The sequence below is a fragment of the Silurus aristotelis genome (genome assembly GCF_946808225.1).
Source record: "Silurus aristotelis genome assembly, chromosome: 14".
NCBI classification, from domain to species: Eukaryota; Metazoa; Chordata; class Actinopteri; order Siluriformes; family Siluridae; genus Silurus; species Silurus aristotelis.
In genome coordinates this window covers 13,519,825-13,640,888 of record NC_139587.1, presented here as the reverse complement: position 1 = coordinate 13,640,888, position 121,064 = coordinate 13,519,825, and the positions used below count along the sequence as shown (strand labels likewise).

The following is a 121,064-nucleotide window of genomic DNA, read 5'->3' as shown; positions in this document are numbered from 1 at the left end:
CTCCTAAATTTATTAATTATTTTGCACGTTGCAATTAATTGACTCATAATTTGCATTTGCAGTCATCAGCAAAAATTGAATCCTTTTTTGTTTGCGTAACTGGTTCAACACCATCCTGTTGTAATTAACTTGTAAAAGTCATCGGCAGCTTTTTTGCTGAACTTGACCCCACTGGCTGGGCTTTGGAACGATCAGCAAAACAAGCCTGGAACAGTAATGAAATGTGAGTTTAATCATTAATATCAGCCAGAAAATCAAAGCATTGCCTGGTTTCAGCACTATAGGGATTGTTGTTGTTTGCACATCTGATTTGTACTAAAAAAAAAAAAAAAAAAAAAAAAAAAAAAAGAATGATGCAACTAAATGACTAAAAGGAGGAGGGTCGAACAAAATTGAGCAAGAAACCCAGACTGCAGAGACTGCCAGTTTTTTAATCATTTACAGATCAATGAGATGATTTTATAGCACTGCTCCGTTCTGGTATTAATATTGCACAGTAAGTTCATCCTGCCGTTTCAGTACACTGGTTGACTGAATGAAGTGTAAAGTGAAGTGGTGTGTGCTTCCTTTTTCAGCTTAAGCTGAGTTTTATTGTTCAAACAGCTGCTGTGTAGAAGAAGGAGAAAGAGCTTTAGATAGCCATTAGCTAATGGATTATTGAGACACAACCACCAGCACCCTCTTCACCTCCAGTCCGCACCCCTGCCGAGAGCCACTTAGCACACAAAGCCTGCTTTAAACATTATAGATCCCTGGTGCGGTATCAAGCTTCTCCTTCTGTTCTCTCTCTCTCTCTGTCTCTCTGTCTCTCTCTCTCACTCTCTCTGTCACAGAGGTTTACATGCAGGTAAGTGCCGATGTCACACATCACTGTTGACATTGACAGACAGAATCTTTATACAGCTGATTTGTCCAATCATCATTAATGTCACAATTGATTATCTTGAAACTACATTTATATTGGTGTTATTAGAATGTGAAATATAAGTCCAAATATATAAATTTCCTCACAATGTTAGTCACATGAACACTGCGGTTCTTACAGAAATATATATATATAATAAACATTAGTTATTGTATACTCTCATTAATATTATCTGAAAACAACAGCAATAAGAATAACATAATATTAAAACATGTTTAAATCATGTGGCAAGGCCAAGGACACACCAGCATTTATTGTATGGAAATACCCAAGGCATTAAAGCAGCATTACAAGATACAAACTGTTGACTGAAGAGGTTTTTTTCGTTTTCAAGTGTCACTTGAGTAAAAGAAATACTTTGTGACATTGTGAAAGTTTACCTAAAGCAGTACATTAATGATAAGCTGAAGTGCGCTTACATGACATACCAGGGTCAGTAGAGAATGGTGACAAAAGGCTGTTTAACTGTTTTTGTTTGTATAATTATTTGAACTATATACTGGATGTTTAATGCACATTCTTGCTTATCCCTAACTCAAAATTTCATTATTCTCATTTATGTTCACTACTGGCTTAAATCCTCTGTTCACACTTGTGTTCCGCTTAAACTTGGCCATGGCAAGTATCTGGTTCTCACAGCAGTGAAGAACATATAGCCAGCCATTGCCACTATGGAGATGCTCTTCACTGCGCGAATATCCCTCCCCGGGCAGCATACTTTATACTTAATACTTGGAGATCAAGAGAACTTCATGCCATGCAGGAGCTAGCCTTGCCTGTAGCAGCAAAATAAATTTAGAAAAGCAGAGCTTCTGAGGTTCCCTGGATGCACGGCAATGGAGTATAGGGAGAGCTGAAAAGCTCCTTTGAGGGGAGAAACAGGAGTCCCACCAGGGAGCTCAGGTAGACGGGAGAAAAGGGCCAACAAGGGACGAGCAAGACAAAGATGGCGAACTTAAGAGGGGGGAAAACGAAAAAGAATAACAAGGGAAGAGAGTGGTGGGGAGCTGCCAAAAGCGGAAGAGAGAGTGAAAGAGTGGGTCCTGTGAGATCTGTGAGATCAGAGGGAGACGTTGGAGACAATGGGGGAAGGCGCCAGGAGAGGAAAGAAAGCGACCAGACTCAGAGATGGCGGGGGTACAGGTGGTGGTTGGAGGGGAGGGTCTTCCCAAGGGACACATGCCTGTCAGTGCATAACACAAAAACACAGGGGCCAAGCTATAGAAATGGGGAAGATGGGGAGAGTGATGGGAAGAAGGGGGGAGGGACAATGTTTCAGCCCTTGCCTCTTTTTGCATCACACATACTGACACATACACACCACACATACACATGTGGTGAAGACGTTGCTTGTCTTCGTGTGTATAGTGGCACTCTTCAGATACATCTTTATAAAGAGCACAAAGGGGCTGGTGGCTGGTGGCATGAGGTTTAACAAAACATCATGGGACATAAAAAATGGCAGGACTTACTCACTGTCATGCCCTGCTTGTGAGTCTAGTGTTAAATGTGACCTACAAGGCAATGGGAAAAGAAGTAATTACTTGAAGCTATGAAAAATTCTGATTGTCATGTAAAGGGTTGGCCACTGGGTGGTGAAGGCTGGGTGGCTTTGATGGCTATATGTGCTATCACACAAATAAATTAATAATAATAATAATAATAATAATAATAATAATAATAATAATAATAATAATAATAATAATAATAATAATAATAATAATAATACAGGGCATTTTGTTAAAAATTGTTATATGGAAATACAAAAAAAATATTGAATGACCCACTGGCTGATTTGAATAAATAGCTCATCTATAACGGTACTGTTATATGTTAAATATACTGTTGTAGAACAGAAAAATTATACAAGACCTCAAATACTTGACTGTTGAAAGATAATCTGAATGGCACAGGGAAACAAATGTATTAACACACATGAAGGCTAGTTGTTCTGTGTTATGTGAGAAGCACAGTAGCAAACCTGAAGTGTTTTATGACACCAGATTAGCCTGTCAAAGGGTCGTATTTTCATTTTATGCATCCTTGCATAGTTTTTTGTCCAATCTAGATTTGTAAAAGTGTGCATGTTTTGCACTGTAGACATTTTTTCTCTTCTTATGCATGCAGAGAGATTTATAGCAGTAGAGAAAGATACAAAGAAAAGGGCAAAGACATAAATTGAGATTTACTTCAGAGCTTCATATCTGACCATTTTTGGAGCAGATAATTTTCATATTACACAAACGCTTTTTCTTCAATGGTTTGTTTCTAGGCTCAAGGCAGACTATTTACTTCAAGAATGTGATCTTCTTACTTGTGGTTTCACACAATGTATTTGTTAAAGCGGTCTGCTGCTATGGTTATCTTTAGAAAGGACTTGCATTTTATAGTGACACATTCTGATAGAAAACTTTAAATTGTATTAATTTATTTGTTCATTAAAATGGTACACTGTGGGGAGCACATGGAGTTAAGTGAATTGGCTCCTTTACATTGCCTCTGGGTGTGAATGAGTATCTAACTGTGTGTGTGCAAGATGTCTGAAAATGACTTCCTGTATTCCTGTGTTATTCCTTATGTCACTCTAGGATTGAACACATGCAGAAATGAAACAAAAGGGTTGGTTCACAATTTGTTTTTCATCACATCCATATCATTTAGTGTTTCAGTGACAATTATCTTTATGACCCTGTAATAATGCTAAAAACCCTGTGATAAATAAATAAAAAATAAAGCATCAAGTTTGATAAGAAACCATCTGCAAATGAATGCATATTCGAAACATGCAAACACATAAAACTTTATATACCAAGTAAATCTGCAGAAAATCATCTGTTCATTTGGTTTAAATCGTCAGTACATTGTACTGCATTTCGCTGTCTTTTATAATCTTACCCACTCAGGATCTTACTGCTTCTCTGATGAATAGAAAAAAAATCCTCTGACTTGATCAGAGCAGAAAAGCCACTGTGAGCCTTTTAAATGGCATGTGTTGCATTGTACACGCTGTGAGGTGTAGATGTAAATTTGCCTGATCAGTACACCCACAGTAGGTGCTGCCATGCGCCCCCAGACACTGAAGCATCTCTTGTTGGGTTTGATACATATTCTAATTGCCATGAGTAATTTGCTGTGAGTCGTACTTAATGAGAGGTCTGAGGGACCTAATGGATGATGGAACCTGCATTTAGCTGCTTAGCTCTCACCCGTGCCACCAGTGAGGGACACATAAACTCTGTTAGATAAAATCATATTATATATTTATGGACCTTTTTGAATAGGTGTTTTTTTTTTTATATAATCTGCATACATTACCATTCTTTTGATTGCTGTGGCAAAAAAACAAGCATTTTCTTTTCTCATAACTGTAGCTGATGCCAGTTGGCAGTGATTCAGCTCGGCAGATGAGAGATGAGAGATGAGAGATGGCTGCGTAATGAATGCAGACCCATTAGCACAGGTATCAGTGTGTTTTTAGCAGTTTATTTATTCCTTTTTTTCACTGTAGTAATTATTTATCTGAATGTGTTTTCATGATTAAAGCACCATGGCTTTGATAAATGGACAGAGATCACAGTAAATACACAAAGCTAAGTGGTTAGGTCATGGGAGACGTAGCAACAATATATTACATCCAATGTGTTTGATAGCTGTCATACTTTGGTGATTTTGCCTTTAGCTTTTGCGATGTGCTATGAATGACATATTTATCTGCAGCTTTGTGATGCATTCAAACCATTGGCCAATAAAGTTTTGCACACGCAAACATACGCAGAGAGAGAACAAGAGAGAGAAAAAGCGTCAAAGCTTGAAGTTTACTACATCATCTGGCCCACATACCGCTGTGAACTTACAGAGATGTCAAAGCACAGTCACAAGATCTGAGCCTACAGCTGGACCATGTTTAGTCCAAACTTGAAATCACACACAAACCACCCTTTGCATTTGGGAAATTTTTGTACTAAATTACATACCATAAAATGTTTTTGCTAAACAGTACACTTGCCATCAACATAAACTGCCCCTTATGTACTTACAGTATAAACCAAATCAACTGCTGTCTTAGGACCCATGGTGATATTTACCCGGGAAAGCAATGTAGTATCATTTATTTAAAGTCCAAATAAATGGCTCAAATTTGTCCCCACTCACTTCTTTGTTTTCAGTGTAAAAAAAAAAAGAGTGGGAAATAAAAAAAATTGGATATTCTTTATTTTATTTTATTAATCTGCTTAATCAGTGTTGCAAAACAACAGTCATCACACTGTTTTGGCTCTAAAGGACGTGAGCACAGGGCCACATCAGCCTTTGATTCAATCCTAATGGGGTCACATCAGAGCCATGTTTGGCTGACTGGAATCTTGTGCATCCAATTGACAGAAGCATGTTGATTGATGCTTGGTGGTGGCTTCACATGTTATATATTCTATTCATTTAATTATGTTTCTTAAGCATCATTAAGTGCCATTATATTGTAATTGGAGAAATGCAGAGTCACAAGTCAAGTTAATTTGTGATTAATGTTGTGTATCAGTGAGAGCAAATGGAAGATTTGCAATTTAATGAGACAACTCTGTATTTAAATGCTGAATTGGTAAAAATGCAAACAGTGACAGAAATTAAGGCAGTCTAATGAGAGTGGCAGCAAGTTTCACAAAACATAACAAGACCACTTACTCCTAATGCGAAATACGCTCCAGTTGGTTTTAAAACAATAATAAAAATGCGAAATAAATTATGGTTGTTGTTTTTGTTTTAGTTTTTTTGGGGGGGTAAGAGAACAATTTGCATGTTTTATATACATAAAAAAAAAACTTGTGCCTTGAGACATTTTAGTTTGTTCTAGTAGAAGTTCTCTAACTTCTGTTCCTTCATCTACCTCCTCTTGTGTATGTCTTCATACAGCCCATTTGGTTTTCTTTTGTCTTTCTGTCCATCCATCTCTATTGGATGTCAATCTGTGTTGCGTGTCTGATTGTGAAATATCTCTCCCTCTGTCCTCATGTCCGTCTGCTCCCCCCTCTTTCTTGGCAGAGATCATACCCAGCTCCTGGCTCCTCTCCTCCAGGCTGGAGGGCTTGTGAAAGCTTCGTGTTTACAGGCCCTGTTGCCCACAAAAAAATCAGCTACAGATTGCCATTAATCTATGCTTGTTGCTGTTGTAGCTCAGCCAATGAAGCAGTGTGTGACCACGGCACGGCCCCATCCACTTTGGAGCCGAGGCTGCCAAGGCGCTGTTTAACCCCGGTGAGCCAGAGAGGGCATGCACATATAACTCTTCCTAATGTATTGTCCCTCTCGCAGGTCTCAACAAGCCCCTTCTGCTTGCACGCTGCTATTTGTTACCACTAATTTGACGTGTTTATGGCCTGCCTCCCTTATATTAGATACTCAAAGGAATCGATTGGGCTTAAATCGAAACACCTACAGCCACGCCGGCACGTCAATACAGAGATGAGTGCTTAATCTCAAGAACCAAGGAACACACTGTCCAGAGGGAGCAAACTTTGCACTTCTAATTTATGTATGTAAGTATCTCAATTACGTTTGAGAGTACATGTTTGTGAGAGTGTTGTGTGTTTATTGGAGAGGTGAAGAGGGTTGTGATTTAACTCACTGCCTGGAGAGATCAGAAGGGACTGTAAAGGAGAAATGCTGAATTCTGGGGCTGTGTGAGCTAGCATTTTGTCCTGAATTTTGTGTAGTTTGTGTAGTTTAATGAGTGGAGACCATTAATCTGTAATGTTGGACTAAATGTCTAAATGTGTTCCAGGGTGAAATCAAGACTGAAAGAAGATATTATTACTTGATTTGTTTTCTACAATATTATGTTATTTTTATATATAAAAGACTTCCAAAAGTTCACGAAAGGAGTGAAGCATTCGCTCACTGCTGTCCCATTTGCTATGGGTGAATGCATGGCCCGTGTCTTGCCTTGGACTGGTCTAATGGCTTCCAGACCAGCAGGTCAACTGTGTGTTCCTCCATTACTCCTGCCGTCTCGGGTGTACAATTTTAATAGCAGTACCCCAAACCCCCCCAGCCTTCATTTGGCCCCTCACACTGAACCAACAAGAGAAAGATATCGCTGCACAGTTCTTGCCAGATTGAAATGTTTCCGGTACTAAACTAAGATGTTGGGGGAAAAGAATAATAATTAAATATATTAATAAAATCATTGCTCTATTTACATACAGTTTGCTTAATTATCTGGAATTTCAGTTTTCTTTTCTCTCTGTACCTTGTTTTGTTTGGATCATTTTTGAGAATTTATTTCTGGATAAATGATGATAAATGTTCAATTCTTTTCATCACACAATCACAGCATGGGAACCACAGTCTGGAAAGTGGACAGTCCTAGCTGACTTTTATAATAAACGAGAGGGCAGTCATTTTTCCATTGCCCCCCTGCCACTCCTGCCAGAGCATTTACCCTGCACCTTCTTGAGCTCGTGCATTTTCTACAGCCCACATTCATTCAGTGTTTGCTTCTTTCGCAGTATGATGTGGGTTTCTAGGAGAGTTATCCTAAAGAAGAGAAAATAGAGAGCGCAAAGCATATTTCAAGTTTATGAAGCTTGTTCACTCCTCACGTTCCTGCCTGATTACTCGGAGGGAGAAAGAGTCCAGAAAGTAAGAAGACAGAGGGTAAAAAATCCTCATCTGGAAATGATTCGTTTCTTTTTTGTCTTCCTCTCAGCATTAACACAACGTGACAGGCTATAAGCATTTAGTGCCATATTTCAAAGTTATGGTTTATAAACATCTGGTGAAGCTCTCTCACGCACTCTTGGGGAAAAAAAGCAATCTTTTTCCACATTGCTCTGTTTGTTTTGGGCTCAACAAGGTGAGAAACTGCAGTAATGTGAGAGGCCATTGTACAGAAGGGCAGTGGGGAAGATGGGATAGAGAGTCAGGTATGAAATACCAAGGCCTCTCTCAGAGCTCCAGCTTCTTCAAAAGGGCTGTGGCTAGGAGCCATGTGCTTACACACACATACACACACACTCACACACAGGCCACAGCTTTTACACAGCATTTAATGCCCTAGGCAGCAGGACGGAGGGTGCACCTGGCCAGCCACAGTCACTGCAATTCATGAATCAAGTAGATTGATCTCACTCTCTCTCTCTCTCTCTCTCTCTCTCTCTCTCTCTCTCTCTCTCCCTCTCTCTCTCACACACACACACACACTCACTCATGCTCCCTCTTGCACATGTGCGCTCACCCCTTTGCTCACTGTGTCCACATTCATCAGTGACTCATGAACTTTTGGAGCCGATTTTACAAGACATTCAAACCTACGCTACAATCAGCCTCTTTCTAAAAGTTTACAGTACAGCATGCTGTAACCTATGTGTATTGCATATTACATAATATCTGAGACACCCAGATGTGGTTCTTTTAATCTTTATATGACATATGCATTATAACAATATTGCAAAGTTCACATTTCACTCCAGCCTTAGCCAATTAACGAAGGGAACATTGATTATTGATTCTAGAATTTTTTTTCCTCTTTCCATGGGCCAGTGTCTAATGTGTTTTTCTTGGCTTATTTAAGTGAAACTTTTGTCATTCCTTCAGCATATTAAAAAAAAAAAAAAAATCTGAAACATTAGAAACCCAAATTGAAGTCATGTTTTGGTTTCAGTATTACACTTCCACAATTATATTTCAAAACACAACCAAACTGTTTGACGGCCAAAAACTCTAAAACAACATTGTATATTTGAAACACATGCTTTTAAATTAGACTACACTATTATGGTAATGGGAATGTGTAGAGCTCTTGCTCTGTTACAGGAGCAAAATTGGAAACATATAGCCTTGTATGATATAGATGGCTTTTACTGAATATTCTGACACTGAACTCCATGGGGAAACAGACCTGTGTAGGTGTGCACTCTAGCTGACCTTATATGCACAGACTCTCTTCTCTTTCACACTCTCTCTCTCTCTCTCTCTCTCTCTCTCTCTCTCTCTCTCTCTCTCTCTCTCTCTCTCTTTCTCTCTCTGTATGCAGTAAAAAAAGAAGAGAGCAGAAGTTGAAGAAGACAAATCTAACACTGTTCTTTATGGGCTATTTCTGTCCTGTAATATTTTTTGCAGAGGACTTATATCTTTGCTTCTATGCTTAATTTCCAAAAAAGGATGACAGGATTAATGAAATATACACGTATAGACCTATACTTTTCACAAAAATGTCAGTAGTATTCAATACCAAACAATACCATCTTTTTCCTGAGTGTATTATTTATGTAATGCCCCTGCATTTGTAAATCATATTGCAAACCTGATTGAAAATAAATACAAACAAGCAATGTGATACACCTTTCATCAGTAAAAAATAATATAGCAATCGATAGCGCAGTATTCTCTGATTTGGCCTTGGGAATATCTACTGATCTACAGTGTAAATTTCCACAATGACACCCTTACACTATTACTCTCTGCCCAGTATGAATCTCTCTCTCTTTCTCTCTCTCTCTCACACACACACACACACACACACACACACACACACACACACACACACACACACACACACACACACACACACACACACACTCCTTCTTCCACCTTAGAAATATTACTAAGCTAAGAAACATGTTATCTATATCTGATGCAGAGAAGCTCGTCAAGGCATTCATGACCTCCAGACTGGACTATTGTAATGCATTACTAGGTGTTTGTCCTGCATCATTAATAAATAAGCTACAGTTAGTCCAGAATGCAGCAGCCAGAGTTCTCACAAGGTTGAGAAAATATGACCATATAACCCAAATCTTATCATCCCTACACTGGCTACCTGTTAAGCTTCAAATTGGCTACAAACTATTGGTATTTACTTACAAAACACTAAGTAGTTTGGCTCCCATGTATCTTTCCAGTCTTCTAACACGCTACAATCAATCACACTCCTTAAGAGCTCAAAACTCTGAACTTCTAGTAGTTCCTAGAATAGCAAAGTGCACTAAAGGTGGTAGAGCATTCTCACATTTAGCTCCTAAACTTTGGAATAGTCGTCCTGACAGTGATTGGGACTCGGATATACTCTCCCAGTTTAAGTGCAGATTAAAACGTATATTTTAGCAACTCCTACACATAACACATATCAAATATCATAACCTTGTGCTAAAGTACATCTGAACAAATGCACATTATCAACTTTTGCTTGATAATATTATGAATAGCAGATATGCTAATTTCTCTCCACTGCTTCTCTTTCTCTACCCATCCTGAGGCATTCTGAGGTTGCGCTCCAGTCACGTTCCACCTCATGAAGATTATGGACCTACAAAGGAGTAGATGCTGAACATCCTGAACCATCTAGAAACGTACCAGCGCCATTTAAATCCCACTTCATGTAGAGTTTGGACATTAGACCTCTTTGAATGTTTAAAGGCTCTGGCATGGGGAAGCTGGTGTTGGATCTATGATAATCTCAAATGTTGAGCTATTTTATGAGTTGCTCAGTAGCCCCTGGTTCCACAACATCAACTGACTGTATACAACTGTAGAAAGGACATTACTCATAATCACACCCTTCAGTACTCGTGGTAGTTCTCACTCTCCAGTGTTTTCAGAAATTTCCTCACTGTGGGACGATTAATGTTATATCTTAACTTATCTTATCTTATCTTAGGATACTTTCTGAAATGAGAAGATTATTTTTGCTGCTGATGAACTATTAATAATGGTATAAGAAAAAACACAGGTTTGTATAAACTAAGAATGAACTTGTAAAGTGTGTATAAGTGTGTTCAACATCACATAATGCACATCATGTTTTTTCATTTCAACCTGATTTAAATCAGTAAAATTTTATTATATATGTAATGTATAATATTACTGTATTACTCTCTCTTTCTTTCTCCCTGTTTCTTCCTATCTCTTTTTCTCTATCCATGTCTGGTTAAATGCCAAACAAAAGCACCTTAATGTGTTGGGAGAGTGGGATTATAGCATTTTCATTGAGAACATATGGAAATGATTCACTTGTAATTCTTGGTAATTGTAGCACTGATATAAGTCAGGGTCTGGAATTCATTTTCATTACTATCCTGAGTGATTGTGCTATTATATCACATTTGCTACGCAATACAGAATGATGTAGGAATTTGTAACAGAAGGCCATTAAAATGTTCGTCAAAATTGTTTCTAGAGAAGTTAGTGCTTAAAGGAGCGCATTCAAAACATTAATGTCCATATCCTTCCATCTCCCTGACTGCTTTCTATATTTGTAGGTAAAATTTTAATCTTGCTGGCTATCCAAGGATGTTCCAGGGCAACTGCTAGCTAATCAGAGACTTCAGATAGTGAGAGGTCATTATTATGAATGCATCTACATTCGAGCAATAAACTGAACACCTCTATAAATAGAGATGTAGTTACTGGCTGTAATTACACTTTTGTTGAAAATGTTGAAAAGTCCTGACTCCCCTTATTGTTTGGTTCATTATTTTTTTATTATTATTTTAGTAATAAAAATTCATTCTTTTAGTTTTTATTTTATTTTAAATAAAAACTATTTAAAAAAGGATTAACTAGATATCTTCAGATCTTAAATTTATTTTGGATTAGACAGTAAGTGTGTAATAAAAAAATATGAACAAAGCAGTGATTTGTATATTGCAGGGATACATTATAAAAATGCATTATAAAAAGAAGATAGAGTTACAATTGTAATGCTAGATGAAAAATCAAAAACAATTGTCAAAACTCTCTATTTTTCGGTGTTCTTTTTCTGCCCCTGTCTATCGTCAAACAGAGAACAGTCCTTATTTCCTCAAACATTTTGACTGACAGGTCATAAATTGTTTCGATCCCTCAGTTCTAAAGGTGTGTTAAAGCAGAGGATCGCTTGATACATTTGATTCATGTGCAACTGAAGTAACATGGACCTGTGACAGGACTTAACATGATACACATAAACATTTTACTCCACTCATAACCTTTATGCCTACTACTGACTTGATACCTCAGCAGGAAGATGTCTTACTCTTGTTTATATTGGGTTTAATGAGGCATGAAAATTGCCCAATTCACCTCCCCATCCGAATCTCCAACTATGGTCAATTTGCTACAAATGCAGTGGAACACTTAGCTCGAAGTATAATGAAGACAGATAATTATACAGTATCAACCCCTCATTAGTATACCTTAACTGAGACATAATGAGGAATTCATTACCCATTTTCACATTCCTCTGCCTCTCATGTCTTGAAGGCACAGAATCAGCATACATTACTTATGTTCCTGTCACCATCAAAAAGACAGTGGTTTCTTTCTTTCTTTCTTATGTGTAAAACAAACTGTCATTAAAGTGGGAGGAGAGATAAAGAGTGAGAGGAGGGGGGAAATAATCAGAAAGAATTTTTATTTCTTCCATTTGTTCTATCTTTCTTTCTTTCTTTCTTTCTTTCTTTCTTTCTTTCTTTCTTTCTTTCTTTCTTTCTTTCTTTCTTTGGTTCTTTCACTTAATTTCTGATTATTTCCCCCTCTTCTCACCCTTTATCTCTCCTCCTTCCACTTTAATGACAGTTTGTTTTACACAAATGTGAACAAGTAAAACACCGCTTCAGGCATCATGCTGTGCTGTAGTTAAATCTTTAAATCAGTGGCTTGATGATGTCTACCATAAAATGGTAATTCCAGCCAAATTAAACAGAACAGCTACATTTGTGTACAGAAGGCCATACAGAAAGGTTGCTTTTCCAATCATCATTAGGAAATTTGTAGAATCACCTTCTACCACATTTCAGCTTTGATACATTAGGTTATGAATGATAGGCCAAAGACCTCCCTTAATTGCTTTTTTTTCTCATTGGGTCTCAATTTATTTCTCAAAAGCCAAAGTACACACTCTGCTTTTTTATGATTGATGATGCTGCAAAGGAGCTTCAGCTCCAGTAAGGCATGAGGTACTTTGATTAACGATGCTGCATGGGATCTCTCAAGAGCCCCCGAGAATAATATAGTTGTGTGGAAACAGCTGCTGTGGTGAGAGGTAGAGAGATCCAGGCAGGAGGCGATCATGCCGAGGTCTGTGTACCTGTCCAAAAGCACCGTCGAGGAGAAAAACAGCAGAGCTGTGAAGATAGGATGAAGTATACAAACTAAAGAGGTGTTCTGAGATGGTCAAAAAAGAGAGGCAGAATTGTAGAAAAGTACCGAGAAGAATTTTCTTGACATTCTTATGCTTACTAGTTTTTCATGGAAACCTCACATAGACTTCTATCTGAACTGACATATATACATATATAATATAGTGAGGGCACTGGAGGACCTATTCTTGTTCCAACCTTTACTGTGATACCAATTAAATAGCACTAAAATAATGGAGTGTCCAGCTTTCCTACAGTGAATAAGTTCAAGACTCATATTATTTTGACCTATAACCTATTATTGTCTGTTAAACTGTATCATTGCAAAGGCAAAATTTATGTATAACTTCCCATCTCAAAAACTTCTCCCCAATCAAAAAGCTGCCATGTGCAAAGACATTGTGTTTAATATAAGAAATAAATGGCAAACAAATAAAAGGCTAATGAATATATTTTATTATATTATTTCAATTGTTATTTGGCAGTGTTTAGTTATCACGGTATTTTTTAATGTGGCCAAAGAAATGTAAAACTTTTAAAGGTTCTGAAAATAACTGGGCCACATTCTCCAGAAGATGTTTCCACTCTATGGTTTAGAAAAAATCTGTTTTAAAAGAAAAGTGTGACACCTTGAACATCAGAACAGCCTCAACTGAACATAATCTGAATTCCGAAACCCAATTCCTACGTTCATACAAACATTTTCAGTGATTTTTGAAAGTAAGGTTCTAGAATCTCTCCATGGCAGCAGAAAAATCTAGTTTGTGAGATTATATAACAGATGCCAAAACACAGACTGGCAAGGATCTACCTGCATTTTATCATCATAGCATTCTGGATGTTTCAGCATAGATATACATTTCTAAAAATATTTTGCCAAAAGACCATTATAATGTGCAGCTACTGATTTTACACAAAAACTCCAAAACCTGTTTTCCTACACACAAAAGTGCAGGAACAGAAAAACAATCTCTCTTCTACATATAAACACTTTCTTTCCTTACACAAGATCTGGGACACACTCAGTAAAATGCAAATGGAGAAGATGATGGATTTTGATAATGAGACCTTTACCATGAAGTGCTGTTACACTTCATGTTACACTGTTAGTTAGTTATCTCAATGTAAATAATGCAGATAACTGAAGATATTTTAAGTCCTTTAGAAAGTCTCTCTCTTTCTCTCTCTCTCTCTCTCTCTCTCTCTCTCTCTCTCTCTCTCTCTCTCTCCCTCTCTCATCAATATGACTGTTGCAGTATTAAGTTAATTGAACAAGCTCTTTTTAAATAAAAATAAAAAAACACTCTGCAATAAATAATCATGCACTAATAACAGAATTAATACTTACATTGTTGTGAACTAAAGCTGAGTTAGGGCATGTACTAATCACAAACTAATGAAGCGCTTAAGGTAAAAGTAGGTATTTGTGTGTGAATAACTAAATATTTGATATAATATTTGATTATATGTCTGGTTGTCTGGAGTTAATGTCTGATTAACCTGTAGGAGCAAATATAATGCTCAAAACATGCTCTATAAGAATGAATATTATTGAAAAATGGAAAGTGCTCAATTCTTTTCATCATTTATATTGAATAAATTCATCTTGTTTTGCATGATTTTCATCTATTTCTCTTCAATTCTCAGTGTAGTACTAGCACGTGCTCTGGGTGGAGAGGGTGAGCCCCTGCTCCTTTACACACAAGCACATGAGTACAGTAATATTTATTTTGTTAGTACACAATATTGTCTGTTAACAATTAAACCCAGTGTTCCTCAGTAGATGCCATTTATTTTGTTTGTTTTGTTTTATTATGACTGCTTTATTGCAGCTATATCAATCAAGTCTCGTGGCTTTAAATTCTTTTGAACTGTATAGTATAGTTTGTGCTCTTGCTCACATGCTTTGGGACAATGCTGTGCAAAATGCCATCCAATAAAGTTTGTGTACACAGATTTTATGCACATTTTTATAGAGCATGTTTGATTTAGTATATTTAGAATGTTTATGTACTTAAGAGCGTCATTATTTATGCATGAATTTATATGACACATGGTGTAATTAAGGTTAGATATTCATTACTTTTTGTGATTAGTTCATACCTTTACTCATCATAAGTTCATATTTGCGTACATATTTATATAGGAATTAGTGAATGATTATTAATGTACTGTCGTTGTAAAGTGTTAGCCATTTAGTGGCTGTTTATACATTATTGTTTGTGAATCAATTCAGTTCAGTTCATTTGGCAATGGACATTGTCTCAAAGCAGCTTTACACAGATAATGTGGTAAGAAAGAATGAATAAGATTGTTCTTAAAAAAGTGTAAGTTTTTCTCTAACGAGAAATCTGGTGGCAACTCATTTGGGACAAACTTACACTTAATCACCATTCTGATTGCCAGTGTAATGATCTAGCACAGAACTAACATTAAAGGAATATAGTTACAAGAGTCAAATGTCTGGACCTGCCAACAGGTTCTTGGAATTTAAAAGGGGTTAAAAGGGAAAGATTGAATGTAAGAGTAATAAACAAATGAAAAGGGGATAAAAGAAGAGGAATTGATACCAACTGATTGTTCCGATCTCTGACTAGCCACAGAGAGAGAAAGACGGAACAAAAGAAAGAGAGAAAGAGAGAGAGACAAAGCCAAAGACAGAGAGACAGAAAGCAGAAGAGAAAGAGCTGTACTTATTTTGAGTCTCACAAACGATGCATGCATGGAGACATAAATGGAAGGGTAATGGTTGTCAAACCCTGACAGCTTTAAATGGCCTTTTAGTTCACTGTGTTTATCTGTCATAAAGAAACATTTAGAGAGCGAGTGCAGACAGCTGAGGCAGCAGGGCACATCATCATCATCACAAAATAGTGCGATTCTCCCCCTCTCTCTTCTCCTCCCTTGCTCTTTCTCTCTCTCTCTCTCTTTCTCTCTCTCTCTCTCTCTCTCTCTCTCTCTCTCCCTCTCTCTCTCTTTCTCTCAGTTTTCTCTGTCTGTGAATCAGAACATGGATGTGTCTTGTCTCACCCCATCCACCTTAACTGTTCTCCACCTATCAGGAGAACAAGACACACTCTGTCACAAACACTTTTTTTAATTGCTAATCATATAGCCACTGGTGCTGCACATTTACCACAGTCAGAAGTCTGTGTTAAACATAACACACATGTTGGTTTTATGAGACTGAGCTCAAAAACATAAACAGCAATTTGAGGCCAACAGCATATTTTGTTTATTTTATTATGCTGATTTGTTTATTTCCAGCTCCCCTTTGTGTTGCTTTTCATCCATATTTATTTATTATGTCCTTTTTTTGGTTACATTATGGGTTTATGTCTGGCAAGGCTCAGTTCATACCATTTCAAACCTTTCCATTGTAGAATTACAACATAAGTTGAAAATCACTCTCATTAGCAAAAAGTGAGAAAAACAGTGATCCATAGCTTACTTAGCTTAGAAATTAACAAGTTTGGATAAAGCGAGCGTGCTTTCTACAGCCACAGGTACACAGATTTTAACAAACTTTCTTAATCCTACATTTGTTATTCAGCCCCAATTTTCAGCACTACATTAATTTGTATTAAGAATTAATATAAGCAAATAAGGTAAAAAGAACATGGGTTATGCTTGTCAAATACACATTACACTACAGTGAAATGTGGCTGTTGCGTATTACAGCTTGTTAGGAAGCTGGGGTAATAGCACAGGTCAGACCTGATGTAGCACCCTTGAAGCAAAGAGGGTTAAGGGCCTTCATCAAGTGGCCAACAGTGGCAGCCTGGCAGTACTTGGGCTTAAACTACTAACCTTCTGAATAATAACCCAGAGCCTTAATTATTGAACTATCATTTCCCAAAAACTGTCTCACAGGGAATTGAACCCCAATTTTTCAATGACAGGTGAAGATACTGTCCACTACACTGAGGAACTCCTCTTTAGCATGAGCAGGATAGGATGACACTAATGTATATTGTGTATATTACTATATTTCAAAACCAACTTTTTTGTAAAGGTACTTGTGTTACTTTTAACAGATATTTTTATGCAAACAGAAAAGAAAAAATATATATTTTCCTGCCCCTAATTTAATGGGTAAAAGAGTTGTGCATTTATCTTTGAGAGCAGAAAGGTTTAAATCCTACAATACCACAGCCAGCCTTGGCCAAAAAACAAAACTCACTGTGTGGGAGGAGTGGCTTATGTTTTCTCTCCTGTCAGTCAGCGTAACACATGGGTCTTTGTGGGGTCATGTATACACAACATTACAGCTAGGGCTTTGCTTTGAATGCATTATGGCACTGTAATTCCACCCAAATTACGTTATGAGACCACACTTTAAAGTAAATATGCAAACTGACCTAAAATACACCAATAATATAATCTATCCACATTTATCATGCTTTTTGTAGTGTAGTCTTATATAAAATGTTTTAAACATATTTAAAATGCAAGCTTTTCATTGTACAAACTGTCGCTAACATCTGTAAATTTGTACATATGACAAATAAAAATTATATTTCTGTGTAAAATGTATCTATTAAATAAAAATTGTGTATTTGTTTTCGAATGATAAAATGAATAATGATGAATAAATGATTATATTAATGAATTAGAAGAATTCATTTAAAAAATCTAACTTCTATGATGAAACTTACTAAGTACATTATATATAGTATATTACATGATTCCAAATTTTGAATAAAAAAAATTTATTTTCATGACAATTTCACTGTATTTATTCCTGTCTATAATAAGCTTTCTTCTTTCACAATATTAGAATATTTGTATACTTCTGTGTAAAATTGCCAAAATGAATATGTGATGAATTAAGTGCTATTTTGTAGGCTGAAATCCAATAAATATTGTTAAATTGAGTGATCAGATGATTAAAATTGTTATTATGACTTGGGACTGTCATGATCATGACAAATAACTTTAATATATTTGCTACATATTAGACTGCGATTATTACAGGAATTCCTAAATTAGGTGCCATGACTCTGTGTGGTGTCAATTGATTTGTAAATAGGGTCTCTTGTTTCATTCCTTTATTTGATTTAGTAATTTCAGAAATATCAGAGATGGATTTTTGGCAATATTTTTAATATTACTGTGAGTCACTTTTAGACAAGCCACTATTGAAGTATAACAAAATATGAAAAAGTTGCAATAGTAAAATAAGACAAGAAAAATTGTTAAATTTCTCCCATCCATCTCAAATCACATACTTATATGGCCTACAGAAAAGTCTGTTTTCTGTAAATGTCTTTGATTCTAGATCAAGTAAACCTCAGTGATTTTTTTTGGTTGTTTTTGTTTTGAGAGCAGAGCTTATCCGTTTTACAACACTGTGCATAAAATCACCACATTTTACAATTCAAATTGGAAACTTCACACAAATATACATGTGTATATTACCAAACTAAACGTAAAATGTTACATAATTGTAAACTGTTAAAACTTGGGGTGAAAGATTAATATTGTGGAGAAAAAATATTCGGAAACCCCTGACTTTAAAATGTTTATTTGAATCTTTGCTTCTCATTTAATTATTAGTCTTAACTGCTTCTTATGTGTCACATTTATGCTGCTTTGTATCACAGCTGACCGCAATCAAGGACAATATGTTAAAATAATTGTTTTTTCATGCATTTTAAATTCAAAATAAGCGGCCCAGAAATCCAAATTCAGCAATACACTTCTATAAGCTGAGTATGAATCCAACTTTCATAAAAAAAATGTTTAATCTAATCTCCACAGTTTAGAGTTTAGTTTAGTTTAGTAATCGCTAATATAAAACAGATACTAAAACACATTTGCTACAGCTCAGGGAATGGTTAATTTGATTTGTTTTTTTATAACAAACTTATTATTGCCCATCAATTGATTATTAAATGTGCTGCTCATCACACTATTGCATATGTAGCATACTGCATACTGCTTCACAGTACCCCAGGTCTGCCACCCCAGGTCAGTCCTGAGCTCAGGTTACTTACTGTGAGAGTTTCCTTCCGGAATTTCCCTATAAAAGCATGAGGGGGAGTGGCAATTCAAAATTGCGCTTGTAAGTTGTATGTGTATGATGCCCTGCATTGGTTTGACTCAGACCCAGAATAGGCTCCTCTTCATGAAGATGAATAAATGCAACTTGTACCACAATTAAAAATTAAGAGCCTTTTTCTAAACTGGAAATGTAATGATCTGTTAAACTTACTGTGATCAGCAGCAACCAGCTCAAATCCCCCTCTGTACACCTGACGCCAGACAACTTCATTGTGTGCCTGGATCCATAAGTATATTGAGTGCAGCTCTCTATGGCATTGCTGGTGATGGGCTTTCAGGGGTTACTGCAGTTAACCTCTGTTTAGTGTGTATTTCTTGGAACCCAGCTACTCCTGGGAAAAAACACCATATAGACATGACACCTGTCTTTATCTCTTCTGCCACTAGCCAATGGGAGTTTGTTGACACCAGATTGTTTACAAATGAGAGCAGAGTTGTTGAAATTGGAGAGAAGCAAATGATGGGAGGGAATCTTGTCAGATAATTAAGACAACTCATGACCCCAAACAGAGCATCCAATTTCACTAAACATGGTAGCAGAAAGAAAGAAAGAAAGAAAGAAAGAAAGAAAGAAAGAAAGAAAGAAAGAAAGAAAGAAAGAAAGAAAGAAAGAAAGAAAGAAAGAAAGAAAGAAAGAAAGAAAGAAAGAAAGAAATTGCATGTCTAAAATATTTTTAGAGCTATTCTTCAATTTGTATGAATTTCCTCTCAGCACTTATTCACTTAGTAACAAGCTTCATGTTAAACAACGGAAACCCTCCACAGTGATGTATAGTGAGGCATGATCCTTGGCATGGCATTATCAATATCATGAAATTTCAGATCGTTATTTCCTCGACTCCTCTCAGTGCTGCTTTCACTGCCTGTCTATGAACTGTAGATTCTTTCCACTTTAAATGCAAAGTAGTAACCCAGAGGCACCGTAACAGTGCTGCAGTAACAGAAGAAACAGGCACTGGTCCAAACTGTAAGGAGGTCATAAATTGAGTGCTTAAAAGCTTTTGTTTTCACAGGAAGCACTTGCCTAAGATGTTGTAAAATGTACTTCTGGCCCTGTCACCACATTAGAGCACAGACCTTAACCTTGAAAATCCAGTACAATATCTTCCCCACTAGATCAAATGACACATATGCCCACACATATTCCTAATTCTGCCAAGAGAAACAGAGGCAAATATCACACAACCAAAAACTACAATATGAAATATCTAAAGAGTGACCTCTCTGTTCTGTTTGAGGAGATTTAAAAAAAAAAAAAATATTGTTATAATCACTGTCACTGCATTCTCACATTATTGAGCATGGGGAAGGGGAACTGTTTTTTTTTTTTTTTCCCAGCATCAGAAAGACAGCTGGATCAAGGAACCACATGATGATCTCATCGGCCAGATCTGAAGTGCAGAGGCTTTTGGGTAAAGTCTTTGTCAGGATAGCTCATTCACCACTTGTTCATAGTTTGTCAGTAGCAGGAGAACACATGTGACTGGACTATTCCAAACAAAGTTTTAAAAAGAGCCGTCCAAGGTGACAGGCAGTAATGATGCCTGGGTGGGTGAAGGATGGTGGTTGAAGAGTGTAATTGTGTAGTGTGCCTTGCATAACTACTGCTTGGAGTGACAGGTGAACAGCAGCTTTGTAGGTCAAATTGAAACTCTTACCAAGACGTATTTTCAAGAAGCCTGAAAACATATAACCAAGTAGATATGTCTTAATTAGCCTGAGCTGTTAGGTCTGGTCACGTCAGTGTCTGGGTTGGGAAGTGTAATTGGTTGTAACTTAAATAAGACATTCTTTAGTTTCTCTACTATGAGACTTCATTAGTGGCTATAGTAATAACTGGGCAGTTTAAATGAATTTGTATCATTTTAAATCATTCCTTCATCACTGTATAACTAAAGCCAGCATTATAGACAATGAACATTAAAAAGAAAAGATAAATCATATCAAATACAAATGTATGTTGACCTACGAATGAACTGAACCAGCTGCAGGCTTACTATACATATTGTATTAGATGTTTAGCATTTAGTGTTCATCTTTGATATTCAGACAAAACAGCTTTACCCATTGTTACCATACATCTAAATGCAGGTGGGCTTTAGGGATAGACTTGTGAAAGCATGTCAAATGAAATACTAACCATTAAAACATTATGAGTGTTCCTTTGACGCACTGCACCTTGTCAGGGCCAGAAAGTTAATGGCCATAAATTATTCCCATGACCATCTCTCTGTGGATATGCAAGTGCTTCTCCGTGTCAACTGGGAGTGATTCTGTAACCCACACAGTTGTACAGCAGTAATGGAACACCCCTCGGTTGAAATCTGCGGGTCCACATTAACCTTTAAAGCTTGTGCCTGGAGCTTGAGACTGGGGGCCACCATGTTCTTCTTCTTGCAGGAGGGGCCCTGCTGAAAGACTGCACAAGCCAGCTGCCCTCAGTTATTTTTAAAGAAGCATTTGTCCCTTCTACTCCCCTGGTGACTGGCTCAGCTAACTATCCATCCCAAAATGCCAGACACTGTCGAACACACCTTTTGGCTCTTTACACTAAGGCTTCAAAAGAACAGGCAGCTGTATAACTGTTGCATGAAATTGCATGAGAGGCACAAATATCTTTACATATGTTTTATTGTTTTTTTTTATTTATTTTAGTAAATGATGTGTGAACCCTTGAAATCTTATGTTTGTCTATTTTATAGCATACCAACAGACACTGCAAATAATGTTGCACTTAAATGTCACTCAATTCCACTCAATAGATTCATTTTTCTCTCAATAATCCTGCACATGTAGAGCCAGAAATATTTTCAACATCAGTAAGAAGGACTGCTTTTATTTATTTCATGTTCAAGCATACCGTATATGCATGTGCATGTCTGTATGTGTCCACCCATAACCCAGTAGTAGTTGCTCCACTTTTGCAATATTGCTCTGGCAACTTTGCGTGTATAAATAAATGAGCCACTTGAAATCAAATTTGATCTTAGTTTTAGTCCAGTTTGGTTTAATGCTAAAAGCCTAATGTAAGGTCCATACGAGCAAACTCTGGGTGAGCAGACAATCATGTGAATTCTGTCTTTCTGCATAGCTCAGCTCAGCACCCCGAGTAAACATGAGTTACAGCTCAAATATCAGCCCTGAATCTGCAAACAACGAAGCCTATAACCTCATTTAAAAATTATTTATTTTCATTGCTGTGGCAGGCGAACTGGCACTTAAAATCTGTCAGCGTTATGAAATGTCAAACGATTGTGCCATGGCATGATTGTGCCATTTTTCAACAAAAATATGGCCTATTGTGCATAAATAAATACCAGAGTCTGGTATGGAATTATAAAAATGTCACCACAAACCAACAAGTGCAGCTGATGCATATTAAGTCACTGCGGCACGAGAAAAACGAAAAGAAAAATGTGACGCTTAAGAGTCATTAAAATTGTATGATGCTGTTCTGCACGCAAGTCAAATATGAATATGACTTCTTCTTTCTGCAGTGGAAAGGAAGAAATAAACAATGCAAACTGCCACACAGCCTGGTCCACAAATGTCTCCAGAATAATGTTTACATCCAAACTGATCTGTCATCAGCGGGAGCCGTGTATGGGTTTACTGCCCTGGTCCCATACAGCTCATACAACTCAGCTCATATAACCTAGTGTGAGAGAGAGAGAGAGAGAGAGAGAGAGAGAGAGAGAGAGAGAGAGAGAGAGAGAGAGAGAGAGAGAGAGAGAGAGAAGAGAGAGAGAATAAGAGAAACATTCCGTTCTGCCATTTCCTGAATTCTCATGATTTGCTTTCTCTACAATGTCAGTCAAAAGTGCAGATATATGTCTCCACTAAAATAAAATTTTATTTAATTATGTTTGGATTTAATTTTTGTTATTACAATTATTACAAACCATTAGGTGTAATTGTTTCTAATGTTTAGGATCAATTATTAGTATGTGCAAATGTTTATTTGTGTGCATTTCAGTATATTTGTATGTTTTGTGAGTATCGATGCATAGAACTAAATGAGACTAAATGTCAATATGAATAAAAATGTAATCATTAATATTTAACTTTATATATTTGTATTAAAATGATGTAATAAGTATTTTTGGAACATAAATAAATGAATAAAATTAGCCAAAAATATCAACTCGACTAACACGTAGTAAACTATTTATTACTTTGTTATTCTCACGTCTTTAACTGTATACAGTTGTTGCAAATGCTGTGGAAAGGAAAAACTTCCGTTTAACTTATTTCAACAAATACATATGGCAAGGCGCTGTGATTAAATTCCGCAGCGCAATATGTGAGGTGCTTCAGCAGCAAGCTGAATTACCTCAGTGGAGTCAGTGACAAAGTGTGTGTGTGTGTGTGTGTGTGTGTGTGTGTGTGTGTGTGTGTGTGTGTGTGTGTGTGTGTGTGTGTGTGTGTGTGTGTGTGTGTGTGTGTGTCCTTATCAGCAGCTCTATGCTGCCCTCTTTTGGCTTTAATGTGGCTCATATGGTTAAATGGTGAGAATCAACATCTAATGACCATGATTTTATTATTTTTTTTTTTTATTTTTTATTTTTTTTAAATAAACACTTCAATTGACAACTTAATTGACACTAAATCTGACATGGTGTCCGAAAGATGTAAACTCTGTGCAAACTAAACTATGAGCAGGATTGGAACAGAGATTAGACTGAAAGCTCCAACATTTCCAAAGCGCATATTCTATAGACTTTTATCTGTCTGAATGCCCATTCAATGCACTGGTGTGACAAATCCATTACCCTCCTCTGTCTCAGCCATCTTGGCTGTCTTATTGGTGTGCTGGTGTCCCCTTGTAGACAAGGCTAATCTGGTCTTCTCTCCACCACAGTGGGAAATCTTGTGCACTCAGGAACTGAAGCCCATTCCAGTAACCCTTATCTGAACCCTCACACCAAGCCTGTTGTGAAAAACATCTGCCACTAGGAGTGACGCTCTCTGGGAGGCCTCAAGTGTGAAAGAAAGCTCAGAGTGAGAAAGAAAGAAATGTTGATCCTATTTTGCACTTGTTATTAGTGCTGCTTATTAGTGGTACTTAGCAGGCTCTCTGCTTCTCACTAATAAAGGCAGACAAAAGCAGCATTAGCAGGGGTGCTACTGAGAAGGAAGAAGCAAAAGAAAGTAGCCTTCTTGGACTAGATCTTCCTAAGCGTACCACCAAGGGCTGAGTCTAGGAACAGCATTCAGAATGTGAGGAGACTAAGAAAACTGGCTGTCCGGCAACCATTCAGACAACCATGTGAAGAAAAATTGGGACTGTCCTGTGAGCATATGGGTGCAGAGGGTGAATTATGTAAATAGGAGGAGGAGCAGCTTGTGCGATTGTATTTAAGCTTGCTTACAGACGTAGGTCACAACCAACCTCATTTGTGGTAGGCTACCACCTTCTTTCTTATCTAAATATCTCTGTCACACTTTACACTATGCATTGACAAGTGTGTGACAAAGAAAGTAATAAAGAGTAATGATAGCGGAGGAGTTGTGTTTGATGGTATTTCTTTACATAAACATCAACAAGCTTTTTTTTTCATTTAGTGAAAACAACTGAAGCAGCACTGTGTGAGTCTGTTCAAATGTGTGTATGCAGGTATATGCTGTGTGTGTGTGTGTGTGTGTGTGTGTGTGTGTGTGTGTGTGTGTGTGTGTGTGTGTGTGTGTGTGTGTGTGTGTGTGTGTGTGTGTGTTGGAGTTGTTTGTGAAGTTTTGAAAGATTTATCTTGTGCAGATATCAATTTCTATCTCCAAATCTCAAGAGCCTCACCTTTGCTACTGTTTATTTCTTTTCTTTCTTCTGAATCCTAAAAAGATTATTTTTGTTTGTTTTCGTAAGCCTGTGGGGTTTTCAAAAATAATTAAAACAGAGCCGTAATACAGTCACATCATTAAATATTCACATTCGGCGGTCAGCCATGCATAGTTGTCTCTCTGAGGTCTTTTCACATGCTAAGTGTTAATAAACTCCCAGAAGAAATCTGACTTGATTGAAATCTCCCATGGACCGCAATGGTTCGGGCCTGTCGAGGCAGAGTGCACTCACCGTAATTGTTCCTGATGCGCTCATACTAATTACCAGCACCCTGAATCGTCTCCCAAGATTACAACAAGCTGTCACAAACAATGCACCAGTCGCACGGTACTGCACCGAGGGACAGAGGTCTGTCACTTTTTATTGTTGCTCCACTTGCCATGACAGTGACGACCCACTGAACGCGAGGTTAATTTTGCCTGTCATAAACCTCCCCAGATATACAACACTACTCAGAGGTTTCACCACACCTCTTTCCAGATTTTACCAGGTTGGATAAATAGGATTTGACATTGTTTCAGAGGAGTGGAATTTCCTTAATCACCCTGGTATAACTCAAAGAATGGCAAAAGCAGATTGATTGATTTCAAAAAGAGAACACAATTAGTGCAATGCAATATATATATAGACATGTATTACTAAAATCTGTCATATTGCCCGAAATAATAAAATCAGCAAAATAGAAAATGCATGTGAATGTTCACTTTTGTCTTTGATAATAACAGGAAAACTGCTTCCTTTCTGTCAACATTGAAAGTGGAGCGGAGGAAGATAAAATGAGTGAAGATAGAAGTAGCACTTTGTTTCATAAGACACTTCCAAGGTCACTGGATAAAATAAAAAAGTCAAATTGTTTGGACTTTTAAACACACCTCCATGAATTTGTGATGTTAGGAAGTACATATGAATATGTAGTTGAATTTATTAACAAATACATTTCTATTCACATTCATACTATAATTTTCTTTCAAGTGTTCATGTGAAAAAAAAAAAATAAGTGCCAAGGTTTAAGAATACACCTTTTTTACATTGTCCCATTCTTGGTGTGGGAAATCAATTATGCTGATATATCAATTATAGGGAAGTGTGCAGATGGTGCAGTGTGTGTAGTTTTATATGTATTGTTAGACCATCTGCATGTCCCTATACTTTTATCACTTTTACTGTAGATTAAATTTCCAGTACTCACACTAATTAAACTGACAATAACATCACCATCTGGGTCACCATTACCAAGTATTGGCTAATTAAAACACTTTAATTGCATGAACACAGTACAGGTATGCCCAACCTTGATGCAGCGCTTCAAATCATTGTGTCTCCAGTGGCACCTTGTGTCCAAAGTTTCTTTGATATCTGCTAAAAAAAAAAAAAAAAAGTGTTAAGAATAAAATGAGAGCATATTCAATATGCCCAATGAGAAAATTCCTCTCCTGATTTGAACTTAGTTTGACTTCTGACCTCTGCTTTTATTCTGACTACAGAAACCCTATTAGAGTAGTGAGACAATAACAGTGCTGCACTATCGAACTCTCAAATAAGCCTTTAATTCTTCTTTTGTTCAGGGAAATGGAAAAGATCTCCAGTGTGAGAGCAGCAACCATGAAAGAAAACTAATGCATTCTATTCAGTGGACGATTTTCCCCTGCAGGATGCATGCAAAACATCTCTACCTTAGATACCGAATGCCATTACAATTCAGGCAATTTCAAACGATTGCCTTCACTATTGTTAAGTGCACACTACATGACTAAATTCCCTAGATCCTTGTATTGCTCACACTACACCAACATAAATGCTCATAATTTTTATTACGCTTTATTTTATTATTATTATTATTATTATCTAATGTATGAAAGACACATTTTGCAATGATAGTTTTTTTCAAATTCAGATCAATGTAATTGTCATTTTTTAATTCATCATTATTTCATCCAGAAAGCTGCAATCAAGATGATTAAGAAGATTTGGTGGAAAGAGGGAGAAAGAGAAAACGAAAAACAATGAAAAATAAAGTAGAGTAATAAATGAAAGACAAAAGCATAATATGAATATTAATAATTAAGAATAGTTAACAGTCACATAAATTAATTTTCAATGAATTCAATATACAACAGATTGTGATTCCGAAGAGGAAAAAAATATTTAAAGGTTTAATTTGATTTCAAACAAATTTCCAGCAAATAAGGGTAATTCTGTTAGATTTATAGTTGTACAATAGTAATTGCATGTCTTGCCTAGAAATGTGGATTCTCAATATGTTTAAATTCTGAACTGGATTGTTTCTTAATGGCATTTTCTGATTACTTTGGTGTGATCAAAAATAATTAGAAATGTAGGGCTCTAAGATGTCTGGTCTTTGAAATGCTTGGTTGTTCATCATATAAGAACTCATCTTTAGCAGTTGCTCATTATTATATTTATAAATCCTTAGATGTGAACACATTATTAGATTTATCACTAATATTTTCATAAACATAGAAAATGTTAAGTGTCTCCAGACTGGGTACATCACTTTCTTAACCACTCTACATCCAATAAACAGTCATGAAAGGCATGCAAAAAAAAAAAAAAAGCCAGTGTGGTATGCTCTCACCATGCCATCTCAGATGCATCTTTGCAATACACATGCAAACTACATAGCAAACATGAGATTAATAAATCGACATCCTGCACTGATTTTATTGTCAACAAGGCCATAAACTGTTTGCCACTGGATACAATTTACCGTAGTTGGTCTAAACTATAAACTACTGCGCTATTGTGAATATTTAAACTCCAGTTTTCCCAAAATCCACTTGTCCAATTGTGACCACAGAGAGAGAGAGAGAGAGAGCGAGAGAGAGAGAGAGAGAGAGAGAGAGAGAGAGAGAGAGAGAGGGGAGAGAGAGAGAGAGAGAGAGAGAGAGAGAGAGAGAGAGAGAGAGAGAGAGAGAGAGAGAAATTTGACCCAGTTAAGACCTGCTAGTTAAGCATTAAATGAATTATGCTAGTAATATAAAAATAAATAAAAATAAATAAAAAATAAAAAACACAATATATAGCTGATGTTAATCTTACTTTCTGTCTATGTTCTGGTCTTAGCTCAAGGGTAGTTAGTATAAACATTCACAGGGGTTTTCATCGTGTATCATCGGACTAAATAATTGGCTGACAAATCCTTTAAAAATCTTTAGTGTCAACAAATTTAAAAGGGAAAGAAAATGAAGGCAAATATGTGTCTCCTAGCCAGCTGAGTTATAGGATTACTAGTTCCAGTATATACTAGTCATATGCAAATAATAAAATGAGAATTCAGTGTGTGTGTGTGTGTGTGTGTGTGTGTGTGTGTGTGTGTGTGTGTGTGTGTGTGTGTGTATACACACAAACACACTGTATTATTCTCATGTACATTTTTTATATGACCAGTATATACAGTACTTTATGTGTCCATGACCAAAATTACACAATTGATTGCCTGCGTACTGTACATTTCCACACACTCCCACACTCTAATTTCCCTGTTAGAACCATCATCAAGATTATTGATGCCCATTTATCTTCAAGAATGGAAAGTCAACAATGTAATTGACATGATGAATACTGCAATATAAATGCCCTGTTTTAGGGAGTGCCACATGATCAACAACAGTCTCCACAATGCCTAATCCTGATACCAAAGTCGATTCAGTATACAAATTGGGAGTCTGTATAGAAACTGGGAGTGCTTGTGTTTTTCAAATATCCCAACTGCTAAAAAAAGAAAGTGGGTAAAATGCAGGTGTGCCACTATTGTCTCAGGAGACTTTACTAGAAGACCACAGCGTAAAGTTGGGAGTTGTGTTTTGAGGGGTAGTCAGCAACACATGGGCTTTTATGAGGGCTTTCCCTTTTATCCCATTTGAGTGTACAAATGAACATATGAGGATGGGTTCTCAGGGGCTACAGCAAAAACAATAACTAACTTTACATTTTGGATCTGAATGATGAATTATAATAATTATAGAATTATAATAGAAAATGAATAGCTTTTACTGGATTTTTTTTCTTTTTGTCAGTTTAACCCACAACAGGTCATTGGGTAAATGTAAAGTTAGCTCATCTTTACTCTACTTCTTATCAAAAAAATAACTCTAGATATATTAATACAATATACATACAAGTATACATACTACTATGTTGCTTTAATATTAAAATTCTGGCTTCTTAATTTTGCAAATTCTGCAATTTTATAGAGGTTGGCATCTCATAGAATTATAAATATAGAAATCCCCTTATACTAAATCCAAGTCCTATTTATTCTGGAAAGCTTAACCCATCTAAACAAAATGACAACGTGGGGAATTGTGAAATATTAAGCAATAAATGTGGCCTCATGACAATGTTATGCTGTCCCTTTTTTTGCAAAAGAGAACCAGATCGAAGTCATGTTGCCTAACCCAAGTCCATGAAGCAAACAAACATTCTATCTTCTTGCATATTTTTTTTTTACCTATTCTTTGGGAAATTATGAAAAATCCTGGCACTGTCAAATTAAAAACATGCATGTATCTCAGTCCATGAGAAATCAACATATTCAATCCACATGTCCATATGTTCACACGTCACCCAGCTCAGGACATCCAGGCATACAAATTAACAATTTGCTTTCATAATACATTCTGGTGACTGTCTCTCAACCAAAATGTAATATGGTATGTCCAATCTTTCACTGTATGTGTGCTATCCAGAACCTGTCATGTCATCCTGTAATTTAGCGGCTGTCTGCCTGTAAGAGAAATTACCTATTCCTTACCAGCCTTAGTCTCACATAACACTTGCACTTTTTCATTAATCTCAACCTTATCTGAAGAGTACTTCAAGTGGCAGAGTTGTACCTGTTAGGGATTTGGTTCAAGGAGTGTTTCTGGGTCATTGCTACTCGGTCAAGATACTTTAGATCCATCACTCATAACATATTCAGTAAAAAGAAAAGTGCATACAAACTACGCTTTGGATTGTCCAACTGGCTGATTATGTTCTGACCTCTACAATGTTACACATTAAATTATGTTTTAGATAATAGACTTTGTGTCATTAGTAAAGCCTTTCTGCCCATTAATTGTGAATCTAATAATTTTTTATGATGAAAATGTTATGTTTGGGTAGAACTTTGTCAAAATATAGTACACATTTCATAAAGCATTGCTCAATATTTCATTAGTTTGATGTTCAGAAAAGGTCAGTAAATTTTTTTGCAGGTCAAGGGCTGTAAAAATCTTTGAGAATTTTGCTGTAGGTTATCGGTTCATTTATTACAATATATTATATAACCGAGATCCCCCTTGCACGCTTTTGTGCTGTTTCTTGTTTGTTACTTTGTGAACGTGTTTTAGTGCAAAACTTGTCCTCAAGCATGGTACATTCATCAGACAGTTTCTCTCTCTAACCATGGGACGGTCAAGGTTAGCAGGTACTTTAGTCCATCAGCACTCCCATGTGAATACACAAACTTCCCACCCTCCAACACCACTGCGGCAACTCAGTACTTCCCTTTTTCCGCAGGGAGGGAGAACAGAGTCAGAGTCAGAGTCAGCCACAGAGCCTTAGGCCAGGAGATGCAGTGTGTATGATGCATGTGCTAGAGGCATGTGTGTGGGTGGAAGGAAAGGCTGTCGAGAAAATAATGCTCTGTAAAATAATAGACAATGTCAGTATTTCGATATGCTGAGAGAAACTTTCTGTGTGATATTTGTATGAGTTTGAAAAATAGAGATTTTCTTTGTGTGTGTGTGTGTGTGTGTGTGTGTGTGTGTGTGTGTGTGTGTGTGTGTGTGTGTGTGTGTGTGTGTGTGTGTGTGTGTTTTGTGGGTGTACAGCTGCCACTCCTCCATGCTCCTTCGGTCTGTTAAGAGGGGCAATTAAACAGAGAATATCTTTCTGTGAGCAGTTAATGAGGTTTTGTCCCAGGAGGAGGCAACTGATTGGCTCAGACTATGGACTGAGGAAAGTCAAGGGCACAGGGTGAAGCAGTGCATTGTGGGAGATGATGACATTTTGCACCAAGAGACTAGAATGCTTTTCTACAATAGCAGTCAGCCGGCTTGTTTGTCTCTCAATAAAACAGATTCCTTAGAACAGGATGCAAAATTGCAAATTAATATCGAGCTGAGGAATGATGGTGAATTGCCTTGTGGCATATTTCTTTACCAAGTGCACAAATATTTTAAGTAGCATTATTATTTGCATAATCTTTAAACTTACATGCATGTATGTGTATAGTTTACAAACTCACTACCCAAAGTTCCAACTTGTGTAACATTAGTATTGCCTATCATGTGAGCATTCTACATCTCAGCCCTTTTATACTGTTGTATTTTATTCACCTTTTTAATTACACTATCAATGTAAAATAAATTTGAGAGTAAAGAGACACACACACTCATTACTAAACCTTTGAGGACTATCCACTGACTTAATTATTGATACAGTTAATTAATTCTCTGCCTACACCTACATAAATTACTAACCTTAACCTCAGAAACCAAAAGAAAACCTTTGGGCTTTTTAAGGGTTTTTGGTAGTTCTTTTTTTTTTTTTTTTTTTTTTAATGGGAACCAATCAAATGTCCTCACAAAGTCAGAATTGTCAGATTCCTATCTTTGTGAGAAAATCTGAAACCCACAGATAAAATTTCTAAGACCTAGATATATGTGTGCCATGTTGCATGGTGGGATTTGCTAATATATCTAGTTCTTGACATAATGTGGTTCTGTGGAATGTGTAGCAAAATGACTACATTTACTTGCCCAAGTCTTTATTTCCGTACAAGCTTAGTGGCGACTGCATTGATAATGCATTAAGCAAATACAACAGAATCACACAAAGTGGTTAAAAAGTAACTTCAGAGTAACAAACAAGTTTCTGCTGTTTTGCTTTTAGTGGTTTGCTTCTGTTCTTAATTGCATGGGTTTTGAAATCAAACAGGGGCTATGAGGTTACACTGCTGAAATTCAGCTTTAATTTGAGGGCATTTACATCCATATTAGATTAACGATATATTGTTTTGCTTCAAATACAATGTGCAGAGCTAAAACAACAAAAAAAATTATGTCACTGTACAATTCTTTACAAACCAAACTGAATATAATTCAACTATCTGCAAAACTGAGCATTCTCCTAGGATTTGTGTTAATTTTAAAATAGTTTAAACTTAACAGTGAGAAACAACTGCTGCAGCTTAACTGACCAATTTCCACTGCTTCTACTTTTTCCATCCATTCCCAAAATCCCAAATCTTGTCCTTCTCTAATTACCATATCATCTCAGCCCCTATGCACGCCTCCTCCTCCATCCTCCCCCTCTCTCTCCTCTGCTTTCTGTCAGTAAAGTTGCCCCATTAGCCCCAGCGCAGGAGTGTTAAGAGTAATGGCCCTGCCAATGTGAGAGCCAACACAGGGGAAATAACGTTTCCCTCACCTGGCCTGAAAACCTCAGCGCAGGGTAATGAATCCTTATGAGAGCCAGGCAGGGGGATATTGTTCCCTCGGTTGTAGATGGTGGGAGGGGGAGATGGGGCGAAGGCGAACGTAGGAAATTCACAAGCTAGCTTGTTTTCGCAAGTCATTAAGTCTGTGTTAATCATCTCGGCGCGTTTTCATAAGTTTGTAGGGGAAATGAAGAAGGATGAAGGGAAGAAGTGAGAGAAAAGATTGTAGGAAGAGGGAGACAACGAGGAGAGCTGATTTGTGTGGAGTACATGTAGCAGGCTTCCTGACACATTTATTATGATGACTTTTCTCTCTGGATTAGATGGAATTGCTGCTTAATGCAGATCGAGTCAGAGAACTTTAGTTAACCATAGTGTCTTGGCTGCTAAAGCAGTGGCAAACTGACTGAGCACAAATGTCTATTTGTTATTATTATAATCGAAATGATTAAAAATTTATCATTTGCACAGTAAAGGACATTATAAAAATTAAGGATTTATACGATAGCCTGCATATAGTATATCACGAGTATATCACTATCATCTATTAAGTCAAAGGAAACCAAAATTCCAGACGAAAATTGTTTGGTATTTATGCAGCCTACTTTTACATTTTATGGAAATCTGCTTCTGTACTACTCCTGTAACTAGTTGGCAAACATTGTCAGTTTCCATTATGCTCACCTTAAAGCATTTAAAACCATAGAGAACATATCATATAAGAGCATATCCCACTCTGTGTGTTTAAAACAAGAAGCTAAATATCAGCTTTTAGCTTCCAGCACGAGTTTGCTCATAAAATAACTTTTCTTCAGGCATCATTTTGTAAGTACTCACTAATTTCAAGAAAACAAATTGCAGTCTTAATTTATAGCGCCAGTAATCAAAACAAATTACTATTAACATTTAGCATTCTAACAACACATTTTATTTGTGAATGCATAAATATCATCTGTTCACAAATAAAGTCCCCCATGTCTCTCATCTTTGCTTTAAAAATATTTTCCATGTTGAGAACATTTCTAATTGCAGCCTGGAACTGGAGTGGCAATAAACCTTATTCAGTGAACCCTGGTTCTTTAACTGTGGGAGTTGACCATCCTTATATTGCTGGCTCAATAAATCTCTGCTGTTTATATAAAACCTACATGATTTAGATGACATCATTCACAACATTTTGCCAAAATGTAAAAAACACAAAACAGCTAGAAATCACTGCAACTAGCAGGCCCCCCTTTTTTTTTAGTTTGTTTCGTATAGAACACTACAATTACCAACCACAATGTATTTTTAATAGTTATATGGTAACAGGTACAAGTCCTCAGTTGGCCATGCCATACAATTTTTCTTTTTATGTTTAATTTTTATACAGAAAATGTTACACTACAGTCTTACCCTCTTCTGGTTTTTCTGATTATTCATGTGAACCAAATCGCTCAGCAGTGGCTCCGGTACTCATGTTGTTCTCACTCTCCGGTGTTTTGTATTGTTTTAAGATTTATAATCACACCCTTGATATCACGCAAGTGAGGATGGGTTCCCCTTTTGAGTCTGGTTCCTCTCAGGTTTTCTTCCTCATAACATCTATGAGAGTTGTTCCTTGCCACAGTCACCCCAGGCTGCTCATTAGGGACAAACACACATCATTCACCTTAATTCTTAAGTTCTGTAAAGCTGCTTTGAGACAATGTCTAGTGTGAAAAACGCTATAGAAATAAACTTGAACTTGAACTTGAACTCTGCACAGTTGGATCAGCAATCGTTATATGGAATCTACAATATTTTCAACGTTTTACTTGAGTCTGATGGTGTGAGAAAAGAAACTTAACCACTTATCTGTCACATCACATAGACTTTCCATATGCTTTCCTTGGGTGTTTTGTATGTAAACCTACAGCTAAGATTTCTTTAGGTTACAGCACATGTCTAATGGATGGCAATAGAATAGAGTGTGGTGTGTGTGTGTGTGTGTGTGTGTGTGTGTGTGTGTGTGTGTGTGTGTGTGTGTGTGTGTGTGTGTGTGTGTGTGTGTGTGTGTGTGTGTGTGTGTCTGATTCTATTGGAGTGTTAGTTTATACTACTTCAAAGACATTACAAATATTCTCCAGTTTAGATTATCTCATACTGAACATTCAGCCCTTTTTTAATTGTCAGTGGAACACACTTAACATGTATTATGTGATCTCTCATGGTCCATGTCCTTGAAAATCAAACAGTGACATATTTTCCTATCTTGCTCTTCCCTCAATTTATCACATTAACAAGTAACGACTCCAGATGTTTTCTCTTCATTTTTTTATTCAGCTAAATTGCTAATTGAATCTGGCTATAAAAGAGCAGATGCTTTCATGCTCAGAATGCAGTATTTCTAGGCACAGACATGACAGGACGATGGAGAGAACCAGCTTCTAAGTTAACCCTTTCTTTGCTGAATGCCACTAAAATAAGCTTTAAAAAGTTCAATAGTAAACAGATTTCCATAGAGAATATGAACATGAGCATGCTGACAGACTCACCTAAAAGACCAGTCTATTTGGACTGAATTAAAGAGCGGTGGAGGAATATAAGTGTTTGCCGATTTCCATAATTGTCATGAAGGACATTCTTTAAGCTGCTGAAGTTTCCATGACAAATGTGGTTGGAACATCATTCCAGAACAGAAAACATTTTCCTTTTTTCTTAGAAAATAGATTTTTTTTTTGCCCACCATTTGTTTCCAATTTGAAGAAAAATAGCATGACTGTGGGTTTTTCCCATTTTACAATGCCATTACAGAACAATGTGCTTTGTTTGTAGCATTCACTTTAATTTTACACTGCTTATCCCTGAAGCATAGCCATTCCTTACTTCTTAGCTTCACTATCGGTGGATTCTCGATGGGATACAGGGACTCTTTCCATGCTGTTTTATTTAAGGATGTTATTCTTGGCCTCTGCATAGCCCAAAGTCAGCCCCCGGGTCTTTTTCCCAAGCGACTGAACCGCCCACATGTCATCCGTCATCTGACCCTATCTGCATGACAGGTCACTCATGCTTTTCCCCCAAGATAGTGTGTGTGTGTGTGTGTGTGTGTGTGTGTGTGTGTGTGTGTCTGTGTGTGTGTGTGTGTGTGTGTGTGTGTGTGTGTGTGTGTGTGTGTGTGTGTGTGTGTGAGCATTCAGACACATGGCTTAAGCGGCAGCAATATACTTAACATAGTCAACTTATCTTTATTATCAATATACCATTTAGAATGTGGTTATGATCATACAGAATTTATCAAACCACAGAACTATCACTTATAATCACTTATGGATCACAATAATAAAAACCTGGTACTGTAACTAAAAAGTTTTTTTTACCTTATGCACTAAGCTGACTATTTCAAATAAGGCATTTTTCAATTCTCACATAGGATTAATTGTAAACATATGAGTGAAAAAGTGTGTCTAAAGAGTAAAACAAGTGCAATTGCAAGGGTCAGTTCGGATGTGATGTGATACTGCCCCCTACTGAATTATCTATATCATATGTTATTCTTTTGTGTAAGAATAACTGCATGTTTTTTGTAAGAAACATGTTAAAGTTCTTTTGCAAGATCACATATCAAAGAGAAACAGAATCCCCTTTAAAAAGAAGAGTTTGGCATTGGTAGCAATCATCTCCATATTTTCACATATACAGTACACTACTTCTTCTTCTTCTTTTGGCTGCTCCCCTTAGGGGATCCCACAGCGGATAATCTGTCTCGAACTACTCTGTCCTCTACATCTACATCCATAAACCTCCTCCTTGGTCTTCCTCTTTACCTTCTTCCTGGCGGCTCCTCAACTTACTCCTACAATATACCCCATGTCCCTCCTCTGCACATGTCCAAACCATCTCAATCGGGCCTCTCTCACTTTGTCCCCAAAACGTCCAATATGCACTGTCCCTCTAATAAACTTGTTTCTAATCCTGTCCATCCTCGTCATTCCCAACGAAAACCTCAACATCTTCAGCTCTGTCAACTCCAGCTCCACCTTTTTTTTACTTAATGCCACTGTCTCTAAATCATACATCACAGGTCTTGCCACAGTCCAATAAACTTTCCTTTTCATTCTTGCAGATATCCTTCTATCACAAATCACTCCTGCCACTCTTCTCACCCACTCCACCCTGCCTGCACACTTTTCTTCACTTCTCTAACACACTCTCTATTACTTTGCACTGTTGACCCCAGGTACTTAAACTCATCCACCTTCACCACCTCATCTCCCTGCAACTGCACCACTCCTCTGCCCTCCCTATCATTCAACTTGGGCAGATTGAACTCAAGTTGTGCGGCTGCAATTTGGATCATTTGCAGTGGATGAATAGCGTTCAGGGGAAGACCTGCCAGCAGAGAGTTGCAGTAGTCCAGTCTCGAAATAACAAGAGACTGAACAAGCACCTGGGCAGCCTGTGTGGACAGAAATGGTTGAATTCTTTGGATGTTGTAGGGAAAAAATCAACAGAAACAAGCCACATTAGCAACATGTGGGGTAAAGGACAGTTCATTGTCCATGGTTACCCCAAGGTTACAAGCAGTGGCTGAAGGGGAGAGCAGAGAGTCATGAAAAGTTATTCGGAGATCTTGCCCTGGAGATGAATCACCTTGGATGACCAGCAGTTCTGTTTTGCTGGGGTTGAGTTTTAGTTGATGAGCACTCATCCATGATGATATGTCTGTCAAGCATGCCGAGATCCGAGCGGAAGCTGTGGCATCTGATGGAGGGAAAGAAAAGATGAGTTGAGTGTCATCTGCATAGCAGTGGTAAGAAAACCCATGTGAGCATATGACTTCACCAATGGATTGGGTATAGAGGGAGAAAAGGAGTTTGGCCTTGTCAGGTTTCTCAAGCTTGCCCATTTTTCCTGCTTTTGACAAATCAGCTTTGAGAACTAATGCCTAATATATCCTTCCACTTGACAGCTGCCACTGTAGTGAGATGATCAATGTTTTATCTTTTAATTTAATCTTTGGATCTATGACACTTATATTATTACTTCTAACCTATACACAATGTGCAGATAATCGTATTTAAATGTAATATTAAGCTTTTTTTTTTTTTTTTTTTATCTGGATTTGCTTTAGACATCTTTTGTGCAGTCTGTTAAGACACATTTTATGCCATCCCAAGGCAATGGAACTCTTAATGCGTTATTAGGTGCTCAGTGCCGTTTCTACGAATGGCTCTGTCAATCAATGACACACCTCAGTGTCTAAGAGGAAAATCATTTCTGAAGGACTCTGTCACTAAATGCATTTTATTGTTAAGATTACGCTCTGCAATCACTCCATCGATGTTTGCTTCTACAGATGTGGAACAGTAATTGAGGCATCTCCCTAGGGTGTGGCACATTTGGGAACATTAAGTGGTGTCTCTTGTCACATAATATATATTTTTTAAATTGCCCCTTTTGTCAGTTATGTGCTTTTTTGTATTGTTCCTCTTTTTTGTATTTATTTATTTATTTATTTTTTATACTGTGCAGATGGGTCCTAATGCTTGTTTTCCATTTCAATTCCATGGGGTGTCCTGTGCTGGCCTAAAATGGCCTTCATTTTTACTCGTCGTCTCTGTGGCACTTTTCCCGGGACATACATAAGCATGATGTTGCAGATTCTGAGAAATGGACTGACTATTGGAGTTGACACCCAGAAACGTAAGCTTTTATTTGGTCCCACTGTTGATGTCTATCACTTGTTCAGGGATGTGTGAATGATATGAGATGGCATTCCACATAAACAGAATAATAACCAAATATTACAGTTTTTGGTCCAAAAACAGTATATAGTCTCTTTGTACAGCACAGTCTTCTGTATACTTTTCATCTTTAGAAGAAATCGATAGAAAGAAAGAAAGAAAGAAAGAAAGAAAGAAAGAAAGAAAGAAAGAAAGAAAGAAAGAAAGAAAGAAAGAAAGAAAGAAAGAAAGAAAGAAAGAAAGAAAGAAAGTCACTCCTTGTAATTTCATGTATGTGTAATGAAACCAGTATCATGGACATTTTTAACTTTTTAATTAAAAAAATGCTACTATGCATTGAACTGGATTTATATTAGCTTGACCTTTCTGCTAATATTCATTGGAAAAACCATGTGTTAAAAACTAAGTATACACTTACTTCTTCTATAGGAATTACTAGGCTAAGTAGCAGCTAGGTTCTGCTGATCAAAAAAAAAAAAAAAAAAAAAAAAAAAAAAAAAAAAAAAAAACCTTGATTATCAAACCCCTCCAAAGATAGCAAGTGTGGCTACCCCTATAAAAGCTGAAGTTTTAGCAATTTGCTGGTCAGGTTAGGTTAGTCTGTGCATAAGTGCAACCCAGATGCTTCACCATACACAAGCCACAGCAGTGCCATGAACACTGTGCTGTAGCATCATAGAGTGCACCAAGCAAGCACAATTTCATTGCAGTGCCAGGGGTTGGGGAAACAAAATAAACACATAGAAACTTACTAAATGCTGCAATCAACATTTGGCTGGACAATCAGCGATGGTGTCAAATATGAAGGGTGAATTCCTTAACTTACACACATTACTTAAGAATTTCTTGTTCTCAGGATAGAAGCATTATTGTGTTTATAGATGTGACTTTGACATTAACTGCATTAAGCAATACAAAACAAAAAAAACCTATATAACAGGAGCTTCTCTTTTAGCTACAATTAGTTCCTTAGCTATCGCTGTGAAAATATTTAATGTAAGGCAAAGAAATTAATGTCGCATTAAAATTGATCGTTGTCAGTGTCATGTACAGTAATAGCAATTGACAAGAAAGCAGAGAGCAGGTGCACTTATAGAGTTAAATTGATAAAAGTACAAAATAAACTCAATGAAAACCAAACACAATCAGATGTGGCAATGAAATAAAAAACATATTTGGAGTTGTGGAATGAGAATCAGAACCACAACCAGTGTTGGGGGTAACGCGTTACAAGTAACATGCGTTACGTAATAATATTACTTTTCTGGAGTAACGAATAAAGTAGCGCGGTTACTCTATAAATTTACACATTAATATCTGAGTTACTTTTAAAAAAAAGTAATGCGAGTTACTTTTCAGTTAAATTATTTTGCATAAAAAAATAAATACTGAATTAAAATAGTTGTGGAAAAGAAGAAAGGAATAATGGATAAGTGTAGATTATGTGTTGGTGAAAAGCTCTTGTCAACTGCAAAAAATACCACTTAAAAAAAAAAAAAACATCTGCATGCAAAGCACAGCACTACAGATGTGTGTGTGTGTGTGTGTGTGTGTGTGTGTGTGTGTGTGTGTGTGTGTGTGTGTGTGTGTGTGTGTGTGTGTGTGTGTGTGTGTGTGTGTGTGTGTGTGTGTGTGTGTGTGTGTGTAATGTTGAATATATGCAACATTATGCAATGTTGCATATATGGAAATGGAGACAGAAATATAGAAAACTTTTGCCAACTTTCCACCACTGCAGCTCTATGGACTGCTCAGAATAAAAGTTTTCCGTGGGAGACACATGTACGATGCCATCGCAGCGGAGACAGAGAGCAAATTAACAGCTCATTTGCTCTTTTTGGGAAGATATTTTTTTAAGATATTTACGGAATTGCACGATGTTTTACGTGATGACAGCGAAAGGTATGTTCTCCCTCCACATCACCGGTGTGCAGCCCACAACCTTAACCTTATATACACGAACGATAGTTACATTTCTGACGGCGAAGGCAGATTGCAAAGCAGTGTACAGAAGTGCGACTGGAAATGACCAGCCTTGTGGTCAAAATTTAGTCGCTCATCTTATTTTTCTCAGAAGTTATTAAGCATTTTAAATGTTTAAGAAATTACCCCTTTTGCCCTAATATAACTTATTTCTTAATGACAATTATCTATATTAGACCTGTTACACCTGGAAGGCGTGAAAAAGATAACGCAAAAGTAACGCAAAAGTAATATAACGCATTACTTTCCATAAAAAGTAACTAAGTAACGTAATTAGTTACTTTTTTGGGGAGTAACTCAATATTGTAATGCATTACTTTTATAAGTAACGTTGCCCAACACTGACCACAACAATGGAAGACTACAAACAAAAGACAAAGAGTGCAGTAAACCTTAATATATATTTGTGCTAAAGATCATCAATGCACAAAGAATCACATGATATAGTACAGAGTGTTGCAGTGGTTGACTGGAATCGTGGTTTGTGTCTATAATCCTGACAGTCGGCTCAGACACATTCTTAAAATGATCAAATAAATTAAATTATTAAATATTAGTTATAAATAGTGCATTTTCAGAGTATGTCTACTGTATTTAGGCAAACCTTTTTTGAAGGCAAAAAAACAGCAACAGTTTTAAAAAATTCATTAAAACGTCAATTACTATAGATTCCCAAATTATAAACTGACCAGTGACACATTCTACACCTTTATGTTGACTAGTTTGATAACATTGCTTCAATTTGAAACAAAAATACAATTTAGTTCTGTTTGGACCACAATTCATTTAGTTAAAATAGAGATTTAGTCAAATTCCAGTTAACAATAACAATAGTGTTACATTTCAAAAGAAGTCAGTAAGCATAAAATACATTATAGGCATATAGTAAACCCAAGAAATTAAATTATAAGAGCACACTGACATTTTTCCCAATATGTTGTGAAAGTAATATTTTGCAGCTTTCTGCTGAAATATAAACCACTCTGTGACTTTCTATTACTTCAGCGTTGTACACTCCTTCTGGATCTAGGGCAATACTAGCATACAATTTATTAAAGAGATTAGTTATCTTGCTTTAATGTCTCATACCCATAGATATAGGAAACTGTTGCTAAATACTTTTATACATCAATGACCATACCACATTAGCAGGGTGAGAAGCACTCAAAAGCCAATGTAATTCATGGAAAATATTCTTTTAAACCAGGACAGAATAATCTGTAACTCTTTGTCTGTTTAAATTATTTTACAAAATTTGCTTGGTTACAAACATAATTTATTTTTGCTACTTGCAAGTGGCATAATTTAAATGTATTGTTTATTTACTTTTGATGACTCAACTTAGGTTAACATGAAAACCTCAGAACTTGAGCAAAGCAGTGGAACATAGATAAATGTAAATATATGGTCAATCAGAAATATCATAAACCTAAACTTATCTGTCTTGAGGAAGTTTTGTACTGCTATTAATCATTTTAAACACTATAAAAACTATATATACAGTGAGAAAAATAAGTATTTGAACACCCTGCTATTTTGCAAGTTCTCCCACTTAGAAATCATGGAGGGGTCTGAAATTGTCATCGTAGGTGCATGTCCACTGTGAAAGACATAATCTAAAAAAAAAAAATCCAGAAATCACAATGTATGATTTTTTAACTATTTATTTGTATGATACAGCTGCAAATAAGCATTTGAACACCTGAGAAAGTCAATGTTAATATTTGGTACAGTAGCCTTTGTTTGCAATTACAGAGGTCAAACGTTTCCTGTAGTTTTTCACCAGGTTTGCACACACTGCAGGAGGGATTTTGACCCACTCCTCCACACAGATGAGAAACACGGAGTTTGAGCTCCCTCCAAAGATTCTCTATTGGGTTTAGGTCTGGAGACTGGCTGGGCCATGCCAGAGCCTTGATATGCTTCTTACAGAGCCACTCCTTGGTTATCCTGGCTGTGTGCTTCGGGTCATTGTCATGCTGGACCCATCTTCAATGCTCTAACTGAGAAAAGGAGGTTGTTCCCCAAAATCTCGCAATACATGGCCCCGGTCATCCTCTCCTTAATACAGTGCAGTCGCCCTGTCCCATGTGCAGAAAAACACCCCCAAAGCATGATGCTACCACCCCCATGCTTCACAGTAGGGATAGTGTTTTTGGGATGGTACTCATCATTCTTCTTCCTCCAAACACGTTTAGTGGAATTATGACCCAAAAGTTCTATTTTGGTCTCATCTGACCACATGACTTTCTCCCATGTCTCCTCTGGATCATCCAAATGCCATCCATCCATCTTCTCCCGCTTATCCGAGGCCGGGTCGCAGGGGCAGCAGTCTAAGCAGAGATGCCGAGACTTCCCTCTCCCTAGACACTTCTTCCAGCTCTTCCGGGGGGACACCGAGGCGTTCCCAGGCCAGCCAGGAGACATAGTCCAGTGTCCTAGGTCTTCCCCGGGGTCTCCTCCCAATGGGACGCACCCGGAACAACTTCCCAGGAAGGCGTCCAGGAGGCATCCGGAACAGATGCCCGAGCCACCTCAGCTGACCCATCTCGATGTGGAGGAGCAGCGGCTCTACTCTGAGCTCCTCCCAAGTGACCGAGCTTCTCACCCTATCTCTAAGGGATCGCCCAGCCACCCTGCGGAGAAAGCACATTTCGGTCGCCTGTATCCGGGATCTTGTCCTTTCTCATGACCATAGGTGAGAGTAGGAACGTAGATTGACCGGTAAATCGAGAGTTTCGCCTTGCGGCTCAGCTCTTTCTTCACCACGACAGACCGGTACATCGACCGCATTACTGCAGAAGCTGCACCGATCCGTCTGTCAATCTCCCGTTCCACCCTTCCCTCACTCGTGAACAAAACCCCAAGATACCTAAACTCCTCCACTTGCGGCAGGAACTCTCCACCAACCTGAAGTGGGCAAGCCACCCTTTTCCGACTGAGGACCATGGCCTCGGATTTGGAGGTGCTGATTCTCATCCCAGCCGCTTCACACTCGGCTGCAAACCGTCCCAGTGCGTGCTGAAGGTCCTGGTCTGATAAAGCCAACACGACAACATCATCTGCAAAGAGCAGAGACGAAATCGTGTTGTCACCAAACCGGACACCCTTCGGCCCCTGGCTGCACCTAGAAATTCTGTCCATAAAAATTATGAACAGAACCGGTGACAAAGGGCAGCCCTGCCGGAGTCCAACATGCACCGGGAACAAGTCTGACTTACTGCCGGCAATACGAACCAAGCTCCTGCTTCGGTCGTACAGGGACCGGACAGCCCTTAGTAAAGGGCCCCGGACCCCATACTCCCAGAGCACCCCTCACAGGCTGCCGCGAGGGACACAGTCGAATGCCTTTTCCAAATCCACAAAACACATGTGGACTGGTTGGGCAAACTCCCATGAACCCTCCAGCACCCTGTAGAGGGTATAGAGCTGGTCCAGTGTTCCACGGCCTGGACGAAAACCACACTGTTCCTCCTGAATCCGAGGTTCTACTTTAGGCCGTATTCTCCTCTTCAGTACCCTGGCATAGACTTTCCCAGGTAGGCTGAGAAGTGTGATCCCCCTATAGTTGGAACACACCCTCCGGTCCCCCTTCTTAAAAAGAGGGACCACCACCCCGGTCTGCCATTCCAGAGGCACTGTCCCCGACCGCCACGCGATGCTGCAGAGGCGTATCAGCCAAGACAGCCCCACAACATCCAGAGACTTGAGGTACTCAGGGCGGATCTCATCCACCCCCAGTGCCTTGCCATCGAGGAGTTTCTTTACTACCTCGGTGACTTCAGCTTGGGTGATGGACGAGTCCACCTGAGGAGATTGAGAAGATCCTCGAAGTATTCCTTTCACCGTCTAACGACATCCCCAGTTGAGGTCAACAGCTCCCCACCTCCACTGTAAACAGCATTGGTAGGGCACTGCTTCCCTCTCCTGAGGCGCCGGACGGTTTGCCAGAATCTCTTCGAGGCCAGCCGATAGTCCTTCTCCATGGCCTCATCGAACTCCTCCCAGGCCCGAGTTTTTGCCTCCACAACCACCCGGGCTGCAGTTCGCTTGGCCTGCCGGTACTCGTCAGCTGCCTCAGGAGTCCCACAAGCCAACCAGGCCCGATAGGACTCCTTCTTCAGCTTTACGGCATCCTTTACTTCCGGTTGCCACCACCGCGTTCGGGGATTGCCGCCTCGACAGGCACCGGAGACCTTACGGCCACAGCTCTGAGCGGCCGCTTCGACAATGGAGGTGGAGAACATGGTCCACTCGGACTCAATATCTCCGGCCTCCCTCAGGATCCGGAGGTGGGAGTTGAAGATCTCTCTGACAGGAGACTTGGCCAAACGTTCCCAGCAGACCCTCACAGTACGCTTGGGTCTGCCGAGTCTGTCCAGCTTCCTTCCCCGCCATCGGATCCAACTCACCACCAGGTGGTGATCACTTGACAGCTCCGCCCCTCTCTTTACCCGATTGTCCAAGACATACGGCCGCAGGTCAGATGAAACGACCACAAAGTCGATCTTAGACCTACGGCCTAGGGTGTCCTGGTGCCACGTGCACTGATGGACACCCTTATGCTTGAACATGGTGTTCGTTATGGACAAACTGTAACTACCACAGAAGTCCAATAACTGAACACCGCTCGGGTTCAGATCAGGGGGGCCGTTCTTCCCAATCACGCCCCTCCAGGTGTCACTGTCGCTGCCCACGTGGGCATTGAAGTCTCCCAGTAGAATGACGGAGTCCCCAGTCGGAGCACTGTCCAGCACCCCTCCCAGAGACCCCAAGAAGGCCGGGTACTCTACACTGCCGTTTGGCCCGTAGGCACACACGACAGTGAGAGATCTATCCCCGACCCGTAGGCGCAGGGAAATGACCCTCTCATTCACCGGAGTAAACTCCAACACATGGCGGCTGAACTGGGGGGCTATAAGCAAACCCACACCAGCCCGCCGCCTTTCACCATGGGCAACTCCAGAGTGGTAAAGAGTCCATCCTCTCTCGAGGAGTGTGGTTCCAGAGCCCAAGCCGTGCGTAGAGGTGATCCCGACTATCTCTAGTCGGAATCCTCTCGACCTCACGCACAATCTCAAGCTCCTTCCCCGCCAGCGAGGTGACATTCCACGTCCCTAGAGCTAGCTTCCATGTCCAGGGATTGGGTTGTTGAGGCCCCCGCCTTCGACTGCTGCCCGATCCTCTCAGCACCAGCCCCTTATGGTCCCTCCTGCAGGTGGTGAGCCCACGGGAAGGCGGCCCCACGTCGCTCCTTCGGGCTAAGCCCGGCCGGACTCCGTGGGGGAAGGTCTGGCTACCAGGCGCTCGCATACGAGCCCCAACCCCGGGCCTGGCTCCAGGGTGGGGCCCCGGCTGAGCCATTCCGGGTGACGTCACGGTCCTTGATGTGTTTTTTCTCATAAGGGTTTTTGAACCGCTCTTAGTCTGACCCGTTGCCTAGGACCTGTTTGCCTTGGGAGACCCTACCAGGGGCATATAGCCCCGGACAACATAGCTCCTAGGGTCATTCTGGTACTCAAACCCCTCCACCACGTTAAGGTGGCAGTTCAAGGAGGGGGTCATCATCCAAATGGTCATTGGCAAACTTGAGACGTGCCTGGACATGTGCTGGTTTAAGCAGGGGAACCTTCCGTGCCATGCATGATTTCAAACCATGACGTCTTAGTGTATTACCAACAGTAACCTTGGAAACGGTGGTCCCAGCTCTTTTCAGGTCATTGACCAGCTCCTCCCGTGTAGTTCTCGGCTGATTTCTCACCTTCCTTAGGACCATTGAGACCCCACGAGTTGAGATCTTGCATGGAGCCACAGTCCAAGGGAGATTGACAGTCATGTTTAGCTTCTTCCATTTTCTAATGATTGCTCCAACAGTGGACCTTATTTCACCAAGCTGCTTGGCAATTTTCCCGTAGCCCTTTCCAGCCTTGTGGAGGTGTACAATTTTGTCTCTAGTGTCTTTTGACAGCTCTTTGGTCTTGGCCATGTTAGTAGTTGGATTCTTACTGATTGTGTGGGGTGGACGGGTGTCTTTATGCAGCTAACGACCTCAAACAGTGCATCTAATTTAGGATAATAAATGTAGTGAAGGTGAACATTTTAAAGGCAGACTAACAGGTCTTTGAGGGTCAGAATTCTAGCTGATAGACAGGTGTTCAAATACTTATTTGCAGCTGTATCATACAACTAAATAGTTTAACAATCATATATTGTGATTTCTGGATTTTTTTTTTTTTTGGATTATGTCTCTCACAGTGGACATGCACCTACGATGACAATTTCAGACCCCTCCATGATTTCTAAGTGGGAGAACTTGCAAAATAGCAGGGTGTTCAAATACTTCTTTTCCTCACTGTATATATATATATATATATATATATATATATATATATATATATATATATATATATATATATATATATATATATATAAAACTAACTATATTGATAGCTTAGCAGCTAGAGTTTCAAGAGTTTCATTTACTTCAAATTTCATGTCATTAAACACCACTGACTCTGATTTGGAGATTTAATATTAGCATTAGCGAGCATTAGATCCAAAATGATTGTGGGTGTTCAACTTACATTCCAATTATCACACAAGCTCCATGCTGCAATGTTGATGTTTAATTAGGCCACTCTTGGCATTCTTGATGCTGGCTGGAAGTGTGTGTGTCTTATGTCTGGGAATAAAACATGGACAGACTTTTCAATTCAATACATTTAATTTTTTTTTGTATAACACTTTTAATAATGGACATTGTCTCAAAGCAGCTTTACACAGATAATGTGGTAAGAAAGAATGAATAAGATTGTTCTTTATAAATATATGTTTGTTCTCTAATGAGCAATATGGGTGCGACTGTGGCAAGAAAAATCTCCTTAAAATGGCATAAGGCATTTCCTCATGGTTTAAATCCTAAGTTTGGATAACACAATTCTATCTGAACTTTTTTTTATAACTAGAACGGTTTTGTCACACATATCAAATATAATGTGGCAAACTGCCAACATAGCTAACATTTGTTAGGTAATGACATCTGTGTTGCAATGTACATTTAGACAGTTTTTGATCAGTTTACACAGCAGAGACAGGGGATGATTGAAAAGTTTGGTAAGGTGTAACAAACCAGACTAACAATCATATGTAAGCACGCTCACAAACATTCATCTTGATGCTTATTATTGACGCTAGCTAGCTGAATAATGCTGAAAAAGAGGTGTCCTAGTATTATTGGTTTGTGAGGTAAAAGCTTAGGGAAATATCATCCCCACCCTTCTTTTTTTTTCATGCAAGAGATAAAAGGAGTTATCTGTACACAATGGACCACTTGGGAGTGCTGGGAGTGGTACAGCCCCTCTGGGTAAATGCAAGAGGATGCTTTCTTCTTGTAACACATACTGTGCATGAAGGTAAAAGAGGAAGCTGTTATTCCTGCTTGATAACCACAGTTCACTGAAAGCACATGATTACTGCAAGGAATAATGAAATTGTGCTGTTCACCTTATTTCACTCCTCTGTGTTCTCATAAGTTGCAACCACAAGAATGAATTGTTTACAAGTCCTTTAAAGAAAATTATACGATTATTTATTTGAAATTAGAACGATGTCTGGATGAGGATAAATCCTTATTGTCAATAACATTACAAAAAGGATTTAACCTTTGATCACATGCACATTATCAACTTGTGCTGTTAATATCATGAACAGCATCTATGCTAATTTCTCTCCACTGCTTCTTTTTCTCTCCCCATCCCAAGGCATCCTGTGGTTTGGCCAGCTCCAGTCACGTCCCACCTCATGAAGATTATGGACCGTTAAAGAAGTAGATGCCGAACTCGCAAACATCCCGACCCATCTAGGGACGTACCAGTGCCTATTGGCTCCTACTACATGTGTGGAAATTTGACATTGGACCTCCTGGAGTGTTTAAAGGCTCTGGCATGGAGAAGGTGGTGTTGTATCTGTGATGATCACAAATGTTGAGCTATTTTAGGAGTTGCTCAGTAGCTCCTAGTTTTATAACCATAGACAGTATAAGACTGTAGAAAGAACATTACTTATAATTACACACTCCGGTGCTCATGTTAGTTCTCACTCTCCAGTGTTCTGTATTGTTGAAAGGTTTATGATCAAACTATTGATGCCACCCAAATGAGGATGGGTTCACCTTTTGAGTCTGGTTCCTCTCAAGGTTTCTTCCTTATAACATCTAAGGGAGTTTTTCCTTGCCACAGTTGCCACGGCTTGCTCATCAAGGATAAATGCACACCATTCACCTTGAAATGCGTGCTGCATTAATCGGGTGTTAATAAAATTAATACTGTAAAAATTTATAAACATTTCAACATTATTACAAATAAAATGTATATACATATATACATACCGACCAGGCATAGCATTATGTTTACCTGCCAAGCTGCAGTTTTGGAGATGTTCTAACCCAGTCATCTAGCCATCACAATTTGGCTCTTGTCAAACTCACTCAAAAACCTTATGCTTGCCAATTTTTCCTGTTTCTAACACATTAAGTTTAAGGACAAAATGTTTACTTGCTGCCTAATACATTTCACCCAGCCAGTGGCACAAATGTGGCATATATAAAAGTTTATATGAAAGTCTTATAATAAATGTCAAAATTATATTTGTTTTGTTAGCAGATGGACTAGTCTTGTTTCTTATGAAAGCTTAGGTAAAAGAAATCTTTAAAATTTCTAAATTAGATTATTGACTCGTTTTGTATAACATTAATTAATAATAACATTAATATCTCACATTCTAACTGAAAGCTAAGAATTAAAACTTTACTCAGTTTACTTTTATTAATAATGTCTTCTTCTTTCTCCTTCTCCATACCCCCCTGTCCACTACATCTCTACATCTCTCATTAACACAAATGTACTCTGTCTTACTCCTACTGACTTTCATTCCCCTTCTCTCCAGCATGTACCTCCACCTCTCCAGGCTCTTCTCAACCTGCTCCCTACTCTCACCACAAATCACAATATTATCCACGTTCCTCATAGTCCAGGGAGACTCCTGTCTGACCTCGTCCGTCAACCTGTCCATTACCAAACAGGAAAGGGCTCCTTGATGCAGTCCAACCTCCACCTTGAACCAGTCTGTCATTCCTACTGTACACTTCACTGCTGTCACACTATCCTCATACATGTCCTGCACCACCCTCAAATACTTCTCTGACACACCTGACTTCCTCATACAGTACCACAACTCCTCTCTTGGCACCCTGTCATATGCTTTCTCTAAATCCACAAATACACAATACAACTACTTCTGACCTTCTCTATACTTCTTCATCAACATTCTCAAAGCAAATAATGTGGTGCTCTTCCTCAACATGGAACCATACTGTTGCTCACAGATGGTCACCTCTTCTCTCAGCCTGGCTTCCACCACTCTTTCCCATAACTTCATGGTGTGACTGATCAACTTAATTCCCCTGTAGTTACTGCAGGTCTGCACATCCCCCTTATTCTTAAAGATCGGTACCAGCACACTCCTTCTCCATTCCAAAGGCATCCTCTCACCTTCCAGAATCTTGTTCAACAATTTTGTTAAAAACTCCACTTCTATCTCTCCTAAACATCTCCATGCTTCTATTGGTATGTCATCTGGTCCAACCGACTTTACACTCTTCATCCTCTTAATCTCTTTTCTCACTTCCTCCTTACTAATCCTATCCACTGCCTGCTTCACTATCTCCACACCATCTCTCTCTCTCTCATTTTCCTCATTAATAAGCTGCTCAAAATACCCCCTCTATCTTCTCAACACACTCTCCTCACTAGTCAACACATTTCCATCTCCATCCTTTATTGCTCTAACTTGCAGCACATCCTTCCCAGCTCGGTCTTTCTTCCTGGCCAATCTGTATAAATCCTTTTCTCCTTCCTTAGTGATTCCAACCTCTCATACAGCTCCTCATATGCCTTTTCGTTTGCTTTAACCCACACCCTATGATCCTGCCATTTTCATCCTTTTAGCAAAATCTACCACCATCTGCCCTTCCACATTCCTCTACTTAAGGCCATACCTACCCATCACCTCCTCATCACCTCTGTTTCCTTCACCAAAATGCCCATTTAAGTCTGACCCAATCACCAATCGTTCATTCCTAAGTACATTTTCCACCACTTCATCTAACTCACTCCAGAATATTTCCTTGTTCTCCATCTCACAACCCACTTGTGGAGCATAAGCACTGGTGACATTTATCATCACCCCTTCAACTTCCAGCTTCACGTTCATCACCCTATCAGAAACTCTCTTCAACTCTACTACTCTCTTGCTGTACTCTTCCTTCAGGATCACCCCTACACTATTTCTATTTCCATCCACACAATGAAAGAACAGTTTAAACCCACCTCTAATGTTCCTGACCTTACTTCCTTTTAACTTGGTCTCCTGAACACAGAACATATGTACCTTTCCCCTCTCCATCATATCAGCTCCCTCTCTCCATTTACTATTCATAGTACCAAACTCTAACCTTCACTCTCCTCCACTTCTCCTTTCCCTGCTGTCTCTGTAGACATCTTCCTCCTCTTCTTCTCCTCCTTCAGCCAACAGAAGCCCAATTTCCACCGGTACCCTGTTGGCTAACAATACCTGTGGCGGTTGTTGGTAACTCGGGCCTCGATCGATCCGGTATGGATTTCTGATTCCTGATCCGCATATTTGATTTGGCACAGGTTTTACGCTGGATGCTCTTCCTAGGCAAACCCTACCCATTTATCCGGGCTTGGGACCGGCACTAAGAGTGCACTGGCTTGTGCAACCCTAATAGCTGGTTTACTTTTATTAGTAATGTATTTTTATTATGATTATTTTCAACAACAACAACAACAACAACAACAATAATAATTATAATAATAATAACAAACCATGGTGCAGTTGAGAAAGAAACTTTAAACCATGAAATCACCAATTAAACCATTTCTTACTATAATCGTTGATTTGTTCATTGATTTTGTACAATTCTTCTATTTTATATCCAGCTCACTGCACATATCGGAAACATGGTCGTCTACTATTAATGTAGTTTCCTTTTGCCTTTCTAAACATGAACTATTCGCGATATGCAGTAACTCTATCGGTTCAAACTCTGTGCTGTCAAACTCATTCAACAAGTGGTGTAGGACTCCTTCCGTCCTTTGCGTAACCTACGCCTGTGACGTAGCAGGCTCATCACCATGACAACCCGGCCGGCCCACTGCCACTCGCGCAGCCTGAAACTAGTTTGGAGAGTTGAAGCTTTTGGTTTCGCGACAGTCGGACTTTCACAACTACTGGATTGAAACGCGGGCTGGAAGACGGGATTCCCGCGACGGAAAACCTTCATCCACTGAGTCAAGATGTTGAACATGTGGAAAGTTAGAGAACTGGTTGATAAAGCGTAAGTATTATTTTATTATTTTTTATTTATTTTATTTTTTTCGAAGATACTCGGCTGTTCCGTCGACGCTCCCTGTTCTACCTGTTCGGAAAGAGACACGTATTCAGTCCCTGACGTCACGTCGCACTCTTTTTTTTTTTTGATAGCAGCGCGCTAGTTAGCATTAGCGAGCTAACCCAAGGTGCGAGTTTTGTTGACCTTAGGTGGCTAGTTTAGCAACTGTCGAGATTGTTAGCCGAAGTAGGTTGCTGATTCTGGCCTCTTTATGGCATTAATCGTGACTGGTTTAAATTGGGTTTCCATTAAAAATGTTCACACCAACCACTTGCATACATTTGCTATATAGGTAGCATTAGCTAGATAGTATGGACGCTAAGTTGCCGCTTGTAATAATTAAATACAGAGGATATAGCCAGTCAGGTCCGAGTTTTGAATGGGATTTGCAGAACTGATTAGATGCAACTTGTTGACAATGAGCTTAATGGGCTGTTAACACAAGTCCAGCTCACTTCGCTGCGCTATTATGACACTGCTAATGTTGATTAGGATTACAAGGTTATTGAAGTCGGCTTTTGATCAATTGCTTGGAACCTGTTTGCTACAGGAGATGTCTCGGGTGTTGCCAAGTTACATGGCGGAATCCGGTCTAATTTTTGATCCAAGTTTGAATTTCTAACACCATGATTATGCACATGCAGAGGAAAGATACGATCTCTAGCTGAGTTGTTTTGTTCGATCCTTCAGCCGACCTGATGGTTTCAGATTTCAGTCACAGTAACGTTAATCAGACACGCGAAATTTTGTATGAGTGCAAACATGATAAAGTTGCCTGTGTGGAAAAAAATGGCCTGTGGACATGGCCTGCTTTTGAGCTTGCTTCCCTAAACACTTAAAATGAAACATAAATACTACTATTATGGCAACTTAAAGTGAACTAAAATGAATATGGCCTTGTTGGGTTGGAAGTCTAATCTTGAAGTGATAAATTGTCTGATCTGGGTGGAGGTGGATGCATTGTTCCAGCTTTACAGTCATAAACCAATTCTTTGATATGTATATTACAAGGATGGCACAGTGGCAAGAAATCATACCTCACAGCCCAGAGTCCTAGACCCTGCCTTTAATCCTGTCCCGGATCCTGCTTCTAACTCTGACTGCCTCTAATCCTGTCCCGGACCCTGCCTCTAACTCTGACTGCCTCTAATCCTGTCCCGGACCCTGCCTCTAACTCTGACTGTGTCTAATCCTTTCCCGGACCCCATTTCTAACTTTGACTGCCTCTAATCCTGGCCTTTAAATCTAATAGTATCTAATCCTGTCCCGGATCCTGCCTCTAACTCTGACTGTGTCTAATCCTGTCCCGGACCTTGCCTCTGATTTTGCCACTGACTCTGATTGTCTCTAATCCTGTCCCTGATTCTGCTTTTACCAACCCTGCTTGTCTCTGTATCAGGTGGGTTTTACCCCATTTTCTAAATACATGCCTGTACATGAACTGAAAGCACAAATGCAGTGCACAAATAGAGACACCTCCCTCCTAGTGTTCCCAGGATAGGCTCCATATCCATCCAGAATTAACCAGAATAAATCACTTCCTGAAAAGTTTTATGGCCTGCACAAATGAAAGTTTTTTTCTTTTTTTGTTTGTTTTTTTGCACCACTACCCCCACACGAAATGAGAAAGGAATGTTGATTGTTGGTTAAAGCAGCAAATGACAAAATAGTCATCAATAATTAAAAGGTGGGGCTTGAAAATTATAAAGCAATAACTGTTCCGAAATGTGTAGTTATTTTTTGTGGCTTACACTTAAAATTACAACTTCTTTGCTTTGGTGGTGGTGGTGGTGGTGATGGTGGTGCTTTTTAAATCTCAAGCATGGACCGTGATTTGCCATCGCCTGGAAAAAAACAGACGGTTGTTCTGTCTGACATTTAGTGTGTGTGCTGTTCATTTTGTTTGTTTTTTTCCCCCAGTTTTCTCCTGACCTGTTCTCTGCTGTGTGGCTTTTTCAGCAGGTCTTTGTTTAAATACCGTCTTGTTTAAGTGAAGGGGAACTATGTTGTAACTGTTAATTTGTAGTAAAGTCTAGCAGCTAAGTTTTTTTTTTTTTTTTTTTCCTAAAGTATTACAGGAAGTGCTTTGTAAAAGTATGTATTGAGCAAACAGCAGTCATATTCTGAGTCTTGACAGTAGGGAAGTTGACGCATCTCGTGAAAGCCACTATCAGCAGGAAATAAAGAAAATGCAGCAGCGCGTATCTGTGTAACAGATCTGGGTCGTTGAAAAAGCGATGCCAGCAAAAATTGTAAATGTAAATTCAGGTTTAAGGTTATGTACAGCATTAATTTATTTGCAGCTAACATTTTTATGCTTGGTAATTGTTGGCGCTACATTTGTGATTCTCAGGACTTGTTGCTTGTGCTGTTTATGAAAAAAAGAAAAGGGGGGAAAAAAAGGCCACATTGCTCAATGCATCTGCATATTGCAGACGTCTCGGTGAAGCCAGTATATACTGTTCAGCAGGGGGGGGTGTAATATTATATATCATTATATTTTAGTTGCGCTGGAAAAACAGTGGCTTGGTCCTAAAGCCAAGTGGGCTGTTGTCAAAACCCGCAGATTATTTCGAGCGTCGCGGGTCTTCATGGGAAGTTCTTAAGGTTCACACTTTCAATGAACCTGTTTGCTCTGAATTCTCTGCAGCCCCACCTAATTTTTCAGCTCTCACTTGCAGAACCAGACTGCCTGTTTTGTCATTCATATCCCTTTGCTGCTTAACAGGTTTCAGTTCACAACCTGTGCTGCAATCTTGCCCTTTTTTTTATGCTTTGCGAATCAACACTTAAAGAAACAGTTATAACTTTGAAACATTTATTTATTATTAGCATAAACAAATTATTTCTATTTCCCACAAGTAAAACCAGCAGGAAGGACAGGGTGTGGTGGGGACTTTCAACTTTTCAACGTTTTTGTGCGTCATTTGCAATGTTTTAATATCCGATTGAACATGGTAAAGTTAGCCACTAAATTCTGAGTAACATTGATAATTCTTGGGAAACAAGAAGCATTGCCAGGTCTATCAGATTTGCTTCTCTCCTTATTTGCTTTAGTTATAGTTGTTCTCCGCCCACAACCTTTACCACAAAAGATAAAATCCAGGACGACCCTTGTGTGTGTGTGTGTGTGTGTGTGTGTGTGTGTGTGTGTGTGTGTGTGTGTGTGTGTGTGTGTGTGTGTGTGTGTGTGTGTGTGTGTGTGTGTGTGTGTGTGTGTGTGTGTTTCCTGTTGCATAAATGTACCTATGAAAATAGGAGGACTTTCTCCTGAGGTAATAGGGTAGAGTAAGAGATGCAAGTTGGAATGTATTTCCTGAAATATTTATGAAACCAGGTTAATCTTGTAGCTGTAGTCAAATGTGTATGGCAATGTTCCATTTATTGACGAGGCTAAAGTAAGCACAAGGCACGGTGTGTTTGTTTTTTATGGCGGGGTGGGGGTGTAAGGATAGAACCCCACTATGTGTGTTTTGTGTTGTATATAATGTTGCTATTTGACAGACAATAAATCAATAATCTGTCCTTCCACTGATTTGGTCACCAGAGATCTTCAGTAATATCTGTTAAAGGCTCATGTAGCTGAAGAGCATTCATTCAGGATTGATTGCTGATTTGGAAACTAAGTACTGATTAAGGAAGGGGAATAATGTTTTTTTGCAGTTAAGACTGACGAGTGCTGTGTTTCGCAATTGTGGGCCATTTATTCACTGCCCCATCTTGCTTGGTAGAGTTATTGCAGCTAATGGTCAGAAATGGGAATGCTAATAGAAGCCAATTAAAGTATAAATCACTGTTCTTTTCTTTCCCGAAGAAAGTTAACAGAAGAGTTGATAGCATGGTTGCCAGGTGGATTTTTTTGTTACGCCAAGTTGACCTGGTTTAAAAAATATTTTTGGCAACCAAACATGAGATTGCTGTGTATTTACAGTTATTTTATTGCACAACACATCGCAAAGATTGGAAAATGAATGAAACCAAGGCCGAGGATAGAGTATTCCCCTGCTGGACTTTTTAAATCTAGTTTCAGGTCCTTTTTTGTAGAATTTAACATCTAGTTGAGCAGGAAATAGAGCTTCAACTCTTAATCCTGGTTCTTGATACTAGTGCATCTGAGTAACAGGTGATGCAGAACACACCTGCTTTTTCCAACACAGTTGAACAAAGGAATCTAAAACCGCTAAAACGAACCGCTATACTGTTTCCTGGATGACTGTGTTTTTCACTATCAACTTCCTATTAAATGGTGAGTTGAAACATTTGCTATGTAAAATCCTATAGTATAAGTCAAGTGTAAAACTTATCAAACTATCAACAATATGTCCAGTTATTGCCCAGTTTCTCGCTGTACAAAAATGTAGGTACAATGACAGTACATGAGTGTTCAAATAGTTCATGGTAAGCTGAAATAAAGAGGAGAAACCTTCTGTATGAATTAATGTCCCCAAACCCGGTAAAATGTGCCAATACTTTTATTTTCTGAACATCCGTGTTGATATGGGTTACATGCTGAACGTGTGCTTGAGGGGACCTTCCCACTTTTAAGAGCAGAAATTCCATATTGAGGGGGAATTTTCTTTCTTTTCGAACAACTTCTGATTTCATTTGTTCTTTGGTATCTCATAATTAGCCTATGATTAAACTTTTACTGCTTCATGTGGTCTTCCTTTACAGAACCAATGTTGTTATGAACTACTCAGAAATTGAATCTAAGGTTCGAGAGGCCACAAACGATGACCCATGGGGACCCTCAGGACAGCTAATGGGAGAGATAGCCAAGTAAGTAAGATTTACACAATATGGCCAAATCTGAGACCCAAACGTGTTCTAGCATGACACATACCCTATTCATAAGTAAGCTATAAAAAACATGTGGCAGGTTTTTGTCTGCTCCCTACTTCATGAATCAGGATGTTATGCACATGAGTTTGGCGACTGTTAAGAACCCTGGCTCACACACATTTAGCTTGGTGACTGCTCAATTTCCAGACACATGACATCAATACTGATGCTGATCAATAATCCCCAGAATGAACATTCTCATTTCCTCATCATTCACTGTAAAAAAAAATAAATAAATAAAATAATTATATATATATATTTTTTTTTACTCTCGTTTTTTCATGTTGATAAGTTATATTGTAAGATTTTTCTGGATTAACACTTAAAAGTTGACTCAATCAAACTATATATAAAAGGTCATTTAAAAATAAAAATTCATTGCTAATATAAGTAATTAATTGAGAACTAAAATAATGTCTTGGTTTTGCAATGCATTGTGGGATTTTTTTATTATTTTTTGATTGACAGCCCTTAAACAGAAGCAGCCATGCCTTCATTAGTACAAACTCACTAATGTTCTTCTGGCTGAATAAGCACAAATCCATTCACCAATCAAACAATTTGCCTTCCAGAAGTGTAAAAGTTACAGCAAAGTAGGGACTAAAGCCATAAACGGATGTTTAACAAGCAAATATCAGTACAGGTGTCCAAAAACCTTTAGCCGTATAGTGTATTTGTGATGGTTGTATTTAGGCCCGTCGCAGTAAATACTGTATCGACTTACCGCACAAGAATTGGACATGACCTTGATCAAAATAAAAGCCTCAAACAATTTTGCCGTTCACGCTGAGTCTACTTTCTGTGTGAGGGGGGGGTGCAGGGCTCAGGAAGCTCCTCCACACACAGAGCAGGCAGTGACCGGCGAAAAGAAGGCATTACTCCAAGTGTTATTTAATGTTTTTCTTAGGACCACAGCTGTTTTGGAAGGATAAATCTAAATTGACTTGGTTTTTAAAGCCCAATTCACAGCGCCAGTGAGGCAACATTTGGGCATTGAACTGAATAAGAGAGGAAAGCCAGTTAACGTGAATAAGCCGGTGTGTCCACTTTATTTAAAAGCAGTTTCAGTGAAAATAGGCACTATGACTAACCTAAAATCTCACCCAAAACATAACCATCCCACCCAGTAATTTGAGCTGGGAATAAACACATTAAATCTACAAGAATGTTGTTTATTGCAAATATATCTGGTACAATATATAAAATGTAGTTATTGTGACTGGCCTAGTTAATCATCCGCAGCGCTCATTTTGTCTTGTTCGCTGTCCTTGAATTAGCTCAGTGCTTCATCGCTGTCTGTATTCATGTGCAGGTCTACATTCATGTATGAGCAGTTTCCAGAAGTAATGAACATGCTGTGGTTCCGAATGCTGAAGGACAACAAGAAAAACTGGCGGCGAGTTTATAAGGTAAATGAATGAGAGGAGGGGGGGGGTTTACTGTAGCTTTATTCAGATGGAATGGGATTTACACACGGGATAGTCCCATCATATCTTTTGGTTTGTCGTCGTCACTGTCGTCAAATTCTACCTCAATCATTTTCCCCAGTGACTTTTATGGTTCTGAACATTTTAGTCCTGTCTATGATTTTTCAGACAAATCACATCACATCTTGCTTTAGGGAGGGATTACCACTATTAATATGAATTATTTTCATCAAATCCAGAATAGTTTGTGCTTTTTATTTGAACTTACTGAATTATTTTTGTTGTTTTCTCCAGTCGTTACTGCTGCTGGGTTACCTGGTGCGAAATGGGTCTGAGCGGGTGGTCACCAGCACACGAGAGCACCTGTATGACCTGCGCTCGATTGAAAGCTATCACTGTATAGGTGAGTCAGCAGCATTACTGCATGTTCTGTTGAGGAAAAGAAAGCATCACTTCATGATAGATATCACTTTAAAAACTATAATTGAAAAAGAAACAAATGTATTGGCTCACGTGAAGAGCATCTATTGATAAAACATTTTACTATGTTGCATTGTGCATGCAATACGTATAATACAATTGAACCTTGATCAAATACAGGTAACGTTGCTACTGGTTAGGCACTGTGGCATGGAGCCAATCTGAACTTATTTCCTTGAAAAAGAAGTTAGAGCTGATAAAAAGAGAAAGTATTCATAAAAAAGCAATAGCTCTTTATTGACTAAGGTGTAGGCAAAGATGAAAAAGATTATGGCTCTTGCGCCAGAGCTTTTATTGTGTGCAGAGCAGATATCTTGACTGGATTAGGGTTTAAAGCAAGCTCATAATTGCTCGGCTTTGCACATTTATTTCTCTATTTCCTATTTAGCGGTTGTAATTTATCATTCTGTAAACTTAAAAAGAGCCCCGATAATTGCGCTGAGATTTTTTGGCACGGGGTAGCCACCATACACCACCCTCAGTCGTCTTTTGCTATTTATATAAAAATTTATGTTTTTTTACAATCAGAATTGTCTTTATTTATTCTTTATTGTCTAAAGAAAGTTCCTACCCGTTTTAGAGTAAATGAATAGTGCACAATTAATATGTAGGCACTGCACAGCAATGCTGGACTGAAACAAGACCTTTTAATACAAGTAACAGAACCCCTTTTTGTTTAAGTTTGTTTATTTATTTATTAATCTGGATCTATTACATGAACATTTTCTAGAAAGATACAAGGTGCAACTAGATCGAGAGTGCTCAATGCAAATGTAGTAAATCATGATGAATCATGGTTTGCCAAAACATCTGAATGTTTCTTCAAATATGTTAGTAAATCCTTGTCATAGTTAATAAATGCAAATTCTTTGATTATTTACAACGCTCCTATTATTACATTGTAACTAAACTTTGTAATCTGAAATGCAAACAAGCTTTTTCAACGTTTGCTGGTTTCTACCTCTTAACACATTTACAGACAGTGGGTTCTGAATCTTATTTAATAAACATTCTGTATACTGCTAATGTATTTACTTTTACACAGTGCCATTAATACATAGATTGCAAGACAGGTATTGGTATAGCTGTTTTCTACTAATCACTCAAATGACAGGTTTTTTCTAATTCATGCTGTGGCCACAACTTTGCACTAATACTGATTGATAAAGATTTTTCTCAGCTCACCAGTGGCAGTGTTTTAAAATATTGTATGGTAATTTCAGTTTTGGGCCAAACGCGAATCTAGTTCCTTTTGACATATTTGCCGATGAAAACTGTTTTGACCGAATTGTGCCTCATGAAGTTTTGTACATCAGATTGTTGCCAAGCATAGATATTGCTTTGCACAGCAGGCATAGTCTTAAAGAGATTAAAGTCAGCAAGAGGTCATTTTTGCAGATGAGAATGGGAAGGACCAAGGCATCAACGTGCGGCAGAAGGTAAAGGAGATGGTGGAGTTTGTGCAAGATGATGACAGACTGAGAGAGGAGAGGAAGAAGGCCAAGAAAAACAGGGACAAATATATCGGCGTGTCCTCTGATAGCATGGGGGACTTCAGATACGGTGAGTCCTGCACTCAGAAATGATTTGCCCCATTTTCTCTCTCTCTCTTTCTCATACTCAGTCACTCACTCCCATCCTAATGCTCAGCAGGGACTCTTGCACGTAAATTGGTTGTGCTATGACTGGGGAGTTGTTTATCATGTGTGATTCCATGGTGGTTCTTTCTCTCTCCTTTCTTCAGATTTTTCTCATCCTCTCAGGAGGTTTGTTTTGACGGATAAGTAAACTGGCTTTATTTTGATTGCCAGTAGGAATCTATGTCCTTAACCACATGAAAGCATATATATTTAATTATCTAAAGTTAATCATTTCATTACTTTACTGCCCATTTGTTGTTGTTTATATGTTTATATATATATATATATATATATATATATATATATATATATATATATATATATATATATATATATATATATATATATATATATATATACACACACTGTATATCATCAGGAGCTTTCACTGATGATATATATAAAAATCATCAGTCAAAGCTCCATGTTTCTGTGATTCTTTTAAAAAAAGAATCACTTTTCATTTACTCTTTTGTTGTATACACATAGTGGCAAAACATATATTGGTAATATACAAATTGGTTTGTTGATGTGGAGGATGAGGTGGGTAGTGGCTCACTATTACAAAACAATGATAGGATGGCCCAAGATTTCATAGGCATTTTTAAATGATTCAGCTATTGCAGTACCGAAGGGTAAAACAAGTTTTACTTGTAAGTTTTGCATTCGTGTTTATCTCTCTTTAAAGTGACTGTTTAAGTACACTGATTGTGTAATTCAATTGACTGGAAAAAAAAAAAAAACCTGACTGTTAGTGTTCATTTTGTTCTTTTATGTTCGTTGAAGGTGCTGACAGGTACGAATCGCGCTCCAAGTGGGACGATGACTGGGAAAACAATAAAGGCGTTTTCCCGTTTAGTGAGAAACTGGGAGAGATCGGCGACAAGATCGGCAGCACAATTAATGACACTATAAACACATTCCGCAAGAAAGACAGAGATGACTCGCCAGAGAGATTCGGGTCAGTGCTTCAGGTTATTTTGCTTCTATTGTGACACACAATCAAAACTGAGCACATCAACCTGAGTAATACTACGCTCCAGTCATTGTTTCCCATTCTTCTGATGATTTTCAAGATTAGTTGTCTGGATTAACTGTCAAATACTGCACTTAGAGCTCTGTCCTATAAATTGAATCTCCGGGGTTTTTTTTTTTTTTTTGGGGGGGGGGGGGGGGGGGGTGCCAAAATTAGAATTTAGATTTTTTTTTTTTCGAGCAAAAACAAATGTGCAAATTTACTTTCAATAACAAGTTTTTGTGTTATTTTAGAAAAACAATAATCAATAGAACATGAAAACCTTTTTCGGGTTTAATAAAGTGCAAACTTTAACGAGTGTATACAACTTCTGGTTATTCAAGCAAAGTAAAGTAATATAACAAAATATGAGGGCATTGTAAAGTGCAAACTGCAGACTTAATTTCAATAACCTTTTTATAAAATAAATAGTTGCCACCTGGGAAAAAAAAAATCCCTGGAGAGAATTTTGTAAACCAGTTCAACGTGCACCTTACATGCTAAATAAAATCAAACAGGTGCCAGAGGGCATTTTACATGTTTTTTAGCTAAAAATATAAGCCTGTCCACTATATCAAGATTGAGACATGCCCTGTGGCATGTTACAATGCCCCCACTCGTGCTAAAGACCCTCTCTGATGGAGCCCTTGTAGCAGGAATAGAGAGGTACTTCTTGGCCAGATTACTAAGCCTTGGAAAGTTTGCCTTATGTTGCTTCCACCACTGAAGTGGATCAGTGTCTTTGTCTGTATCTGGGGACAACAAGTAGGACGTCAGCTCAGTTTTAATTTAGGGTCGATTATTTTGCACATATGAATAAATCCAGGCTTTTCAACTTCATGTATGGGTAAATGTCTGGCGATGGAACGCACCACAGCATCAGTAATATCTTTCCATCAAGGCTCCTGCTTATCATATGGGACACAGTGGGAGATTGAGGTGCTGGAATAAATGAGTTGTGCTGCTTCCCCCAGTTGCTTCAAGCTTCACAGAGGTTTTACAGCAGGCTTACAACATCTAAAGTTGCAAACCCAGACCAAGCTCATTGGTTTCGTCAGAGCATGCTGCCATGTTGTATTTCGTATTTCCCAAGTTTGAAGAGGGGGGGGCTTCACATGACTACGGAAGCTCACCAAACCAAAGTGAAATTGTAAAATGCAATTTTCGTTTTTTCAACATCGACATAAAACATAAATTCGAATCAATCGATAATAACCTTCAGGTCGAATTATGCTTTTCTGCACTGTTGTGTTTGGCACCAATAAGCTAATTGCAACCTTACATTTTCCTATACAGTTGGCATGGAATCGTGTGTGTGTGTGTGTGTGTGTGTGTGTGTGTGTGTGTGTGTGTGTGTGTGTGTGTGTGTGTGTGTGTGTGTGTGTGTGTGTGTGTGTGTAGGGGTGGTTGCATCATTTTGCTGCATGCTTTTCAAAATATTTGCATAACACCGTTTTCAATTATAATTTGCATTTGCACAAGGTCTCTTCAACATTTTGTCTTTCTAATCATTGTGATTGTGCACATCGAGAGAATGTATACAAACATTTGAAACTACTTTTTTCTTCATCTTAAAGTGAGACAGAGGAGGAGAGAAATAAAGAGTTCCGTAGCAGGCAGTCGGGCAGAAATGAATTTAAAGATGAAGAGGAGACCGTGACGACCAAAAGTGTTCAGATTGTTCAGGCCACTGAGACTACTGCTACGCGAAAGAAGGCATCCACCCCTTCAAAAACTATAGACCTGGGGGCAGCGGCCCATTACACTGGTGATAAATCTGCCACAAACACAAATGCCACCAAGGTAATAAAAGTTGAAATTTTTTTATTTAGCCCTTTATAGTTGTCAGTTGCTATGACATCAGTAACGCAGTTTAATTGACGTAAAGTCCGGAACTATGGAAACATACTGCTGTAAAATAAAATCACATGTTAAACATGGATAAGCAATTCAATTCAATTCAATTCATTTTTATTTGTATAGCGCTTTTAACAATGAACATTGTCTCAAAGCAGCTTTACACAGATAATGCGGTGATTAAAAATGAATATGTTCTTTATGAGTAAGTTTGTCCCTGATGAGCAAGCCGGTGGCGACTGGCGACTGTGGCAAGGAAAAACTCCCCGAGATGGCATAAGGAAGAAACCTTGAGAGGAACCAGACTCAAGAGGGAACCCATCCTCATCTGGGTTACACCGAATGTCCATAAGCACTGTACTATGAGAATCCACAACATTGATTATATGCCACTAATCGTGTTTCTCTTCTTTTCATCAGCCAACTGTCTCAGGTACAAATCAGTCCAGTGGTGGTCTTGTGGATTTGTTCATGGCAGATTCTACACCAGTGAAGCCAGCTTCTACAGGTTATTTCGCACATAAATGTTCATATAATTCCTAGTGATAAGGAATATCTAGGTTTGCCCCATGTTTGCAGTTTATGTTTTTAAATCATACAATTTACTGTCATTTAGTCTTATTCAAAGCAAATAGTTTAAGGACTTCCATGGTGATGCTTACGGAAGATGATAAATAACAGTGTCATCACCTGGCGTTGTGGTTTTGAAGGCTGTGTGTGTGTGTGTGTGTGTGTGTGTGTGTGTGTGTGTGTGTGTGTGTGTGTGTGTGTGTGTGTGTGTGTGTGTGTGTGTGTGTGTGGGCACGCACATGAGTGTGCATGTGCGCAAAGTGCACCAGATGGGCTGTCCTGTAGCCCCTGTCCACTGGAGCAGTTAGTTGCCAGGACCAGATGTTAGAGTGGTCCCATGTGGAGTTGGAGTGCTGAGCAGATGTGTCGTTCTCATTTCTCCCTATCTCTTTCTCCACTTTCCTAATATACATCAGTCAAACAGCTGCTTCTGTCTCTCAGCATCAGTTTTCTAACCACATTTGACTAAATCCAACAAGAAACAAGGACAGTTTGTGTGGGCAGAAAACAAGCCAACAGCCAGTCTTATTTCCTCTAAAGGTATTTATAGAGCAAAGTGAAGTGGTGTCATAGTTACATACTTGCATGTATTTTACAGTGGATTTAAAATTCAGGGTTTGTAATGTTAAGCCAGATAGCAAGATGAAATCTTGGAAGTCTCTGATCTGCATTTAATGGTACATTTCAAACAAAAAAATTTAAGTGAAAGGGGGATCTGAAGCCATTCGAGGAATAGACCCTGACCATGAGATGTCTGTCTATTGCAGGGCACTATGCTGCTCCCTCGGTGCAGGTTTGAACTAGGTGCCCTCAAGTTGTAATAATCTGATGGTCAGAGTGGACATTTGCATGCTATATTTACTAACCCAAGGGAAAAAACATACAGAAATTACTAACGTTTATTGTCAAAGCAATTACAAGCATTTGTTCGAGAAGGTGGATACTAGGCGACAGTGCTTTGTAGCAGGCAGGAACTGAATGGGAACGTGTTGGAGCAGTAGGGTACTGGCTGGGAGTATGGTTTAAGCAGGTGGGTGCTGGGTGCGGACTGTGTTTGAGCAGGTGGATTTTGACTTGAAAGTAAATGAGCAGGTGTTTAATGGGTGGGGTGCTGTGTTGAAGCAGGTGGGTACCGGTTGAAGACTGTGGTGCAGGTGGGGACTATGGTGTAGGTGGGTACTGTGTTGGATCAAGTGGGTAATGGATGGGGACTGTGTTAATGCAGGTGGGGATTGTTTTGGAGCAGGTGGGTAATGGGTGTGGAATGTGTTGGTGCAGGTGGGAAATGTGTGTGGACTGTTTTGGAGCAGGTAGGGACTGTGTTGATGCAGGTGGGTAATGGGTGGGGACTCTGTTGGTGCAGGTGGGTAATGGGTGGGGACTCTGTTGGTGCAGGTGGGTAATGGGTAGGGACTGTGTTGGTGCAGGTGGGTAATGGGTGGGGACTCTGTTGGTGCAGGTGGGTAATGAGTGGGGACTCTGTTGGTGCAGGTGGGTAATGGGTGGGGACTGTGTTGGTGCAGGTGGGTAATGGGTAGGGACTATGTTGGTGCAGGTGGGTAATGGGTAGGCACGCTGTTGGTGCAGGTGGGTAATGGGTGGGAATTGTTTTGGAGCAGGTAGGGATTGTGTTGGTGCAGGTGGGTAATGGGTAGGGACTGTGTTGGTGCAGGTGGGTAATGGGTAGGGACTGTGTTGGTGCAGGTGGGTAATGGGTGGGGACTGTGTTGGTGCAGGTGGGTAATGGGTGGGGACTGTGTTGGTGCAGGTGGGTAATGGGTGGGGACTGTGTTGGTGCAGGTGGGGATTGTTTTGGAGCAGGTGGGTAATGGGTGGGGATTGTTTTGGAGCAGGTGGGTAATGGGTGGGTATTGTTTTGGAGCAGGTGGGTAGTGGGTGGGGATTGTGTTGGTGCAGGTAGGGACTGTGTTGGTGCAGGTGGGTAATGGGTGGGGACTGTGTTGGTGAAGGTGGGTAATGGGTGGGGATTGTTTTGGAGCAGGTGGGTAATGGGTGGGGATTGTTGTGGTGCAGGTGGGTAATAAGTGGGGATTGTTTTGGAGCAGGTGGGTAATGGGTGGGGATTGTGTTGGTACAGGTGGGTAATGGGTGGGGATTGTTTTGGAGCAGGTGGGTAATGGGTGGGGATTGTGTTGGTACAGGTGGGTAATGGGTGGGGATTGTTTTGGAGCAGGTGGGCAATGGGTGGGGATTGTGTTGGTACAGGTGGGTAATGGGTGGGGATTGTTTTGGAGCAGGTGGGTAATGGGTGGGGATTGTGTTGGTACAGGTGGGTAATGGGTGCGGATTGTTTTGGAACAGGTGGGTAATGGGTGAGGATTGTGTTGGTACAGGTGGGTAATGGGTGGGGACTGTGTTGGAGGACAGTGCTTGTTTTAAAATCTTTTTAATTTTTTCTTTCTCTCTGCTCTTGTCTAGATTTACGCTCAGACCTGTTTGGAGGTTTTGCAGATTTCTCATCAGCTGCAGCTACAGCCAGTCTTCCTACAACAGCTGGTAAGCACATATTAACAGTACATCAGAAATTTAGCATTGAGTTGCACGGGTGTCATTGGTGTTGTCATTATAACAACCCATTTAGCAATAAAACTTGATATATTATTTAAAAAACAATTAAGCATATTATAACGTAACAAAAAATAAATAAAAGTTATAAAAATTTTTACGAGCAACATTCACTTTTCATTTTATTTTTATTTCACTTTTTTTTGCACTTATGTTTACTTATATAATGTTTATGATGAAGTGATTGATGGGTTTTTATTTAAACTAATGACCTATAATATACTTTAACATAAATATTCATTATTTTCATGACCTCATGTATCGAATTGTTCGATTAAAGTAGTTTGAATTTTAATCCTCAAGAGAAGGAAAAAACTCCCCCCTCCTAGCACACACTTTTTTTTTTTTTTTTTTTTTTTGCACTCCAGCTATTTCGAGCAAGTGACACAAATGTAACAGAAGGCTGTTGGTATTTGCAACGGGGCCATCGCCTGTTGTCGTCATCATATGCCTTTTTATGAAAACCAGCGAGCATAAAGCTCTTAAATATTGAAAAGGAAAAGGAGGGCAAGCCATATGGTTGAGCTCTGTGCTAAAGCTAATGAGGACAGACACATTTCAACTTGTGTTGGGCAAAACATCTCCCACGGTCTGCTTGGGAGAAAGGGAAATGTGCTGGATTAAATCTGATGCTCAGGCCTAGGATTATGTAGCTTTATTTTCTGATACTGCATTTTGCAGTGGTTGATCTTTATCATCAGTTTATTATAGTTAAAGGTGCTTTAATGCAGTATAAAACAATTATTTAATTTCCCTCTCAACATTAACAAATCCAACTTATAGCATGTGATTTAATTTCGAGCAATTCATTAAAACTTTTTTGTCCACTTAGCCTCAGCACCTAGTGGAAATGGAGATTTTGGAGAGTGGAACGCGTTTTCAGACGTGCAGTCGGCCCCTCCGCCTGTAAACCCTGCAACAACAAACCTGTATGCACCTGCTTCTGCCTCCACAGTGCCCTCCGCTGATCTTTTTGACCTCATGGGTCCTTCTCTTAACACCAACATCAGCGCTTCCCAAAACATAAACTTCTCCATGACCAGCACTCTTCCCATGTCCAAATCTCAGGTGTGTGTAACTTCCACTTATTGTTATACGCATTTCTTACAGTTAACTGATCTTTCACAAATTTGGCATTGACCGTGATTCTTTCAGCTTGCAATGACTTTCTTCTCAAACCACCAAGTGTAATAAAAGCTACTCGGTTTGGAGACTTTGTGGTGGAGCAGACTCTTGTTAACATGTTAATAGCCTCTAAGTGGGATGTTCTGATTGATTTGTAGTAACTTGGTCTGATTTGATTTGTAAGTTTATGTAATATGCAGTTAAAACGTATGCAATTGTAACATAAAATCTCGAGCACGTTCCATGATTTACATTCCCTTCATATTTCGCCTCTAAAACCACATTAGGGTGTATAGAGTATACCGAGTAAAACATCTGAACGCCCATCTGTAACATAATTAATACGGTATGTTTAGAGTGGAAAAGCTCAATAAACAAGATTTACCCAAGGAAAGACAATATCGGTTGAGAGTTTGAGCAGGCGGTTTTGAGAGCAGAAGAACATGAAAGCGAGACAAAGGAGGGTTAACAAACAGCACTGGTACAATTTCCACCCACCCCCTTCATATTATCCACCAACCCCTGCCCCCCTGGGACACCCATCACAGAGCCTAGCAGAATGAAGAAGAACAAGTTTGAGTCAGAAAATCATTAAACTGAAACAAAAGCCTCATGTAAAGATGATATTTGCATGCTAAAAACCTGACCTACTTTAAAATGGCAACATTTGTTTGGCTAAAGAAAAAAGTATAACCCCCCCCACCCCCCACAGACACACACACACACACACACACACACACACACACACACACACACACACACAAACAATAAAACAAAGCTTCTTAGTCATCATTGTTATAGACTAATAACTGTCAAGAAACCTGATAACCTCAAGAGATTTTGCTTCAATCGCTAGAATTCTTCACACTGACCCCTGTTTTCTGACTTTTTATTCTTCTTCTTTTGAGCATTTATTTTTTTTTTTTTTTTTTATATATATTTTTTTAAAGCAAATAAATTCCAAATGCAAGTGATATTAAAAAAAAAAAAAAAAAAAAAAAAAGCCCCTAACCATGTAAAACTCCTATCTTGTAAATAAATCATTAGTACAGTTGAATTAGGTGGCTGGAATAGGACATCGTCTCGGTCATTCATTTGGGGTGTGGTGCAGTGGTCATCCTCAGTTTAAACCTCTGTTGTTTTCTTCTATGGGGTTTAGCCTCTGCAGAGTATGGGAACTCCACTGGTGCCTCAGCATTCTGTGCAGAAACATGAAGCCAAGAAGGCCTCTGTGCCATCCACTTGGTCTGATTCCAATCTCAACATCAGTCTGGACTACCTGGGACCTGGCATGCAACCCCCGAAACCAAGTCAGCCCACACTCAACATGATGCAGCAGCATGGTAATGACTCAACACTGCACAGAAACACAGCACGACAAAATGTCTGCCTCTGATAACAAGGTTACAGTCAATTTCATAATCGCCACATATTACCACATATGCTTAAAATGTTGGATTATTGATTGGATCTTTTAAGCTGTAACTTATCATCTTTGATCAGTTTTCTACAAACACTTTACTACAAGTAATATTTTGGTTGGAAAGCTGCAAATATATTTTCCAAAATAGTGGTACCTTGACCTACGAGTTTAATTCGTTCCGTGGACGAGCTCGTATCTCAATTTGCTCGCACATCAAATCAGTTTTCCATATTGAAAATACTTAAAATGGCATTAATCCGATCCAACCCTCAAAATGACACCCCATTTTATGTTTCATGTTATTAAATTAGGAAAATTAGAGGCGATAAGCAGAGGCGGAGGGAAAACAAGTTTTTTTTACTATCAGTACGTATCCCTAAACTTTTAAATTTTTACTTTTTCTTCTTTGATTATCCTAATTTTCGGCACAATCTTCGCTTTCTGGCTTTGCTTCGCCATTTAGCAGCAGCGTCTCGAGCTCGTACCTCAATTTTTTGCTCGCGTAACAGAGGCAAAAAATCGTACCTCGGAAAACTCGTACATTAATGCACTCGTAGGTCAAGGTACCACTGTATTTGAATATGGATTACTTCCTTTCTGAAACACCTTTTTTTTTCCCAGTTCCAGTCAATATGATGACACAGGGATTTGCTGGCATGAACCTTGGCGTGCAGCCGAGCCCTGCCCCTGTACGACCCCCCACCAACCCCATGATGGTAAACATGGGCATGCCACCTGCCATGGGAGGCGGGGCAATGGGCGTAGCTCCTATGGGAGGCCTGCCACTCAATCAGGGCATGATGGGAATGAACATGAACATGGGAATGCCAGGAGCTGTTGGCATGGGGATGGGAATGTCAGTGCCAGGCATAAATATGAGCTCTGCTATGGCACAACCGAAGCACGATGCCTTTGCTGACTTTGCCAACTTTGGCAAATGAATCTGAGAGATGGAGTCTGTAAGCTGGGACAATCTTTGTGGAAGGCAGGAGCATGAAGGATTTTTGAAGAGCTGCAAACAAAGATTACTTGAAAGATGTCAATTAAGGCTGCCCAGAATTTTATTGTTTGCTTACACATTACTGATGTGTAAAAAGGTGAATCTAATCAGTCTGAGTACCACAAGTAGCCACATGGACAGTAGTCCGTATGAGAGAGAAATGTGTGATTTGCACTTCCACTTCTAACATTCAAATCTCGAAAGAATCTTAACTACAGGATCATATATATATATATATATATATATATATATATGATCCTGTAGTTAAGATTATAAATATAAATGGAATGACATTAACTGGCCCCAAATGATGTTCTCACTCTTTCATGTCCTTTTCGAGGATTATTCGAATTTGATTCAATTTAATTTAATATCCTCTATCTAAACTTGTAAATACTATTAAAGAAGATAAGTTATTTAAATACAAGATTATTCATTTAATGATGATTCTTATAATTGATGTGTGAATCAGCGCAGAACTATAGTAAAGAATCATGTTGAGAGCAACCACTGTGGCCTTTGGGACGGGAATATATTTTTATAGAAATGTGATCTGTTTTGCATTTTTATGTGAATGTACATCAGACACACCTGCAGGTTCTGGTCCTTCAATGTCCTTACATACACAGTGCCTATCAACCTGTTGCCTAAACCTTTTTCTGAAGAAGACAATGAGGTTACAGTATTTATTACAGTACTGTACACATTTGAGCATATATGTATGCACGGTTTCGTTTAGGGTTTTTTTTTTATGTTTGTTTGTTTCCCCTATGTTCACTGCATGGCTAGTGTGAATGATAATGTTTTGGGTTGTTTTCATTTGTTTGTTTTCTGAACGTAATAGGATTAAATCTTTCCTTTATGCAAGTCGGCTCATGATGAGTGAGTTGGGTGAGGCTGTATACAGAGATGCGTGAGGTTCACTGTGCGCTTCTGCTCACCGAGTGGAATGTTACATTTTCAAGCCCATCTCGCTATTGTCAGGAGAAGGAACTCAACCCGACGCCTTCTCTCACATGTACAAGCATTACACGCACACGCAAAATGACCAAATTCTGCCTTCTCTTTTCTTCTTTCCAAGGGATTGACGTCTTTTTAAGTTTGTTAGGGTATATGTGTAAGATTGCGGTATCGTATATATATAAAAAAAAAAATATATATATATATATATATATAGGGGTTGATGGATCTTTACTGAAAAACACTATACTTTATATGCAAATTCAACCAACCAACAAAACATCCCTTCTTCTAAAGTGTATGTCCTCACATTCATACACTGATCTGATTGTACCTATAATGGTCTTTTATGTCCGAGATTAAAGAGTTGATTTTCATTTGGATTTTGAAGGTTTGTGTTATTATACTTTTTTTTTTCTTTTTTTTGTTTTCTTTAAGGCTCAAAAGTTGTAATAAAACATTGCTTTTTGTAATTGAGATATAACTATTCCATGATGAAGCAATACTTTATAACATTCCTGCCAGCACATTTATTTAAATGGTCCTTGAGGGAACGTCAGTGGTGTAAGATCAGCAGATTTACTTTCCTTTCCTTATTTTTATTTTTTGTAAATATTTGTGGTTAACTTTTGATCAATTAGTACTGGTCTGTCAAAACTGTGGCGGGTTTATATAAAGTGCACTGAAATTCCAGGCCATGGTTGTGTTTAGCTGTAATATTAATAAATACTGAAGATGCTGTGCACGACTTTGAGTTTTGGTGGTAAGAGTGTGTACAGGTGCAGAAGAGCCTTGATCTGGACACATGGAACCCACATGTGGCCAAGGCCAACTGGCCAGATGATAAATATGCACAAAACAGCCACTTAGGAGTAATAATCAGTTGTTTGATGGCTCAGCAAAAAAGCCTAAGGAGAACTATGAGCAGTTTCCTTGAAAGCTGTGTGACACCAGAATCTAATGCTCATCAGGTGGTTTTTAATTTCCTCACTGTTGTAGCATACGGATATCTTTCTGAACCCGCAAAATAAATGATCTGTGTCAGGTGCAAACATCTGGAGAAATGAAATGTCCTAAGAGATTTGCTGTAAAATCCGATTGTGGGAACTCTGGGTAAGTGCAGAGATCCTCTGTGAGTTCTTTGTCAGTAATTCAAATGTACAGACTGAATATGGAGAATGTTGCCATTTCATTGTGGAAATAGTCTATCAATATTAAATGTGAAATACTTGTGTCTTAGCAAACAAAGGACTGACCAGAAATCATAACTGCTTCCCTATTCGACAAAAGTGCACTTTGCATATATGCAGCTGGATTCATTGTTTTTTTTTCCTATGACATGTTTTGATTAAATGGGTTTTTAAAAAGTGGGCTGCAGTAAGTATTGTGTATTTATGGCTTGTGTACGCAGAGAATAATCACAGTCAGATTCGTCAGGACACTAACAGCCTCTGAATGCGTGTTCAGTCTCCAACTTTAAAAGCTCAATTATTCACGCCGAGCTTTATGAACTCTACAGAGACGCCAATGTCATTTCCAACTGCCACGAAAAAGAGACATAAAACCAACAGGACATTCGGTTTTTTGCCTCTTTCACAATTACGTTTGTCTGAAATGAAAATTGGTACTGATAGGGGACTTGGATTCAAGTTGCAAAGACAAGCTTGTATTTCTTTATTTTTATAAAGAAAGATAATTGAGGTAGAGACATTATTGGTAATATTAGACAAAGAAAAGCAGATAATCGCAGCTGTGAAGAAGCTGGTCATATCGGTCTCATAGCACCATCTAGTGGAGGCATCTGAATATGGTGAGCACTTGCAAATTATTGCAAAGTGTGAATTTTATTTATTTATGTTCTCCACTTTTACAAGTAGGATTACTTTCATATCAATATGATACAATAAGAAGACTCAGCTCCTGTCCTTTTGTCCTCCATTAGAACCAGTAAACGATGCCACATAACCAGTTATCACACTGCTGCAACTCTCACTGAATATGCACAAGGAGAACGTTTTCCCCCCGGATAAAGAGCTGATTGACGTGCCGAGTACGCACTCGTCCGTACTCCACTCTCGGCTTAGGCACCTTCTGCTTTAAACCAGCATCAGATAGGGTTCTCACACACACTGCCAGTCTCTCCTCTGTTTGTCTGGATGCTCGAACTGTTCCGGTGCTGCTCGTGGTGGCAGGATGTGGTTCAGCGCTCGGGTCGTTTGCCCTTGAAGTCTCCGCTTCTGCTTCTTTCCCGGCCGCAGCTTGAACTTGCAACTTTTGAAACAGCTGTAAACAAGATGAGGTTCACACATACAGTGGGATCAGAACGTTTGCCAATATTTAGATCATGGTGTCACTGGTTGACATTTTCTTACCACGATTACTGGACACACAGATGTGTGTGCGCACATCTGGATGTGTGCTATGCATGTTTTAAGTGCTAATAATGACTGCAAAACTGGAAAGACAAATTATTCCATTTTAAGTTAAATTTTTTATCCAAAGAATTCAAGACCTGATGCAGTAATGCCTTGAACAGAACACCAGTCCAGTGCTCCAAATTCTAATTTAAATGTATTTTTTTACGAGCGACTTGTTTTGGGAAACAGGCAGAAGAACACTGGGGGAAATCCACATGCACAGTGAAACGCACAGAAACTCCAGAACACACCTGAGCTCAGAAATCAACCCGAGCTTCCACTGTGACCAAAAAGCTACAAAAAAGTGTACGATTTCTTCATTATTTATTAAGTAATTAAAGAATTTCAAGATGATGCTATCTTGAACGCTCTGAGGCCGCTGTGGGAATTCCGACACAGCGTTCGCTTTTGAACATCTGTCTGCACAGGGGCCTTCAAATCATCATCATGCTCCCTCTAGCACACACCGTTGCTTCTAAGAGCAGCTTTATCTTACAAGCCAGCAGTATTTAACGTCCCTGACAGAGCCGCTGTGGTTTTATCTGGCCAGAATATTCAACTATTCGGAGGAAAGACACAGAGATATTTATCAAACAGAAGTAGATATTTGTGTGTGAACTGGAAAGGTGACGTGTCATACCCTTGTAACGGTCAATGCTTTTTCGTGGTAGAACGCGTCTCCGAATAGGGGCTCTCTGTAGGTCTCATCCACATCCACCATCGCCTACAGAACCACAGAGAGCATTCATGGAGGAAAAACATGATTATGACAGTAACTGGGGACAGGATGTGACATTCACCCATAAACAAAAAATACACACAGTCTCTACTTTTTGCACAATATTCTGTTTGCTGCTAGAGTTTATCAAAACAATACTTTTTTTCGCTTTTGGTTTGTTTCTTTGTGCTCTTCAGGGAGAAGGAGAAGAAGCCGCTTTGCATCTGTGAAACTGCAGCCATCATGTGTTCTCTTCATGACTGAAACACGCACACCGTCGTGTCTCAAAACTCACTTTATACCGAGACTGAACGTGTTCAGAAAATAAATATTCGGGTGTTTTATGTTACCAGGTTCCAGAATTTGTCGAAAGCCACCATGAAGCCGCTACACACTCCTCTCAAACCCTTGAAGGAACGAATATGGACTCGGACTCGGAGTCTCTGCTGGACGCAGCGGTTCAGTTCTCCTAAAGGACTTCCCTCATGCACTACACACACACACACACACACACACACACACAGAAATAAGTTTTTTTTGTCCTATTTTGAAAGTCTTGAGCTCTTTAAAACCTGACACACGTACACGGCATCCTGGTGAGAACATTTTTAGGAGCTTTGCGTTGTGCAGCAGCAGCAGCATGTCGCTTCCCGCCGCTCTCCTCGTCTCCTTCTTCACACGGAACCTTCACTATGAGCTGCTTCAGCCTCTCGATTCTCTCAGGATCCGCGACTCCTCTTTTCGCTTTTCGAATCCTTTTCTCCACATTCTCAGGTTTCGCTCTGCCACGACCGCCTTTCATAAAACTCTCATACTCGGCGAGGTTGTTAAAACACTTGATGTTCGGATACGGCAGCGGGACATCTGGTGAATACAAGGCAAGCAGAGGATCAAACTGATCCGAACTAACATCCAGTTTCTTCTCCACATCACTAAGATCCTTCTCGCCTGGGATCTGCTCCGTACACGTGCTTACACTTCCAGTTTGCTCGCACCGGTGTGAGCTGCTATCACTTCCCACTGCTCTCTCACTTTCCTCCATATTTGAAATAAGGGCAGATTCCGGGGGACTGAAGGTGGAAGCGTGTGTTGGCGTGAATCCTTAAACCAGTACACGCTTCAACTTAAAAGCAGGCACCCTGTGAGAGTGTTAGAGACTAATAAAAACGTTCTCTGATTGTCGTTTGCGCCACTACTTTTTAATAATTATAGTGTTAAACGCGATGCCATTTATTCATTTATTCTTCAGCACATTTTAATAAAGCAACGTAGATTTCTGGGAACAAATATTATTTACTCAGTGCTACACGGAGCTTTAACAGCGGCGCACTGGTTTCGTTTTCAGTCGATAGGCGGCAGGCTTGAGCATGGTCCAAGCCACAAAAAAACCCAGCACTATTTTAAGTACAGTGCACTACGTGTGGTGTAAAAGCCATTGACTTACCCCCTACTTAATGCACCTACGTAGGGGCAATGAAGGCGATTAGGGATTCGGCCGAAGAATAGCACTTACGTTAGAGGAGTAGGGATTCTGCGTACGCTTCGGTTCCTGATAGAAAAATCTCGCTCTTTTTCTCGCAGTTGTTTTTATTTTGATGTTAATAACATTTCGATGACAGTTCTGTTGTATTTATTGGGTTTACAGAAATGCTGTAAAATTATGTTGGCAGTATTGTATTATGTATATGGGCAAATCCCATTGTTAGTTTCTGGCTAAATGAGTTTTCCTGCTGTGTTTTCTAGCTAATGTTTGCTAGCCGGTGCATCAGTTGTATTGTTTATTATTTTTTTACGGCTTTAGCTGGTTCAATTTGCATTTCGGCAACCTATGAACTGTTAACAGGTACTGATGAGTAAGTTTTAAATGTAATATATACATTCATGAGTCTACCTGTTGGTAGGTTTCCTAATTCTACTCTACTTCTTTCTCAGATGCAGTGATGAACTGATTGTTTCCTGTGCAGATTTTTTTAAATGCCTTTCCTGGCCTTTCTACAGTCTAATGATGTTTGTAGTCTGAGAGGCTGCATCGTTGCTGTAGCTTCATTCACACCTAGTTACTGATCTGAGGTAAGGTCTTTAACATCTCCTGCATCATATGGGTTAAATAGGTTTATTGATAGCAACTCCACTTCTCGCAGCTTGCCATGGAGTTCCCAGGTCACAGTCAGCAGCTGTTGGCCAGTCTGCGCTCTCAGCGTCTACAGGGATTCCTGTGTGACTGCACAGTCAGGGTTGGTCCCACTCGTTTTCAGGCTCACCGTGCTGTACTGGCCTCCTGCTCACCTTTCTTCCACATGTTCTACTCTGAACACCCAGTTGGCAGCACGTCTACGGTAAACGGAGGACCAGAAGCTGACACTGTCACCATTAACGGAGACATTGTGACCCCTTCGGCATTCGGACTGCTACTAGATTTCATGTATGAGGGAGTGCTACAGTTGGCAGCACACCCACCACCGGAAGACGTTCTTGCCGCCGCCAGTTTCTTGCACATGAACGATGTGGTCCGAGTATGTAAGAAAAGACTACAGGGTCGTGGACTGGCTGAAGCCGACAGCACCAGGGCAGAAGAGTTAGGAAGTGAAACTGGGGGAGATGGAACATTATGTAGTAGATCATCTAGAGATGGAAAGTCAAATGGCCAAAGGGACACAATGGGAGGTGGACAAGGAGCAGTCAGGGTTTCCGCATCAAATCCAGCCTCTTCTCCGTCAATAACGCAGTGTCCACAGCCAAGCCAGCGGTCAGCGTCTCATATCGACACCAAATCAGAGACAAATGCGGGAGAACCTAATTGCATCACACATAGCATAAATCTGGGGAGTCCAGACATGGCAGACACTACTCAACCCGGTATGGACTCTCTTCCCGCTGTAAATGATTCTGGACCAGGCTTGTACAGTTCCTCTCCTGTACCTGCTAGAGCTGGAATGACAGCTGTTAATTTAGAGTCTACACTTTCAAGTCCTTGCAGCAGCACCGAACCAACTCATACAGGAACAGAAACTCTGTCCAGTGCGTCCACTGTGATGGTTCTGGTTCCTGTGGAACACGGCCGAATTAGAGACTCTAGCCATGAAATATCCTTGTCAAAAGAAATAAGCAACATGTTCAACATTACCGTTAATCATCCTGGACAAACCAAAAAACCCTCGTCAATCCCACCCAGTGGACAGAGTTTAACCGACGACGCGAGACATGCGGCTAACGCTTTAAATGAGCAGTCGCGGTCCTGTTCTCCTGCAGCATTGTCTTCAGCGGGTAGAGAGGACGGTAGTGAAGAGGCAGCGAAAGTGAAAGTGGAGGCTATTGTAATCTCAGATGAAGAGACAGACGATATGGAGGAGACTCCTGTTAGGGTCAGAGTGCGAAGGAAAGATGTTGATTTAGAGGAAGGGGAGAATTATGAGAACACGAATGAGGTTGAGATCACCAATGCCCACTTCATACCGTCTCACTCATTAATGCAACTCTCGCATAGTCACCAAGAGCCAATCTCTTTCCCTTTCTCACCACAGGGTCCTAACACTTCCACTTCTGACCCACCCAGCTTCCCGTCATCTCTTTTTACTGCAGCATCCCAGCAACCAGAGCAGCAGTCCGTCTACTTCGAGGAATATCATGACTCTCTTGGGAATTTTGTCGAGGATGTGCCTACATGTGCCACTTGTGGAAAGACATTTTCTTGTGCTTATACCCTGAGGAGGCATGCTATCGTGCACACACGGGAGCGTCCTTATGAATGCCGTTACTGTTATCGGAGTTACACACAGTCTGGGGACTTGTACAGGCACATAAGGAAGGCACATGATCACGATTTGCCAATGAAGCGCACCAGAACAGAATCTGATCCTCCCCCATCTCCACCTCTTCCTCCAGCACCTCAGACATAACAAGATACAAGCTCAGGTGTACTGGACTAAGTAACAGAGCTTTTTTTTTTTTTTTTTAAAGGTTAAACCTTTTTTTGTGTGTTTTTCTTTGCAAATGACTGTTATGATTTAACATTAACAGGCATCTGCAAAGTCCCGAGCATTCAAGCATCGAACGTAACCGCTCACTGGATAACGTCGTGACCAAAACGTCCCATTCAGGACACCCTTCACTCTCATTACACATCATAATCCCAATTACTGTCTAGTTTTACAGTATGAGCTTTATGTTAAGATAAAGTCTCTTCTAAAAGTATTGGAACAGCAAGGCATGTTTTTTTTTTTGCTATACACTAAAAATAATTAGATAAGAGTTTGGGGTGAAAAAAATGACTGCATTTTAGATTTAAATTCCAGATATTTCTATTCAGATGTGGCCCCTGTTTTTGTTCGAACCTACCCATTTTCAAAATGATCAAAAATATTGGAATATGGCAACAGATGCTTTTTGCAGCCCAAATGTGTCCTGTGAAGAATGACTGTTTAAACAATTATTAACTCTGGGTTTAAACCTTGGTTTTATTTGTGAGGACTGCATTTGTTATTAAAAAGAGAGCCATGTTTTGGAGAAATTCAAGCCAGGCATGGTGCATGTCGGCCAAGGAAAACAACAACAGCAGCAGATGATGATGAAATCATTGTGAGAACAAATAGTGCAATCCACAAGAAAGGGCAAAAGTGTCACCAGGCACTGGTTTTATCATAACCTCCGAGAGCAGAAATCTAGAAACCTCGTTGAACTTTTTCAATCTGGCATTTTAAACCGTACCATCATCTCATAGCAAAAGCAGGAAAATATGCCTTGTCATTCCAATACTTTTGGAGGTGACGGTAGCATTAACAGTAGCCTCGATGCGCACGGTAACTCATAGAAACACAAATGAATTTCAAATAAAAATAACAAACAGAGCTGTGAGGGAAGCCACAAAGACAGCTCTAACCTCTGCATTCAAGACTAACTAAATTCCCTGCATAGAGGAACAATATTTGTGGCACAGAATCTAATTTTAAGAGGCACCAAATTCATTTATCCAGGCAGCCTGCTCCACTGCGGTTGTTGAATATCACTATATATCATTTACTTTTTCATCATCAGTAATAACCTTATCCTGGTTATGGTAGTGTGTATCTTAAACCTATGCCGGAAAAGAGGTGGAAACACACCATGGATAGGACACCAGGTTATTGCAGAGCTCAGCATATATCAAATAAATGAAAAGCTTGTGCCAAGTGCTCATGTCTAATGCAGAACACACACCAATTCACTCGTCTCATCTCTTCAGTCAACACCTTTTTCTTGCACACAGTTGTTTTGTACGAGATTATAACACTAAAAGGTACATTATGGCATCTAAATGCTTTTGTTCCTTCCGGTTTTCTTTCTTTCTTGTGAAAGCATGATGAACCATTTAAATATTCTTAACTATGAATAGTAATTTTGCCACCCAAATTGTGGTAAATATACATACTGTTTCTGTAACAAACCGGTACCATGAGGAGGAGAGGAGAGATCGCCAAAGAGATAAGCAAGAGTGTAGAATACACATGGTACCAGCATTAATAATCAGGGTAAACCCAGGTCACGTGATCATTTCAAAATACAAATAAGACCAAACGGAAAATGTTATCATATGTGCAATGATACCTTGAATCCAGTATGTACCTAACCACATCATACAACCGCGAATATCGCACAATTCCCCTCAAAGCCAGGTTCGATTCGTATTCTTATTTTTCTAGTCATTTTCCTCAACATATCCACAGTCGTACATTTTATCTCCATCCCTCACCCCCTAGAAGAATACTTCATGTGATTCAGCATTTTTAACTGCAAAGTATTCTGCACCAATATTCGCTTCATGGATGGTGAGCATGAGCTGCTCCATGTTGCTATTACAGGTTCTATGTTGAGTATGTTAATGGTATATTGTCTCTACAAACAAAATTCCCAACAGCATGTTTCACGTACATTTTTTTTAAATAAAAAAAATGCTGTAAAGTTTTTAATAAGTTTCATACAGTAGTCTGTTCTGAAAAGTGTCGTAGTTTTATAGTTATTCAGATCCTAAATCGGGATCTCGTTTTAATTTTGTCTACTCCAGTAGATTAACACAAAATTAATTCATCTGCTCCACGATGTAAAAAGTTGTTTCATCACAATATGTAAAACAGCTCAATATTGTGAATAAAACCTTTTAATAATTGCTGAGTCATCTGCTTTTTTCTTTCTACAACTTTCTTTATTACACTTGTGTGAAAATGAACAAAAACAGAATGCATCAATATGACAAATTTAAAACATGTTGAAATGATCACACAATCCCAGGACGGTCAGAATCGGCACGTAGGTGTTCAGGTCTCGCACGCTGACCTGACCTGATAGTGTCCTGAAAAAGCGTTCAGTCCTCCACTGGTGCATGAATCTGAGAAAACAAAGGGTCAGGACATACAGGTTTTACTTCAGCCAAAAGCCACACACAAGTTTTAGTCTGATGTGCCAAAAGTACACTCACCATCTCAGCTAATTTTGGCCATGCCATTGCCATCACGACTCGATCATCTGATGTGGGAGGCGTCTCCAAATTCCAATATGTAAAATTGTGAAAAACTGTCGAAACCTTAACAACTCTGTCCTATAAAGTTTGTAGACAAAAAAATAAATAAATACAATTATAGACAGTATAGTCAAATACTACCATTTTATTCATATTCCTATACTATTAGTAATTGAGTAGAGATAGTAGGTTGACGTATTTTCCTGGAAAATTCAGTGTTGTGTCATTACACTGCACCTGGGTGATACTGCAGACCTCATACATTTTTCTGTGTAAATCAAATATAATTTCAAATCAAATAAAAACAATTATATTCTGACTTTCGTCAATAAACCTCAGTACTGTAACCAAACTTTCAGTACTGTAACACCTTTCAGTAGCCTGACACCTTGAACTTCATGAGTATAAATGTGTGTTTCACCTTTTCTAAAATCCAAATAAATAATGTGATATGGATCACAAACAAACAAAAACAATAATACATAATAATAAATCAACATAAGTGTTATATGTATAAGCAGTAATGGTTTTTACAATGGTGTATATGAAGATATGCTGGTTTTAGCCTGATGCTTTTGGAACAAGAATGTTTAATTTGATCTTGTAATTTTGCATAAAAATTTCTCCTCTCCATATTTCCTTTCCTTATACCCATTCCTTGTCGTTTAGAGCAAAGAGCTGAGAGGTGGAAAAAAAAGAATTCCGCGTTATGAAAACTTTTTTTAATCAACTAAATTCAGGTATAAAAATAATATTCTCCATATTTTCGAGAAACTGATGCTAAACATGCCTCTAATTGATGTGGGAGTGATGTTTAGCATCAGTTTCTCGAAAATATTTTAATCCAGATTAAACTTTTTGAACAACTGGCCCCTCATTATAGGGTTGCCAGTTGTTCAAAAAGTTTAATCCGGATCAAAATGATCCAGATTTGGTAATCCCATTTTTCCCAGTTTTCCAAAGCAACATTGGACTGGATCACCCTGATCCAGATACACAGTTTTCAAGATTACCAAATCCGGGTTACCTGTGCTTTAAATGGGACAACATATCATAATGTGGGCTACCAGCTATGTAAAGAACAGGTAGAAGAGCCAACATGGGGTTACTGTAAGAGTTTTTTTTTATTTTGAGACAAAACACAAAAATAACAAACATCCACTTCCATTTATAATTAATTTTATGACCCCTCATCTGAGTCACAAAACATAAAAAAACAAATATACACTAACAAATACATTGTGGATATTTTGAAAACATCTTAAAAAAATTAAATGGCTAAATGTCCAATAGTCAACAAAATAAAGAACGTTCAGGGTTCTGTTTCATCTGAGGAGGAGAGACCAGCATTTCCAAGCTCTGCTTTTAGGAGGCGGATTTGAAGTTTTGCTTTGGTTTGCTGCAGTTTGGTCAGCTTGATTTCTTCCTCTGCCAGGAGTATCTGTACTTCTGCTCTTTCAGTCTCTCGTTTTAGAAGTAATTCCTAGGCATCATCTTTATTATTCGGCAAAGGACGCTTCAAGCCTCTTTTCTGAGCTCCTGTGAAGTGGCCTGGGTCTTTTTATGATGCACGTATCCTGAGAGAGAGTGCTTTATACAGAGAGCTCCAAACCAACTGACCGGATGGCATAATATTGGGAGACAGTGCCTATCCACTCCTACCATGGCTAAGGACTCCTTTTCTTGCAGCAACCACACTTGCGCAGGCACGCTTCAACAATGCTCATCGCAAAACAAGATGTGCAATTGAGCATTTAAATTGAGTTCTGAAGAGACGCTTTGCATGCCTTAGCTACTTGCGAGTGGAACCACAGGGAGCATGCAACATAATACTAGCGTGTATCGTCCTGCACAACAATACTACCAGGCGCAATGTCCCTCTCTGTGATGATGTTTATGATGCACCTGAGCCTGTTGAAGAACCAGACCAACCTCTGGTATTCTGTCAGAATGAGGGACTGACTAGACGTATAGAAACGGATGCGAATGTTAGACATTCAATTTGACAGGCTCATCTCTGATGATTGTTTCTTTGAAATTAATATACGTTGATGAATGACAGAAAAATTGAATATATTATTTTTGTTTGTTATTGAAATCTGTTTGGGGGATTATTTCATATTTTATTATTTTTACTTTACTATACTAAATAGCTTAATTGGTAGCCTATGTCTACTTTATCTACTTTATCACTGTTACAACCGTTACACAAGTCAAGTGCAAAATATAAATACAAATATATACACTAAATGATACACTAAATTCCTCCTGGACTTCACCTTGAAATCCTACCCCCTGTTGGGATCAGGATAATCCTGTTTTTTTGGATCAAAGTTATCCAAATCCTACTGACAAGTTTTGAACAACACAAACTAAAGGTTTGATCCAGATTTAAACTAGGATTGGATTCTGTGATCTAATCCGATTTCAGATTCCTTCTTTCCCTTTTGAACAACCCATTTTCAAGATTTGATCCAATCCGATAACCAGAATCCAATCAGGTTACCTTTGAACAACTGGCCCGAGATGATCTCCATAAATAATTCAATGCAGTGCAAATATGTTTAAGTCTGGGTTAAGTGGCATCACTCAGCTGCACCAGTGTGTAATGCTGATGTGGCGATTTCTCAGCCAGATCCACAAGAGCTGACTGCCAAGAAACTGCATTTTCCTTGGACAGGTACAGCGTGCAGTACAGTGATCCCCAGTTTACCGCGGTGGTTACGTTCCAAAACCGCCCGCGATGAACGGACACCACCCCAAAAATGCTATTTTATGTATACAGTACTGTACTGTATTAACCTTTTACTTCATTTTATAATTAATAATTATATTATTATTTATACATTTAATTATTTCAACATAAAACTCCGGGAAAATCAGCCAAACAAATGCAAAAAAGCGGGGGATTACCGTATTTTAACATGTAAGAACATAACCAGCACAATTTATATAACTAGGAAAATAACTATAACTCAGTATAAATAGGAAAATAAACACCCTGTACATGTGCTCATCCATGCACTTATCTATTTAGTCAATCATGTGAAAGCAGCACAATGCAAAAAATATCATGCGGCCACTGGCCAACAAGCTCAGTTTGTGTTCATGTAAGAATGAAGAAAAGGAGTTTGACCATGCCACAGTCATGGTGGCAGATGTATTGAGTATTTCAGATACTGCTGATCTTCTGGGAATTTCACATACAACAGTTTCTACACTTTACCTAGAATGGAGCAAAAAAACCTGCAACCCGAAACACCTTGATGAAACAGATCAGAGGAGAATGACCAGTCTGGTGTGAGCTCACAGGATAATTATTCAAGTAAGCGCTCTTTATAACCGTGTTGAGAAGTTGGACAGGAAATGAAAGCAGCTGATTTTTTCTTGCAATTTTCTGGGAGTCTGTTTCCATGGTAACCTCTAATTCTTCTTGAATGAATGTTCTTGGATGACAGTTGATGTGGTCTTCTGCTGGTGTAACTCAAACCACCTCAATGTTTCATGTTTTTTGTATGATGAAAATATTCCATGGGTCACTGTATCCATTCTGGCAGCTCGAATCACACTGTTTATTTGCTCTTTAATCAGCACAGCGTTTCCCCAAACAGAACTGTTACTCGCTCAGTGTTCTGGCCAACATTCTGTGGAAACTTTAGATATTGTATTTCTACAAATAAAAAAAAATACAATAAAAGTAATGCAGGATATCAGCAGTTTTTAAAATACTTATTCCACCCATCTGGCACCAACAACCATGTCATGCTCCTTCATTCTTGCCAATTTACTGCTGACACATAATTAGCTAATTAGATAATAAGCACAAATGAGTAGGCGTACAGTTGTGAAGATTGTAAGTATCTAATTATGAGATCTTATAATGTCAAAAGAAAGTAGCTCATGACATAAGGACCAAATCCTAACTAATACCTTAAAAGTAAGGATGTTAAAGTTTTCAGAACTACTCTGTTACAACTACTACTGCAGTCAGACATTTCAGTGCTTACTTCTTGGTCAGATGATGGTTTCTGTACCTCCTTCAGCACCAGTCCTGTATAGCCCTCAGGGTGTATCACTTCCTGTCCCTTCAGCCCCCGACCTCTAAACGACACTGTCTTTTCTACAATCAAATGCACACATACACAAGCACATGACCTTTTTTTTTTTTTTTTTTTTTAAATATGCTGCATTAGTTTAAAAAAAAAAAGATCTAAAATTCGCACATAGAGGACAAACCGTGCTTTCTCTCCTTCACTGTAGGCGTGAAAAACTTGTCCACATGGGCGAGTCCATCGTGCTCAATGTCACAGGGTAACAGGTGAATGTCAGCCTGATGCTTCTGATCCACAGAGTCGAGCTGCACCACAGTCACACAACTGTTCACTGCCATCTGCAAAACATACAAACACTATCTTGTTAAATCTTATACAATTTACATCATTTTATATATAGTTTTCATATTTTATATAACACAATTGTTGAGCACAATTCAACAAGTTTTCTTTTACTGAAGCTCACATCATCTCTAGAAGAATCTTCGATATTAACCTCATAAAATGACCAGGTTTTTCGTGCATTTTATTGTGAATTTTTTTCGTGCATTAATTATGGTTTTCCTGGGAACTTTAAATAAAGGCAAATTGTGTGTTTTTGTGTAAATTCTACAGGAACAAAAATGCTAAAGCATATATGGTTCATTTCAGAAAGTTTAACAACTGTATTAAACTGTTTAGGCTGGATTTGGCTGTTTTCGCCAAATACATTATGTGTATATATATATATATATATATATATATATATATATATATATATATATATATATATATATATATATATATATATATATACATGATAAGCTTCATAAGTACAGTAGGCAGCGATTTATTTATTTTTTTCAATTGCACGATTGCTTATAATGTCTACTAAAAATATCTTTTTATATATATATATATATATATTGTCTACATTTTCCACACCATAATCATTTTTTAAACCGATTGTCAGCTAAACTATATCCTACCTTTCAAATAAACTCTTGATGATTGGGAGGAAACGCGTTCAGTTTACAAAAAGCATGTTTAGAAAGAGTCGCTTTTGGCGGGGTTTACAGCAAATACCGCCATCTACCTGTCTGGGTATGAATAGTTGCTTTTTGTTGTTATTGACATGAAAATATCACTGACATTTTATAATTTAATTGTGTAAACTGTTAATATAAGTAAAAGTAATTCAAGCATTTTTAGCATTTTTAAAGCATCTAGAAATCGTTTGTTCTTTTTATTTTAAAAGCGGAAGTGATGCGAGGGACGTGTAACACATTAACATTCCGACTAGGAACATTAGTCAAAACAAAAGTTGTGTCTCATTCTAAGTTCTTTAGAAATTTATTATATCTACCGAATTAGAACAATAGTAGAAAAAATATATATGTTCTATCCTAGTTTGTACATTAGAGGTTAGTTTAGTTCAAACGCGTCAATCACTGATATACACCCGTGACGTCCACGCCGGGGTGAGTTAAATGCTGCTACCTGATTAGAACCAGTGTTTGCACCAGTGTGTTTTATTTTCATGTAAAGTTTATTAACGCTTACCATATAGTTCTGATCGTCATCTATGACATCTGACAAGGTACATAGCAGGATAGGTTAGTCCAAAACAAACTGATCAACACCTTGTTCAGTAAATAGAGGCTGAACAGTAATGTACTTTCTACATTCGAGCTCAGTATTACCAGTGCAAATTAATGGCTATATTTGTTATTAGATGGTTTGTTTGTTTTTTACATTGATTTTCTATTATAACTAAAACTAATGGCACGTCATTCACCTCTGCTCTTTATTTACCCTGTAGGAACCAGTGACAGATGGATTACATCACTGCTCTGAAGGTGCCACGGCGTTATGCACAGCTCTACAAGCAAGTGACGTCATATATTAATAGTTTTAACATAGTTACCACTAATGTTTATACATATCAAAAACTATTGTTAACTTCTTATTAATATTTTTATAGAAAGCATCTGTTAGAGCTGGGTGCTCTGGACCTGCAGTACTGTGTACAGAAACACTTAGACGGAACCGTGACTCTTCCAGTCTCCCCGAATGCTCTGTCTCTCCTGGATTCTGTCTCACTGCACAGCTGTGCAACTCAGGACAGCGCCTTTGACATAGTTCATATACAGGTTGCCATATCACATGACCACACAAATTATTTAGTTTGATACAGGATTCCTGTTGCTCAGAAGTCCTGGGAATTCTTTGTCATATTTATTTATTATATATATATATATATATATATATATATATATATTTTTTTTTTTTTTTTTTTTTTTTTTTTAATGCACCAAATGTTTTTACTTGCTGAAAGGTTTGGACTGTAGGCAGACCAGTTTAACATGTGGACTCTGACAAAAAAATCATGCAGTTGTTATAGATGCAGTATGCAGTTTAGCTTTGTCTTGCTGAAATATGAAAGGCCTTATCTAAAAAAAACAACCACATAATCTGAATGGAAACATGTTACTCTAAAAGCTGTATATTCCTTTCAGCATTGATGGTGCCTTTCCAGACTTGAAAGCTGCCCATTCCATAGGCAATAATATAACCCATACCATCAGAGATGCGGGCTCTTAAATAAAGCCCAGATAAGATGGATGGTCCTGCTCCTCTTTAGTCTGGAGGACACAGTATCCATGATTTCCAAAAGGAAATTCAGTTTTCGATTTGTCTGACCACAGAACCGTTTTCCACTTTTCCTCAGTCTATTTTAAATGAGCAGCAGTTCTGGATCACATTTATTGCTTCTTCTTTGAATTATACTTTAATCTGCATTTGTGATGAATGATTTTAAGGTTGTCAGTGTAAATTGAGAATTTTCTTTTGTCTTTTTTGTTTAATTTTGTATGGTTAGGCTTCTCAGGTTTCAAGAAAAAGAAAAGTGAAGCCTCATCGAGAGAGAATGATTGAGGTTGTTCAGGATCTGTTGGCTACTAAAGGAGAGAAATGGAGTAAGGAACTTGAGGCGGATATGCCCAACGGATGGCAGCGGCATGGTGATCTGCTTCTCTTTGGTGATGGATGCTTTTCACAAGCAATCTGGAGAAAACTTGGTAAAACTGTTTTTCCTTTGGGTTCCAGAGTCTCATAACTTTTGTTGTTGTTGTTGTAGTTGTTATTCCACATTATGACACTATTGTCCCATTTTGAGGCTTCTAACAATAAAAAAAAATAAATAAATTTGTAGACAAGGTGAGGGAGGCAAGATTGAGATGGTTTGGACATGTGCAGAAGAGGGACATGGGGTATATCGGTAGGAGAATGGAGGTTTATGGATGTTGTGAGGGAAGACATGCAGGTAGTTGGTTTGAAAGAGGCAGATGTAGAGGACAGTGGGGTATGGAGACAGATGATCTACTGTGGCGACCCCTAATCGGAGAAGCCGAAAGAAAAAGAAGAAACAAATTAAAAAATATATATATTTTACCCTCACTTTTTGCAAAAATGCGTCAGATTTATTGAATTGCAAAAGAATGTCCTGTGCGCAGCCATCTTCAAATCACTCTACATGTTTTTCCGATATAATTTAGATCTAGGCTCTGACTGGATCATTCCAAAGCTTCTAAGCCCTTTACTTTATTATCTTAGACTTGTGTATTGGTTCATTATTGTGCTGGAAGGTGACATATTTTTCAGTCTACTGATTTTGTGCCAAACAAATATATGTTTTTAGTTATATCCACAATATTCAATAATCTTGATTTGAGCCCCAGTCCCAGCTGAAGAGAACCAACACCAAGCTTTACCATGGCTATGGTATTCTTTGGGAAATGAGCTCACTTGTTTTTAAGCTGAACATATAACTGGCCACCCTACCCATAGACATATAAATAATGCAAGAAATTGTTGTCTCATGCAAGGAGTGACCATTAATTAATAAGATGTTCCTCCTCATTTATTGTTGCTGTAGGTCTGTCGGCAGCTTTTTTAGGGATGTCCTGTTCTTGTAATAATATTTCTGTTGCCATGCACGCTTGTTTATACTTCATACAATTTATAGATGGTTCTCAATGGTATCCATTTTCATTCCTGTTTAGTAACACTTGTCTTGGCTATTTTGTTTTAGCACAACCATCTTTGATGTCTTTTAATTGCTTTATTTCATGGCCACAATGTCAGTACCCAGTCAATGTTGTGATGGGAAATATGAATATTATATACTATGTATATCACTCTATGAGTACCTATGGTCAACTGTGCAAAGTAATAGAGAGTGTGTTAGAGAAGTGAAGAAAAGAGTGCAGGCAGGGTGGACTGGGTGGAAAAGAGTGGCAGCAGTGATTTGTGATAGTAGGGTATCTGCAAGAATGAAAGTGAAAGTTTATAGGACTGTGGTGAGACCTGCGATGTTGTATGGTTTAGAGACAGTGGCATTGAGTAAAAGACAGGAGGTGGAGCTGGAGGTAGCAGAGCCGAAGATGTTGAGGTTTTTGTTGGGAATGACGAGGATGGACAGGATTAGAAATGAGTTTATTAAAGGGGCAGAGCATTTCGGAGACAAGGTGAGGGAGGCGAGATTGAGATGGTTTGGACATGTGCAGAGGAGGGACATGGAGTATATCGGTAGGAGAATGCTGAGGATGGAGCCACCAGGAAAAAGGAAAAGAGAAAGACCACGGAGGAGGTTTATGGATGTGGTGAGGGAAGACATGCAGGTAGTTGGGTTGGTATGGAGACAGATGATACGCTGTGGCGATTCCTAATGGGAGCAGCCGAAAGAAGAAGAAAATGTATATCACTCTATTATATACATTGCGTTACAACATAAGGCATTTTAATTGTGCACATTAGACAGCACAGACATGTAGTTAAGCATTTGTCTTGCTAGTGTTAAACTGCATTTTTTACCTTACTACTTTATTCAGTCCTGGGAAATATATTGCTGTCACTAAATTTTTACACAAATGCAGTTGCTAATGCTAAAACCAAGTAATTCCTTTTATAAATAGGTTTTTTTCACTCTTCTACAACCCCAACTCCAAAAACGAAAATGCTGTGAAAATTGTATATAAAAACAGAATGCAATGATTTGCAAATATCATAAACCCATAAACTGAGGAAATATACCATGTTAAGGAAAAAGTAGGTAATTTTGAAATTATTGGAAACAGTACATCTTGAAAAACGTTGGGACAGGGTTTTGTTTAACACTGTGTAGTATGTTCTATACATTTGGGAAAATTTCTTATGTCTAGGAATTGAAAAGCCCAATTGCTGGATTTCAGGGAAGGGAGTGTTGTCATATTTTTATTTCATAATGTAACACCAGTTGTCAATTGGCAAAAGGTCTGGACTGCAGGTATGCCAGTTCAGTGCCTGGACTGTTCTACTTTGAAGCCATGCTGTTGTAATAGATGTAGTATGTGGTTTAGCATTGTGTTCTTCTGACCACAGAACAGTTTTCCACTTTACCTCAGTTTATTTTAAATGAGCTTCGGTCAAGAGACAATGGCAGTGTTTTTGGATCATGTTCACATATGGCCTTGTCTTTGTATGATAGAGCTTTAAGCAAATTTGTGGACAACAAACCAAGAAGTGTTTCTGAACCCATGCAGTGATTTCCATTACAGAATGAAACCTGTTTTTAATGCAGTGCTGCCTGAATGTGTATCCAATATTGATTTGATGGATACTTAAATCACTAATTTACCCCCAGATCACTTTTATTAATTCCAGAGGGAAATGTTGTTGTTTTTCTTGTCCCTTGTGCATGGAGATTTCTCCCAATTCTTTTGATGATATAATGTAATGTAGATGATGAGATATTCAAAGTATTTTTAATTTTAGGTTGAGGAACTCTATTCCTTAAATTGTTCGACGATTTGTAGACCCAATTTGTAGGTGAACCTCTGCCCATGTTTACTTCTGAGAGAACTACTCTCTAAGAAACTCTTTTTATACCCAATCATGTTACTAACCTGTTGCAATTTAACATATTTAGTTGCAAATTGTTCACTCCAGCTGTATTTTTTTCCCAGGCTTTTGTTGCCTCATCCCAGAGATGTTGCTGCCACCCAATTCAAAATTTCCCTATTTTATTCTTAGAAAATATTGTGTAAAAACATTTTACACAGCATCCCAATTTTTTTTGGGATTTGTGGTTGTTTTATAGTCCTCTTTTTTTTGGGGGACCTTTATGTGATTATGATTTTCAAGATGCAATCATCGTCCTTCTGTCAAGGGGGAAATTGGACATGCATGTAATCAGTGCAGCAAAGAATGCAATACAATACAATAAAATAGTAGGTTTTGTATCTTGTAGTTGTACAGTAAAATTGCAATGTTTTTCATACTCTTAAAATGTGCAAATAAAAAGAAGGTAATACAATGTCAAGCTCAATAAATATTGTAGATGGAAATGAAGAAGGAAGTGTTAACATTGCACATAGCCCACCGATGTCAATTTAATTAAACATTGTAAACACATAAAAGGAGAGCGTGTACTGTGTTTGTCTTCTGCTTTGCCCTGTGACCATTTACTCAGTTGCTCAAAGCTTTACTCCAGGGATGCTTTGACTGCTCTTTGTTTTCTGCTCAAATCTTTGTTCTGTCTATCTCAGATTATTATAGATTTGTAGAGTGAGAAAATCAAAATTTCTGACATTTTATAAAACCCAGAGTCAGGCTGCTTATGGAGTTTGGTAGAAACCGATCTGACCACCAGAATCTACAAAATATACACAGTATTTATAATGAATTGTTATTGGCCTGATTTTTTTTTTTTGTAATTTCTCCAGGCACCGAGTTGTGGTTTGCTGTTGCCCAAGTACTCGGAGTGAAGCGTCTAGCACAAATAAAACAGATTTCCCAGGATGGATGGCGAACGCCAGTGGTAACAATGCTATTAGGAGAAAACAGCTATGTAACTCATATTGATAACCACATCAGGTAAAAATGTACTTGCGGAATTTCTTTTTATAACAACCTGCTAGCATCATCTGAAGTGTGAATAATCAGACACTTGAAATTCCAGATATGAATTTGATGTCACCAAGTGTATGTTTTCCTTCGGAAACATCACAGAGAAACTGCGAATATCCTCCTTTGACTGCACCGGTGAGACTGTGGTTGACCTGTATGCAGGTATGTGCTATATGCTTGTCATTCAATCAGAGAAACTCTTTTATTGTGATTTTAAACACAGATTTTGACAATAGACTTTTGACCATTGTCAGGAATTGGCTACTTCACCCTTCCATATCTGGTCCATGCTGGTGCTGCCCATGTACACGCATGTGAATGGAACCCAGATGCACTTTCAGCACTGCAAAGAAACCTACAAATTAATAAAGTAGCACACCGTTGCACTGTGCATCAAGGAGACAACAAACAAGTGAGAAGAAACTTTCCACATTTGCTTACAAATGTCATTTTATGTTTGGCTTGTGTACAGTATAGTTACCCTTACTGACAGCATCTTTACAGAAAATATTCCTTTCGCTTGTTGTTTTTTGTAATATCGATCAGGAAAGACAAATTGCACTGCATTCCTCTGGAGTGCCAATATCTTTGGAGTGCCATTTCCAATCCATAGACATGTACCAGATTGCTAAAAAAGATTTTTGTCCTCCAACATTTTGTTGAAATCTGAATCCTGATTAGTTAGAAGGTGTGGACAATAGTGCCGGGTTTCCAGACAAATTATTGGTTCGGGTTAATGTACATGTTCATTAATTTGGATGGTAACTTTTCAGGGATTTGTTTGGCTAGTACTGTACAAAGAATAAAAAATTGTTTAAAAGCATGCTGTTATTTTACGTAGAAATGGAATAAATCTATGATCTGCTAAAAGAGTGGTTAGGAGACGTTTCAAGTATCAGTGCTTTGTATCAGTCAGTTTACTGACATGGACAGAGTACTGTTGTTCTCTGTTTCCCTGTAACTCCCATGACCAGCTTTGTTTTCCATTTATTTAGGAAAAAAGGACGCTGATGAATTTACAGCTGCTTTAACATACAGTACTGTGCAAATGTTTTATACAGGAATAATTGCTGTAAAGTAAGAATGCTTTTAAAAATATATTTAAATTGTTTATCAATTTACCAAATGCAAATTAAGTGAACAGAAGAAAAATATAAATCAAATTAAATGGTATGACTACCCTTTGACATTTGTGGCATTTAGCAGACGCTCTTGTCCAGAGCGACGTTCAAAAGTGCTTTGAGTCTTTATCAAATCTACACTGGTATGCTAGACTACAAACTTAAGATATTTTATAAACAATAAGGAAACCTGGAATATGTTAGTGTTAGAAAGTGTTTCAGGAAGCAGTAGGTCTTTACCCGTCACTTTAAGATAGCCAGGGACTGTTTGGACATCTAGGGTAAGTTCATTCCACCATCTTGGTGCCAATACTTACCTCTTACCCTGAGAGAAGGTGGTACCAGACTTTTTAAAGGTTCAGAGTCAGATGCATGATTAACCAGTTATACCAAGCAGGTTCTAATTATCATCAATTTTATATGTAGGTTGAAACACAACAACAAGAACAGCAATGAGACACACTGTAGTTATACTGCATAAGCAAGGTCTCTCCAAGGCCAATATTCTAAAGCAGACTGAAGTTTCAAGATGTGCTGCCCTAGCTACTTTAACGAAGCGCAAAGAAATGTGCCATTTTAAGGACTGAAGACACTGTTTGGAGGAGTCTGGACAAAAGTGGTAAAATTGTGGCCTAAAAGCCATACTACTGACAAGAGTCTCAACTATGCAGAAAAACATAGGGACAGGAAAATTGCAGCAGTTACTCTGGATTAATGAGTCAAAATTGGAAGTATTTAACTGCAGCAGGAAGCAGTGTGTTCACTGAAGGGATGGATGGAGAGCGATACAATAATAAGTGTCTGCAGTAAATCATAATGGGAGGTTCTTGCAAGTTTGGGGCCGCCTTTCTGTTGGAGATTTGGTCCAGATTAATAGTGCCCTTAATGCTTAGAAATACAGGCGGATAATTATCCATCATGCAATACCACCAGGGAGGCGTCTGATTGGCCCCAAATTTATTCTGCAGCAGGACAATGACCCCAAACATACAGCCAAGGTGAAAAATTATTTTCAGCATAGAGAAGAACAAGGAGTCCTATAGCCCAATAGTTTTGACCCTCACATAGTCTTGATTTAAGCACAATCGTGTCTGTCTGGGATAAATTGTAAAAACAGAACGCAGCCTATATTCACAGAAGATCTGTGCTATTTCGCCGAAATGTTTGGAACAACCTACCTGCCAATTTCCTTTGAAAAAACTACATGCAAGTGTACCTACAAAAATTTATGCTGTTTTGAGGGCAAAGGATTGTCACATTTAATATTGATTTGATTTGGATTTATTTTCTCTTCATTTACTTTCCATTTTGTTTATTGCTAAAAAAATATGTGAACATTTCTAATTTTGAAAGCATGCTTACTTTACAGGATTTTATACAGTAAGACCTTTGCACAGTTCTGTAAATGATTGTAAAAAATACATTGTTTCAATGGCATTACCAAACATTAAACATAGTTAATAAACTGACAAATAAATGTGGTTATTAAATAAATGAAAATTAAGTATTTGGCAAATTTGTTTGAAACAAACAAAACCCTTTTCTTTCACTTATCATTTATTTTCAATAACTGCTAATCGGGGTCAGGGTCACTAAACCAGTTCTGGTTTCCATAATCAAGACGCAGAAATGCAATGTAGATTGGACACCATTCCATCACAGGGCCCGCATTTACACACACATTCACACACACATTCACACATTTATTCACACCTGTTGGAAAAAGATCATAGTTACTCAAGTTAAAACTTAAACTCCACATAAACAATAAACCGAGTTTTGGTTTTAAACATGAATCTACATGCTGACCAACACATTGCAAGTTTTCTTCTAAAATTTATGAGTACACTTTTTTCCTCTGAAAAAAGAACTTTAATTTGCTAAATGATATTCATGGCTATAGACTTAACAGTGAGAGAGGGTACTTTCAAAAAAAGCTAGACAAACCCTTCATGAATTCCTGAGAATCCTTTAATAAAATAGACTTTACACAAAATTATTGTCGTTGTTCTGCAGAGTTTGACCATTTGCCACTTACATAAATAATTCGCAAAATATTGTTTGTCTTAAAGCATCTTGGCATTGTTAAATAGCAGGTTAATAAATGCAGACTTGCCAACTATTGAATCATACAGAGCTATATTAAACTTAGTCTAATAATTTATACCATTAATGTAGAGGTTAATGTTGCAAGTCCTCAGGCACAACAGGCCAATGCCAGACATTTCAGAATTACATCATGTTCAATATTCAAAATAAATGCATTATTCAACTTAGACATGATTTAAATTTAATTCTTTCTGCACATTCTCTCTAGCTGTCCCTGAATAACCTAGCAGACCGAGTGAATCTAGGCCTGATACCAAGCTCTGAAGAGGGCTGGCCAGTGGCTTGTCGTCTTCTGCGGAGAGACACTGGCGGAATACTGCATATCCACAACAATGTCACCACACCGATCCAGCATCAGAGACTTCAGTCATCCTCCAGTTTGTTGAATGAGGGAAAGGGATCTATGAGTGGAACTCAAAACATTTCTCGAGATAAAGAAGTGTGGAACAACTGGGCTGAAAACACAGCAAGCAGCATCCTCACACTTCTGAAAGACATCACCAGGGCTGAGTGGAGGACCAGCATTAAGCATATAGAGCATGTAAAGTCTTATGCGCCGCACATAAATCACATAGTATTGGATCTGGAGTGTAAACCGGTCAAATAAGTTGACTTTTTTACTATGTGTAACTTTTTTTGTTTGTTTTTAATGAAACAGAATAAAAAAAAATCTGACTTTGCTTGGAGCCATGTATGACAGAATAAAATTTAGTCACTAATAATAGTAAACAAATCATTCCCATGGCTGTTTGCCCTGTAGCATTCATTTGAATTTTCCAGTGAGCAGCGAAATAACAAGCTATTGTGTGCGTGTATGAGTGCATGTGTGTTTTAGTGTTTTAGCATTCCTGCACCAAACTTTCACATACAGCTGCTGTTGTAATTAGTTGTAATTTGGTTGTCATCTCAAAATATAGCATACCCAGACTGTGAGAGGAAACTGGAAAACCTTGAGAAAACCCATGAGATAAAGAGAGAAACTCCACAAAGACAGTAAACTAAGTTCAGGGTTTAACCAGGAGCCCTTCATATGGCTACACTACCCACCTTAACCAGCCCTTGGCTTTTCTATATAGTGTAGTGACAAATAACAAACAGTGTGGATTTATAGTGTGTTTCAAATGTATATTAGTCATGTGTTTGACTGTTTATTCACTGAATCAGATGTGTAACCAAAGCTCATCTGAGAGCATCTATAGCACACGGATGTGTTTATGTGGCAGAGACGCCCAGCCTAGCTACACCTACACCTGCCGATTGTGTGTAAGAGAGAGAGAGAGCGATAGTGAGAAGTGTGTGTGTGTGTGTGTGTGTGTGTGTGTTGGAAAGTTTTCCCATCTTCCGGCATTGCACAGGCTCTCTTTTCAAAACCTGAGCTGAGAATCGAGTTGGTAAGGAAGCGGCAGCGCGTTACAACTTCAGCAAACGCCGGTAAGTTGAAATACTGTTAAAAGGCATAAAGTACATTTTGAAACGCAGAATTTGACGTGTTATCGGCTTCATTTAGAATAAAATGGATTATTATTTACCGACAGTGTGAGTACACCTGTCTAGTGTTTACTGTAGTTTGTATTTGTGTAACACTTTTCCTCAAACTTCTTATCATACTGCCAGGAAAAGAGTCGGAATATTAGTGTATATAGGATTAAAAGAACATGGCTGTGTTTTATAATGTCCGTGTAAATGACAAATGTATTTGCATATTGTATGTATGTATTTGGGCTTTCTTTATGTGTAGCATCCTGGTGTCAGGAAGACTCCAGTAAGTTGACCTTGAGACAGCTGTTTTTGTTGGTTGTAACTTATAAAAAATGAATTCCTAAACGTTAGTTTTTTTTGGGTTTTTTTGCTTCATCACTGCTGAAGCTTTGGGAATGTCGAGCTTTCCTGGTGGACTGTTTACTTTTCAGCCTTTCTCACCTTTCCCCAAGTGTTTAAACAACGAGGAAACCTTGGCATTAACAGTGTTATAGGATCCGTGGTCGTGCACCCAAACCAGTTTCTATTCATTCTTTAAAAGGCTTGTGCCTTATTTTGTGTTGTTTCCTCACACATTGGTTACTGAATCCCGAAACAGGGGATATGATTGGCGCTGCTCAGTGATTATTAACCACACAAAGCGACATTATTAAATAAATGTTAACCAGAGAACTCCACCCGTCCAAGTTGTGTCTTTACAGGGTGGGAACGCAGGGATGTTTGCTTTTCCGTTTCCATCTGCACTGCCTAGAAGTTTCCCTGCTCCAGCATTGTTTCATGCTTACACTTAAGTTATGCATAAACAGGGTTTCTCAGAACCATTGGAATTCTGAGCTGGTTCTCACAACCCCATAGACCTGCCTGTGTGCCCGAGTCATGCTGCCTCAAACATGTGACAGTGACTTTTGAGGTTTACCACTAAAATATTTCAAATGTCTGGTGAGTTTGACGTCCAAATGTAAGTTCACAACCAAAGCATAAATGCATGCAATCCTTTTTCAAAAAGCCACTCTTTTAAAAAAGTACTCGGGGAAAAAAACAAGAAACACTCCCTATGCATGTCCGTTCTGCCCCGTGTCCAAGTATCTGCCCTTTTTCCAAACAGCACGGGCCACTACTATTTGTATAATCGCATAGCTGCGCATGCGCACACAGTCCCGTTGCAAGTGTAAAGTGGCGCATGTCATTTCTGTTGACATTAGCAATGTTTGTTGACTTTGGGCTTCAGTATCGGTGATTATCCAGAAAACATCAAACAAGAGGCAGAAACAAATTCTACTTTATTCAATGCATAAGTTTTTTTTTTTACCCTTTAAACTTTGAATCAGTTGTTAAACAAAAAAAGATTAATTTGTTTAATTTAAATTAACATACATTTTTTATGTCCTAAATATGTCCTAAATATGTTTAGAAACTTTAACAGACTAAAGTGGTAAATCATGATTATTAATAAATGCAAAATCTATTGCCCTTTTGATTATTTAAAGCATTCAATATATTTTTAAAACTCATTTTTATTGCATGTATTGTATTTTGTGCACCTTCTTTCCATACATAACCTCTCATTATTCTATTGTTTGGTGATGAAATATGGGGTAAGGATCCACTCTCTCTTACTTTGGATCCCCGCTTTCCTCTGTGGCAGAGATGCCCAAACTAGGGCCTGTGGACCAGTGTTGGCCCATGGTGACCTTTGAATTAGCCTGTCATGCCATATATTAGAAAAGGAAAAATTGCTTTTGGAAAAAATAACGTCCTCATCAGTTGTCATTGAATATCTGTTTCAGGCATTGAACCCTATTGTACAACCGATTGGATTGTTTCTCATTGTACTACAAGTTTCACTGAACTATATCTTAGAAGAAAATAAAAGTGCATGCTTTTTATTAATTTATTTTTAAATATCATTAAATCATAAATGAGAGAGCTTTTAACTTTAATATAATGTTTGGTACAATGCAAAATTTACTTTCAGCCCACTACCAGAGGTGGACAGTAAATGTAATTTGTTATTGTACTTAAGTAGCTTTTTCGCATATCTGTACTTTACTTAAATATTTCCATTTGGAGAGACTTTTACTTTAACTTCATTCCATTTAAAAGTCAAATATCTTACATTTTAGTCAACTACATTTTTAAAAATTAGTAGTTCCCTTTTTTTATTTATGAGTGGATAAAAACTGCCAAGCATGCAGCAAGCCACCAATCAGGGTCGAGTACTCTGTTTTCAACTTGTTTTGAATGGCGCTTGGTGGTATCTATTTAGCACAAACAACCAGTTTAGCGTCAGTTCAAAAGCAAGCAGGACATTTTGAGAGAAATAAATGATGGAAGAAACCCCTGGTTGAAAAGAAGGTTTTGGGCTCATGATAATTTTAATAGATATTAATTAGTGTTTGACTAATTAATATCATTCTATTAATATATTGGTTTGATAAAAGTAACATCAGAGTCTTGTGACAAAAATTATAATAGGACATTATAGCCATAATAAGTCATAGTACTTCCGATACATTTGAAGAAAAATACTTTTGTACTTTTACTCAAGTGAAAGTTTTTAGGGAGCTGTTTTATGGAGTGATATTTAACTAAGTAAATTTCTACTTTTATTTAAGAACATGGTTTGTGTACTTCGTCCACCACTGCCCACTTTCATTGGAAAATGTTTGGGCTCTTCTGCTCTGTTGTTTATACTATGAAAAGGGAAAAAGACAATTGTTTGAAATTCAAGTTTATTATAAAGAGCTGATTTCTTTAATAGGAGTGGCAAATTAGAGGCAGAATCAAAATTATTATTTAAAATAAGCTTCATGGTTATGTATTTACTATCTGTTTAATATTCTATTTCTAGGAAAGTGTGGGTTTTACTTTGAATATTTTAATGTACTTTTGAAGTAATTAGTATTTGATTTTAATCAAATACTGTTAACACAACCACTTATGTCTGTGATGTTACCAGTATTTGAAGTAATCTGGGTCTTTTTAAAGCAGTTAATCTTGTCGTACCTGACAAGTGATTATGAATGCCAAAATGTATGTCAAATTCAGAGTTTTCTAAAGCAGATGCTGCCATAATGATCATTTTGAGATCAACATATATTTTGGAAATATTAATATGATTTTATTTATTAAAATGTAATAAAGATATGTTAGATCTGCTAGTTATCAGTATAACAAATAGAAAGTAGTCAAAATACAACCAGAGGTAAAATCTATTATAGTAACACCACAGACATGATGTTGGGGAACTACATTTTTTGCAATTACATCCCAGGATACCTCTTTGAGGTCGGGCAGGAACATGCAGATTTTGCTGCATATAAAATCTCTCAATTATATATATATATTTTAAAACCAAAACTTTTACCAGTGCACAAATTGTTTTGACTTTAAAGAATACAGTTATGCAAACATTTTATGATGTATTGGTATTTAAAGTTTATTTCAGCTGCAGCAAAGTAGAGAAATACTGCTCAAATAAAATAAATTGCAAAAAATGAATGGCCCACATTAGAAAACACAGATCAGTATACAATGCCTGTCTGTTGTTACATCAGAATTAATAAGTAGAAAAGCATCTTATGCAATTTACGTTCCTTGCTCTATTACTTACTTTCTTTTCCTTCATTCCTTCGATACTTCTTTCATTCTTACCCTTATCTTAAAATTTACCAGAAAGCTTAAACAGGTTGAGATGGAACCCATGGACACTATCAACATGTCCTTCTTGACTGACTCAGAGCGGGAGCTGATCTTACTGGTGCTTCAACGTGATGAAATGCTGAGACGGGTAGAGGAACAGCGGGTGAAGTGAGTGCTGAATTATCATAGTCTCCTTTTCTCCGAAATCTTAGACCCTGCACCTCTCTATGCTGTTACTAATTTAGCATCTTTAACTGTGTGTATATGTGCAAATGTATTTACATACTTATATGCATTTGAGAATAGTACAGTAATCTCTCATCTTCCAATTTATTCTCTTCTATCATATTCAAAGCCATAAATGTCATTTTGCTAAGGTTGTAAAAAGGTAAGATGATCTAGTCTTGATCAGATAATTCATATTTTTTTAGAAAGGGTACTAACATAAACAAATGTGATATAAATAAAAGTCTAAAATGAAAAATTCTACTTCTGATCTATAGAAAAATGAAAGCAGATTTGTTGGACATCAGGAGGAAGGGAGCAAAACGCAGCAGTGGCAACTACAGTAAGCACAGCTGTGGACGATGTCAGGAGCCCCTGGGTCGTCTATCTGCCAACTCCAACCAATGCCCAGTGTGCAAACACCAAGTGTGCCAAAACTGTCGCACTGTCCGAGCCAAAGGGTTCTGGCAGTGTAATGTATGTGCTAAAGAGGCGTGAGTATAAACACATAATAAGTCTCTTGGAGGCATGTTGGACTGGAGAATTAGGCTCTTGGATTTAATGGAACAGGTTAATGGTTAATAGAAGTACTTTTTTGCGTTTCTTCCCAGAGACATAAAGAAGTCTACAGGCGACTGGTTCTATGATGAGAGGGTTAACCGTTTTTCCACAGCTCCTGGACATGACCTAGTCCGAGCCTCAATCAGGAAGCGGACACCAAGTAAGTGCAGGAAACAGATACCAGACAACGAAATGTGCTTTCACAATTCTAGAGACAGCATGAAAAAGAGAAATTATTTGTTAAACTGTAATATTTAATCTTTACAAAAGCTGTTCAGTGGTTAAAGGGAAGCATGAGAACAATTCATTAAATAAAAAAACAACATTGTATTCTTAATAAACTCCTGTTCTTGGAATTGGCAAGGTGCCATCCCAGCAAAGAAGCGTGAAACTACAGGAGAGGTGTTGTTAAACAGTCCAGAGTTGAACCCCACTCAAAATTTACCAGTACCAAAGCCCCGACTGAAGGATCTTGCTCTGGAAAACAAAAGGTAAGTACAACCAGGTGAAAATGGGAAAGAGTTTTAGATTATTTATATACCGTATTTTCCAGACTTTAAGCCGCTACTTTTTCCCACGCTTTGAACCCCGCAGCTTAAACAGTGAAACGGCTAATTTATGGATTTTTTTTTTTTTTTTTTCGGGTTTCACAAGATTCAAGCCAAAAAACTGAGCCCCATAACATTAAACCGATGAAATTGCAGAACGGGTTCAGGTGAACCAATGAAAGTCTTTATAATAAATCGCGCTCCCACTGTGCAGAGGCCAGGGTCATACAGAGGTTTTCTACTCGGGTTCTACTCAGATCAGCATCTTTTAAAGCTGGCTCACATTAAAGCCCACAAACAGTTTGCTGAAGACAACCTGTCCAAGAACTGAATTACTGATGTCTTCAGTCCGAGCTTAATTAATAGATGCATAGGAAACAACTGCGATTGAAACAAATGCTTTTATTTGTTTTTTTATAAATAAACCCCCTGCAGGCAGCAAAATGTAATAAAATAAAAATTGAACTATTGAACTGATTGAACTATAATTAATGGTCACTCAGTTCACTTTTGAGTCTGGTTTCCCCCAAGTTTTCCATCTCACAGTTTTTCCTTGACACTGGCTTGCTCATTTAAGATGAACTAATAGGGACTAATTTATGATGCTGAAATTTTACTTCATAACCTATTTATTTCTTTGAAGCTGCTTTGGGACAACGCTTAAGTTTAAAATTGCTGTACAAATAAAATAGAAATCTGGAACAACCAAATAAACGGTATTCACTTAACAAGGATTTTTAATTGGCCTTCAGCTATGAAACATTATTACAACGGCTATTTTCTGAACAAATAACCCCTCAGTTGAACGGTCATTAAGGAGACTATACTACCAAAGCAAAGCTGTCTCTCAAAAATTTGTCAGCCAGACAGGTGAGGTCAAATAAGCTTCAAAGGTCTATATGTGGTGCAAACTGACTGCAGGGCATACCTCAATTATCACCATACCTACAGTAATATATGGTGGTCACAGCATTTTCCTATGGGGAGACTTTGCATAGTCCAAACCTCTTGTTTAAACTAAATGGAGAATGAATAGGGCATGGGGATTTTACAAGATAGCCTGCTTCAGTCTAAAGTTTGGGAGCTTCATCTTTGCTCAAAATCTTTTGAACACTTGAAGTGAGTGGGAGCAAACAAATCTCAACAATAGTAGGAAATGACAAACCTGAAAGTCTGACTTTTAATCTTCTATTACTCTTTCGATCTCAGACAATAATGTCTTCAGTGTAAAATAACTGTTAAAATCAAGGCTTAATTTTAACAGTGTTGCCTCTCCACTCAGCCCATCAAGTGAGAATCTGCACAAGAGCGACACCGACTCATCTGAAAATACCAGCCTTAGCAGTAGCCATGCTCACAATGACTCTTTCTCCAGTAGTCAATCAACACAGAGGTGCAGTTTTGCTTACCTACTGGACAAATAAAATACTGTGTAAATATTTCTGATCACATAACACTGAAACTTTTCTGTATTTAGGAACGAGGTGGTGAACAAGTTGAGCGAAACAGGTTCCAGTATATCAGGTGTGCCCCCTCCTACTAAAACCCACAGTCCTTCTGGATCCTCTGTAGCCACTGAGACTGTGAGTGGACAAACATGCGTTCACTGTTTTCATTCATTTAGGTTAGTACTAACTGATCTAATGCTCCTGTTTCCACATCTCAGCAAATGGTGTTTGAAATGGATAACATTAGTGTAGACTAATGTAAAGTGAAAAGGAGACATTAGTGTGACATTCTGGGGAAAGGAAATTTTTTTTTATATATATATATACACACAAACACACATTTTTTTCCTCTTACCTATTTATCTCCATAACTCCTTAAATAATCTCTCTGTCAATTTTTGAAGGCATCTTTAGTTCATCAAATTCATATATCGGAGTCTTTAAACGATGACAATGATGGCCTTTTCAAGAAAAGTGTTAGAAGAGTGCACAAGATATCAGGTAATGATTTTCATTCATACCCAGATTAAAGACACATATGGATAGGGCTGCTTAGTTTCAGACCATTAAAAACTAATTTTATAACTTATATTTAGTCACAAATTTCATCTTTATTTATTCTTTTAAAAGGCAAATTGACTGAATAAGAACCATTTTTAAAAAATATATATACTTTTTTAACACACAAGGGTTTTGAGGGTTCTTTCAGGCTTTTTTTTCCACTCTTACAACTTCAACAAAGGAATTTGAATTTTTCTTCTCTCATGACTTTACTAGCTTGTAATTGCAGTGTTAGTCCCCTTCCTCTCTGCCATTGGCTCGAAAGAGATTTTCTAAGTAAACTCAAACAAATTTGGTGACATATGGTGTTTCTAGATGACAAAGCCAGCCCTTAGTAAATGCACACGTTGCTAATGCATGCCTTGTTTGTGATAGTAATGTCTTATAAAAGCCTTTGTTCTCTATCTGACCAAATTCAACATTTCTCTAAATATATAGATTCTGGATAAAAAAAAAAATACATTAATCAATATATGAATAAAAGGATAAATTAGGATTAAATTAGGCATCAAATCTTCTACAACTTGCCTTGGGTAAATAATGCAATTTTTCATAAGGCCTGTGATTATAGAATTGACGATGAATTTGTCGTGATATGTGCATTCTGGTTTTGACCACACAGTCTAATAAGTAATAGGGCTGAAAATATACACTATTGCTTTGTTTACTTAGATTTTAAGCCAGCTTCTGTAATGGATGTACGCTATAATGAGACTGAGAACACTGCAGCCTCCATGGGAGACAGAAGCAAGTCAGTTCCAGGTCTAAACATAGTAAGTTTTCTATTCTGACTGACCTACATTGCAGTCTGTCCCATGGGATACCTCAAAAATATTGCTTTGGAAAACATGCAGTATTTCAGGTGGCATATTCCTGCAGGATGAAGAGGAGGAGGAAGAGGATATTGATAACTTGGTCAGCATTCACAGAAGGACTGTGGGTGACGGCACCACCAGTCTGCGTGCCTCCAATGTAAAACACCATAATAATACCCACTTAAACCAGTTTATTTATATAAACTACAACTTCTGAAAGAATGTAATACATTTTTTATTTTTTTCATTTTTGCAGGGCACAATTGGCAGTATGATGAGCGTGTACAGTGAGGCAGGGGATTACGATATTGTGGACGTCAGTGGGGATATTGTCTTCTCCCTCCATTATGATGAGAGCAAGCAGAGCTTTTCCATTCTGGTTAAAGAGTGCAGAGGATTGGCTTATGCTGACTCTGCCAAAAAGAAGTGTAACCCGTAGGTGTTTATTTTTTACTGATAAATATGATTGTTGAATATGTTTTAATATAGACGTTTCTTTGTAGCAAATTCAAACGTATTTGATGCTATTTAACAAAAAATTGGGTATACAGTGATCCAACTTTTTTCGCGGTGGTTACGTTCCAGAACCGCCCACGATAAACGGACGCCACCCCCAAAAATGTTTTTTTTTATTGTTTAAGCCATAAATCATCCTCCCACACACTATAAACACACAGAAAACATTTTCAAAAATATAGCAAGATGAATTTTGTGTACATTCGTGGAAATACAGAACAGTGTATCACAGTTATAGTGAGTATATTTACTGTACAGTATCCTTTCTTAATGCATAAGGGAGATGTGCAGACCTGCAGTAACTACAGGGGAATTAAGTTGATCAGTCACACCATGAAGTTATGGGAAAGAGTAGTGGAAGCCAGGCTGAGAGAAGTGGTGACCATCTGTGAGCAACATTATGGGTGCATCCCGAGGAAGAGCACCACAGATGCCTTATCAGATCTGTTGTTTTCTGTAAAGCTGCTTTGAGACAATGTCTGTTGTGAAAAGCGCTATACAAATAAACTTGACTTGACTTGACTTGACTTATTTGCTTTGAGGATGTTGATGGAGAAGTATAGAGAAGGACAAAAGGAATTGTATTGTGTAATTGTGGATTTAGAGAAAGCGTACAACAGGGTGCCGAGAGAGGAGTTGTGGTATTGTATGAGGAAGTCAGGTGTGTCAGAGAAGTATGTGAGGGTGGTGCAGGACAGTGTGAACGACAGACTGGTTCTAGGTGAGGGGTGGACTGCATCAAGGATCGGCCCTGAGCCCTTTCCTGTTTGCAGTGGAGATGGACAGGTTGACGGACGAGGTCAGACAGGAGTCTCCCTGGACTATGATGTTTGCGGATGATATTGTGATTTGTGGTGAGAGTAGGGAGCAGGTTGAGAAGAGCCTGGAGAGGTGGAGATATGCGCTGGAGAGAAGGGGAATGAAAGTCAGTAGGAGTAAGACAGAGTACATGTGTGTGAATGAGAGGGAGGGCAGTGGAGTGATGCGGATGCAGAGAGAAGAGGTGGAGAAGGTGGAGGAGTTCAGGTACCTGGGGTCAACAGTGCAAAGTAATGGAGAGTGTGTTAGAGAAGTAAAGAAAAGAGTGCAGGCAGGGTGGAGTGGGTGGAGAAGAGTGACAGGAGTGATTTGTGATAGAAGAGTATCTGCAAGAATGAAAGGGAAAGTTTATAGGACTGTGGTGAGACCTGCGATGTTGTATGGATTAGAAACAGTGGCATTGCGTAAAAGACAGGAGGTGGAGCTGGAGGTAGCAGAGCTGAAAATGTTGAGATTTTTGTTGGGAGTGACGAGGATGGACAAGATTAGAAATTAGTTTATTAGAGGGACAGCGCATGTAGGATGTTTTGGTGACAAGGTGAGGGACATGTGCAGAGGAGGGACATGAATTATATTGGTAGAAGAATGCTGAGGATGGAGCCACCAGGTAGGAGGAAAAGAGGAAGACCAAGGAGGAGGTATATGGATGTGGTGAGGGAAGACATGCAGGTAGTTGGTGTGAAAGAGGCAGATGTAGAGGACAGGGTGGTATGGAGACGGATGATCCGCTGTGGCGACCCCTAATGGGAGCAGCCGAAAGAAGTAGAAGAAGATATGTACTGTACAGTATACAGTTCTGTAGTAGCAGAGGTTATGCAGTTTATTGATTGACGTGTCCTATGATGTCAAAAAAGTGTTAAAAAAAAAGTTAAAACACGTTAAAGCATTTTTTACCTCATTTTGTAATTAATAATTATATTTTTATTAATACATTTCATTATTTCAACATAAAACTCAATATAAATGCAATTCCCTATAAGTTCTTTGATCTATCGCGCTATCCGCGAGAGGCCCGGAAAATCAGCTAAACAAATTAGTTATGGGGCAATGCAATTCCACGATAAAACGGGGGCATGAGATTCGAACCGTGGTAAAATGCGTTAAAACACTCTACTAATAGGTGTAATAATTGTGTATAGTTGTGCAGAAATGTATTACTTTTTTTTTTTTTTTAGGGGGGTTAAAATTAAAATTCGGAAAAATATTTAATGCCTACATTCCAGAATGAAGTATTTCTGTACAGTGTGTGTGTGTGTGTGTGTGTGTGTGTGTGTGTGTGTGTGTGTGTGTGTGTGTGTGTGTGTGTGTAAATGTTTCTATAAGAGAGTTTGTATTTTAACAAGTTGGCTATAATATGAGCCCTAAACCAAAACTTTTGTTGTCTGTTTAATTTTGGACTGGTTAAAATTGTACTGGTTGATAATCCCAGGTTTTAAAAACATTTGTCTTCTTAAAGCTAACATTAAAAGCAAACATTATCAGGGTCAACTAATAAATCAGCCCAGCTCTTTTAAAACAAGGTATATATCAATGTAGATAGTCTGTAGGTAGATCTTTTAAAAATATTGTTAAAATAATTTTTAAAAGATTATTGAGAAAAAGAACAGATGTGCATGTTGGAAAATTCTGTCCTGTAAACCACACAGTGATGCTTTTCATTTTTTTCTATTTATTATTTTTTGTAGATATGTCAAATGTTACCTCCTACCAGACAAATCTCGTCAGAGCAAGAAGAAAACAGCTATCAAGCGCAACACCATCAGCCCTAGCTACAATGAGACATTAAAAGTACTGATTAATTTATGATTGCAATATAGCAGTTATAAAGTCGTTGTAATATATAGCAAATAATATAGCAATTGACAGGTTTTAAGAAAATCTGTTCCATTAGTCATCTTTGAAAATATGGTATTTGCTATAAAACAAAGACTGATTCTTATAATTGCTTAATAAATGCTTTTTTTTTTTTTTTATCTATACGATTTATACCATTTAGAGTGATTAAATGTCATTTTCATGATGCTACAAAATGTAAACATTTCACGCTAAAATCAACACATTCTTTTTTTTGTGTTACGAGTTCATTTGATTATTTACCCTTCTTTTTTGCCCTTTTTTTAATAGTACTCCATCAGTCGCTCTCAGCTGATGTCTCGTACCATCCAGCTATCAGTGTGGCATTATGACCGTTTTGGGCGCAATGCTTTCCTCGGGGAGGTGGAGATACCACTGGACTGCCAGGATATTGATTCAGGCCAGGAGGAGTGTGTGGCACTTAAAGGAAAGGTAGTGGAACAGATGTTCAACGGTTTGATCCAGTGCAGTTCACTCATGTTATTTTATGAAAAGTATTTTATTTACATTCTAGATGTGATTTAACTTACATTTTATAAATGTTAGTTTATTTCTGCATGCAGATGGGTAACTCGTTGATACCAGCAGCTTTTTCCCAGTACAAAGGAGAACTAGTGATTACTCTAAAGTATGTCACAGAGACAAAGGCAGCTGGAGAAAAGCTCAAAGGTGATGGAACAGTTCTTCAGTTCTTTTAGTCAGAGGTGGCAGTAGTACACCTTGAAAAATTCCTTACTCAAGCAAAATTGCACTTCTCTATACAAATATTTTGTTTTAAATACAAAATCTTTGATAGGAACAAAAATCCAACTTAAGCTTGTTAGTCATTACTTTTCCACCTTTGTGTGCTATAAAGTAAAACAGTGCTGAGAACACTGAGCTCTTCAAGGTAACTATGTGGAACAGCAAACATCTCAGATTTTGCATGATAATTCAGTAAAAAATACCTTTCATCTGTCAATTATAAATATATTAGAACACATACCTCATTTGTATTTAAGGAATAGATATGAAAATTGAGAAGCTTGTGTTTTTTCAGTTGAATTTGCACTGATTTGCATAGAAATCCAATTATACATGAAATGTAAAAGTGCTTAAACAACTGCTTAAAGCAATCGGATTATTGAAATAAATACACAGAACTGTAGTGATTACACTTCGATTGTATTACATGACACAGCTATGTACAGGTTCCTGCACATTAACAATGTAATTGCACAATGTTAATTCACACCTCTGCCTTTGAAGAATCGTATGATCTTAAGTTGCAATTATTCCTCAGGCAAAAAGGCCAAAGTAGAGGGTGGTGGAGAGCTGCACGTGTTAATTAAGGAGGCTAAGAATCTTTGTGCAATGAAAGCAGGGGGCACATCCGATTCCTTCGTGAAAGGGTTATTCATTTATAGTCATCCTAACAAACATTTAATTACATATTTACAGAGTTGCATTTTAAAATAGCTTGTAATTGTTTTTTTCTCCCCTTTTTCCTGCTTGCCACCATGGCACTGTGCAGATACCTGCTGCCGTCTACAGCCAAGTCAACCAAGAAGAAGACGCAGGTGGTAAAGAAGACGGTGAACCCACATTATGATCACACATTCATTTACAAAGATGTGTGTCTGGAGCAGCTAAAGGGCATGTGCCTGGAGCTCACAGTCTGGGACCGAGAAGCTTTGTCCAGCAATGATTTCCTGGGAGGGGTGCGTTTGAGCTCAGGGGCAGGTGTGTGTATACAACTAATGCTTTTATAAGATCCCTTTTTCATTCAGACGAAAAAAAAATTCCTTATTACTGCAACTTTGTTTTAAAAAGATCAAAAGATCTAGAGTGAAATTTTACGATAAATTACAGATTTTAATTTAAACCAGATTTAATCCTGGTATTTTATATTTCAGCCTAAAATATTATTGACTATAAGGCAGCTTGTGGAAAATACAATCCACCACACAATAACAACAGAAGTGTTTGAAGGTATGATGTGTGCCTGCAGTGCGACTGAAGGAGGGGAAGAAGGAGTGGGTGGCTGACTCAACCGGAGAGGAGGTGTCTTTGTGGCAGAAGATGATGCAATTCCCAGATTCATGGGCAGAGGGCAGTCTCCCCCTGCGTTCTTCCATGAGCAAGTGAAAGCAAGGACTCTGGCAATGGTCCTAGATATGTGAAGGCCACGTGGGTTGGTATTGCATTTAGTTAATACTTCAGAGAAAACACTTCACTTTTTAATATTATAAACTGTATAATCAGCATGAACTTAAACCAGGAGAGCACCCATTGTTTTCCATTTAGTACAGGCCAGTTTAACCAGAGAAATTAACTGGATTTGAGCTTATGGGTGCAATTCAGTGCATGCATGCTCCATTTTCTTTTTATATACAGAGATCTGCAAATATGCAATATTGTTAAATTTTTATATGAAAAAAGAAAATGCTGGATCAAAAATTCTGCAAAAAAAATCTGACATTCCTCTTGAATGAGTACAGTTTCATCATTCAGATTGTCTAGAAAGCTGTAATTATTTACTGCTCAATTGCACAAATCTCAGTTACTATAGGTCCTGACTAAGAGGCATGCATATTAAAAAGTTATATACAATTCACAATAAATATTATAGTATTTTGCATACTTTCAGTTAGCTGTGATATGTATAAAATACTGGGGATTATGCAGATACAATTATTATGTCTAAAAACACAAAAAAAAAAAACTAATCTGTTTAATATTCCAGTATTTTGATACACAGCCACAATAAAGACATCTGTAATGTGTGTAAAAATAACACAAACTCTAAGTAGAACCCTCACAAAGCACAGCTTCGCTCTTTAATGGCTCACTTTGGAGTTGGTGTGGAGCAAATCTTTTCTGGCTCAGTCACAATGCTCTCTGTTTAGCTGCAGCCTCTCTCGCTCCTCCTCTGTAAGAAGGTACTCATCAATGTAAGTGTAGAGTTCATCCGAGGTAGTGGGGTTAATAAAGCGCTCCCGGTCGGCACCAAGTTCATCAAGCAGCACCATGTTGAAGTAGGATCGAGTGATCTGTAGAGCCTGCCTGTAATAAACCCATACACAAACATAATAGAAGCTTCATTTTAATGCCGTTGATTAAAGAATTATCATAACTAGTCAAGTTATAGTGTGCCTAAGATAATAAGTGATACTATGTATGTTTTCCAGCTAACCTGAGACCATCAATGACCTCAGTGTCGAGTAATTGTTCTTTAATCCGGCCAACTTCTCGAGGGGGGAATCCAATCAGTTCAATCACTGTCACATGTCGAAGATCCAGACCACATGCAGCACTCTAAAAGATTAAACAATAAAAAAATGTTATTAATTTAATAATGAGATTGTAAAGTAATAATGACAATGACACAATAATTCTGTTAAAGCCATCGACGTAACAGACCTGCAGCATGTCGCTCTGAAGCTTGTAGTGCTGGTCAGATGCACTTGGAGTGGACACAATGAGAAGTCTCCTCTTCTCATAGAACTGGTCAAGCAGGGCTCCAACGGACCGGATGTCAGTTTTGATCTGCATCACTAATAAAAGCACCACTTTTAATAGGCCACTCTTTACGTTTAGTCATTCGCTCTCGATCAAATGAGGAGGCACCTTTCCTTTGGGAAAGAAGATACTTTCACAGAAGATATCATGTCAAGGTTACTGTATAAGTGGCATTTTCATGATGCCTCTACATTGAAATAAAAATTATCAATGTAGCAGATAAAAATGAGTTTTTCTCAGGGATCGGCAAAAATACATCCGCATTTAAAAGAAATTAAGTATATTCAGCATTATAAAATGAATCCCAAAAGATTACAGTATTTTTTGGAAAATTAACTGAATACTAGATGTCTGCTGTTCATTCTACTAGAATTATCTGTAAATGAAAGTTATTTCACTGTGCAAAGTACACTATACAGACAAAAGTATCGGGACACCTGAATTTCCAAGCCATATGTGGTTCTTTTCCAAACTGTTATCACAAAGCTGAAAGTACACAATTGTATATGGTGTCTTTGGATGCAGTAGCATGAAATTTTGCCCTGCACTTAAACTAGGAGACCCAAACCTGCACAAACGTGCACAAAACATACTCAATGAAGATATGCTTTTCAGGGGTTAGAAGATCTCCTGCTATAGAGCTTTGACCTCAACCCTACTGAACACCTTTGGGATGAATTGGAACGCTGACCGCACCCCACGCCTCCACACCTACATCAGTACCGGAATTTACTAACTTTACTACTAATTCGTGGCTCAATGAGCAGAAATGTCCACAAGCACACTCCAAAAGCTGGTAGAATAACTTGTCAAAAGAGTGGGAGAAAATGTGGAATGTGATGCCCAAAAAAAGCCCATACCATGCTTATGACCAGGTGTCTGCACACTTTTGGCAATATAGTGTATTTTGTCCATTTCAAAATATGCAGTTTTATTTTCCTATGATGAACAAATACAAATTACAACATTATATTTTGTATATCAAATAAATGTAAGCATATGTATCAAATTTAGCAGCTCTCACTGTTTTTCATGGTAATTTGATCTCTGCTTAACCACTCACCAATGCACTCCGGGGCTTCATCTGACCAGCTGCGGTTGAACAGGCAGATTCGGGTGGAGATGCCACTCCTCTCATAACCAGCATCACAGTGATACTCGCACGAAGCGCCATAATTATTGCCATCAGATGAGCAGCTCATGTACCCATGTAACGGCGCCTTCAGCACAGGACATCTTCTGACTGGGCAACAGGAAACCAGAGGAGAAAAGATTTTTTTAAAGCTCAAAGAGGCCTTTTGGGTGCAGATTTGTGTGTCCAGTTGTCAGTGTCCAATTTATACCTTCAACTTGCACTGTAAACTTGCAGGTGGCCATGTTCCGAGCCTGATCATAGACTTTGTAGCGTATTACATACAGCCCCTCACTAAATTCTGAACCAGATTCTGGTCCATTTCGTAAAATCCTAAGAAAAAATCAGTTTATTCTTCAGTTTATCTTTCACCAATTTTTTATTTGGGGAGGAAACTATGCCATACATACTGCAGTGATGTGTCAGCTGTATCGGTGGCAGTGGGACGGTCCCAGGACACTGTGGCAGTAAGTTTTCCTGGTTCTGCAAACTTCACTCTGGATAAAGGACATTTCAGTTTGGGGGGGTCATAATCTGAAATAATTAAAGTTTGTTGCAACATTAACAACACAGTTCTGTGTTTTTTCACTTCAGAAAAGTAAAGAAAGTTTTATACAAAGGGATGATCTCTTGGACAGGTAAAATATGTATAATTTTTTGAAGATCAATACGCATGTAAGTAAAAGCAAAAAATAAATAAAAAATTCTCTCACTTAAAAAAAAAAAAAAATTAAAAGAAAGCATAAAAACCTGGTCATATATACCTGTACATGTGGGCTCTGTCCCGCTCCAGCTGCCACCTTCTTGGCAAATACGGTAATGATCCCTTTCAATCTGGTAGCCTTGAAAGCAGGAATAGTCACACCTGGAGTAAACCGAAAAGCTCTTGCTACAGCTGTATGTTCCATGCTGGATGTGAGGAAGCACATGGCAACGCACCACTGAGAGGATCAGATAAAACAAAAATGTGTTCTTATATTACTCCTAGTAGTAGCAGTAGTAGTAATAATGTACATTCTATATATACAGTATATTGCCCTCTCCAAACCCAATGTCACTTTACAGAGTAAACTGGCTGCTTTACAGCACAGGCCAATAAATAAACTCAGATCATAGTATTTGAATACTCCAGGATTTACAAGGAAATGTTGAGAACAGTTTCAGCTTCTCAGGTGTCAAATTCAGAGCTAGAAGAGTAGTGCAGGAGCAGGGCAGGATGGTATTGTAAGACCTGACTCCAACTTGATAATGTTAATTTGGGGATAAACGAATCCATAAGTATATTATTTGTTGTATTAAAAAGAAATCACATTATCGTGGGGTTTTGTACTGTAATGGTGACAGGAGTCGAATCTTTTATCATTCATTCATTCATTTTCTCCCGCTTATCCGTAATTCGGGTCACGGGGGCAGCAGTCTAAGCAGGCCCCCGCCTTCAACTGCTGCCCAATCCTCACAGCACCCTCCCTTACGGTCCCTCCTGCAGGTGGTGAGCCCACGGGAAGGCGGCCCCACGTCACTCCGACGTCACGGACCTTGATATTTCCCTCGTAAGGGACGAATCTTTTATATGATTCAGGAATAACGAATTGTCTGAGAATGATTCGATCAGTTTGTGTTCGCCGCGCATGCGCAACATCCCTGGAACTGGAAACAGCTGTGATTAGTTCCCGTCTTGAGTCTCCTCCCCTTCGAGTCTGTTCCTTATGTCAGGTAACGTAACGTACAAGCAGATGCACATGCGTGTCACGCAAATAAAATCCAAACTCTTTTTATTTATATTTATATTTATATATATATATATATATATAGTAACTAACCTTCCTTAAATACAAGCCGTTTTTTGTTTTATAGCTAAGTGTCGTGTTTGTGGTGACATTTTAACCTTTTTATTTCACTGACTTTTGGTCACTAAATCTGGTAATAAAAAGTTAGTTAATGCATTGCACTTTTGCAGGAATCTGCATTACATATGTATGCTGGAGGAAATCACGGTATAATTTATTATAATGAGAATATGATCAGAGTTTGCATCTGTCCCATGTTTACATCTGTCCCATTGAAAGTTCCAAAAAACGTTCAAATGTAATTAATTAAAAGGAAAGAAATGAACATATTTGTTTGTTTTGTTGGACAAGATTCAATGATCCAAGTCAGTAAATGAATCCTATCTTGTCATGTCGAGCATATGGAGAACAGCCCGTCGTAGCCCGTGGATAGGGTTGCCAGGTTTCCGATAAATCCCAGACTACTTAGTTCGGTATCTTACTATGCTTTTTGGCAGTCTTTCAGGGGGAACAGGGTAAGGCTGTGGCGCATTCTTTATTTGCAGTATACATCTGCAGGACGCTGATATTTATGCAGAAATTGGGAACCATCCTCACTGAACTGACAACAAGGTTCATTACACAATCATATGAAGATTCTGTTTAAGCCGGAATACCTTGATGAGCTCCAAATAAAACCACTTTTCTGACATATTTTTATACAATATAAGAGATGTGATTTCATGTTCTGCACTGGCCAAGTCAGTTGCTTCAAGAACCAGCAAGTGCTAAAGATAAATTCAATAAAGGCCTAACAGAGCATTACTAGAGATAAAACCCTGCACCTAGTAAAGTGTATGAATTCCAGACTTCTGACTTCAAAAGATTTGCAACCCAGTATTTTAAAAATGAGAAGTAAATTCAAGATGTTAATTAATCCAATTACTTGTGTACTCTTAAAATGGTGGTGGATGAAGCGCTTATTCATTCCTTTTTTTATGCACCTGATCTTTTTGCAGCTATCCATTTATTTAATCCTGAGACAGCAAAAAATCATGCGGGTACTGGTAAAGAATGATATCATGGACAAACAGTTCATGTTTACATCAAACATCTGAACGTGGCAGGGTGGGGAGTGGGGGTGACTTTGATCGTGAAATGAATATTGGTACCAGAAGAGCTGGTTTTATTTTTCAGAAACTGCTGATCTGTGATTTTCTCAAAACAGCCTTTTTGAGTTTACACAATGTTGCGAAAAAAAAAACCTAAACTTAACAAATGAATTGTATTGAAGCAAACGCTTTTTTATTGTATTGCTTTGTTCATAAGAGATGTCAAAAAAATGGCCAGATGATTTTGAGAAGTCTGGAAAGATAAAATAACAATTATAATCAATCTTTCTCATCGTATAAGCAGAAAAGCATCTCGGCGTACACAAAACGGCAAACTTTGACTAAATGGCCTACAGCAGAAAGACATCACATTCTCTTTGCATGTTTTTGTTTTGCGATTTTTATTTTGGGACTCACAACTAAGAGTGGTCTCAAATAATGGCTAGACTTCAAACTACAAAGGAGGGTTTAATAATGATATTGCTATCGAGTATAAGAACAGGTGGTGGTATGAATGTGGTGGATTCCATGCTTACACAAATCTGGGTATCAACATTGAAAATGATTGAAACAGCATGTAATGTGTGAGAGGGAGATTAGATCAATACAGGTACATGAATAGAGCAAAAAAACTCATCCCAGGGGACACACTGAGCTACAGTAGCATTGGCGGTTTTCTTTCATTTGTCAATTACAATAAAATGTATATCTGTGTATAAGCTGAGATTTATACCAAGCAAGAATTAAGTCTGTAATCCCAGTAGCTAAGAAATGTGTCCTGATCTACTGAATAGAATGTAGGGTCGAGAACAGGACTTTGATGGGGCAATAGTAAGACAAGATCAGCACAAGTTTATTAGGAAGCCTGGGCATGGCAGCTGCAATTTTTGGATCAGTAGGGACATATCCTGAATCAAATGATCTGGTAATGAGAGATGGGAGCAGAGTTGGCAAAAAATAAATTTTGGGAGAGGAATGAGGGCAAGTTTAAGCAAGTGGGAAGATGCATTAGATTGAAAGATAAATCCAGACATATGGATTGACCTCATTCCTCTGGTGTTTTAATAAGCATATACTTTTCTTGGGTTTAGGGGAGACAGTAAGTGACATATTTTGGTCTGAAAAGCATCACGGTGCTCAACTGAACAGGATATTGCACTTAAGGACATTAAAGGAGATTGTAACAGTAAAGAGAAGTTACTGAGTGGGAAACAGTTCCACTGTTACAGAGCAAATATGACAAGAGAGATCAGTGGAGAGAATCAGTCTGATGTAACAGGTATAGTTTTCAATGGAGACAGTCAAATGTCAGTAACGGCACATGCAAGACATTAGACTTTTAATGAACACTTACGATCATGTGGCTTATCTCTTGACGTTTTTGTCAATTTTCAAGCTAAAGAATGGTTTGCTTATTAGGAAGAAACCTATAGGCTCCAAACTTATGGGTACTAATATATAAATTCACATTTTATAATCTCTTTATGTCTGTGAAGCTGCTTTGGGACAATGTCCATTGTTAAAAATTGCTATACAAATACAAGTTTAAATCGATTTGAAATGAATTGAAGAACATTATAGACATTCTGACGTGTTTTACTTACTTCTGCAGTAAGCTGTTCCTGACCAGCGGCGGTTGTTCATACACTGTACAGATGTTCGGCCCAGAAGTTTATATCCCCGATTACAGGCCAATGTGCACCGTGTGCCTAATGAGTTCCGGTAGTTTCCACCACGTGGGGAGGAACATGTCATGTGTCCATTGTGTAGTTTTAGTGTTTGACACCAATTAGGATCTGCCAGAAAAAGAGCAAATACAAGTGTGTGTTCAGTTATTGATTGAATCATGTGATCATTTATCCTAATGCTCTGTGAGTTATGTCCTAAAGACCCTGGCTATCTTTCAATTTTCATATCCCTATATAGATTTTTTTTTTTACCAATATAGACCCTTTAACGTACTTGTAAGATCAATTTATGGCAGCCAGTGTCAGCTTCTCCATTAATATTTGTAAAATCTTTTTATATTTTAAGGCTGCTAAAATGCTAATTACCTTCACGAAGTTGCAATTTATTAAAAATCTGTTATTTGACATATTATTTGATATTTATATACGCAGATGTTCAAATTGATCTGGTCATGTTTTATTTGCTGGTAAATGTGCACACTAAGTCTCATTTAGTTTTATAGAGTTATTATAGTCAAGAATGCCAATGTCAATGAAGTCTAGCAAGTGCTAATAGACCCCCTATGTATCAGGAGTTTTGCTGCTTGCTTATGCTGCTCAATTATGCCCACCCTATGAACATTTTCATTGGAGGGAGAGAAGTGGATAGGACAGCTGATCCAAGGTTTGCCAGGGTCACTGTTTTCGTGCTAAACTGTGTTAAACTTAACAATACTCCGCAGATGGTATATGAAATAAAATTTTAACGATTTTGTCAACATATAAGTGCTGACAGGGCATGTATGATGTACAGAACCATTTCTGCTTTAAGACAGATTTGAAGACTGAAAGATGGATCATGGGTTGGATAATTTCTTGTTTTTCTGACAAAAGCTGAGAAAAATAAGTAAAGTGTGTGTCCCTTTTTCAGTGTCTAACTTTGTGGGCTAGTCTTTTTGTGTTTTTGTAGTTGGGTTGGAAATTTTACTAAACCTGACAACCCTGATTATTGATCTTCAGGAACTACACCTGCTGTATCAAACACTGTTTAACTTATTGCATAAGTCAACTGTGACAGCCTCTAGACTTAATATTGTTTGTATATAAATATTAATGAATGTTTACAGCAAATTTTCTATTTGTTACTTACACTTATAGTCCAACTCTGGGGTGTAATATGTCTCCTCATGCTCCACCTCATTGCTGCCATTGGGATAAATAGTTCCTGAGCCTGTGGATAAATAGTTTTTGGCTAAATGTGATGTGAGAACATTGTGGCAGAAAATTACAATCAACAATACAATATAGGTGTCTGTTTTAATAAAGTACACAAGTTTGTACACACACACACAAAGCAAAAATTATTTTGTCAGCTTAGGTTTTACAGCTAGTCCTTTATTAAAAATGGGCAAATACTTAACAAAAATTAATGGTAAAAAAAATGTTTTAATTATATCTGAAGTCCCATTAATTCCATAACAAATCCAACTCTGGCATTTCATTGTTTTATTTTTTCCCCGCTATTTTTTCAAAATGCTCCCTTGTGGCAGTGTACACATTTTTTTAAACATTTTCCTGGGCTCGCTGTCTTAACTTTTGCCACCTATTCAGTGTACTACTTTATCAAGCCCAAAACCGTACAGTTTTTTCTGCATATTCTGTATAAGCAAAATATGTAATTTTTTTTTCCACACTCTTTACTCTGTTGTACTATATGTTAAAGCTGTACTGTGAAGTTTAAATAATATTATAAGTTAAAACAGTTTGGACCCATTAAATGATCCCATACAGGAAATGCGGTTTTGGCATCTAACATTGATGTCAAAGGGGAAATTTGGGAGATTGCCTAGAGAATTGGCTTAGTTTGGACATGTGGAAGTTTAACCCTAACAGCTCTATCAAAACTCACTTTTCTGAGCATATTAATTTCTGTTTTTAAAAAAAAGTTCAATCAGAAGAGTGACATTAATACCATTCCTAACACTGGCAATAAAACAAATTACAAATGAAAACCAAACACACTAATATTCTTCACTGAATGTTTTAAGATTGATTTATATTTTATTAGATTTATTTAAAATTTTGAAAAAAAAAATCTAATATAGGTGAACGTTTAGTACTTCAGCCGTGTAGTTTTGGGCAGGAATCCCAGTGCGGTTTGTTATTCTTGATAAACCTTTTATAAAAAAAAAAAAACAGCATCTGGATTTCACATGCCTCATCTTGAAGCGTCTAAACTGTTTTTCATTTGTTTCAAATATGCATAGTATAGGTGGGTGGAAAAATAATGGGGAAAAAAAAGCAAATAGTGCATTAGTAAGAAAGCCAATATAAGCCATTAGAACAGCTTCAGTGCAATTTGCCATTAAATCTACAAGCCTCTGGAATTGTACTCGAAAGTTGATGACCATTATTCCGAAATATATCCCCTTAATAAGTGTTTTAAAGGTGGTGTAGTGCACCAAAGTGGAAAATCTCTCAATTGTTTGTTTTGAGATTTGGTGCCATTATTTTCATTCTTTTCTAATGAGTCATTCCTCGCACCTTGTGGACCGTCATCCAGAATGAGACAACTCCCATCTGGATAAAAAGGTTTTATTATAGGAAAGAGGTGTTCAGTCAGAATTACCTCTAAATTGATTTTTAATGATCCTGTATTCTAAGAGGAACCAAGGACTTAAAGCATGCAAGCGAAATGTTCCCCTAACCACCACCAGAACAACAGAGGTACCATTTTTTCCAACCGTGTTACACTACCAATCTTTGCATTCTATATGCATATCTGTATTATATAAAAATGTATTGTGTACAGGTTTTTCCTCAAGATTCTAGCAGCTGTTGAAATCCCATTCATTCATAAAGCACCTGCTCTTTTGCACAACATTTTGTTTACATTTTCGTTAATTACAAATGTTCACTTTACTCTTTTACACACCGCAGTGTGCAATATACAACAGGTTTACTAGCGGCGCTATTTTGTACTTTGTGTATTTGTCTTGCACTGTCCTGTATTGTCTTGCACCGTCTTGTGTTGTCTTTGCCCTGTTTGCACACAATGCACTTTATGTGGCGAGGGTCCTTAACCCTGTGTTTTCTGTGATTGTTGTTGTATGTAGCACCAGGGTTCAGGAGGAACATTGTTTCATTTCACTGTGTACTGCATCAGCTATATATGGTTGAAATGGCAATAAAATCTTCTTAACTTGACTTGACAGTGCACTAGCGTTCACCTAGGCAGTGACTGTTTTGAAGCTGCAGCTTCAGAGGCACCAGTGAGGGGAGGAAACTTGAGTTTTTAAACCAACTAACTTATTCCAGAATCCATTATGAAATCACTAAATGTGTAGGGAGTTTGTTCAAGACAGTCAATGTTGTGGATAGGTAACAGATGTTGCTTTTTCTAAACAGATGCAGAAATATGAAGGTCATACAAGCACTTTTTCAGTGGTCTCAGCATGACTATGTGCCAGTTTTCCATGTTCTCAAAGGGACTGGAAACATGCAGTGGTCTGATGACTGAGAGGTTCTAGCATACCAAGAGTCTGACACAGTCTGCCACACTGAGACTCAGTGTGGCAGACTGTGTCTGCCACACTGAGTCTCAGTGTGGCAGACTGTGTCAGCCTGCCACACTGAGACTCAGTGAATGGCTATGGTCTATCTTAACAAAAAACCTTAGTCTAAGAATTACCATTTGTAATTATGGTAATGTAAGTTATCACAATATATATTACATTATTTTATAATATTACTCTTTATTTGCCTTTTTGTTCCCCCTCATTCTTGTGGTCTTCAATGTATTGTTTTAAAAACTATCTGGTAAATTGAACGTCTTCTGAAGGGTTAACAGGGACTGGTCACATCTGGTGTACATGTTCACACTCAGCAATTCGGTCGATAGGAGTCACTAATTACACGAGGCTGAGCTCTAAATAATATGGGAGGTATTGTTACATAGACCACAAAAGGAAAGATGAAGATTCTATCAACATCTCACTATCAGAGATGCAATGAAGTTTCTAGCTTTCTAATTGTGATGCACAAGAAAAGCTGAATTGTATTGTTTCGTTTGCATCCTAAAAGCACTTTGCAGCATTTTATAGTTTTGATAATGATACAGATCTTAGTTAACCTCTTTTTACATGTGGTATTTAAATCACTAAAATGCAGAGTTAAAGGCATTTTTTTAGACAATGGCTCACTGAGGTGTGTATGCACAACAAAAGGATTCAGTTGTTTTCATAAAGAACTGAGAAACTGAGAAAATCAGTGCTGTTGTCCTACAATTTCTTGAGTCTGAATGAACTTTAGACCGTATTTGAAAACAGTTCATACTCGTCATTTGGGACAAATCAGCAAATAAAAAAAAAGAAGAAGAGAACAGCTGTTTTTTATATCGCATTAGATATGAAGTCATTGATTTTGGACATAAGGAGAAATGAGCATGGTTACTGCTTCGTCATCACATTTAGATTCTCTCATTACTATAAATGCGATCATATCTCATTGTCACTCTGATTCTGTAATCGGCGGTAACTTACCTTCATGATTCACCCCAAAAGCATGATATATCGCAGAAAACTCCAAAATCACAAGAGCAGGGAATTTCTTCATATTCTCTCGCTGGAGGTGTCAGTGAGAAGAAACGAGCGAGAATAAAGCGGAGACCCTCGCTTGAGAACAGGGTCCGCACAGATCCGCACTGAAACTCAGTTCATTTTACCACCAAGGATTTGTTTGGAAGAATCGATTCAGCCCACAAAACGATTCATTTGATTCACCCAGGGGAGAAAATTACGTATTTCCGTTACAAGCCTTCAGCGTAAAATTATGTCAAATAACAGAAGTGAATCGAACTGCATAACACATATCATAACAAAACCGTGTGTGTATATTAAAAGATGTCTTACTCATTTCTGTGTGTTTTTATTTTTTATTTATTGGTTTGTGAGGTGGTGGACAAAAGGCTGAGAAATCATTGTCAAAAAGTTGTTGTTTGTTTTGTTTTTGTTTGTTTTTTTTTTTTTTTTTTATGTTTGCTATTAAAATGTTTTAAGAAGTAAATGTATTTAACTGATAAAAAAACTAATATGTTCACGTTAAGTAAATAAATA

General features: G+C 38.3%; 7 protein-coding genes and 1 long non-coding RNA gene across 21 annotated transcripts; 4 read left to right on the top strand and 4 right to left on the bottom strand.

Moving 5' to 3' along the window:
* The first annotated feature begins 51,303 nt into the window (after window positions 1-51,303).
* Window positions 51,304-70,847, top strand: clint1a (clathrin interactor 1a). Its single transcript, XM_083560331.1, has 12 exons — window positions 51,304-51,491; window positions 56,220-56,324; window positions 57,700-57,796; window positions 58,109-58,217; window positions 59,693-59,857; window positions 60,721-60,895; window positions 62,527-62,752; window positions 63,227-63,314; window positions 65,816-65,893; window positions 66,795-67,030; window positions 68,247-68,430; window positions 69,132-70,847. Exons 1-12 carry the CDS (start codon window positions 51,451-51,453, stop codon window positions 69,449-69,451), a joined length of 1,824 nt encoding a protein of 607 aa, XP_083416457.1. The 5' UTR covers window positions 51,304-51,450; the 3' UTR covers window positions 69,452-70,847.
* Window positions 51,351-56,629, bottom strand: LOC310736740. Its single transcript, XR_014536644.1, has 2 exons — window positions 52,647-56,629; window positions 51,351-52,605 (listed from the first exon to the last, which is right to left on the bottom strand). It is a non-coding gene; the product is annotated as an uncharacterized lncRNA (long non-coding RNA).
* A 1,273-nt stretch (window positions 70,848-72,120) lies between the features above and the next one.
* lsm11 (LSM11, U7 small nuclear RNA associated) lies at window positions 72,121-74,957 on the bottom strand. Its single transcript, XM_083560442.1, has 4 exons — window positions 74,191-74,957; window positions 73,956-74,095; window positions 73,528-73,611; window positions 72,121-72,753 (listed from the first exon to the last, which is right to left on the bottom strand). Exons 1-4 carry the CDS (start codon window positions 74,645-74,647, stop codon window positions 72,460-72,462), a joined length of 975 nt encoding a protein of 324 aa, XP_083416568.1. The 5' UTR covers window positions 74,648-74,957; the 3' UTR covers window positions 72,121-72,459.
* A 16-nt stretch (window positions 74,958-74,973) lies between these two features.
* Window positions 74,974-79,747, top strand: zbtb3 (zinc finger and BTB domain containing 3). 2 transcript variants are annotated; one of them, XM_083560339.1, is made up of 3 exons: window positions 74,974-75,448; window positions 75,538-75,675; window positions 75,747-79,747. In XM_083560339.1, exon 3 carries the CDS (start codon window positions 75,753-75,755, stop codon window positions 77,499-77,501), a length of 1,749 nt encoding a protein of 582 aa, XP_083416465.1. In that variant the 5' UTR covers window positions 74,974-75,448; window positions 75,538-75,675; window positions 75,747-75,752; the 3' UTR covers window positions 77,502-79,747. The 2 variants fall into 2 exon arrangements, with proteins under 2 accessions (XP_083416465.1, XP_083416466.1); XM_083560340.1 differs by having other exon boundaries at window positions 75,088-75,458.
* On the bottom strand, window positions 78,001-85,248 carry rnaseh2c (ribonuclease H2, subunit C). Its single transcript, XM_083560486.1, has 5 exons — window positions 85,116-85,248; window positions 84,332-84,485; window positions 84,103-84,215; window positions 80,054-80,173; window positions 78,001-79,963 (listed from the first exon to the last, which is right to left on the bottom strand). The coding sequence occupies exons 2-5, from the start codon at window positions 84,483-84,485 to the stop codon at window positions 79,940-79,942; spliced, it is 411 nt and encodes a 136-aa protein (XP_083416612.1). The 5' UTR covers window positions 85,116-85,248; the 3' UTR covers window positions 78,001-79,939.
* On the top strand, window positions 85,163-94,983 carry trmt12 (tRNA methyltransferase 12 homolog). Of its 10 annotated transcripts, none has more exons than XM_083560400.1 (8): window positions 85,163-85,230; window positions 85,949-86,014; window positions 86,111-86,279; window positions 87,008-87,206; window positions 90,891-91,041; window positions 91,127-91,236; window positions 91,329-91,486; window positions 94,513-94,983. In XM_083560400.1, the coding sequence occupies exons 2-8, from the start codon at window positions 85,962-85,964 to the stop codon at window positions 94,909-94,911; spliced, it is 1,239 nt and encodes a 412-aa protein (XP_083416526.1). In that variant the 5' UTR covers window positions 85,163-85,230; window positions 85,949-85,961; the 3' UTR covers window positions 94,912-94,983. The 10 variants fall into 10 exon arrangements, with proteins under 10 accessions (XP_083416526.1, XP_083416518.1, XP_083416519.1 ...); XM_083560392.1 differs by having other exon boundaries at window positions 85,949-86,018; window positions 86,115-86,279; XM_083560393.1 differs by lacking the exon at window positions 85,163-85,230 and adding an exon at window positions 85,408-85,607.
* Window positions 94,984-95,357: 374 nt separating this feature from the next.
* Window positions 95,358-111,282, top strand: sytl4 (synaptotagmin-like 4). Of its 4 annotated transcripts, none has more exons than XM_083560292.1 (18): window positions 95,358-95,735; window positions 99,459-99,593; window positions 99,929-100,144; window positions 100,262-100,371; window positions 100,576-100,702; window positions 102,042-102,152; window positions 102,237-102,342; window positions 102,612-102,708; window positions 103,441-103,541; window positions 103,648-103,740; window positions 103,840-104,018; window positions 106,604-106,706; window positions 107,043-107,204; window positions 107,336-107,441; window positions 108,055-108,163; window positions 108,286-108,494; window positions 108,763-108,945; window positions 109,943-111,282. In XM_083560292.1, exons 2-17 carry the CDS (start codon window positions 99,478-99,480, stop codon window positions 108,897-108,899), a joined length of 2,082 nt encoding a protein of 693 aa, XP_083416418.1. In that variant the 5' UTR covers window positions 95,358-95,735; window positions 99,459-99,477; the 3' UTR covers window positions 108,900-108,945; window positions 109,943-111,282. The 4 variants fall into 4 exon arrangements, 3 of the variants coding, with proteins under 3 accessions (XP_083416418.1, XP_083416417.1, XP_083416416.1); XR_014536596.1 differs by having other exon boundaries at window positions 95,365-95,735; window positions 108,763-108,949; window positions 109,943-110,110; XM_083560291.1 differs by having other exon boundaries at window positions 95,359-95,735; window positions 108,763-111,282.
* srpx2 (sushi-repeat containing protein X-linked 2) lies at window positions 109,167-120,700 on the bottom strand. The gene is made up of 10 exons (XM_083560384.1): window positions 120,492-120,700; window positions 117,101-117,181; window positions 115,888-116,079; window positions 112,170-112,346; window positions 111,816-111,939; window positions 111,617-111,738; window positions 111,337-111,516; window positions 110,175-110,308; window positions 109,948-110,069; window positions 109,167-109,817 (listed from the first exon to the last, which is right to left on the bottom strand). The coding sequence occupies exons 1-10, from the start codon at window positions 120,562-120,564 to the stop codon at window positions 109,637-109,639; spliced, it is 1,386 nt and encodes a 461-aa protein (XP_083416510.1). The 5' UTR covers window positions 120,565-120,700; the 3' UTR covers window positions 109,167-109,636.
* Between the last annotated feature and the right edge of the window lie 364 nt (window positions 120,701-121,064).

Coding starts and splice junctions, on each gene's coding strand:
- sytl4 (XM_083560292.1), top strand. CDS start 99,478: ATGGAACCCATGGACACTATCAACATGTCCTTCTTGACTGACTCAGAG. Junction 103,741..103,839: donor CCAGTCTGCGTGCCTCCAAT/GTAAAACACCAT, acceptor TCATTTTTGCAG/GGCACAATTGGCAGTATGAT. Junction 107,205..107,335: donor GTGTGGCACTTAAAGGAAAG/GTAGTGGAACAG, acceptor TTCTGCATGCAG/ATGGGTAACTCGTTGATACC.
- lsm11 (XM_083560442.1), bottom strand. CDS start 74,647: ATGGAGGAAAGTGAGAGAGCAGTGGGAAGTGATAGCAGCTCACACCGG. Junction 73,612..73,955: donor TCGACAAATTCTGGAACCTG/GTAACATAAAAC, acceptor GTGGTTCTGTAG/GCGATGGTGGATGTGGATGA. Junction 72,754..73,527: donor AAGCATTGACCGTTACAAGG/GTATGACACGTC, acceptor TCTTGTTTACAG/CTGTTTCAAAAGTTGCAAGT.
- rnaseh2c (XM_083560486.1), bottom strand. CDS start 84,485: ATGGCAGTGAACAGTTGTGTGACTGTGGTGCAGCTCGACTCTGTGGAT. Junction 80,174..84,102: donor AACCATCATCTGACCAAGAA/GTAAGCACTGAA, acceptor CAAACTTTATAG/GACAGAGTTGTTAAGGTTTC. Junction 79,964..80,053: donor GGCCAAAATTAGCTGAGATG/GTGAGTGTACTT, acceptor TTGTTTTCTCAG/ATTCATGCACCAGTGGAGGA.
- trmt12 (XM_083560400.1), top strand. CDS start 85,962: ATGGATTACATCACTGCTCTGAAGGTGCCACGGCGTTATGCACAGCTC. Junction 86,015..86,110: donor CGTTATGCACAGCTCTACAA/GCAAGTGACGTC, acceptor ATATTTTTATAG/AAAGCATCTGTTAGAGCTGG. Junction 91,042..91,126: donor CATATTGATAACCACATCAG/GTAAAAATGTAC, acceptor TTGAAATTCCAG/ATATGAATTTGATGTCACCA.
- zbtb3 (XM_083560339.1), top strand. CDS start 75,753: ATGGAGTTCCCAGGTCACAGTCAGCAGCTGTTGGCCAGTCTGCGCTCT.
- srpx2 (XM_083560384.1), bottom strand. CDS start 120,564: ATGAAGAAATTCCCTGCTCTTGTGATTTTGGAGTTTTCTGCGATATAT. Junction 117,182..120,491: donor TTTTGGGGTGAATCATGAAG/GTAAGTTACCGC, acceptor ATTTATCCACAG/GCTCAGGAACTATTTATCCC. Junction 111,940..112,169: donor GACAGAGCCCACATGTACAG/GTATATATGACC, acceptor TAATTATTTCAG/ATTATGACCCCCCCAAACTG.
- clint1a (XM_083560331.1), top strand. CDS start 51,451: ATGTTGAACATGTGGAAAGTTAGAGAACTGGTTGATAAAGC. Junction 56,325..57,699: donor CTAATGGGAGAGATAGCCAA/GTAAGTAAGATT, acceptor ATTCATGTGCAG/GTCTACATTCATGTATGAGC. Junction 58,218..59,692: donor TGAAAGCTATCACTGTATAG/GTGAGTCAGCAG, acceptor TCATTTTTGCAG/ATGAGAATGGGAAGGACCAA.